This window comes from Tauraco erythrolophus, chromosome Z, assembly GCF_009769465.1.
Source record: "Tauraco erythrolophus isolate bTauEry1 chromosome Z, bTauEry1.pri, whole genome shotgun sequence".
NCBI lineage: Eukaryota > Metazoa > Chordata > Aves > Musophagiformes > Musophagidae > Tauraco > Tauraco erythrolophus.
Window position 1 is genome coordinate 50075481 of NC_141496.1, and position 119416 is coordinate 50194896.

Here is a 119416-nt window from a genome sequence, read left to right on the forward strand (position 1 = left end):
CCCAGGAGACTGCGGAAGCTGAGCAGATACACAGCTGTTGAGAAGCACAGTCCATGACTGGTGCACAGAAAGCAATCCAGCTGTGGACACGGATCGTTTGTGCAGCAGCTGTCCTGGACCTCCCTTGTGTACAGAAACCCCTCAGGACCCTCACAGCACCTGCTCACATCTTCAGCTTGAAGTACAAGACAGGTCAGGTGCTGATGCACAGATGATCTCCAGTGCTTCCTTTCACACATGCGGTACTCCAGCCCTGATCGAGCTGTAGAAGACGGCATGCAGGACTGATGGGGGGCAAAGATGTCTTTGAAGTTATTGGTGGGAAACATTTCTACTGCTGCCTGCAGCCCTGTCCACTGTAGGCATCTGGCTATGCTAGTAGTGAGCAAGTGCCGTTCCTCTGAGCTGTTTTATGGGCCGACAAAGTGAATGGTTTCGCTGCCCGTTCCCCTTTGCAGTATAATACTGCGTGGCTGGAACTGATGTCTGTACTGGGGTGTCCTCGGTGACTGGGGTGAACTCTGTCTGCTTTCTTGGGTCTTGTCAACCGGTCATCCAACAGCATGGGGCCTGGCTGAGCAACAGCTGTTGACAGCCTGCGCCCACGGAGATGGCTTGTGGCAAAGAGTACCCCCACACAACACTTGTCCCGCTGTGTCAAGGGCCTCCAGCAGCCCCAAAGAAAACACTGTTGTTAGTGCCTTCTTTTGGGATCAAAGTTGGAGCAATGTGCCCTGTAATTCCCTGCCATCCCACATTCTGAAGTGCCAGAAATCGGGCCAGAGGCAGGCTAGTGTCACCTCTGGACAACTATTACCAGCCTGTGCAAATTAAAGAAAAGCAGAAAGCTACCACCACAGACAGCAGAGTTCATTACAGAGGGGAGCCTGACAGCAGCGCAACTGCACACCACCACTGGCCCACTGCCAGCCAGAAAGCACGTGCGCCACTGAAACCTGTGGAAAGCCACTGGGAAGAGCGGAGCCGGCGCCTGCTGCAGCTGCTCCTGCTCTGTGTTCCAGGAGCTACATCCTCATGGCCGTATTCATGGCACCTGTGCAGCTATGGCATAAAGCACCTCTCACCCTGCTGGGGGCAGCTCCCAGGGAGCTGGGTCCTGCCTCCCAGGGAGCAGTTGCAGAAGTGGATGAGGCAGAAGGAAAAGAGTTTTCTGCCATCCTAGGAAGGGCACAACTGGTTTGCAGATGCAATATCCTCAAGCAGATTTAGTCCAAGGCTGTGTTATACCAGCGGACAGCCCGGTACACCTGCACTGGAGGAGGTGCTGCAGCAAACGTGGGACTCTGCTTCATCCCAGTCTGCTGAGGACAAGGGGCCTGACATGCCTACGGCAAGTTTGGATGGTGTCGTCGTTTAGCTCAGTCGGCGGCTGAGCTACCACGCTGCCGCTCGCTCAACTCCTCCCTCCGGCGGGATGGGAGGAGAAAAATCAGAACGAGAGGGGCGAGACCAGTAGGTTGGGATAAGGGTGATTTAATAGAACAATATCAGGAAAAGGAAAAAAAAAACAGGGTAAACAACTCTGAACGTATAAACGCGAAAACAATACGAACCGACCGCCCGCGAAACGCGACGCACCGCCCGCTCCCGATCACCGAAGCGAACCCCTCCCCCGGCTGCTCCCCCAATATATACCCTGAGCATGACGCCACATGGTATAGAATAGCCATTGGCCAGGCTGGGTCAGCTGCCTGAACCGTGTCCCTTTCAGCTTCCCGCGAAAAAGAAAAAAAAAAAAAAAAAAAGAAAAAGAAAAAAAAAAAAATTAACCCTTTCCCGGCCCAACCCAGAACAGATGGATTCACTTGGAGGAAGCCACTAATTAGTTATATCAAATAGTAGAATATTTAACAAGAAGTTCCGTAGTTCTCACCTCTCCTGCTGCAATTATTTCCAGCCCTGCCAAGTTCAAGATCACTGACTGTGCCACATGTATGGGGGCAGGTGGCACGCAGGGGTAGGGTGGAAGCTGGGCACATGCAACACCCACCAGCTTTGGGGACTGCTTTAAAACATCGTTGTAATGGCCGTGTCAAAACTGGAAGTCTTTTCAGAGTCTGCAGTATCAGCATTCCCGCTCAATGTGCAAGAGCTTTTATCACGTTAAAAAATGTTAAATTATCGGAAGATGAAGCAACAAATATCGGTTGGTTTTGTATTTCCCTTTGGAACTTTTCCTCTCTGCAAGATGCCATAAACAATACTTTTGTACCGACAGAATAACTTTATAAAAGAAAAAATGAAAGTATTATTTTCAGCAGGGGATTTTAATGTTGGGCCGAGTACTATTTTCTCCCAAGGGACCTTGAAATTTAATTTTACTTACCTTGGATGTTGCCTCAAGTCTCAAAGCTTCCTACCTACTTGACACCAGAACGTGCCAAGGAGGTTCTATTTTATGAAAATTAAGCTTAAAGCCAGAGCAGATACCGATCTGCCAGCTGGAATCTCAAAGCCAGCCAGACTTGGCACCTGGCAGGGATCCATCAGTTAATAACAAGACGAAATGAGGACTTTGTCTCAATGGTAGTGCACCACGCGCCTAAAGCAAGCATCTGGCTGCAGCGGGACAGGGGACTCCACCCCAAATGTGTTTGCCATGGTTAATGGTATCTCCTCTGCCACCGACTAACCTGGTGTGCCATTTTCTGCTCTGGAGAGCCCTTGAGGCTGAGCAGGAAGCACACAGGAGTATTCTCAGGATTCAGCATCTTGGTGCAGCCCGCAGCCTCTCACTGAACTCCAGGAAAGGGGTTAAATTACCTCGGAGGGCATTAAATTATGTCAGCTCCACCACTACGGCATTGGCGTGGGAAAGCAGTTTGTCTTCTTGAACCTGGCACATCCCAAGGCCAGACAGAGCTAATGTTCTATAGAGGAGCTCTTAGCACTGAGAAATGCTGGAGAAGTCCCAGCTTTGGCTTAGGCCACTGAAGAGAGCTCTTAAACAAGACGAGAGCCAGCCCCAGGTTGCTCAGCCTGCAAGCTGGAGGAGAAACTCAGGACTGTGAGACAGCTCCTGCTACAGGGTGTTGTTGCTTCCCTCTCATGTGGAAAGCCTTATCCCTTAGCTCTCTCCTTCACCCTGGATGAGAAGCTCAATCTTGGGATAAATATTAACCCGATATAGAAACCACCTTCCCAGGAATGCCTCTTTCCGGGGCAGCATGTCAGGATAAAGGAATGGATCAAGTGTCTTTGCTGTGCACTAGCACTTGTGCATGTGAGGGCTTAGCTGTAGCCTATAAGGATAATGGTGGTTCAGACCAAAGATCCTTCCAGCCCAATGCCACCAAGGGCCAAAAAGGGCTGAAGAATAGAAACCTCTCAGCCTCTTATCTGTTTGCAGCTCAGGGACTTACTGAGCCAGCAGTGGCTTTCTGTGTGTTTAGTCACCCTCCGCCAATTTGTCCTCTCAGAACCATAAAAACTCTTGGTGGGCCCAAAGTCCTGCAACAAGGTGATCTACAGATTAATTGCACATTCTTGAGGGGAAAAAGAAAATCTAAACCATCCTTTTTAGGACAGAAGGCTTAATTTAGCAAGTAGTGTTATGCGTACAGCAAAGCTCAACAAAGGCTGACTCTGGGGTGGAAAGACATCCTTTTTATCCACGGGGCACCAGCACAGGCAGAGGGAGCTACTGGTCTGTGCAACCAGGTCAAACTGTTTTCCAACCACAGCAGTGAACCGTGGCAGGACAAATTATCCTTGGGCAATTCATGAAGGGGTAACCTCTGTTCGAAACACCCCCGGCACTGACTGATACTCACTGCAGGTCTTGCAGAGGCCCAAGGGACTTGGTGTAGGGCTAAAATAACCTCTGGGCCCAGCTGCCATCTTGTGACACGAGTTTAGTGTTTTCAGTAGCCCTAAAGTTTGTGGAGCAGAATGGGAGAAGGTCCCATGAGGACATGCTAGCTTGGCTCCAGGGTGCAGGTTCCTGCATCCACCACATTTTAGTAAAGAAAGACTACAGGTGACTGGGTGGTGGCACGACCACACGAAATGGTCCTCAGTAAATGCACACATGATGCAAAACCAAGAGCTGGCGAAGACAGAACATTCAGCTCTGGAGTCTCCAACACAAGAAGGACATGGAGCTGCTGAAGCGGGTCCAGAGGAGGGCCACAAAGATGATCCAAGGGCTGGAGCACCCTTCCTGTGAAGACAGGCTGAGAGAGTTGAGGCTGTTCAGCCTGGAGAAGAGAAGGCTCTGGGGTGATCTTATTGCAGCCTTCCAGTACTTAAAGGGGGCCTACAGGAAAGCTGGAGAGGGACATTTTACAAGGGCATGTAGTGATAGGACAAGGGGCAATGGATTTAAACTGAAAGAGGGCAGATTTAGATTAGATATAAGGAAGAAATTCTTCACTCTGAGGGTGCTGAGGCACTGGAACAGGTTGCCCAGAGAAGTTGTAGATGCCCCATTCCTGGAAGTGTTCAAGGCCAGGTTGGATGAGGCTTTGGGCAACCTGGTGTAGTGGAGGGTTTCCCTGCCCATGGCAGGGGGGTTGGAACTAGATCATCTTTGAGGTCCCTTCCAACCCTAACCATTCTATGATTCTATGATTCTAAGAGAAACTTCTAACAGCCCTGAGATGTCCTTCCCATCTGATTTCAATTAAAAAGCCATTTTCAGAATTTCCCATCAGGGACAACAGCTTGGTCATTATGTCTTCTTCAGAAAAGTTTATTTTTTAACAGGTCATTGTATACCACACAGACCAATGTTCGTTTATATACTTACGTCAGGCTATAGTTTGGTCTACTAATAATCTTTCAAATGCCTTTTTTAAAAAACATAAGAGAAGATGGAAGAAAAGATTTTTAAGCTGTTGCAAAAGGGTCTAGGAAAAATACAATTGTAAGTATCTTCTAATTTCCATGATCTTGATTAAAAGACAATGCCTTTCAGAAGTCCGTCACAGTAGCAAAAAATCTGTATTTGTTCATCCATGCACATAATGGTATGAATAAATTATATTAGCAATATCATCTGTAAAGAAAAACCTTCTGCCTTTTGGGCTTCTCTAGCTAGGTGGCATCATTTTAAAACCAGTGCATTTATTTGAGATATTGTGGTTAAGACTCCAGCTATGTTTTCTTCTCATCCCGCACTTTCTCAGTGTGTGCAGCAATCAGTGACATGCAGGGGATCTGTCTCACTCTTGCCCATCTACCCACTTTTCACAAAACCTCGTTTCCACTTTGATTACTTCCATACTGTGTGGTTGGCCTCCACAGCTCTCTCCCAGCTCAGACTTGTGTAATTCTTTGAAACTGGCAGATGTGTCCAGTTGTGCCTAAGGCAGAGCTGAGGCAGACCATGTGCCTCACGTGTACCACAGACCATGTGCCTCAGTACCAGAGGCTGGTACTGTTTTCACTAGGGCCTGTGATCTTGGCTACGGCCCACGTGGCTGAGAAGAGCACAGGCTATGAATGCTCCTTTTCCCTTCCTCTGTAAGCACTGATGGCTTTATCCCAAGAGGTTTAAAGGAGGTATCAGCCACTGCATGGGCTTGTGTTCCAGGTCAGTCTAAAAACATAGGGCAGAATCCACCCTTCCAGCAGGGTCTGCTGCACGCTGTCAGTGCCAGCACTGCAGGCTCACCTGGAATAAAGCACCGCTCAGCAGGAAAAGTGGGGCAGCAGGATCTAGCACCATGTTAGGGAAAACAAGCTGTATTTATCTGAAGCACTTGACTTATCCTGGGTCTGTGGAGGACTGAGCTGCACAGGCAGGGCATCAGTCCTGGAAGGCAGAGGAGAAAGCTATCAGGCTTCATCGCCAGAGGTAGGCAGGACATCTCTGTGCGCTGGCCCATGGAGGCCAGATCCTCGGTTCAGGGGAAATTACTGTTTTTTTCAGAAGAAAATCAAGCTATCTCAGAGGTGGGCCTGTGAGAACCTCATGAAGTTCAACAAGGCCAAGTGCAAGGTCCTGCACATGGGTCGGGGCAATCCCAAGCACAAGTACAGGCTGTGCGGAGAATGGATTGAGAGCAGCCCTGAGGAAAAGGACTTGAGAGTGCTGGTGGATGAGAAGCTCAACATGAGCCGGCAATGTGCACTGGCAGCACAGAAAGCCAACCGTATTCTGGGCTGCATCAAAAGAATCCATACGACCAGCAGGTCAAGGGAGGCGATTCTGCTCCTCTACTCTGCTCTCGTGAGACCCCACCTGGAATACTGTGTTCAGCTCTGGAGTCCCCAACACAAGAAGGACATGGAGCTGCTGGAGCAAGTCCAGAGGAGGGCCACAAAGATGATCCGAGGGCTGGAGCACCTCTGCTATGAAGACAGGCTGAGAGAGTTGGGGCTGTTCAGCCTGGAGAAGAGAAGGCTCCGGGGTGATCTTATAGCAGCTTTCCAGTACTTAAAGGGGGCCTACAGGAAAGCTGGGGAGGGACTTTTTACAAGGGCTTGTAGTGATAGGACAAGGGGCAATGGCTTTAAACTGAAAGAGGGGAGATTTAGATTAGATATAAGGAAGAAATTCTTTACTCTGAGCGTGGTGAGGCACTGGAACAGGTTGCCCAGAGAAGTTGAGGACGCCCCATCCCTGGAAGTGTTCAAGCCCAGGTTGGACGAGGCTTTGAGCAACCTGGTGTAGTGGAGGGTCTGGAACTAGATGATCTTTGAGGTCCCTTTCAACCCTAACCATTCCATCATTCTATGATCTTTTGTCACTGAGTCCAAGTTGTTTGCAGGTTCACCCCAGAGTGTCATATTCCATGGCTCAAACACCTTCAATAATGGAAACTCCTACAGAAAAGACCTCCTCCCTCCCATTTTAAATGGGAGTCAGAGATAGGGATATCAACATAGAAACCTGGCAACGGAGGAGGCTCTCTGTGAGGCAGAGAGAGACAGCCACACACTCATCCTGGCCAAGTGTGAGGCAATCAGAAGACCCAGAATTCCCCAGCAGTCAAAGTCTCCATAATATTAGGCCCTGCCCGCAGCCAGGCTGCAGCTGTTTTCTCACACTGAGAAGAGAGCTCTTCTACGGAGCAAACTCACCTCTGGAATGCACAGTGCTACCAGGGTCAGGCCAACCCACAGATGGCTCTGCTCAAAGATAAACAAAGAGAGGTAGCTCCTAGCATTTCCCAGCCAGGCAGGGAGACACACCTTGTGCTCCCATGGACTTCCACAGGAACCAAAATAAACTGGAGAGCCAATTCGGCTCTCTCACAGCCCATTTCACTTGTCCCAACCTGAGTGCCACGGAAAGATGTCCGCCAGCTCCCAGGACTTGCCCAGGACCAGCACTCACCTGGACACAGTGTCATGACTCAGTAACTGCAATGTTAAACACACGCTCTCCTGGCACGCTAGCCACTGAAGGCACCATGCCTTCAAAGAGCAGGTTTCCTTCCTAACAAATTCAGAAGCTTTAGGTACCAAAGAGGGATGCTCTCAGTTCATTATTTGCAGTGATTTTATTTGTACATAAAAGAACTCTTTCAAGTCTCCATCAGAAAAGGTAGAAAAGCCCTTCCTGGCTGGGTCTTTTGCACCATGTCAACCTCTGTCATGGTACTACAACTGATATTTCCTACGGACCTTCATCTGTAATCCTGAACTGTATAGCACGGGGTGGGCTGAAGGGAGAGAAATACAGAAGAGGATAAAACTCCTTTGACACCTTCCACTCCATTACAAAGTCTGGCTTGGTCCCCTACAGCCTTGCTTCCTTGGGCAGACAAACTCCTGCTGTGACCACCCTTCCTCCTCTGCTCCATCTCTTACAGACAGTTACTACTGAAGACCCTCTGCAAGGTGGAAGGGAAGTGATGAGGAACTCTGGTTTTGTCAAATCTCTTCTTCCTCTTCACTAACAACCTCCTTCAGGTCCTGAGGCCCCTGCTCTGCTCTCTCTTTTACATAGGCTGCCTTGATCTGCTCCAGCTCACACAGTTCTGCCTCCAGCTCTTCTCTGTGCATCGTCCGCCGGTTCCTCAGCAGTTTCATGGGAAAGGGGTTCAAGTCATTGAAGGCAATGTTCATCAGCTTCCTACAATGGAAAAGACAGGGCAGCTGAACCAATTTACTGACTGGTAACTGATGGTAACAGATATGCCAAGTGCATCCTGGGGCAGGCAAAGAGTAAGGCCTCAGATTCCAGCTCTCTGAGCTCAAAAGTCACCAAGCAGCAAAGTCTTAAAGGAATCACAGGCAACTCCTCCTCACACAAACACCAACTCAAGCAATGTTTTAAACAGCCTTACACCACACCACCTTTTAAGGCCCCAGTGTGCAGCCACCAGTCAGGAGACAGTGGATCAGATGCCAATTCTGATGGCCTCTGGGGGAGGAACATTCCCAACACTGAGCTCTTCTGATCACAGAAATCTTCCTCTCAGACACATGTTGCCATTAAAGGTTGTGAGTGGTGCTGTGTTCCCAAATAGCCCAACTACAGCTGAGAGAAACCCAGCAAGTGGCAACACAAGTTCCAGCGGCTGCAAAAAGGAGTCTGGTCCAGACCCTGTGGCCTGCTCTGCTATGGCATGCCTTTGCTCGAGCCAAAGAGACTTTAAGTAACACCATGAAGGGAAAGTCAAAAAGAAACAAACTGATCCACGTCCCATGGACCTGCCAATGCGCATGCATCACTCTTAGCAGACTGGTCACAACTCTTTTTAGGCTGACCTACAGGCAAGCAAGTACTAACCCAGATAGGAAGTTGTCTAAAACGCATAGTCCTACCTGCCATCCGTGATCATCCTCGTGAAAAAGCGTAGGTACTGGTAGATCTCCACACTGTCATGAATTCTTAGGATTTCCTCCTCATTGTATTTAAAAATTGCAAGAGCATAGCGGAAAATCACCTGGAGGGTTGAAAGGTATTTGAGTTGACAAACTTTTAGGCAGTTGAAGGACCAGGCCCTCCTGGTGTAAAACATGGGGTGAGGCACACAGCACTGCAGTACAGGCTGGACACTAGGCTTCTCCTGCTCTCAACAGGCTGCGTTAGGGCAGGCCTAAAGAAGCATGGAGCTAATCCCAAGAGAATGACCCTCTGTAAGCCAATTTACAACCTCAGAGCATACCAGGTACTCCAAAATGACCCTGCAGGGATTTCGTAAGAGTTCTCCAGTTCTCCCTAAGCACAGGGCCAATGCAAGACTCACGTTTTCAGAAGTACTCTCTGCCCATCTTCTGCTCCCTGTATCTGTCATACCCAGTTGTGTCCAGGTCACAGAGCAGAGGACACCATGGGCTATTAGAGAGCTGTTTCATAGCAGGACTGCCTGCTAAAAAGTGCCAGGGATACTGTGCACAGTATGAGGAACTAGGTCTTCCTACCAGCAGCAAGTACTCAGACACACAGAGTCTGGGACGCATCGAGGCACCCCACCAAACAGGCAAGACAGGACAAGAGGCTCAGCCCCACATCTCTGACACATGTATGTCCATTGCCCTGCCATCACGTCACAGAGGCGGTGCAGATGGGAGGAAGGCCTAGACTGAGAGTTGCACCTTAGTTCCCTCGTACAGGAAGGCATCCCACACTCGCAGGAGGATGTCGCTGACCAGGCTGTCCACAAAGGCCACCAGAAACCAATTGAAGGTGATGAGCGAGACATCAATCCGATACTGCTCAAAATGAGCCATGAGGCGAGGCAGCTTCTCTGACAGGAAGTCTTTGAAGACTCTCTGATCTACCTAAAGTTGACCAAAAAAGAAAACAATAAAGTCCTAATCAAGAGCAGTCCTGGTGCTGGAGGAGAGCAGCAATGCAACAGGACAGTGGCCCACGCATGCCATGGTAATCACTGCTCCTGCTTTCCAGCCTAACCACACTCTAGGAAGAGAACATCCTTTGTCTCCCAATCCTTCAAAATTACTGAGCAGTGTACTTCTATGCTATACCGGGTGCAAGCTGTGGAGTTGAAACAAGGCCAAGATATAAGCAGAGATATATATATTCTTCTCACTCAGATGATCATATTCCCTCCCAACCTCAAAGCAAAGAGGGAAAATGCTGCCACATCTTCCCACATTGGGCTTTTTGAGATTTTCTGTGATGACATGAACATCCAATTGAATGCTGAGGATTAAAACCTGCCCAGGTCTGAATGACCGCACATGGCCCAACAGAACAAACACCTAGAATCCCTCTGACTTCGCAAGCAGGACCTGGTCTTCTCACTTAGCTTCTCTTTGTAGACTAAGTACTCCGTGCTCTGCTGCTGGTTGCATGAGCCAAGACATGAGAAAGGCAGTTGGTGAGATTGTTAACTCAGGTTTATAAAGGCTTCACCTCAGGGAAGACGTGGTTTCATGAGGGGAAGTGCTAAGGAGCAAGATCATTGGTTAGGTCTTTCCCTATGCCATATCATACTACTGCCCTAGCTGTGTCAGCCTACTTAGCTGTGGCACAGTGGTACAAACCAGACGAGGTGATATGCTTGGTCTTCAAAATCTGCAAGAGCTAAACCTTAAGTTTTCCAGCCACCTCAGAGCTTTCATTTTATCAAGCCAACCCACAAAGCATCACTCTAGACCTTCCCCTTCACATGGGTTTGACTAGACTTTCAGAGACCAACCATGAGGTCAAGAAATCTAAAAAAGGGTCCCTCAGCTGACAGTCTTTTCTCACCAAATGCAGAAGAGCTTCTGTTTTGAGTCTGCCATGTTTGCCCTGTCAATCACTACTTGTCAAGTATCGAGCACTGCCTATTGAATCTCACAGCTAACAATACCTGCTCCAGATAGACATTTTGCTATCTGCACAGTGATTTGGCTGCTCCCCCAGTCTGTGGGTTGGCCTCTCCACCAGTACACCACTGTCCCTGTAAAAATTAGTCAATCAATTCAGTGGTACAACTGGCAACTCTCAGATACTGACACTTGTAGCCTCAGCTATTGTGGGCCCACAGATACAACCCTGTTCTCTCTTGAAAGGACCACACACAGTAAAGACACCAAGGTCATGGCCAGGCTCACGAGACTGGACACTGCTGGGTGTGGGTGCTGTGGGCACATAGTTGCAATTTCATTAAACTATATGGGATTTATCTGGGCTCTGTGTCTGCCTGGGAGGACACAGCATACCTGATACAAGACAACACACCTTGAAAACCTTGAACTCTGGTGACTTTGAACCAGGAGGGCAAGTTACTCACAGAACAACAGAACGCCAAAGCCAGACCAAACACTGTATTTGATCATGAACTGAGGTAAGTACAATGAATATAAAAAACTCAGTATTTTCTTCCATCTGCACATAGCACTCCAAAGACAAGGCACAGTTCCCAAAGAAACATCTGAAAGGCTGCAGAATGGTGCCTTCATTGTACTTGGTTCTACACATGTCAGAGTATGCTCATGTCAGAGGCCTCTACCAGGCCCTCCTTAAAATAAGTAACTGTGCAATTAATAGGCACCTTCCTTCTGACTAACCTGACCTTGAAGTGATTACTCACAAGTGGTGCCCAATTTCCTAGTGCTGGGGATCAATTTTGCTGCTCCTGTGGGTGTAACAACTTTGTACTCTCAAGTCTACAACATCTCTGCAATGGAAGGGATTGCAAGGTGGTATCACTGTCCTGTGATAAATCAAACATGCTGCAAGTTGACTGCTTACTTTTAAACCTTTACTCTAAATCACTGTATCAGAGTTCAAGCATATGTGTGAGTGCTCAGCTTACCTGCGATGTTATCAGTGTGTCACTGTAGTAGTCTGCTGGCATTAGGTTCTCCACAATATGGACTAGGCACCAGAAAGCACTTTCTTCGTCTTCCAGGACCAGGAGGGCAACAGCTGCCAATCTGTGATGGACAAGACATGGTGAGGCAACGCAACACTGCAGGAGGAGACACAGGCCAGCACAGGAACTGGAGAATCCAAGATTCTTCTTGGCATGCCTCTAGCTCCATGGGCATCCAAAACATCAAACGTGGCAGGACAGTTGGTCAGAGAGGCAAGTGATCTGTTCTGCAGGTTTCTGAAGGAACTACGGGGCTGTGATTTTCTTTCCCATGTGCCTCTGTCAGCAAACAGGAAGCATCAAATACAGAACTGGTGTGATAAAGCCAGACTCCCCAGCTAATGGAATGTTCTGTAGACCTGCTGAAGCTAGCAGTGTGCTGATTTTGGCTATTTCAATACAAGAAAGAGCTCATTCAGAGATACTGCATATTGTGTCACATAGTTCACCTTCCCATACATTCTTCCACAGCCCTTACCTGCTTCAGCTCTGACTTACATCCTTTCAGCCAGACTGCAAGATGATACCTAATATGAAGATCTCTCTACAGTGAAAAATGTCTTTCTGAAGAACACCCAAAACCAACAGGAATAGCTTACACAGACTTTCCTCATGTGAAAAGGTCCAACCAGAATTTCCTTTCTTGCAGTTAGTGCCCCGTGCCACTTTTACGTGGTGGCACACTTCTAAGAAGTCTAGTTTTATCTTTCCGACAGCCTTCTTCGGGAAGCAAAAGAAGCTTTTAGATTACCTGAACCTTCTCTTCTCCAAAATAATTCCAGTTTCCTTAGCCTCTCCTCATGTAATTTGCTGCAACTCTCCCATCTCTAACACTTCCCAAAATTTCCTCCAACTCTTTTCAGCAAAAAGAGGAATCACTAGGGTGTTCTTCTGCTGAGCACGTTAAGACTTAGAAATTCAGCCCCAACCTCACACTGTTATTCTGGGACTGCCTCACTTTACCTCCTACAGCTGCTCCTTTCTATTCTGTAACTATGGAGATGCTGAATAGTTGCCGAATCTTGCTGCTTGCTTCATCCCACTAACCACACTAGATGAAAAAAAGACATCCAAATGCAGAATTCTGCAGGAAAATACCTGGAGCCAGAACAGTACTATAGGGAGGTAGGAGCCTGGGGTTGCTTGAATCACAGCCTAGATGATGCATCTACACCTTCTCAGTACTATCCCATGAAGAAGCAGCATGCCTGGCTTCTCACCTGTTCAGTCCCTGGCAGTACCCAATGGCAGGATTGTGCCAGGAGAATGCCAGCAACACCCTCCGGAGCTTGGGGATGAGCTGGGAGGTGGGAGAGGAAAAATGTTTGTTGTTGGTTAGTGTGCGGGGCAGGTCAAGCTCAATCTGCCGGCAGGCAGGGTGCTCGGTGCTCTTGCTCTGCCGTAACAGCCGCTGGTAGTGGTCAGGCAGACGGCTGCAGTGCTGGCTGACAATCCACCTCCAGACCCGTTGCCGATGCTCCACTGGAATGCCACTTCGGATCAGGCTCTTCAGCTCCGCAGAGGGGCTCAGCTCTCCAACACTCTTCCACCTGTCACGAAGGGGCTTCTCCACTACTTCCTGGCTCCGTAAGTTGTTGGACTTTATTTCCAGGGCTTGGATTTTGGCCAGAAGTTTCCAGTCCTCAACTTCATACTCTGGTACAGTCATAAACCCATACTCATCAAACTCACTGGAGGGACACAAGGCAGAGGTTAGTTCAAAGGACAGTGCTAATACCTGCATCAAGGGTCTCTCAGTGCTTGGGGTTATGCCAATTACAGCCTGCTGCTGGATTCCTGTCACCCATGGTGGAGCACGCATACTCCTCCTTCACTTCTCTGGCAGCTGCATGTGAGAGTCTGCCATGCCCACTGTCTTAGAGCCTTGAAGATAAATAAGAGCCTGTGGCAATGGCACACACATACAACCTAAAGAGTAACTTTGCTCTGAGCTACAGCCCAACCTCATCAGACCTCTCTCACCTCGCCTGCTCCCCTGCCCCTAAGGAAATATCTAGCTCAACCTGTGTACCTCCTCCCTGCCATGGTCAAATGCAGAGACAGCTGTGTAGGAAGGGACTGCAAAGGCTTTGGAGCACCAGACCAAAGAACAGAGATCCACAGTCTCTTCTGTTGTCTCCCTGTACACAATGCAAATCTCGTACTGATCGGAAAATATCTGGAGCTTGTTCAGGGTTTCTGCATCATCAGTCCACAGGTTGGGATACTTGTAAGTTATCATTATATTCTTGACAGAGAGATCAAGCTCTCCAGTCTCATCTCCAAAGCTACTTGGAGAACCTGCGAGTCTGACTAAACAGATGAAATGGAAATTACTACAGAACTGAGGCACTAACTGGGCAGGAAAGCATAAACACAAATGCAAAGACCTCAGCAGCGCTGGTGGCAAGGCTCTCTGGAGGTCTCCAGTTCAGCCCCTCTTCACTACATGGTTGCTCCCAGCAATAGAACACAGCAATGGTGGCTTTGTATGGCTGGGACTAGAAAACCCAGCCCAAAGAATGGAGATCCCTCACCTCCCAGGTGGCCTCCTCTCCTACAGAAGGAGTTTATCCTCATGTCCAGTACCTCCCAGGCACATCACGGCTGTTGTCATTTGCCATACTGTCTGTCACTGCCAAGAAAAGTTTAGCTGTACCATCTTTTAACTTCTAACTACAGTGATATGCTGCTATCAGATACTCATGGTGTCCAAACCACCAAACTATCCCAGCCTCCTCAACCTCCACCCCTAGGTCATGGCTCCAAGTCCCTGCTATAGAAACATCCTTGGATCTTTCTTGCCTGCGCATTCCCCTCCACAGCCAGATTCCTACAAGGGTTTGAATTCCCCCATACTCTTGCCTCCTACCTTACAGGGTTCAGGTTAAAACCTTCTTCTGCTCCTTCCTTCCCATTCCACTGGAGCGCTTCCTGGATGAGGTTTCTCACCAACTCAGCATGGGAACTGGGCAGGCCAGGCACAGCCTCCTGCAGCTTCCGCAAGACTGTCAGGTACTTGCTCTCCATCTGGCAGTTTCGTGCTTGCAGGCAGGCACACTGATGGGGAAACAAAAAACAAATGAGCTGGCTCATTGACGGTTCTTCCTGCATTGCTACTCCTCTTTACTGGCCTGGTCTGCACATAAAGTGAAGACTCCTGAACAGCAAAACCCCAGAAAACACATCCAGCCGTTTTCTACAGTCAGTGTAACTGCAGCCATGAATGAATCACCGTGATCTATGAACAAGCACAAACTGCAGTAGCAAGCATGCAACAGTCAATAAACAGTTACTGATGCTACTACAGCATCACCTACTTTAGCTACAGTGGATGGCCATATCCCAGCCACCCTCACTCATGACGCAAACAGAGTCACCACTGCAGCTGAGTTCTCTGCAGGCTTTTTTCCTGCCCCTCAGACAAGTTATCTATCCCACATTGAGCTGTATACTGACAAAACACACCACTCCTGAGACTGAGGTAGGACCATACCATTTTCATGATACACAGTACCACCACAGACAAGGTGACCACATGCCCCTCAGCAACCCCTGTCCAATGGCATTGGTACACAACATTTCTCAAGCACAAGAAGCCCAACTGAGTTCAAATAGCAGGACAGTCCCTGCCACCACCATACTCCTGGGCACACAAAGCAGAAAAAATGAATGGAGACAGCTATCCCCACTCCACAAGTGGGGACTGAGGCCACACAGGTGACAAGACTCACCCAATGTCTCACAGGAAGCTCAGTGAAGACTCCTGCTCAGTGGGAAGAAGCAGTTGAAAACAAAAAAGAGAAACGACAGAGAGAACTAGGCTGCATATAGAGGGGACAAAAAGGAGCATGGGATACCGTCATACTACCACTATAATCAGCATTTTGCCTCACATTGAACATGTTGGTCTGATTACTTCCTTTCTGAAGATTATGGCAGTTCCAGGATCAGAGAAGGGCAGTAAGTTAGGGGGTAGGCAGGGTTGCAAAGGGCTAGAAAGCAAACAGATGTAAGAATGGCAATAACACTTGAGAAGCAGCTTTTTGCCCTGTTAAAGAATCTAAGACTGTGGAGACATACCTTTAAACCCAGGGAAGTAAAACCCAGAGAAAACCCACAGAACAAATGCCAGCACACACCACCAGCCTGGGGAACAGGCGCAGGATCAGAAGCCAGGATTAGACAAGTCTGAGAGTAATCAGGTTACGCACCCTTACAAAACTAGAAATAAAAACACAGCTTAAGAAAACAGAACAACTCCAATCTAGCTGCAGGACCTGAGAGTGCTGCCACCTGGCAGTTCCAAGCCTAGTAGAGAAAACAAGGCTAGATGGAGCCAGGCTTGAGTCAGCCTGCCAGCTCTCAGGAAAATTTTCTGATTCCCTACACATAGTGTTGGTTTTTTATTTGTATCCAAAAACATAGCTGAAATGCAGAAATTTGGGTTAGGTTTCAGCATCCTGAAGACTCAGGTTTGCAGGTATTTTACTTCTATTGAAGAATGAAAATCATCATGTCTAATTTGTGAACAACACAAAGCAGAAAAAAAAGTCACACTAAAAAAATATGTTGGGAAGAAAGCTTATTCCTGGTGTGTTTTGGACCAAAACCCATTCCAGTGATGACTTTGGAAAGAAATTAGTAACAGCTCTCACCAAGGAAAAAAAGTCATTTTGCCTTACCTTCATCAGAAGGGCTTTTTCATTCTCAGCAACGTTTGTCCAGAGTCGAGTAACCTGGTGGATCTCTGAGTTGAGAAACTGGTTCTGGGTTCTGTATGCATCAATATCATCCTGCCACAAAGCAAAACAGTCACACAAGGAGAGTTCTTGAGGGGCTTGGAATGCCCTCGCAGTTCAGGGACTTCAAGTGTGTGATTGTGTTAAGGACAAGAAAATATCTCAAAATTTTTGTGTTCTGAGAAGACAGGACTCCCCAGGACAAATATCGCCTACAAAGGAAATCAAGGCACAACGAGTGTCATGTCAGACAGGACACTTGAAAATGGGAAGTGCAATGCATGTACATACTTAGAAAACACAGAGACATCCAGGTGATATAAAGCTAAAGATGCACCTAAATAATATGAAAAATGTATGTGTTTTGTTCTATTTTTTTAAAACCTGACACAAGTCTCAGCCCTATGGCTGACAGCAAAAACAAACACTCTCCCACAGTGCAGTAAGTGTCTCTTTTGGCAATTCTCCACCCCACACTAACTGGTCATTATAACTGTGCATATAGTGACATACAACAGGCTGGATTTGAGAGAACCAGGATGTATTGGGAAACTGTTTACAAGAGGGAAACACAGAGGAACAAAGCTAGTGAAGGCAGCAAGTGAGACTGCAGCTGTGAAACAAAAGAAGAGCGAAGAAAGAGGCAGGCACTGAATGGTGACATGAAGTCAAACAAAACAGGCTCTGAGCTGAAGCTGAAACTGATCCAGATGCTTTTGAGTGCCCAACTGGTATCAGGTGAGCCCCTTTCAGCCTGCTTCTGGTTTGGAGATGAAGCAAGTAGAAGAAACATACTCTGCGCTTCCCACAAGGAACACCCTCCCACTGAACCAGAGGGCACAGAAATGAGACCCTCTCAAAAAATGACCTGTGCCTTCTCACATACCTTCAGGTGCTCAATCTCCTCTTGCTGCTTATACAATGCCGCTGCAGTGATAGTGCTGGCTTCTTGCAGGGGGTCAGAGACCTCTCGGGCCATCTGCTCCGTCAAGGCCATGATGACTTCCTGTTTAGCATGGTTCTTCTCCATCAGAAGCTGCACATGCTCCTTGAGTTCCTGGATGTGGCTGTCTCTCAGAGTCAGTATCTGCTCCAGTTCCTTCTTTTCTTGCTCAAGAGCTTCCAGTCGACTGGTGAGATCTGCAATTTGTCTCACTTTGTGGCGCACCAGTTCCAGCCTGTCCTTATCTTCTGCTGCAGTGAGATACATGCTAGATACTCGCTTCTCCTGCTGGGCTGCCTCCAGAGCTTTGTGGAGGAGTTTAACCAGCTCCTGAAAAGGGAATGCAAAGTCATTACATCACAGTGCTTCCCAGGGCAATGGCAGCATGGACAGCACAGACCCAACCAGTAATGAGTGAACAGTGAAAGGTCCTCAAGATCTTGAAACTGACTGCTTTCAGAAGCAAAACTGAATGCAACAATCTTGAAATCACAGTGTTTCCCCAGTGGAGAAGCTCTGCCCTCAGCGCTGTGCCTGAAAGGTGTCTGCAGCAGGTGACAGATGACTTGACTTTAGGTGAATTGCTAACAAACAAGCTGCTGCTCACACTGTCTGAATTTTGACTTTCTACAGTCATCCTTCTTGAGAGGCCCAGCAGAGACCAGAGAAGCTGGAGATCTGTTCAGCGTTGTGGTAAAATAAGAGGGAGGGAAATAATGCAATGCAGTCTGCATCTATCTGTGCTACCAGAAGGAAACTCCTGTATCCATTTCAACCTTCCTTCTGCCAGAGTCCTCCCTCACTCCATCCCAAATGAAAGCACAAAAGCTTGCCCAGCAACACGCTGTTGATTCAGGCTCTGCCACATCAGCCATTTAACAAAGCAAATCGAGGATGCAACTGATTGCTCACCACGGGACCTGGCTCTCTTGCCTCTTCCACTGGAAGTGCTACCAGCATCATTAGTGCAGAGCCTGGCATTGCTCCATGCTTGTGAAGATGCACAGTACCATTCAGGATAGACAGCCCTTGCAGTGACCCATGCACTGACTTCTACAGGCAAATCACCTCTTAACAGTGGATCACTGTTCAAAAAGCATGACCTGCTGTTAAAAGCATGACTCAGCCTGGCAATTCCTTCCAGTGTCACTGTACATATTCAGGACTGTACTTCCTGCATTCACTAAGCAACAGAGATGCATCAGCACGAAACCTGCAAAGAGCACTTGAATTTGTTTTACCTCCCTTTTCCAGCCCATCTGCTAGCTGCACTTCCTAGCAATGGCTGAAGGACAGCCCAGGAGGCACAATCAGGCATATACAAAGGGTTAACACCAGGAGCTTCAACTGGTCCCCAGTGAGTGACTGCTTAAACATTTCCCAGCCTAACACCAAGGTAGAAGGGAGTCCCTGTGACCAGCCTCAGGGCCCTGCCCTTAGAAGCAGCAGACTCTTCACCACACTCACCTTCTGTGACTTGACTTCCTCTGTGAGTGTTAGGATCCGTTGCTGTAGGACACTCACTTTATCCATAGGGTTCCTCTCCCTGGACAGTTCTTCAGGCAAGCCTGGGAAGCCACTGTTCATCCACTTGGCTTTCCTAACCCAGTTCAGCCTGGACTCCGTCCTTCCGTCCTCTGGGATCTCCTCCTTAACTGAAGGGTAGTAGGGTTAATTTACACAGAATTGGGTTGCTACTATGGACTCCAGTGTCCTGCTGTGGAGAGACTCACAACAGCTCAGCAAAGACTGTCATACTGGACAAAGAAAATTGACCTGCTGGGATCCACAGGGCTGAAGCACAAACGGTACGGATTAGCCACAGGTAGCCCCAGAATAAAAAAAGCTGTGATATTTTATGGTGCCTGTTAACCCACCTTGCACCCCACCAATCTATCTTGCACACAGCAAGTGCAAGTTACCATTGTGGAGAGGTAACTTCCCAAGCATGCAGTGGGGTTGCTGAGCTTAGCCTATGACTGTTGAGCAATTTAACTTCTACCTCAAAGAAATACTGGTATGGGCTGGCACCATGGATGATAGTTTTGCCTCTGCAGAAGGTTCTAGAGGTAGGAGATAGACAAGATGCAGAGCCAAAAGAGTTAGTCTTGTGCCAACAACACAGGAAGGGACCTGAGAAAATGTGATAGAGTTTTCATGTCCCATGATGACTTGTCATCCTGTCCCTCCTTTTCCTGCTAAGTCTGATTCTCTGCTAGAAGGCATCATACTCAGACCAGCTCACACAGCTCAGTAACAAGCACCTGCACACCCTGCCTCCACTTCTGTCTCTTGCTCCTCATTCAGGTTCTCAGGATGCTCCTGGAATTCACTGAAGCTAAAGACATTTCCATTGTTCCCCCAGAGTTGCTTGGAGCCACAGATATTGTAGACAGTGTTTCTGAAAAAAGAAGAGATCAAGACAGCCTAATGAATAGAAGTCAAGATCACCACAGTCAGTTCATATTCAAAATATTCAACACCTTACATCTCCTCATATCCCACCTCTCCTCCCAAAACCTATCTCCTTCACATGGTGAGAAAATGAGCTGTTCACAGCACTGGTGGATCTGAGGAGAGCAACCTTGTAACTGGCGTAAATCAGGAAGGTGTTACAAAATCAGTACCAGCACAGCAATGTAAATTAGCTGGAGATCTTTCCTCATGTGCTTGAGCCCTGTACATAAACGCATCAGGCTGGACAGAGGGATCAAAGGTAACAGTAGACCAGTCACATTCCTCTCTCCCTCCCCCCCCTCCCTCTCTTGCTCCCTCTCTTCTTCTTCTTCCTCCTCTGCCTCCCTCCCTTTCCTTAGCTCACTGTGGAAATCCCCAGCTCAGCTATGAAAAGCTCAGCTATCTACAGCGCAGCCAAAACTTCCACAATGATCACAAGCGCCGACCTCCGGGGACACGTGCATTTATCAGACCAAAACCAACCCGGGCCCGCAGATTGGAACAGACTGGATCGTTGGGCTGAGGCCAATGCCATAAGCTTTAATAAGGCCAAGTGCAGAGTCCTTCACTTGGGGTATAAAAACCCCAAGCATCGCTATAGGCTTGGGGAAGAGTGGCTGGAGAGCTGCCTGGCGGAGAAGGACCTGGGGGTGTTGGTTCACTACCGGCTGGATATGAGCCAGCAGTGTGCCCAGGTGGCCAAAAAGGCCAATGGGATACTGGCGTGTATCAAGAACAGTGTGACCAGCAGGAATAGGGAAGTGATCCTGCCCCTGTACTCGGCACTGGTGAGGCCGCACCTGGAATATTGTGTCCAGTTTTGGGCCCCTCGCTTTAAGAGAGATATTGAGCTCCTGGAGCGGGTCCGAAGAAGGGCGACTAAACTGGTCAAGGGGCTGGAAAATAAAACTTATGGAGAGCGGCTAAGGGAGTTGGGGCTGTTTAGCCTGGAGAAGAAGAGGCTGAGGGGAGACCTGATTACAGCCTACAAATACTTGAGAAGGGATGGTGGGGAGGTGGGGGAAGGGCTCTTTACATTAGTGATGGGTGATAGAACAAGAGGAAATGGGTATAAGCTTAGTCAGGGAAGATTCAGGTTGGATGTTAGAAAGTATTTCTTCTCTGAAAGGGTTGTCAGCCACTGGAATAGGCTGCCCAGGGAGGTGGTTGAGTCCCCATCCCTGAATGTGTTTAAGAAAAGGGTGGATGAATGAGCTTTAAGGGTGAAAAGGGTGGCATGAGCTTTAATAAGGCCAAGTGCAGAGTCCTTCACTTGGGGTATAAAAAACCCCAAGCATCGCTATAGGCTCGGGGAGGAGTGGCTGGAGAGCTGCCTGGCGGAGAAGGACCTGGGGGTGTTGGTTGACTACCGGCTTGATATGAGCCAGCAGTGTGACCAGGTGGCCAAAAAGGCCAATGGGATACTGGCGTGTATCAAGAACAGTGTGACCAGCAGGAGCAGGGAAGTGATCCTGCCCCTGTACTCGGCACTGGTGAGGCCGCACCTGGAATATTGTGTCCAGTTTTGGGCCCCTCGCTTTAAGAGAGATATTGAGCTCCTGGAGCGAGTCCAAAGAAGGGCGACTAAACTGGTCAAGGGGCTGGAAAATAAAACTTATGAGGAGCGGCTGAGGGAGTTGGGGCTGTTTAGCCTGGAAAAGAGGAGGCTGAGGGGAGACCTGATTACGGCCTATAAATACTTGAGAAAAGATGGTGGGGAGGTAGGGGAAGGGCTCTTTACATTAGTGATGGGTGATAGAACAAGAGGAAATGGGCATAAGCTTAGTCAGGGGAGATTCAGGTTGGATGTCAGGAAGTATTTCTTCTCTGAAAGGGTTGTCAGCCACTGGAATAGGCTGCCCAGGGAGGTGGTTGAGTCCCCATCCCTGGATGTGTTTAAGAATAGGGTGGATGAGCTACTTGAGGATATGGTTTAATGGGGATTAGGGATGGTTGGACTCGATGATCTCTAAGGTCTTTTCCAACCTAGAAATCTATGAATCTATGAATCTATGAATCTATGAACTACTTAGGGATATGGTTTAATGGGGGATTAGGGACGGTTGGACTGGATGATCTCTAAGGTTTTTTCCAACCTAGAAATCTATGAATCTATGAATCTGAAGCAGCCACAGGTCTTGTGCTGTCAATCACATTTAATAACCTTGCCACAACAAACTCAGTGGAATTTGATACTGTAAAGATATTCAGGAACAAAACTGCAATCAGATTCAGAACCAGTTTGTTACAGCTGCTGCTATCAGATATTGCCAGAAGCACTGAGAGATGACTTTACAGCATGATGCAGAACCACAAACACACAAGTATTTTCTGTAAAAGCTATACAAGAAAGTGACATAGTTGCTTATCTCTATACAAGTCTTTTCTCCTCCTCCGTGGTTCATCAGTTAAAACATATCAAGCTCTTTGTTCTGAGGTCTACAGAAGACCCAGTGTCACCTACTTCCTAACCATAAATGAAGTTGGCATTTAGATATTGTTTCCCTTTTGCCTTGTTACTGGAAGGCTCCACAGCAGAGGAGCAGATGTTTCTGACCTCAGGAAGAACATACTGGCACATAAGATCAGCAGACCTTCATTCCCTGTAGTCTGCAGTTGGCACTCATTCAATGCAACTTTCCTACTTTTCTCTACCTCATGCTGCACGTTATTTCTCCTTTGAGACAGCAGCAGCTCAGAGATCTGATGAACTTATCTGAAATCAGACATGCTACACTCGTGAAGACCCAGCCCGATAGCGACAGAGCCTGAAGAAATGTTCACAGAACCAGGAGAATAATACAATTTGAAGCTGAAAAGAAGCAATTGTTATTCAAGCTAGTAAAAGCGAGGCTGAGGAGGAGAGAGGAGATATGATCATAAAAATTTTAGTCAAAGTGAGGAGGAGAGAATGCATAGCCTGCAAACCAGTACAGCTCACTGATCGTCTCTGGTCCCATGGAGAGATCTTTCTTCCTATGGGCATCAGATTGTAGCCACAGTAGTGGTCGTAAAAAACTATAGTCAATCTCCCCATCAAAAACATTTGGCAGGTGCCAGGCTATTTAGCCCACCTGTGGCCACTTACACATTTTTGGTTATATGTAAATAAGTGACTAGGACACACTTAAGCAGATACTGATGGAGGTTGTCTTTGTGCAAGTGTAACTGCCCAAAGTTATAACTTGTAGCCCTGATGGAGCTACACATTGCAACTGCAGAGAGCAACACCATTGTAGGCAGCAGGAATATTCACATACTTGAAACTCAGCAGGGAGTAGCAAGCTGTGCAGTGTCGGAGCATGTTATAGACTCAAGCACCTTTTGCTTGGAGTTCCTACTTTAGACAGTGCACTACATTCATTAGAAACCACTGGGAAGTGCTAATGAGCTTCTACCACCAGCCTACAGAGTACAGCTCAACCTGCCCATGTGCCCTTCCAAGACCTATGTGCAGGTGCATCACAGTGGGCACGCAAACCACTAGAACACTGAAGAAAGATTAACTAAACCCTAGGTTTACCACCAGGATCTTGGCTAAGAGTGCTAAATGACATGAATGCATTGGAACAGGGGAAAGCGAAAGACCCTCTGGCAGGAAGTTTACTTTCACCTGGAATATCCCTCAAAAACCTGCTTCATGGTTCTTCCCTGTAGGCAAGAGTCTTATTTCACACAATAAGCGAGAGGCAAGGAAGACACAAAGTGGCAGGCCAGCATGTCAGCCTCTCCTCAGGCACTTACTGTATCTCTGTCCAAGGGTGCTTAAGGGAGATGTTCTGCAAAGCAGTAGATGTTTGGGGTGCAGGCAAAGACGCTGCCTTTAAACCCACTGCTTCTGTTGGTGTTTTCACCGGAGGCAGAAAGTCTTCATTGTCAACAACATCTAAGTAAAAACAAACCAGGACACAGAAGCAAGTGAGCAAGACAGAATTTCATTGGACTTTGACTTCTTCATGTAACTTGAGAGGCAAAACATTCTACCACAGGTATACACTCCATGTTCAACCAGCCAGGTGGAACGAAGTCAGCAGAGCTGGTTTCCTTAGTTTTAGGTCAAATTACAGAAGGTTCCATGTACAAATGGAGTCATCTATTCAAGGACAACCAAGTGACTTCAACCGTTTTTATATGAGAATGACTAAACCTAAACAATCAAACTTCAATTCCCTAAAGAAATAAGGAAAGGAGCTGTTGCTGTTCTTTTCCCCCATCCCAAAGAGTACTTGGTAGTTTTAATGTGCAGATAACTCTCCACAAACACAGTTTGTTATCAAATTATTGCCTGCTGTAGCAAAATGCCAAGGAACCCAGAACGTTTTAGAGCGGACACTTACTGGGAGGGTAGGGAGGGAGTGCAGGGAGGGAGTTATTTGTTTCAAGCAAAATGTGCATCTAGTCACAACTTAACAGGTGGACACCCTGCTTTTCCCCTCCCCTGATCCACCACCAGCCTATATAGTCCCACTGCTAGGAACGCACATCTTCCTCCCATCACCATTAAAAAAAACCCACTTCCTTGCTGTAAATTTCACAAGCCTTCCAAGAGGAAGGGGATATTCCAAATGTGCACACTCCACACGCATGAGGAAAATCAGGAGGGAATTAATGACCGTAAGATACCTGAGCATCTCCAACCACATGCTGTGGATTAGAAGACAGCCCATTCACATTCATCCATAATAAGGCCAGAAGTTCCAAACGTCAGCCAGGCATTGACAGTTGGCACCTGCATTTAAAAACCTGGCCAAAACCTCTGCCCACTTACAGATGAGAAGCACCATTCATCACTGCGGGGCTAAAAGCAAAAGAAAGCTGACATACATGTTACCTACTTGTTCTGTCAGCCAGGGGTTCATTCACAAGCTGGGAGCTGCCCACAGGAAATCTGCTCTGAGCGTTGCAATATTCCCAACGTCTCATTTGTAGCTGCTGCAGCCAGTACATCATTGCCTGTTTGCTGATTGCCTAACACCACAAAACAGGAAGGTGAGGGAGTAATCTCATCAGCATGAGACACATCCTGAAGGGCAGACGACCACTTCACTGCCCAAGTCAGCTGAAATAAAGGCCAGCTGTATCAAGTCTATGACATATCCTCTGGTCCTAGCACTGATTTGAGAGGACATAGTAAATCTTCAGCATGGCCTTAGTAACAGAATCTCAGTGGACCACTGACATTTTAAACATATTTTGGTTTACTATGCTCCAAGGCTAAGCAGAAATGTCATGATTATTTTAGCCAGGAAACACCCACAAAGCTTCCTAATAGCTATTTTCACAGAGATAAAAATCTAGCAAAGATTCCTGCTGGAGCAACCACTTTAGACAGGGGAGCTCATTTCTGTTCAGCAAATTACATGTGGACTGCAGAACTCCTCAATGATTTTAATTCAGCACCCAGTTTGGCTTTTACTCTATTCTCTTAAACAACGGCCATCTCACAGATAATGGAGTCCCAGTCTTGCCAAAACAATGCAAGTAACTTAGGTCCAAGTGGTAACAGTCCAGGCTGGGAGGACTAAAATGAAACTCAGGCTGAGGTATCTTAGCAGAGATATGTCTGTCCTGATTGGGAATGTTTCATAACAGATCCCACAATAAGATGCTGTCCCTTACCTTCAAAGTAAAAACTCTGCTTGGTGTTCTGATCTCAAAAACCCCTTCCCCATTTTCCACCTTGCAGTCAAAGCTGGCACTGGAGAGATCGATAGACCCCAAAGGGTTGATGTCCTGTGCAGTTCTGTAGTATAGTAAATGACATTTGTTTTCATCGTAAAAGAACCAGCGAGACTTCCATGTCTTGATCGGCCCCTTGATGCCCAGCTTATTTAAATAGCCACAGAGTTTTTTTCTGGATGTTTCTTTGCTGGGTTTCAGCTGTATGTTTTCCAGTTCTCTGGAAGAGGAAAGCATGTCTTTCTCTTTCTCTTTCGCTGAAGCTCCATTGCTGGTGTTACTGTCTGGATTTGACTCCCCTAAATTTCCAGGAGCAGCAAGGGGACAAGCTCCGCTTTCTGGTCCTTTTTTCATCTCTGTCAGGAAATACACTCAGAATGGGATTGAAAGAAGAAATTCTCTAGGTAAGTAAGTAATAGCAGATCCTGACTATATCATCATCATTATAGAACATTCAGCAAATGAAAAAGGAGGAATAAGCTTGGGTCTGGCATACAACAAAAAACATTCCCTAGCTTTCAACTGCCCAGCCAAGGTCTCCAACTTCCACTTTCCCTGCCTTCCTTGGCTCAGATGACGTCTATGTATCTGTCTTCTCCCTTCTCCATTCCTAAATTAGCCTGGACTAGCAGCTAAGAAGCAGTACCACAATCTCTTGAGTGAAAAATAAGGCAAGTCTCTGGGCATACCGAACCAATAGCAATAACCAGGGCATTTGAAGCCACAGACAACAATGTTAACTAACAGTTGCAGAAAACATGGCAAGATAACATGCTCAGAGGGACACATACTCATCTCAAGGGATTTCCAGTAAGTATATCCTGGAATTTCCACTGAATGTTCAGCTAATATTTTAAACCATAGAGTCTGAACAAAAATCCAGCCTTATGCAGCATCTTTGTAAATCACTTGTGTCAGCTGAGGGTTGCTGTTAAGAAGCCTGTGTGCCATGTGCTAGGTCTCAATCCAGTAGGCCTCATATGATGGATTATGCAATCAAGAAAGCAATTGTGATCTTTGGAAAAGAAACTTGGCTGCTCAGTGGCCAAACTTCCCTGCTGAGTTCCCAAAAGGAACACTATGTGCAAGAGAAAAATAGAAAAACAAGGCTGGAAGGCATCTGTGAAGATGTCTAGTCCAGCTTCCCTCTAAGAGAAGGGGCCAACTTCAAAGAGGTGGCCAGCTACTCAGGTCCACATTCAGATGAATTTTGATCATACGCAAGGATGGCAATTTTGTTTCTGGGCACTTTTTCAAGTGCTTAACCATATGGCAGGTGTGATTTTTTGCTTAGAGCTGCAGGCACCCATGGTCCTTGTACAAAGGAAGTTAACAACACTCCAGAAAAATACTTATAAATAATTTCTTGCATTTTTTTTCTTAAATGAAAACATGGTTTAAAGATCAATAAATGAAAAGATTACTAGACATTTCAGTTAAGGCACTAATGTATCTGAACCAAATACATAAGTAAATAAATTGTTGCAGTGTTAAGTTAGTTGAATCCAGCTGCAGACGCAAAACCACTGAACATGACAGCCAGTTGTGTGGCAACAGGTGAATGGAGTTTAATACACTGGAGAACAACGAGATGTTGCCCAAACTTACACTCTTAGGTACGACTTATCCTCATAACTGAAAGAACGGTTACCCATCCTAGCACTGGCTAAGCCCCATCGCGTTTATTACTGTCCTCTCCTGTTCCCACATTTGCTTTTTAGACAACTATAGATAATGTTCAGTCTTTTTGGAAAGCTACTGAACTTCTTTTAGTTCACTCCTCTGACACCATGGATCCTACTGCTGAATACATTCACAAATGTCAGGAATAAGCACCCTTCACGAAGGTGCTGCCTCAGCTAAGCTTCTGAAACATCCAAAAGCTTCATTTCCAAGCTAATTTTGCCTGGCACAAAGGAACCATCATCAGGAGGAAGAAGCAGTCCCAACTGTCCCTAATAGACCCCGTGACTTTCAGGACAGTACCCACATAAGGACCTCCTGTACCATCTAAAGACTCATCACATTTCTGCCTCTCTCCAGCATGACAGTCCATGGGTCCACACTATGAACAGGATCAGGTAAGCATTCTGGGTTCAAGCACCGAATTATAAGGAGTCATTTCAGATCTGCATTGCAAAGCACTCTAGAGGAGAAGATCTCACCTCCTTAGAAGTGGAGAGACGTCCCTGGAAGTCACCGTCTGCTGGTGTGGAGCTATGGCTGCAGGCACCACCAAGCAAGCAGGCTCCAAAACGAATCCAACAGCAACAGAAGAGGGGCTTCTGCCTCGAGTTTCCTTCGGTTCAGTCGCTGCCTGGGAACTGTTTGAAAGAGATATTTAGCTGAAAGCAGCTCTGACACTGACTCATCAATGAAAAAAGATGACTGAACCCTGCATAGACCTTTCTGAAGCTGCTGCTGCTGCTTCGAGCAGCACAAGGCAGCCCCTCCGCCCCTCCCCGTGCCCCCGCCAGCGCCGCAGAAGCGCCTCCCAGCCCAGCTGCACCGCGCTAAGGCACAAGCGAAGGCTGCTGGAGCCTGGCACGGCGGCGACCGGACCCTGGCACCACTTGTACCGCCCGGCCCGGGGCGGGGGGAAACTTCAGCGCCCGGCTGGAGGATGGCGGGGAGCCATCCGGGCCGCTGGCCGGCGGATGGCGGGGGTAGGGTGGTGCGGGGGACTGGCAGCCTCTGCCGGGGCGACCTGCTCCAGCCGTACGGGCTGCCCCGGCTGCCGCCGCCGCCGCCCCGCGCTTCCTGCCGGGCCGGGCCGGGCCGCGCCGCCGGCGGGGCACGGCGGGGCGGGGCACGGCGCAGCCCGGGGAGGGCGGCAGGGACGGGGGAGCGGAAAAAATAATAAAAAAAAAGGACATTTCAGCCGGGTATCGGTCAGAAAACAATTCACCGGGGTGATGCGTCACACTGAAAGCAAGCCCAGAGGGGGACAGCTCCTGGGCTGGAGGGGACCAGCAGGTCCCACCTGCGAGGAGGGATGCGCCCCAAGCCTGCAAATCCACCGGGGCAGTGGATGCAGACCTGCTGCTCGTCAGACCCCACAGTGCAAGAGCCACGGCCACGCAGTCTGCTAGGGAAAACCTAGCTAGGTAAGGCGAATTTCACACAGTAAAAACAGTGGTACTTCGTGCAACAGGAGAGTGGGGGCTGGTAAGATCAAGCTGGGCCAAAGGGTCACAACTGACCCCTGAAAAAGCATCCAAAAGAGGTACTGCAGGGAATAGGGGTGCCAGAGGCTGCCTTAACCCAGCAGTGCAGGTCCTGGGGGAGCACAGGGGTACGGGGCACGCACCACAGCCAAGCTCATGCACTCTCTGGTCGCTGCCTCTCCTCCTGTGGGCGCTGCCAGGCCCCGTTGGGCTTGCTGGGCATTGGGCTGGCCCAGGAAGGCACTTCTTATGCCCTTATCCCTAGGATTAGGAGTCTGTACAGCTCTGACTTTCTCTGCGTGCAGCTATAGCTGAGCCTTGATGATATGACTCATTTCCACTGGTCTCAAGAAACCCCTCTCTGAGTTTAGCCAACTTTACCGAGTTTTATCACCAACTTTAGTACTTGAACAACAAGAAGCAAAACTGTCCAGGTATCTGGTAGCCCATCTTTCCACTGGCCTAAGTTGACTACAGCGTGCAAACTCTACATGCTTCTGTAGCCAAAATGATTTGTCCAGGAGCTGGCCATTAAAAATGCATCAAGCGCTGATGGAACCTAGCCCCACTAAGAAAAAGGGGAAAGTGTGAGGCTATACCGATGGTTGCAGGAAGTCCTTCTCCCCACTAAAGGCTGAGCTGTCGTCTCCTCCCTCTCGGCTGCAGCTGGAGGGAGAGGACTAAGTGTGACAAAAACAGTGGTATCAGGGCAGCACTGGCCTGTGTAGGTTGCCCTGGAAGCCCTTTAGAAGTCTTGGCTGGAGTTCCTCAACTGGTTAGTACCAGCAGGACTGCAAAATAACCATCCTGTTCCCAATGTTAGTTTATACCTCATTACTGGCACAGGCACACACAACCACACAGGCAACCAAGCTGGGCAAAAGTCAAAGCACTGGTTTTGTTGTCTAAACCGCAGCCCCACACGGCTTCCAGACCCGGCGCGCGCTGCATGACTCACAAAGGGGAAGGCGGTTGGTTGTAAGGCCAGCAGAAAGGGCAGCGCGGGAGGAGCGCGTGGGTGCCCGCCATGCAGCCACCACAGACCCGCCTGCTCCATGAGGGTCTCGGCCTGACACGAGCAGAAAGCACCAGCCCTTTGCCCGCACCGCCACCTGCGCCGCGGCAGGCCTGAAGAGATGTCCGGAGAGGCGCTCAGCGAGAGACCTGACAGGAGCAGCAGGTGGCAGCAGACGACCTGCGCCGCACACGGGCGACACCGCCAGCTCGGCCTGGCGCTGGCGGCATTGCCGGACACAGCATTTTCCAACCAGGAAGACTATGACGCCTCCAGGGGCCCTTGGGAAGCGTTTGACGAGAAGCCGCTGTACGGAGCGGGAAATGGCGGCTGTCGCACCGCGCCGGCACAAGCCAGCTGCGCATGCGTGCCCGCCGGGCCGCGCGTGCGCCCCCGCCGTCCACGGAGTACGCATGCGCCTTCGCCCCCGCCCTCCCGCCCGCCGCGGGAAAGATGGCGGCGCCGTGAGCGGCGCGGCACTGCCTGGCATCCTTCCACCATGAGGAACCTGCGGCTCCTGCGAGCCGGCGGGCGCTGCTCCGCCGCCGCCCCGGGCATTCCGCAGTGCTTCTGCCTCGGCGCCGAGCCCGGAACGGTCCTCGTGGGCTCCCAACATGGCCTTCTGGAGCTGGGCCCCGCCGGGGACTCGGTGAGAGCCGCCGCTGGGCGCACCGGGAGCCAGGCTCGCTTGCCGCTCGCAGGCGCGGGCCAGGGCTGTGGCTGCAGGCCGCAGGGTGCCGGTGCCCGCCGGCTCTAGCGCGTCGCTGCGGGCATGGTAGGGACGGCTTTGGTCCGGTCGTTACAAAGCTGGAATAAAGCCTTTGGGCGTCCGTCAGCCGGAGTGCGGCGGTGCCCGCCGGGAGCTCGCCTCTGGGCGGGTCGCGGCTGCCCTCCGATGTGTTTCGCTTTTGGTAGCGGCGTTTGCGGGGTCTGAGAGCCTCCTGCTGCTCCTCGCCACCGCGTGCTGCTGTCTCCTGGCGCCCAGGAAGGTGGCTGTGAGGCTGCACTGTGATCTGAGTGGCTGAAATGGTTTATTGTGCTCTTAAAATACTAAATCTGCCTCAATTTGACCGACTTGTGTCAAATACAAGCGCCCTCTTGGAGGAGTGTCCGGCAAACAGTTGCATCGGAGGCACAACCCACAAAACAGTAGCAAACAGGCAAAGGAATAGCGAAGGGTATATGAAGAAGTTTTTGAAACAGTGCTTTAGGGAAAAAAAACCAAAACATATTGCTAAAGAAAAAACATGCTATTAAGCCATCAAATTCTGTTAGAGCTGGGTGATTGTTTATCTGGAAACACACGATGCGACTCTGAGGCATCTAGTTCTTCCAGTGTGTTCAGTTCTGAAATTAGCTGACAGAAGAGCTTTTGGGCTTTCCTAGGATCTCATTTTTAAACAGGAGTGTTTTCTGAAGATCTCTGTTGTGGTCTGTTAGAGAAGGCTATCAACTAAAATCTTTTTAGAATTAAAAAAAAGATCTGAAGCCTATCTGAAGTTGCTAAATGTATTAACTTCCTTTTCCGTGGGTTTTTTTTTTTTTTTTGGGGTGTGTATTTCAGGTCTTTATTGCTATGTTTTTTTACCTGATGACTGGATATGTAAAACATTCGTGCAGCTAAGGTAGAGAGAGCTAATTCAGCTAAAATTTCTTGTTTTGCTGTACCCAAATGCAGATCCAAATGGTCGTCGTTTGAATTTTTTTTATACTGTGTCTGTAGAGCCTGAATGACCCCTTAAAAGTGTTGGGACACTTTAAACAGCTACCCATTCACCTCTTAATGTTGACACTGTGTGGAGAAATACAAAAAGGGAGTTGAAAGATGATGAGCAAGGCAAATTGGAAGTTGTAGTATTGCCATTTATTATTTGCTCCCTTATGTGAGTTTTCTTGCTATCTGTCTAGCACTTTTAACCTAAGAGGACCTTCACAGTTTTCTGTGGGTAAGTGAAGATAAATACTGACATACTGACTGTATCCTGCTGCCATTCACATATTCACTTCTGCTGGGTAATGCTTTGTGTAATTGCAGCAGATTGAAATATACCCATGGGTGTTATTCTGTCATTTCTGCAAAAATCCCAGTGAGGTGATGTGTTGTTGGTAAGTCATTGGCCTCTCTATGTCAAGGTGACAAGAGAAGTTTCCTTGGCCGCAGAGGGTTTCATGCCCGACGATGGAAGTGGCTGCATCGTGGGTATCGAAGATCTTCCAGAGCAGGAGTGCGTGTGTGTTGCTACAGCAGCTGGAGACATCCTACTGTGCAATCTCAGCACAAAGCAGGTAACATGACAGGAAAGACACAACAATACTGAGGGATTTCAAAGGAAAGGATGACACTGTTTTAATTTCTTCAGGAGGAAGTTGTATGTTTGTTACATACTGACCTGTGGTTAGTCTCCCTTTCCTGGGCAGATGAGCTGATTTTTGTGGGAGCCTTGAGTAGGATTAAGGACAAAATATACGCTCCGTAAAAGAACCGGAATTGAAAGTGCAACATGCCTGTCCACAGCCCTCATCCTGTGTGTTTGCCTGGGGGCTGTTAGTACGCACACACCAGCATGGGATCTACTGCACAGTCGTACAGAAATAGAATGTTGCTGAGACTAGGTACAGAATAAAGTAATGCACTCGTAACTCGCAGTGTAGCTACCTTTTTATTATTATCGTTAAATACAGAACACCATATTGAATGACTTAACTGAAGAGAGGAGAAAGTGTTGTGTGTTGTGATTTGAAGAACATTTGGAATTAAAAAGCTCTAGAAAACACTAAAGGGAAGCCAGAATATCTCAGCTGAGTAAATACAGCAGGAACTGAGCTAGTTGCTTTCTGTTCCTTCCTCAATGTCAGATTTGTACAATCATCAGCAAGACGCTTAAACGCCACAGCAGCACCCTCTGAAATCTGCATCAGCTCCCACAATACTAGCCCAACAGTGCGGGTGTAGGTAGTGTGAGACAACAGTGTTCTGTCTGGATTGGCTGTCAGATTGTGATTATTTGCAGTTCACCTGTTTTAGTCCTTGTTTGGGTTTGATTTGCAGATACCACTTGAATATACAATCAACCGTAACTGAAAAGCGTGTCCCATATTGGACCTTAAAACATATCATAAGGGAAAAAGAGATTAACAAAAGACGTGATGCATCAGACTTTTCTTGCAATGATTTGTGGGTCAGAGTAGAGGTTTAACTTCAGATCCTTTATTTCAAGGCTTTTTGGCATAATTGTCTCAATTTTAAAGTTATATTCTTTTGATACAGTCTCAGCATCAAGAAGTCTTGAAGGTTACTGTGCTTGTTCTGACACCTTTTGCATGTGGGTGATGGTTATTCTGCCCACCAGTGCCCAGTCCCACTTTGTTTACCTGAAAAAATTGTGACACCTAAGCTTAATTCCTTGAATGGCATCATCTTGCTGTTTATCACACTTGTTCTGTTCCGTGCCTTTTACAAATCAGGATAGCAGTGCATGACAGTTTTCTGCCCACAGCTATTGCTGATGTACTCGTGATGGCTCAGTAAAACTGGCCCAGTTTTTCATAAGCTTTGAAGTTAGCGCAGCTATATACAGTTGTCAAGTTCAGCATGCACAAGCTGATCAGAGTTGTGGTGCCCTTAACTGCATGTTGGAATTCTCTAACTAAGAACCATTGTGTTCTCACCATTATGTCCGTGTTCTGTGACTTCAGTATGTTTATCAATGTAACCACAGACCCCATGAGGCAATGTTAGTATTAACACCGTACATGCTGACCTAAGATGGAGAGTTGCAGAATAAAGCTCTTATTAAAACTGTGTATGGTAGAAAATGCTAATCCCTAAGTTATCTGAGCTCTCATACATAAACATTCTGAAACCATCTTTGGTTAGAAATTTTTCTTTTATTTCATTCAACATAAAGAATAAGACTTTAGACTTTTCTAAGTAGGAGAGAATTTCCCTGCCTTGGTAACTCATTGTTTTTGTGCTGGGATGGTGCTGCACGGGTGTTCCTGTGTTTCTGTGATCTTGTTTTGGTCTTGCAGGTGGAATGTGTTGGAAGTGTGGACAGCGGTCTGAGTACCATGAGCTGGAGTCCTGACCAAGAGCTTGTTTTGCTTGCAACAGGTATCAACAACAGCCTGTAAGCTTTCAGCCTTTAGGAGTGACACTCACTATGGCCAAAACGTAAAACACAGTTAAGTTTAAGGTAGAAGAAGCAAAATAGAGAGTTATGAAATTGGGAATAAGATTTAAAGAGAGGAAAAAAGCTACCTGATCCTATATATGATATTTCATTTCATGATCCATGAGGTGCTTTGGTGATCCAAGCAGAAGCTATTCAGGCCCAAAAACCAGAGTTTTATGGGACAGTAATTAGTCTTTCACATCTTCCAAGGAGTTATATTTCATAGACTCCTGCTTTATATCTCCATTTGATTTCGTAGTTGTAAAGCTGCTTCTCATCCTTTGGTAGGAAAGAGATGTGTCACAGGCTTAACTTAGCTACAGATGTGTCTCACCTGGAAAATAAGGTTAGCCTCAAGTGAAACAGAATCACAGAATGCTTGAGGTTGAAAGGGAACTCTGGAGATCACCTATTCCAACCCCCTTGCTCAAATCAGGTTACCTGGAGCATGTTGCTAGGAATCGTGCCCAGTCAGGTTTTGGATATCTACAAGGTGGAGACTCCACAGCCTCTATGGACACCCTGTTCCTGACTATGACCACCCTCACAGTAAAAAAATGTTTTCTTGTGTTGTAATGGAATTTGCTGTATTTTAGTTTGTGTTCATTGCCTCTTGTGCTGTCACTCGGCACCACTAACAGTATGGCTCTGTCTTTTACTGTACTCCACCTGCCACGTAAGATATTCGTACACAATGATGAGATTCCCCTGAGCCTTCTTTTCTAGAGTAGACTGGCTTCTCTCAGCCTCCCCTCATGTGACAGGTTCTCCAAGTCCTCAATCATTTGTGTGACTCTGCTGGACTCATTCCAACGTGTCCTTGTCTGTCTTGTACTGGGGAGCCCAAAACTGGAGCCAGCATTCCACATGTATATCACCAGCACTGAGTAAAGGAGAAGGATGACCTCCCTCAACCTGCTGGTAACAGTCCTAATGCAGCCCAGGATGCTGTTGGCCACCTATGCAGCAAAGTCATATTGCTGGCTGATGTTCGACTTTGTGTCCCCCAGTAAACACAGGTCATTTTTTTGCCAAGCTGCTCTCCAGCCGCTTGGCTCTCAGTCTGTCCTAGTGCCTGAGATGATTATTTTCCAGGTGCAGGACATGACTTTTTCCCTTGTTGAGCTTTATAAGGTTCTTGACAGCCCTGTAGCCTGTCACCTATGTGACAGATTCCCTGTGGACAGTAGCACAATCTTCTGGTGTACCTGCTGCTCCTCCCAGTTTTGTGTCATCTACAAAGTTGCTAAGGGTCCCATCCTCTAGGTCATTAATGAAGATGTTAAACATTGACTCAAGTGTCCAGGGCCATACCACTGGTGACTGATCTCAAGCTGGACTTTTTGCCACTGATAGCAAGCTTTTGAGCTTGGCAATTCATCTGGTTTTTAGTCCACTTCACTGTCCTTTCATCTGTCTCACCCTTCTTGAGTTTGTCTGTGGTGACGTTATGGGAGATAGTGTCAAAAGCCTTATTAGAATCAAGATAAATGACATCCACTGGTCTCCCCATATCCCAAGTTAGTCATTTCATTGTAGAAGGCTATCAAGATGGTCAGGCACCATTTCCCCTTCAAAAATCCTTGTTGACTACTCCAAATCACCTTCTTGTGCTTCATATCTCAAGAGGAAATGTTTAACATTCTATGTTCAAGTCCATGAGAGAACAGTAGGACAATACAGGACAACAATGAGTTTTTATTTGCTGGAAATATCATTGCCAATACTGTCTACTCTGCAGGTCAGCAAACACTCATCATGATGACAAGGGATTTTGAACCAATTACTGAGAAGGAGATCCACCAAGATGAGTTTGGGGAAGGTGAGAGGTGCACTGAAATAAACTGATGTCATTGCTGTGTTGTAAGTACGTAGAAAGTAAAGAAATGGAGCTGAGCACTTACTGGGCCCCAGGAGACATTTTTAGACCGTAAAGCTGCTGGGCAGCTGAAGGGGAATGCCAATATTTTACTTGTCAGTGTAAATTCAAGTAAGTTCTATATACTAGAGAACTTTCTGGGGTGTGCAAATTTCCTGCAGGTTTTTAGAATTAAACTTGGATCGCAGGTGTGGGTGGCTTGGAGCTGTGATTGTGTTTACGACACTGTGCAGAGTAGTACTGTAAATCTTCCACTACAATGATTATTTCTTCTTCAGGAAAGTTGGTTGCTCTTGGTTGGGGTAAAAAGGAGACACAGTTCCATGGATCAGAGGGAAAACAGGCAGCGCATCGGAAACAGACGGTATCGTACTAGTTTTCTTAGGTTAGGCCTATGCTGTCTGCGAAAACGTGTATAAAGAGGGCTTCTGTTATTCCTGTGGTGCCAGTTTGCCACCGCCTTTCTCATAGTTGTCTTCATAGACTTCTGTTTGTTTCTGTTGTTATCTGAAATCCAGCATTTTTATCCTCCTTCTAATTCAAGTTAGCATCTGGGAGTACTTAGAACTGTTTGTACAGAGCTCAAAGCAAGAAGGTTGCAGAGGTAAAGCCACCCTTAAATCGGCATGATAGATTTTGCTGAATGTGTGCTGTATACTAAAGTGTTCATATGGCCAAGAGAAATAGCACGCAGTTTGGCTGATAGGAGTAGAAATAACAATAGTTTGAGCTCCCAGAAGGCAAAAGTAGAAGGATTTGGGCTAGTGAGCATCAACAGTTATGTGAGGCAGCTCCCTGTGCCTGCACGTTTTAGCTCTTTGCTTCTTTGCCTGACACTTCCTTGTTTGGGTCTTGTTTTCTCTACTTTTTATTTGATGAAAAGTCAGGTAGCTAAAAACACTCCACTGCTGGACTTCTCTTCTTGTGTTTAAGTTTCAAACTTAAAACTGTCCTGCTGAAACCTGGCAGGCTAGAGTGCAGAGATATGCAATGTGGCCTGTTCCAGCTTTACAGGTAGGAGGGAAAGGATGAGGCTTGGCTGTATCTGGAACAATATGCCTAATTTGATGAAGATAAACCTTTGAACAGCTGCCTTTTTATGTGTATTCTCTTGAGATTTTTTTCTTCCTGTGTTCTGCAAAGAACCTGTTTGTCTCGAAGAACACTGCTTCTCATCCCAGTTTCTGTCTGCCTTACAGACTGCCTGGATGGCATGCCTTTCTCACCTTTCTTCTTCCAAGAGGTTGTAACTCCATGCATCAGTTACGAACAAACCCTGATTCACCCTTGTGTCCAGCTTATAGCTGGCCTATAAGCAGAGACCCAGTGGAGGGGAAGGATAGCATATGATCATGTGAATAGACGGTCATATGCTCTTGCAGAAGGAGCAGGCTGAATTTAGAGACGGTTTTAATTCTAGTATTTCCTAAAATAACATTCTAAGTAATGAATTTTTAACTTTGCAGCCTTAAGATTCTTTTAATGGATTGATTTTATGCCAGGACTCTTGAAAGAGCTGGCTTAGCAGTGCAGTCTGTTTAGACCAAGACAGCAGTTGCCTTCCCAAACTTTGATGCAACTTTATTATGTGTGACTTCAGGAAGTGCCACCTACTTCAGCCTGGGATGACGGCAGGCCTCGGGTGACATGGAGAGGAGATGGGCAGTTCGTTGCCGTGAGTGCTGTCTGTCCAGAGACAGGTATGGGACTGAACTTCTTTGAAATACCACCATGTGTAAGAGGCTTCTTAAGCAGAAACTAGGCAAGAACTGTCTGGTGTTCGTGGTCTCTTGGCCACTTAAAGGAAAGGTGAACGGAGCTACTTATTTGCTCATTTTTCTCTTTTGGTGTTCTCAGAGGCATTTTATAGACACAAGCTTTTGAATGCTTGCTTTGTGGTTTGGTTTTCAGTCCAGTGAGAAGCCAAGAGAGGTTACCGTCACGTAGTTACTATCTGAGCTGCTTCTTTCACCAGTCTTAAATCACCGCTCAAGCTCTAAGCAATCTCTGACCGGCTCCCAGTGCCAAATGGATGAATCTGTTTGGATTGCCATATCCACTGTCCCTCCTACTGGCAGTTTAGCCTTGCATACTTTTGTTTAAATACTGGTAATACTTTTCCCTAGGCTTTGCCCGAAAGCTAAAGAGGTGATGAGCACATACGTTTCTTTTTAAGACTGTAATTGATGTCTTCTGTGATAAATGGAAAACTGAGCAGCTAAAAGGTATTGGTCAACATACTGAACTGCACCAAACTGCACTGCTCTTCCGCTAGTTTGGATTTTTACCTTCAGTACTTCAAATTAGGGAACATCTTGCATTTATACGAAGATTTTAACACTCCTGTGGTGAAGGTTGGAGAGGGAAATGGCCATGACTGAGTTACGTCAGACTGAAATTCCTACTCAGTTCCTTTAGGGTCACCCAGTTACTATGGGAGAGCTGCCTGAGACAGAATAAGTTCTTACCCCTTAAGGTGTACAAGAGAACTCTCCTTTTTATTTATGTGCATCAAAATTTGCTCTCCTACCTTCATAAAATTGGAAAATTCTCTTCCCAAGGGTTTCTTACACCTTTGTCTCATTGCGCTCAACCTCTAGGTGCTCGGAAGATTCGAGTGTGGAACAGAGAGCTTGTGCTGCAATCAACAAGTGAGCCTATCTCAGGATTAGAACAAGCACTGTCCTGGAAGTGAGTAGCAAAGCAGTCTGCATGCTGGCAGCAGAGAATTGGTTTTCATTCCCTGGTCACAGTCTTTGGTCAACATCAGTTTCATTTCTCCTGTGTTTGTTTATTTTTCCCAAAACCTGAAGAAAGCTTCCTTCTGATCCATCGCTAGGAAGAGTAGCCCTTTAAACCCTGAAAAGTGTAAGAGTTGCCGTATGTGTGGGAAGAAGGGATCGATTCTCTGTATCGTCTCAATGTCAAGTGTTTTTGGACTCAACTGTACAAATAGCAATATTACAGGTCCCTTTGTCAGTGCTGACATTTACTTGCTCATCTGAGGATGTCATGAGCCCTGGAAAATGTCCATGCTGAACCTATGACTTTGTCTGAACAGTGCTGAGGAAAACACATCCTCTGCTGCCCTTTTCCTCATGTCTCTGGAGAAAATGTGAGATGTTTGGTGTTTAAAATGATGGCTACTGATTATGTCAGCAACGCTTTTCCATTTGGCTCTTTTTAAAGGCCCTCTGGAAACCTGATAGCATCCACGCAAGAAAAACCCAACAGACATGATGTGATTTTCTTGGAGAAGAATGGACTTCTTCACGGGGAGTTCCCCCTCCCGTTTCAGAAAGGGCAGGTCAAAGTAAGTGCTATGTCTGGATTTCTTTGATTAGAGTGTAATGGAGAGGAGAACTAGATCTTCAGATTCTAGGAGGAGGTTTTTAAATTAGCAGTTAGTGCTGATGCTAATGGAAAAAGTGACCTGAAAAGAGAACAATGAAGAAGCCCACAAAGAAGATGCAGTGCCCTCTGCAGGCCTGTAGTACAGAGATAAGTACAGGGGGATTGTAGCCATGGGATGCTTCTGCCCCTTTATACTTTCTACCAGGCAAAAGTTTCAGAAATGCTGTTCAGGATGTCAGGTGTTGCAAGAGTGAGGTGAAATACGTTATCCCAAATAAGAGAAGTGAGAAGCTACTGCTAGGTTGTTACTTCAACTTGTGCCTTTGGATGCTGAGAGGTCTTTTGGCAGATGCTTCCTCAGTGCCAAGGAAAACAAAACGAACACTCCTGTCATGGTTGTGGTTGTATCACCTTTTCAGCTGTGTGAAACCACTGTGACAGGTGGTTCTTCAGGATCCGTTGCTCCAGCTGTCGTGAGCTTTGCGATACATGAGGGCTGTTTTAGTATATTAACCCATGCACCTCGCATTGTTGAAAAATAAGGAGCAACTCATGGTCTTTCAAAACAATTGAGACCATACTTACCCTACACAGAAGCAACAGTATCAATAAGGGTCATATGTATTCTGCAGGTTAATGAACTGCTTTGGAATGCAGATTCTACGATCCTGGCTATATGGCTGGAAGACCTGAAGATAGAAAACTCCAACCCAAGCAGTTATGGTGAGAGCACTATGTGAGGCTTTGGCTCTTAGGCTTGTCTGCAAATGTGGTTAGCAGTGAGTATTCCTCTGCAAGTTAGGAGACACCTACAGCTTTGAGACTGCTCTGCAGCTCAGGAAGAACAGGTAGTTCAGCCTGAGCTCAAAGCATCTTCCGGGCTGCTGTAACTGAAAGTGGTATTAATGGAATGCTAAAGGTGTGAGCCCTTCGTAAAACATGAGTGCCTTCTCACAATGGGACCTCAAAGAATTCTAGGTTCTACGATTTTGCATGAAGTCTGTTGTTAAATTTTATTGTGCTGAGTGTTTTATGGCATGGCCCGTGGGCTGAAAGCTAGAAATGCATTTTCATTGCATTTACGCACTCCTAGAAGAGCAGTGGTAGTGAGGAGGGTTTGAGATGGGTCTCAAGTAGTAGCCTGTAGTAACTATTTGTTTTTCTATAGTTCAACTGTGGACCACAGGGAACTATCACTGGTACCTGAAGCAAAGTCTACATTTTGGTAGTTGGGAGGAAAATCGGTTGGTGTCGCTGCTGTGGGACCGAGAGAACCCATATAGACTGCATGTACTCTGCCAGGGTTGGCGTTACCTCTCCTATGACTGGCATTGGACCACAGACCATGGGATGGGGGAGAATAGCCAGCATGTGGCAAATGTGGCTGTCATAGATGGAGGTAAGCAATGGGACTTCTTTGCGGCTCTAGGGTCAGAAGAGGTGGCATAGACTTTTGGATACAGGCTGGATGGGATTATGGTAGTTCTTCCATTTGCTGTTTCTACAAAGCTGTTGGCGAGGGGGACCATGTGGTTGATGGGAGCTTCAGAGGTGGTTCAATGGAGTTAGCTGCTAAGGGCACAGCAACGGTATTTTCCTTTAACATTGTTCCTGCTTTCAGTAAAGAACCTAACAAGAGCCTTACTAACGCTTGGACTGGGTTACAGCTTCATTTTTTTTCTCTTTTCTTCCACAGATAAAGTGCTTGTCACAGCGTTTCAGCATGCTGTGGTGCCTCCACCCCTGTGTACCTATGAGCTCCAGCTCCAACAGGCAGTTAATCAGGTTGCATTTCACACAGATCCCAAATGTAGTGGAGACATGGCTATCCTGGATGCTGATAACAAGATCTCTGTGTACAAATACGGTGAGAGCATGTGGCACTGTCTTGTTAAAGGAAACTCTCTGTCCTTAGAGTGGTAATGTGGAGGGCTAGTAGGGTGATGGTCACTCAAGCTTTTAGCACTCAGGAACAAGATATATGTGATTTAACTGTGAGTTCAAGCTCAGTTCTCTTGTCTCCATTAGCTTGGATGACACAAGAGCATTTTGGTGGTGCATTGGCTGTGTGAGAAGGTTGCGTTCAGCATTTGGCTGTGTGCTTATGCTGGTAATATCCCCCTGCCTAGCTTTGGCTTGAGTAGAATGCAGCAAGTGGTATCTTGTGTATTCTGTTCTGATGGCATGTTGCTGATTGACACTGGAAACATCTGGGAATAGCTACGTGGGGTCTAGCTGAGGCACCCAGTACTTCTCAAAGCAGTCCCATATATAATGTAATATTCAGTGTACTGTGAGATAAGAGACTGTTGCTGCTGTCTCTGAGTTTTGTACTGTGACATTGCAAGGTAGTGTACCTCAGGATAAGTGTTAATGAGGATTAGCTGTTGGCTCTACATATCGGGATGGTATTTTCTGACTTTTAGAATAATTTCCTGTAGCATCTACGTTTTGATAAGAATGAAGGTGGAAGGGGCTCTGTTGGCAGGATCTCTAAAGTCTGCTTTTGTTCTATGTTTGCCAGGACAGAGCACAATGAATGACCCCACTGTCAGGTTTGGAGCTGTAGGTGGAAATGGATTTAAAGCAGCTGTGGAAACACCATACCTGGATAAAACCTACAGGTAATATAGAACTAGTACAGCTGTAATGGGAAGAAAAGGATAGTACCTGGCTGGATGTTTTAGAGGTCGCAGCTCTCATCACTTGTCTCAAGATTTTGAAGAGATTGTCATATAATGTGGTTTCATTGTGCTGACACTGTGGCTGCAACTAGTGCTAAGGATCGGGCAACACAGTGGGCAGTTTATCCTGAGAAGTGCACTTCACTGAGGTCTTGACCTAGTGGGTGCAGTGACGGCCAGCGGTAGAACTGAGATAACTTTTCCTGCCAATGCATGGTGCCCTTGGCATTGTGGTGCTGCACTTTGTGGTCCTGCTCCCAGAGACAGAGGAATGGCTGTGTAGTGCCCAGGCCCATGATCACGGCGTGCGGAGCAACAGAGCTGATTGCATATCAGAAACAATGACAAGGTAAAAAAAAAAACCACCCTGCTCTACATTTGTTCTTGTACATAGTTGGCATGGGAGCAGTATTGCTTGGGAAGAACAAATGAGGCTCCTTGGGTTTTGTCCTTCATCTCCAGCCCAGCCTGTGGCAGGATTCATGCTTTGGGTGACTGTGTGTTTGTGCACTGGAGCTCTCCTAGCCATGCTGTATGTCTGAACAGCCAGGCTGTGCCTAGGAAGATCTTCGCCTCTCCGGTGAGGTGGCCCACTGAAATCAGGTTCTATTTGCTTCCCAGTCTCTCTTATTTTTTGACAGAGTTGATGTGGGCAGCGACAACAATGAAGTGATGAATCCTCTGGGACTCCGATTTCTCACCTGGCTGCCAGATGACAGCTTCCTGGTGATTGGTCAGAATCAGCATGCTGCTCAGTCTGTCCTTCACCATCTGACTGCAGTGCCTCAAGCGGCTGGAGGTGAAGAAGAGCGCCTGAATTTACGGTACTAGAGATATGTCAGTTGTGGTTGAAGCCTGAGAGTGCCTCTGGACAGTGCCTAGAAGGAATTCAGTCTCTCAGTAGACATGCAGACCAGAGGCTGTGGGTTAGGGAGTTTGGCGCTCTTCCTGCAGGAGAACCAAACAGCTCATGAAGCTGCCTGCTGGTCAGCACTTGCCTGTAGTCCTAATGCCGACAACCCGCCTGACAAGAGGGTGTATGCTAGCATGCCTGTGTCGGTACAGGATAGTTCTGTTCCTTTGTCTGAATTCCAGGCCCTCATGGGGACTGAATTCCCTTTACCTACCATTATCAAGATCTAGAAGGGGACTGGTAACCCTTGTTACTCCTGTCCTCCTCCTCCTCACCTGCTAGGCTTTGTGGAGTCAGTTGAATTAAAACCAGATCTCAAAAGGAAGCCACTTGTGGCACAGAAATCTGCTTCCTGAAGTAATCTTGAGAGTTGATTTCTGCAGCACTCGACAGCAAGGACAGGCTGATTTGCATATGAACTGTAGATGAGGACAAAAGTGAGGCTCTGCAGAGTGCTGTAAGTATACAGACAGTGACTAGCACAGTCTGTACAGGCAAAAGCCTATTGGCTGGAGTTGCTGGTGCTTTGTAGTGGCAATGTCAGCTGACATCGACGTGAAGAGACTGCAGAAGATCCTTACATGAACAAGGTGTTTGTCCATGCTGGAAATGTGCATCCTTCCATCTGGCCTCAAGAAATGCAGGATCAAGGTGTTAAATTATCTCTTGATACTGATATTATGTGTCTTCTGTGTCTTGCTCCAGGTTGTCTGTACCTGTAGGTGGAGAAGTGATCAGTCTGTGCTGTAGCCCAGAGACGAAAACTGTAGCTCTGCAGCTGGCTGATAGACAGATCCTTAAATACCTCTGGGGTAAGCCGGGCCCTATTAAAGTACCTGGTCTGAGGTGCAGTTATTACAGACTTCTCAAAAGGTTTAAGATGATTTGACTTTGAGGGACATGGATGACTCTTGCTGGTAGTTGGTCCTGCCTTTCAAGCTCCCTCTGCTCTCAGAAGTGGGCCAAAATTAGTGATTTGTATCAAAATCCAGTTAATGTTGTTGAGGATGATAGTTCAGACTTTATGATTTGAAAAGAAGGTGACTCGTTTAGTGACTTTAGAAGTGCTGACTGACTGCCACATCCTTGGCACTTCTCTTTTCCACGGTGGAATAAAGGTGCTGCTGAGCCCCTAGAAGTTAACACCTTCTTGTCTGTTGTGTCCTGGACTTTTGCGTCAGCATTTCTTCTCTCTGTCAGATAATGTAGCTTATTCCCAGCTCTAGTTCTATTGAGATACGTGTCATGTGGTTGTAATGTCTGAATCTTTGGCTGGAAAACAGTTTTATCTTCTTTGCTCTTTAGATGCTTCTACTCCGGTCCTTGAGCCCTGGCGAACTAGCAATGGCTCTGCTATTCAGTTCCCCTACCCTTGTGTGCAGACTTCTATCACAAGGATCAGTGGTGAAGTAAGTAAGCGTGTGAGCAGATTAAATGAAATTGAATTAAAATAAAATAAATCTCTGTGTCAAATGTGCACCATGATCCTCTGCCCAGGCTCCAATGATACTTCTTAACAGCATTCTTCATAAGGCCCTATGCAGAGCTGAATCATGTCTTTCCTTGTCTACTAGACCATTTCTGATGGTTTGCAGTTAACACCCAGTCTCCCCATTCTGTGAATACATTGAATAATGTCGTTGAAGAGTGAGAAATTTCAGCTTAAAAATTTCCAGCAGTCACTGCCCCGCTCTTTTTGAAAACAGCATTTTGCTCTGTGTTATCTCAACTGACCCTGCTAGCAAATATGGCTGCATTGAGTTACTGCAGATCTCCTACTACTGGTGTTCCTTATTGGTAGTGGTTTGATAGTTACAACAGCTTAAGGAGTGACTAGCTACTTTGCTGGTAGTTTCAGGGTTTCTTTCCTTCAGCGTGCATCCAGGTGAATGCTGTATGGAGTTGCTTTGCTCTGCTCTGTACCAGCTTTTCCACTGGTATTTTGGACCCAATGCTGCTGAATAAGTGCCTGAATTAACTGACATGGTTTCTGCTTCTATTTTGCTACAGTGCAGTTTCTGTTACAGGGTAGACCAAGCTGGCTTCCAGCCAGACGTGTTTAAAGACACTTAATTAAGCCCTCCTGGTATAGCGGTTGCGTAACTTCCTGTCCAGCTTCTCTGACTAATTCACGTGACGTACTCAGTACCTGATTGTGAGGTGCTTCAATCCAGTGCTAGTCAGTGTTGTGAGACACTGGAGGTTGTGACACTGATAGCTTCTACTTGTCATCCTTTTTATTCACAGGAGGTGATCTTGGGCCTCACAGATCGATGCCGTTTTTTTGTTAATGATACTGAGGTACCAAAGTCTTTGCCCCTCATTGTATCCCCTTCTTGTCTGCCAAAGGCAGCTTTCCTGTTCTGCTCTATACAGCAATAAACGCCATCATATTTCTACAGGTCGCTTCCAACATCACCTCATTTGCAACGTACAACGAATTTTTGTTGGTGACGACCAACTCTCACACCTGTCAATGCTTCTGCTTGAAGAACATATCAGTGAAAGGTAAATGCCAGCTCTAGGTGCCTGCTGCTAGCAGCTCATGGCCATTGTCTTGAAACCACAAGATGGCTTCATTTTTCACATCCAAACCTGCTGTATTTGTGTCACGCGGAACCCCTGCTTAAGACAGCTGCTTTCAAAAATCTACCAGAGAGCAAGGAGCACAGGGAACTAACTTTTTATGTCATATGCTTCTCGCAGGAAGCAGGATTTGTCCTGTAGTAGTTGTCCCTTCACTGTTTTCAACAGCTTAGCCCTGCATTCTTTCCCTCCCCTCCACATCCAAAAAAAAAGAGCTGTGTGCTATTTGAGGGGGTGTGGTAGAGAAGGGATCCCAGGAGAAACAGTCTCTGATGGCATCTGGCTATGAGAGGTATGAGGACCCTGCGAAAGGCAGGATGACAACTTATTGGTCTTTAGCATCTTTCTGTGCTCATCTCACCTGGTCTGTTGAGTTTTGTGATCTTGTTGTATAGAGGACGTATCCCTGCTTTGCGTACAGCGGTGCTTGGCACTAAGAGGTCCCCGCTGTTGACCCCGCTGGTCCAGTACGACCTTGCTGTGCCACACAGGAAAGCCTGACCGGGGCACCATGCTGCGGTGTGCCATGTGTGCTGAAAAATATGCTGTCTTCAGCCCTTCAGGCTGGCCTGAGCAGTGCTGCTGCCCCCAACAGTGAGACCCTGCGCAAGGTGGAGCGAGGCTCACGTATCATCACCGTTGTGCCCCAGGACACAAAGGTTGTGCTGCAGGTCAGTGCTCTGCCCGTGTCTGCTGAGGTCTACTACTGGGGGGGCCGTCTCGGTGGGCAGCTGGCTGACCCACAAACAGTGTGCAGTGCAACAAAGCTGCTGCCCTGTACTGCTCCAGCACAGTGCCTCACAAACTCCAGCAGCCTGGCTGGATGCAGAGGGATTTTGAGCATGCCTGTGTGAGTTAGTCTCAGCACAGGCAGCTGGGTATGTACAGAACTGGGAAGACCTATTCAAATTCCTGATGGCTGAGGTAGCGTAGTGCTACACATTGGCTGCTCACAGTGAATCTCAGACTCCTCTCTTAGTACTTGCTGTATTTGCTAGCAGCCCACCATTAGCCTTGGCACGAAGTTTGTCTGATTTGCTGAGCTTGCTCTTCAGAACCAGCAGAGGTTCACAGAGTGGAGAAGGATGTCATTTGAAAGGCTTCTCGGGAGGTGTGTAGCCCAACATCCTCAAAGCAGGGCTAACCTGAAAGTTTGATCAGATGGCTCTGCGTCTTGCCCAGTTGAGTGGAGTCCAGCCTGTTGAGGGAATGTTCCTGAGCCTAGAGAATTGTCAGATACTTTTCTACAGTCGTTGAAATTGCATGTCCTTTGAAGTGAACAGACAGGCCCATGCACCTGCAAGTAGCAGACAGGCCCAGAAAATTGGCCAGTCCTCACTTTGCCTTCAATATAGGCAGAGTAACTTCAAATAAACCATTGTGTGGATCTTGTGTTGTAGATGCCGAGAGGAAATCTGGAGACTGTTCACCACCGAGCTCTGGTTCTTGCCCAGATTCGGAAGTGGCTAGACAGGTAAATGGCAGTGGGGTATTCTGGACTTCCCTCTCACAGTCTGAGCTGTTAGAGGCTGGCTGGCCTGGTTTTGTTGTGCTGGAGAAGGGAAGGAGGCAAAACTCAAAGGATTTGACTTCGTTAGTGGGAATGAAAGTCTTTCTGGGGCTACCATCTAGAAGTCCAGCTTCCAGCAGTCCCAGGTGTGTCTCAGTTCGCCACCAAAGGGCTTATATGTGTGCCGAGACTGTGTGGATGGGAGAAATCTTTGCTCAATTCTCCAGACGTCTCAATCCATGATGAAGGTTGCTGTTTTTCATGGTTTATTTGTTTAATTGATTTACATTGAAGATTTCTGAAACAGAAGTTGGTCTATTAGATATAAATGTAGTTCTGTGTTTTAAGAGAGGAAAAGATAATGCAAGGCCTGTATTCCTTCCTCAGTCTATTGTGCTGATGTGTCCCAGTGCAGACTGGCAATGAACAGGATTGACCTTGCATGTTTTTTCTGGCAGGCAGTCTACACAGCTCATTGCCTAGGCTACTCCCTTCTCAGGGAGCTTGTGCTTACCTCTAGACAGTTGCCTTTATTTGCAGATATTGCACCTATCCACTATGTAAACTATCCCACTTGACTCATTCCTCCAGGCTTATGTTCAGGGAAGCATTTCAGTGTATGAGGAAGCTGCGAATCAACCTCAATCTTCTCTATGACCACAATCCCAAGGCAAGTATACCCAGTTCTGTTGTGTTGTTTTTCATGTCCATCTAGCCTGGAATCCATTGACGTTGAACAGTGGGCTCAAAAGAGTAGGTGGTGCTGTCAGTTCTGCTTTCAGCAGAGATGGCTGCTCTGCGCTCCTGCATCCTCATGCAGGCATATCGGATTTAGCATTTCACTCATCTGTACCTTCAGAGAAGGTTTTTGAATTTCTTCTCGTACTTAATGTACTTGTTCAGAATAACAGTAGCAATACTCTTGTTCGTTTCAGGTATTTCTCGAAAACACAGAAACCTTTATCAGGCAGATAGATTCTGTGAACTATATCAACTTGTTTTTCACAGAACTGAAGTGAGTATGATTCTGAAAACGGAAGCATGCCTGTAATCAGGGATGGTACATTATTTTGTCAAAATATTGGCAGCTCTTCAATGTGGGTGCAAGGAGTCAGTCAGAGATCTGGCATTTTGGGTCATAAAGACTGGAGTAAGTTCAATAGCTTCAGGATAGTCAGTGTGTCCTATTGGGAATTCCAGCTTGCAGGCAGCCATTAGATTTTTCTAGCAAGGGAGTAGTATATCATCTGACTGCTTTGACTTGTCTTCTGGTTTGCAGTTCAGGGGTAAATGTGAACAGAGGAAGTTTTGTTCCTTCATAAAGAGGAGCAAGACAGCACTGCTTATCTGAAGCCTGAGGCCAAGATACTTGATTAGATTCTGAAATCAGGTTCCCTGACTTCTTTCTCAAAGGTTGAGTGACAAGAGGCTTTAGGGCATTGGTAGCTTCAGGACTTCTCAAGCTTACCTAAGTAAATAATTGTTTGTGAACTGGAGCTATCACTTAGCTGTTCTGTCGTATTTTCAGTTTTGACCTGACCTTAAATCTTTGTCTGAAAATAAAAGCGAATTACTTAGTTTTCAGAAGTGCACTGTGCTCAGGATCTCCGTAGCGGAAGACATCTGTATCTTGAAAATCTTGCTTTCAGATTTTTTTGTGCAACTAAAGTGGTTGCTCTGACCAGTTTTTTTTCAAGGCTTCTCTTGGCTGAGGATCAATTGGGACAGATGAGAGATGTTGGAGAGCTTTCTGGTAGCATGGCAGGCTGTGTGTCAGTACTGAATGACGTATGAGCTATTTTGTTGAGTAGTTATTTTCTGCATGTATTTGTGTTTCTTAATGTTACTGGCTTTGTGCTGGGCTCTGTGCTGGACCATGCTGGTATTCATGGTATCTGTTTTTATTTAGAGAAGAAGATTTCACAAAGAGTATGTACCTGTCTCTGAATGGTAGCAGTAATGCTCAACCACACCAGCATCCTGATCAGAAAAAAGTAAACCTCATATGTGATGTGATGAGAGTTGCTATGGAACACATTGACCCTCAAAAGTGAGCATTTTGTTATTGTACCTGAAGGAACCATTAGAGAAATTTCTAGTAAGTCATTTGCAGAAAGCAGAGCTGTCCTCAACATCAGGTTTTTTGCTTCACATCCTCTGAAGTGAGCTTGTGCCCCACGAAACTTACATAGCCATGCCTTCCATCTGCTGAGGATGCTGTCCAGAAAACCACAACATCTGATAATTCCACAGATAGAAAACCAACTTTTTACTACAAGAATTGAAGTAATAGATGCAGGATGCTCATAGGGGTTTAAGAAATACACTCAATGTAGGGACAGTCTGTGTGGCATAGGGGGCAGACAGACATGAGCATCATCTCAGGGAAATGCTGGCTTTTTGGAGCAGTTGGCCTTTCAGAAAGATCTCAGCTGTTCCACTTGAGACTGAATTACTTTTGTAAATCTTCAGCTGCATATTTCTGAATGATTGCCTTTTTGGTGACCATCCTCCTTGCATAAATCAACACCAAACAAGGATAAGGGGTGGGAAAATAGGGTAATAATGGTGGGTAGTGAAGCAGTGTTAAACTATTGGCTGCTTATATGTGAAACAGTGGATAGAAGAGCAACAGATAGTGGGTTGCTGCTGAACCCTGAAAATGTAGACAGTTTTCAGCAAATGGTTTCGGAAAACAAAGCATCCTCTTAGCTGGGAAAGCTATTTTGAAGCAGTACATGGGAAATGTGTGAAAGTGGAAATAACCTCTGAGAAAGCAGTCCTTTTATTAAAAAATACTGGTTTCATTCCAAATTTGATTTGCAAAACTGTGTCCAGCTATCTGAGCTTTTAGGGAGAGAGATGTTCTCTCTCCGTTATGCTGGCTAGCATGGTAAGGAACCTCATTCTATTCAAAACACTCCTCCAGTCTTGTGACATGTTTGGAGAGACATGCTGAGTAGAAAAACCTTTCTGGTATATTCTATTCTTTACCATTTTTCCTGCCTTCCTTTAAAAGATTGAAATACCTGAATAGTTTTGGGGGTTTTGGTTTTGTGGTTTTGCTTGGGTTTTTTTTTTTAATAAAAAGAAAAATAGAATTTGCACAAACTGTGCGAAAATAGGAGTAAAGAATGTTTCTGCCTTCTTGCTTTTTCATTTATTGCTTCTGTTTTCTTCAGATACTGCCTATCTATACTGACAGCGCACGTAAAGAAAAGTCCTCCAGAACTGGAAATTGCTCTCCAGAAGGTTCATGATCTTCGAGGTTTTGTATCAGGAACTCGAAAGTTTTGAAAATAGCTGGTTTGCAAGAGCTTTTATTGTTAGCATCGTTCACCCCAAAAATTATTTTGAGGTGGCTGATCATGGAGTCAGCCAGAAAACAGAAATGTACTTGAAACTAGCTGTGTGTTAATGGAACAGCAACATACCAGCTAAGATACACTGCTGTACATGCCCTCAGCTCATCCTTTTATCTAGATATGTCAGCAGATAGCCCAGAATTGGAGTTATTTTCTCTTTCCAGTCAGAACTCTGGTTCTCCCAGCATGAAATAGGAGGCTGCCATTCTGAGTCCTCCTATCTCAAACTGGCAGACATTGCTTTTATTCTGTGCTGGTACTTCTGACTTGTTATTGTTGCATGCTTAACAAGTTACTGTGCCTGGGCTGGTCTTTGAAGTTGCCCAGGAAAGGCAAAGTAACTCCTCCTGCAAGACAGAACAAGCCATTAGTGTGATTGTCCCTTTGTGGTGTCAAGGATGTGCTTGATAATGCATCCCTCCCTCAGAGCAGGGTTCCACTGCAAATGGTGTAACTGATCATATACTGCTTTATCTTGTTACAGAAAGTGTTACTCCAGATGTCAAAGCTGTGAGTGCAGAAGAAGCACTGAAATACCTGCTTTTCCTTGTTGATGTCAATGAATTGTATGATTATTCCTTGGGGACATATGACTTTGATTTAGTCGTCATGGTGGCAGAAAAGTCTCAAAAGGTCTTGGCTTATAGTTCCAGCTAAGGAACTATTTTTCTGCTTTCCTGAAGGTTTTTTATAGTCTGCAGATCAGCCCACATATTTTGTTAGTCATAGCACTCTACCCAGGCAGAATTCCAGTTGCTCAGAAGTCCTGTGTGTTCTTGGGAGGGTGGCATGTCTCTGCATCCCTTAGTACTTCTTGAGCACAGCTTTGGAAACTTGCTTGTGCTCAAGGGGAAATAGAGCTCTTCAAGAGCAGCATGGCAAAGTAGCTCTGGGAAAGGGAGGAGCTGTGGTCTGAAGCATTGTGACTTTGTGCCTTGCATTCCCAGTTCTGTACTCTTTTGATTCTTGCTTATTTGGTGGTGGCTACAATAATAGTGTCTCTTCCAGCAGGTTTAATTTGAAATCTCTGGGTGGAAATGCCCTTTGGGATCTTCAGAGTTTCCTCATGTTACAGCAGAGCCTGCTGTTCATCAGTTAAAAACCCCTATTCATGTTAATAGGGTTTATGACCTTTGATGTGGGGGAAATTGATCAGCTTTACCACTGCAAATTTGTACAGGATAATAGCTAATAAAAAACACTGTTTGGTATCGTACATAGCCTTGAATTTTAAATATCACCAGCCTTCAGATACTACTGAAGTCCATGTGGGAGCCTAGTAATTTATAGTAACTTAAGTAAGTAATTCCTGGCAGGAGTGCATATGTAGAATTGATTCTTACGTTTGAGGGGGGGAAAGGCCTTTTTAGTGTATTATCATACAATTTCAAATATGGAACTGTCATGCTGCTGGTGAAGATGGGGACAAATAAGGATCTTGCCAGATTAGCTCAACTGCAGTTTTTACTATTCCTTGCAGGACCCAAAAGAATATTTGCCCTTCTTAAATACCCTCCGGAAAATGGAAACCAATTATCAGCGATATACAATAGACAGACACTTGAAGAGATACACAAAAGCCCTTGGGCACCTCAGCAAATGTGGTAGGTGTCCTGCACATGCAGAGTCTCTAAGGATAAATTCTGCAGTGGATCTTTTCCGTTTTGGAGAGCCTTTGAGGGAAAATAGCTGAAGAAAGAGAGTTGCGCAATGTCATCTTCCCTCCTGGTAGCGCATCGTTAACTTGCTTCTGGTACATGTTTTTTGTAGCGTAGCTTGGTACAGGGAGAAAGGAGTGAGAATTACTGCTCTGTGATCATGAAATATAAGTCTTGTTTTGTTCCTGTTGTAGGTGACTTGTCCTCAGACTTTGCCTTTTTGGCAAAAGTGGAGCAAACCTCGAGGAAGTGAAAACCTTGGTTTTACAGCAGTAGAATAGGTGCTTTTGTGCTTTTCCACCCAAGCACCTCTGATTACTTCTTAGTGCAATGAACCCAGACTGGCTGGGAGCCATGAAAGCCATGTGCTTTCTCATTTATTGATACAAAACATAAATTATTTCTGCAGGTCCTGAACACTTCCCTGAATTTCTGAACTTGGTGAAGGATCAGAATCTGTATTGTGAAGCCTTGAAGCTGTACTCCTCTAGCACTCAGGAGTACAAGGTGTGTAAGCATGTGACACTGCAGTGTGCAAGCTTTTTGTTTTCTCGGACGTGTGTTTGCGTGTCCTTGGCACCTTGAACGAGGGCAGGAACGAGACAGCAGCTGCTTTCATTCAAGTTCTGCAGGTCATTGCTATTCCTGTGTTGTCCGAGACCCTTCTCTGAGATAATAGTTGGAGTGGCTCTCAGCGTCGCCCCTGTGAGGTCTGGTCATTGAAGGAGTGGCAGTTATTTCTTTGATCCTGTGACCAGGAGAGCACCTGGAAGTCCAGTTTCTGCTGCACTATCTTGTGGCATGCTGGAGAACTCCCAGAGAAAGACTTTTCTTCCTGTCTTGACCTTTGTGATACCAGCTTTCTGTCTGGCGCTTGCACGTTGTGTGGGGACACTTCATTATCCTTAAACTGTTCTGAAAAGTGCTACAGAGCTTGGGGTGCTTGTAGACATGTTTTTTCGTAGCATGTAGTGTCCCTTGTTGGTTTCAGTATTACTGAAGAACTTTAGCTTGCCCAAGGATGAGGTAAAATGTAAATCAATATAATTTAATTTAGATATTGTAAATTCACGACATACGAGCCTTTGTAATAGAAGTAGATGAAGAAGAGGGGAAATACAGAAACTCAGTCTGTTTGCAACATGGTGGAAGCAGAAAGGACTCTCCTCATGAGGGAGGTCTGTTCCTGACTCTGGCTCGTTGGATACTTTCTTTATTCCTTATCTGTTCTTCCAGTCTAACCCACCCGCCTCTTCTCGATGGAGATTGTGAGCTTTGAATAGCATAGTGAAGCTCAGGATACTGATTCACAGCAGCCTGTGCCTATAGAGTTGCAGGGCTTGCATCCTCCCTTGTGCTGGTGTTTTAACTGCTGGAATAACTCAGTTCAGGGAGACACTCTACCAAAAACCACTCATGTGAGTGGGGAAGCAGGGGCTGATTTCCTGCAGTATGTAGTTTACTCAGCCTTTGGCTTGAGGAGTTAGGTACTTCCCCATGTCTCTTGCTTTAGCTCTATGAAGTGTCTCCATATGCTAATAATCAGCCCTCGGCTTGATATAAAGTTTGAAATGGCGTAGGAACACTGTGCCTGGAGGTTCCTTGGAGGAGGGGTAAATAGGTTTTTGTTGATGGGCACTTAATTTTTACTAACGGAGGACTGCTACTGGCTCTACCGCTGACTTCTTATTTCCCTTTTGTCCCTTTCTTGCAGGATATCAGTGATGCATATGGGGAGTACTTGATTCAGAAGCAGCTATATGAACAGGCTGCATTGATATTTGCGCGTGCTAGCATCTTTGCAAAAGCACTTGAAGCTTTTCAGAACAGTGGCAGCTGGCAGCAAGCCCTGTGCATGGCGTCACAGCTTGGTTACACAAAGGATAAGCTGTCCAGCCTGGCACGGAGCATGGCAGGTAGGACTTCAGGAGGTGGAAGTGCGCAGAGCAAAACTGGCTGCTTTTACATTTGGTTCATTTTGATTTTTCCTAAAATTTAGTGAAAACCTCAGTCTTCAACAGTCTTTTTCTTAAAGGCAGAACAAAAATCGCATGTTTCCCAAGGGTTTGTGTGATTGCACCATCACCTTTCTCAAAGGAACCAAAAGATGTTTGAGCTGAGCTGGTAGGCACCTAGGAGTTGCCAAGCTAGCTGTGGCCTTGAATGCCCCATGATAACTGCTTCTTAGGCTTTTCCTTGCAACTGGTTGCTGAACTGCTATTCCAAATTGCCTCCTTGGTTAACCTCAGGGAATGGAGATTCTTTGAAGTATCTGACATGATGGCCCTGAGCAACCTGATCTAGTTGGAGATATCCCTGTTCCTTGCAGGGGGGTTGGACTAGATGGCCTTTGAAGGTCCCTTCCAGCCCTAACGATTCTATGATTCTATGACTGAGGCCTCTAGACATTATTGACATAAGTACTGTCCTAGTCACAGACCTTAAAGGGTATTGGATAATTCAGAGCTGCATCTTCATGCTTTCTCTTTAAAGCCTGCTAGCAGCTAGGACCAACCAGTACGAGTAGAGATAAGTGCTGTCCTACTGCAGGAGAAGAAGGTAGCTGGTCACAGAATTTGTGCTTACGGGGACGTATCAGACTGCATGCATGAGATGTGTTGTGGGTCCTGGCATATATTTCAGCAAGATAAATGGAGCATTATCCTGACTTCTGCCTTTCTTGGAGGCAGAGTTTATGAAGGGCCTGCTTAGGCAGTGGGAATGATGGCTCTTGGGAGAGTAGTCTTCCAGAGATAAATATTCTGGTATTTGCTTTTTCTGTCACTTAAAGCGATTTCGATCCTTCGTGTCTTGCCTTTAATACTTTTTCTGGTGCCCCTTTTAAATCACAACTGTAATTCAGCAAAATGAGCAGACACAAAGATGAGATTGCTTTGCTTGGGTAGTTTCATTTTTTTTCTCTGGTTTTGTGTATCACTTGCTCTGTTACATTGCATCCTAGCATATGAACCCATGCCAAAGCTGGTTATGACTTTTAGGGGACTGGAATCCCTGAATCCCACAGGCTTGGTGGTTGCTGTCCATACCACAGAGAGCAGGCAGCAGAGTGCTCCCTGCAGATAGCAAGGCTGTGATACACTGAAGCTTACAAGAGATATTTCCTTTTTACATCCTGGCCCCCTCCACTTAAGAGACTCTTTGCTATTTCTGTCTCAGACTCGGGGGAAAACATTCTCCAGCTGGCCTTGAGGGACGTGCATCAGCAGTTTCACAAGCAACTGGCTGATGATGTTGCAAGTTAATGAATTCTTGGTATCAGGCAGCCCTTCTTTTTACTGGGCAGATTGAGTAAGTGTGTGAGCAGATAGAAAGTGCCTCAGTGAGTGAGATTCTCCTCTGCTTTGTAGTTCTGTGGCACAAAATCCAGCTGCTTCTGAAAAGCTGAACTCCACCTTTTCTTGTAGGAAAACTAATTGAACAGAGAAAGCATGCAGAGGCAGCCATACTCCTGGAGCAGTACACTCAGGTAATGTAATCACCCTCCTGTTTGTGCCACAGTAATATCCTCTGTCAGAGATATGCCATCTGTGTTTTCTTTCTTCTCCCGGGCCGCATGTGACTCCTCACATGCTGACAGCAAAACAGTCTGTGCCATGGGCTCTCTTGGGGAGGGCAGATCAGGTCCAGATGATGTAGTGAGCAGGGTGGGGATGAATGCTGTGTCTGTCAGATTTTCCACTCATAAAACTGCCTTTGCTTTGCTATGAAAAGCTTTATCTCAGAGACCTGAAGCATGAGGGCTGGAGTAAGGAAGATGGAATTCCAGAGGGATTTGACCTCAACATGGGAGAAGTAGCATAGTTTGGGTTTGATTTTTTTTTTTTTTTATGTCAGCACTTCAAAGTACCTGCACAGTACTGTTTTCCTGTCCTGACTGTGATATGTGCATACGTAGAAATGTGCATCTGAATAGGTGCTACCTGAACGTGTGTTACTGGCATCAGTAGCAGTACATCGTTCCTCTTTCCTTCTAGGACTATGAGGAGGCTGTTCTCCTGCTCTTAGAAGGGGCTCTCTGGGAAGAGGCTTTGAGACTGGTAAGATATTTCAGAGCACAAGGACCAGAGTGGAAATATTTCTTCAGAGTACAAGATCGGAGGTTGAGATCTGGGTTAGATCCTTAAATAATACCTTGTTTCCTTTCCCTTATCCAGATTCACAAGTATGGTAGACTGGATATCTTGGAGACCAACTTCAAACCTGCTGTTCTGGAAGGTGAATCTGTGCAAGAAGACTTCTCTGTGCTATGGAGGCTGAAGATGGTCTTTACTGGGTCTGTGGGAAGTCACAGCACTCCAGTACTGGGAGCGGTCTGGAAGGATGCTTTGATTCTGCCTAGCTGATATTGCCCGGTTAGATGCATTTAGCTCTGCCCAATGCAGCATCATGGGCTTTTTTTCGCTTAGTCAGGCTCCTTTTGAGCTTTTCCAGACCTCACAGTCACAAACTGCAAAGGGGTCTGTGTCTGCATGTCCATGAACAAGCAGGACAGTCCTGGTTCCAGAGCACACATGGCAGCAGAGCTATGGACAAAGAAAATGGCTGGCTGCCTATAAGCTTTTATGAGTAGTTTTTGAAAATTACGATTTGATAGCTGGAAGTAACAGCTATCAAACCAACAGTAACCAACCAGGAAGGATGGTTGGTTACTGTTGGTTCTTCCTTTTCATGCTGTGGGCAGTCGACTTTGACTTGGGGGATTTTTTTCTTTAATTCGAGCTTAATTAATGTAAAGAGATTTGGCCACAGAGGTTACTGCTCTTCCTGTATCAGAAACAGACTCTTGTTCTAGAACATGCTTGTCTGGCAGATTAATTCGCTCTGCATCCAGGTGCATCTTGTTTGGTGGGCTCCTGTATTATAAGCTTTGACTCTCCTTCCACTTTAATCCTTTTGTGTGCTTGGCGCCTGACTTCTAAGCTTGCTGAAGGATAGTACTCTTTCACACTTCTTGTGTAAAAAATACTTCTTCTGATTCTCTTGCACAAATATTCATGTTCTGGTTTTCTTACTGAGCAGCTCAGAAAAGTCAGCTGGTCTTCTTAGATTCTCAGAAAACAGCATTTCTTCGCCATAAGAGTCGCCTGCAGGTGATCCGAGAGCTGAAGGCGAAGGCTTATGAGAGCCTGCAGGGTTGGTATCGAAATGCATGTGACTTTCTCCTGCATAAGTGATCATCTTTTTCTTTGTCGTTTCCGTATGCCCTGTTGGAGCTGGAGCTCTCTTCCTGCTCCAGTAGTATCTGCAACAGCAGAACAGCATTCTTCTCACCCTCTCCTCACACCATACCTGAACCGTGATTGTTTGACCTTACTCATTCTGTAAAGACAGCTTTATTATCAGTGCTGTCTGTGTCACAGCTTTCATGGGGTCAAAATGCACCTGAAAGCTCTTCAAACTGACATGGCATTGGCTGGGTTGGACAGTGCTCGGCATGTCCTTTGTGCTGAGTACCTGATAGGCATGCTCACCTGCCAGCTCACACAGGCTCAGGGAAGTTTCCTGAAAGCAAAATGCTTTGTCCTGGTCCAGATTTGCAGCACTGAGATTGTCATCCCTCTGATTGTGCTCTTTAATATCACAATCCTGACCAGGGCAGAGGAGCAGTGTTCTTCACATAATTGCTCGCTCTTCTCCTGTGCTGGCTGAGCAGGGTTGAGAGCCATAAGGCTCCCAAATGTCAGCAGGTAGAATGAATCTGCCCAAGCTGCTTCTCCAACAGGCTACACAGATTACCCAGAGAGATAGCTTGGAATAACTGTGACCTGTTTCCATACTGTGATAGTTGTTAACGTGTTTTGCAGATTATGAAATGCCAAATTGCCCAGAATTGGATCTTTTCTCTGAAACCAGCAGTGTTGTGACAGCCAGTGACATGAGCAGCAAATATTCACACAGCAATTCAAGAATATCGGCGTAAGTATCTGCCTCCAAATTAGGTAGTGGCTACCCTGGCATCAGCATTTGGGAGGGCAGCTTGCTTGTGCTTGGCATGCTCCATCTTGCAGCTGTGTGTGCCCTGAAGCTGCTTTATTTACAGGCATTTCATGGTTATTTAACTCTTACTGGGATGGAGAGAGCAGAAAATGCCAGAAGCTACTAGTGCAACAGAAACTGAGTGCCCAGAAGAGGAGCTGTGAACACAGACTCTGGGCAGAAGCCAGCTCTGTGGGTGTCAGGCATGTTTCCAGAATAGCTGGCTGTAGGAAGCTTGACACAGAACATGGGCAATGCTTCTCAAACATTAAGAGCCTGTGCGCATGGCTTGTGCTCTTTGTCCTAGGTTTCGCACTTGAAGGGTGGGGGTTGCTACTAAATCTCATACCGATGTCTTCCCACAGTGAGTGTCTAGTGTTGCTTTTGAATGGTCTTAATGTGAGCTGCAGTGTGGGGTGGGGTGGGGTGGAGTGTGATAGAGGCTGGTGTAGTCTGTGGGGCTGCTTCTGAATTCCCTTGCGAAAATGTGGAAAAATACAATTGTGGGAGAAGTGTGGGCTTTTTATGGCACTGTCTGTGGCCCAGATTAAAAGAGGAAGAGAATGCAACCTTAGTATTCAGCATACCTGTGTCAGAGTGTGCTGATCATTTGGTGACAGTATGCAACTAGTACTGGCCTGTGATTAGAAGTTGCTTTCCTGTGATAAGGGGCAGGAGCTGAGCTGGTTTAGTGCATGGCTTGTGGAGGTAGGCACAGCAAGCACAGACCCTGGCACCAAATGGTTTTTAAGTGAAGCTCAGCTTTGCCTGATAGTGACTGCTGCCAGCTAATTTACTCTACTTTCTGCTTAGACTAAACCTTGCTGAAACAAAAAGCAGTCTTTTTTGTAGCAGAGAAACAGCCCAGCTACTGACTTGTGTTTTGATCCACAGAGGATATTGGTGGAATAGCACTGAAAACATTGACATAAAGATACTTAATCTTACATGCCAGCTCCTCTCACTGGAGAGTAAGGACTTGAGTAGCAGCTTTCATGCACACTGTCGATGTTCCTTCAGATTTGCCCTGTTACAGCTAATCTTGCTGTGCACACTGTAATTAAGCATCCTCCTCTTCAGGCGATCCTCAAAGAACCGGCGCAAGGCTGAGCGCAAGAGATACAGCTTGAAGGAAGGGAGTCCTTTTGAAGATATGGCCCTTCTGGAAGTCCTGGGAGAAAATGTTCGTGCTGTTGAGGCTGTGAAGGGTAGGACACTTGAACTTAATCCACTCCACAGCTTGTGAGGACAGCTGAGACTGTGTGCCCCTCTTGTTCTTAATGAGTATGCTGGGGAGAGAAGCCACTTGGATGAGATAAGACCATCTGTGTTGGATCTTGATTTAGTTCCTCTGCCTCTGTGCCTGGAAGAACACATAATAGTGTGAGCTGTCCACGTTTGAATTTTGGGAGCAGAGAAATGAGGCCTTGTCAGTCCCGTGACAGGTTTGCCTCACGTTTTTACTCAGGCGCTGTAGGGGCTGGGTAGGAACAGAACCAGTTCTGGTTTGCTTCTCCCCTTCTTGTACCCTGGTACCAGAGAAATAACAGCTGTTTGTTTAGCATACCTGTGTTAATTGCTGTTGCTTGTGTTTCTGTTCCCTCCTGCAGGAGACATACACATCCTTCTGAAGCAGCTTGTGCTGTTTGGTTATGATGAGCAAGCTGGGGCTCTGCAGCAAGTCCTGGAAGAGGTTTTGCAGTTGATGGAGACCTCGATCCTAGAAATCTGGACTCCAGACCTGCATCAAAGCTCTCTCAACCCGGTCTGTGCTCATCTGCAATACCCATCACACCTGCCATACAATACCAAGTATTTAGCAGTATTTTGCATTCTCCAAAAAAGAGTCCGGAATCCTTGCTGGCTTTCCAGATCTGCTTTTTTTTTTGTAGAGGTCAAGTAGAATTCTGTGCAGTACCTGCCAAGTCAGTACACTCTAGATGCGTACAGCAGGTATAGCCTGCTCTGTCCCTTGCACTGAATGCCACGTTGGACATGATGAGGTTTCGTAAAGCTTGCGTTACCTTGTCCTAGTGGTGACTTCTTTTCATAAGCTGTATCTCAAGCAATTTGTAGAACATAGGAATGCTATTTTCTTTTTTAGGCCTGATGGTTGAAGTGTTAGCATAGCTTTTATGGACTGAAGCACTGGCTTGTCCAACCTGGTGTTGTGAAGCGAAAAGCTACCACACTGGTCAATTTTGTCTGAACCAGGATATCATAAGGAGTATCTTGCAAAAAGAAGGGTTATTTGAGACTTCTAAGCTTCAGCTTAATGCAGAATAAGGAAATCACAAAGACTGCACTTAGTTCCCTTCCAAAGTAGAAGTCCTTGTAAGTAGTTTGTGAGCATTCACGGTGAACACAAGATATTCCCCAGTATCTTCTCCCTAACTACTAATCAGCAAGACTCTAAGGACAGATTAAAACTAGTCTATGTGACAGGGAGCTGAGCCCTTTTAATGAACTTCAGATATTGCTGGCAGTGTAACAAAAATAGTCCTGCCAAGTCATGGCACTTACAGTGCTGGGATAAGGGTTCTGTGCCCAGAGAAGCTGTCCGAAAGCAGTTCTCTCTTTCTGCCTCTATGTTAACTCTTCTGAGACATTACTGGGCTTTCATCACATATTCCTGGTCACTCTGTACTGTGAGGTCTCCTGCAGGCAGCTGCTGCTGCTTTTGCAGACTAACAGCAGAGTTTTCTTTGTAGGTGTCCCTGCTCTTAGCCTTGCTTTGTGCAGGTCAGAACATGGGTATTGCTTCTTCATGCAGGTCCTGGGACCCGGCTCAACTGCGAACAGCATTATGGCTGCCTATCAGCAGAAGAGGATGGTGACTCCTGTTGTACAAGGTTAGTTGAGGCTCTGGTTTAGGTGTGGGTGTGAAATGTCAGTGAGGTCAGTGGGCTTTGAGGCTCTCCAAGCACTCCTGCCTGCCAACAGTTGGAGTACTTCCTCAGTTGTAGGAGTTTCTTGCTTTTCTTTATGGTGTACCCTCCTGCCTTGTGGAAACAACAGCCTTCTTAATAAGCTTTTACTTGCTCCCAAGTCCTGTGCTAAAACTACTGTCTGAATTGTGCTCCTGGCTTTCTGTGTGTGTAGTGTCTGTCTTTTGTGAGGAAATTGGAAGTCTGATTTCTTAGGGAATGTGTCAGATAATTCTGCTTGTAATTTACCTGCTGAATTTTTCTATCTGGCTTTGGCAGCCAAGCCGGGCTCTTGAACCAGGCCAGGCTACAGTCTGTGATGGTGCTTTGCCATCTGGAAGTGCTTGCAGCTAATGCAGACTTAGGGCTGAGAGACCTAGCAAGGGCTAGTCCCACCTCCCCTCTGTATTTCCTCTTCCCCGCTAGTCCTGCAGTCTCTTCCCCTACTAATCCTGGGTTGCCTGGAGAAATCCTCTAATAAACCTCTAGATGTGACCTGCCTGTTGCCATTTGCCAGGGCTGGCTCCAGACAAAACCTTGTGCCTCTTACTCACACTTTGAGTCAGCTGACCATTATGTATGATGTCCCAGTTATTGGTGAATGAACCTGCTTTCTGCCAGTGATTGTTGTCTCCTCATTCTGAACAATAGCACTTAATGGAGAAGGGACTTGATTTGTCCCAGAGATTTATTTCTGTAGGCAGTTCTGCTGGGGACACTCTTCTGTGCAGGCTGGTGATCAGTCACTAAAGGGAAATGCTGTGTGTCAGAGACTTCTCAGTGTCCTTTGATGAAAAGTAAACTTAAGTAGTTGGCGACTTCTCAGTGTCCTTTGATGAAAAGTAAACTAAGTAGTTGGCAGCCTCTGAAGAAACTATATTGCTGTCAACCTCTGTTCTGACCCTTGTCCTGTTTGCCTTTCAGATCCAGAATTACTTATTCCACCAAAACTCAATAAAAATCTACAGTGGAAACTGCATCTTCTGCAATAACTAAAAGCCGAAGAATCCCAGTGGACTCTGAACTGTAACTTTTCGTATAATTTCATTACATCTTCACAGAAACCATTGTTGTCCTGGCTTTCTGATACACTGTTCTTAGGGTTGTGCAAGCAAAGGGTCCCTCCACCTGATGCAACTGTGACCTGTATGGCATCACGCTAACGGGGACAGCACTCACGTCCCACTGCAGAGGTGGTTTGTGAGGTTGGGGAGTACCAGGGTGTGCAGCTCTGAATGCTGCTGGTTGAGTCCAACATCTCCCACCAATGTTCCCTCCCTTCTGCAGGAAGCAATGCCACCAGTGTTGCATGGGCCATTTTCTCTGCCATCGCTCCCTCCCGTGCATAGTACCAGCCATGATGACAGGTCATGTTCTAAGCTGTTCAGTCTGGTGTAGAGATCTCACCAGTAAGTCTGGTGTTTAAGTACCAATAGCAAATGGTAGTTGCTGAACAAATGAGTTGTGTTCTCTCTGTTGAAGCTGGATGTTGGTAATACCACATTTTCATCAGAATCCCTTTGTTACATCCGAGTGAACCCTGCAGTACCAACAACCGCTACTGTCCTGAAAGTGTGCCCATTTGCACCAGGGAGATCTTGGGTAGAAGAAAACATGAATAAAAGCTGGGGGGAGGGGTGAAATGGGGCAGGTCTTGGTGTCATACACTGCTGAGTAACACTCCCCTAATTACCTGAGTTTAAAGAAGATCAGCTAATCCTCCTCTATGGCACTGACAGATCAGCAGCCATACCCTGGTTATGCTATGCACTACTGCAGAACACTTTACACCAGTTTCCTGCTGAATCTCATACCTGAGAATTAGGTTTTACCCCAGAATACTTCTGTGATCTGACTCAAGAAGTAACAGCAGCTGTCCTAGGAGCAGCGGAAGGGGACACGCTGTGCAGGCAAGGCTGGAAACCCTTTCAGCAGTGGCAGCCTCCTTCTCCCTCAGTTAATTTTGGCCTGGCAGCTGCTGTGTTCAATGCAAGCCATCTCAGGTGCTGTGGAAAAATGCCAGCACAAACAAAGCACTTCCTGTCTGTTGGAGGTATCTAATGACTCAGCAATGGGCTGTGCCCTTACTGTGTGGCATTAGCATGTTTCCAGTGCTGCAGATCATCATTTTTGTGGAGCTAGAACTCCATCACACTGAGATGGCCATGTGGGCTTGCACCATATGTGCTGTGCGGGTGGTTTGAGGTTGTTGAGTGGAGTGGCGAAACACTCCTTTGTCAGTGTTGTGTGAAGCACTGAAGTGGTCTTACGTCCCACTGTTTGGAGTTGCGTGGCCTGTTCTGGGTGGTGAGGGGATGGTTTAAGCCTGTTGTTAAGCACCGTGAATGCACCGGAAGGAGATTCTCCAAGAGTAAAGCCTTGAGATGGCTAAACACATGAAAGCGTGGGAGTGTTTTACTGGATCTGGGTCTTCAAAATGATAGCAGAACATAGTCCAAGATGAAATACAGAAGCCATCTTTCCAATCTGGAGAAAGAGATAATAAGGGAGTCTGTTGTCCTCTCCAGAGCGGGGATGGCTCTGGCCTTGCAACTGAAATGTGACACCTGACACTGCTAATTCCTGACAGTCCTAAATCTCATGCCAGGAAATGCTGAGATCTTTCGAAGCCTAATCTATTGTCTGGAAAGAGATTCCCTCTTTAAAGAACCCAAGAAAAGGTAAACCTACTGCTGGCTTACTGAGGATTCATGCTTGTGCCCAAACACAGAAGTTCCTTTAATGCGTGTATATGGCTACTTCTGCTTTTCCATTGTGGTGCTGGTCAAAGCAGAAGACCCTCTGGTCTTAGACATGTTTTCCTGTTCTCCCATCAAGGCAAAATCACTTTAAGTCTGCCACCCAGGTGGAAGACCACCCCTCTAAATCCTTCATATGATAATTAATTGCTGAACTCCATCGTCTTCAGCTGCCCCTCTCCCTCCTGAGTGAACCTTGACCCCCTAGTGTCTTGGAGCCTCCAGGGGGGATGTCCTGCATCCTGCTTCCCACTTCGGCATTTGCTGAACCTTAGCTTCTTCCTGGCAGCCGCCAGGAGTCTGCTTTCCCTTGATTTCTATTAGGATGCTCCTTCGCTTTCTTAGTGATGCCTGTCACCTTGAAATGTGACATCAAGTCTAATTTAGAGACATTGAATTTGCTCTTCCAAGTTCTGTGGAGGCTCCTACAAACAGACATAGTTATCAGAAACTGAAGTAAGCCATTAATGGAGAAATACAGAGTTAGCTTAAGAAATGTCCCACTTTCTGAGCAAATGTGGCTGTATGGAAGCCTAAGTCTCTAGACAGAGTAGAAGTTTGTCACCTATATGCTGTCTAGCTTAAGTACAAAATACAAAAGAAAAAAAAAAACAAACTATTTCAGGCACACAATATTACAAAAGTAATACAGGTCCAGCAGAAATCTCTGTTACAGCAAGGGGTGGAAGGGAGGTGCTCTTGAACTGATTCAGTTCCCCTTTGTCAACACTGGTCTAAGGCACCCAGTGTCTTCCTTAGAAGCACTTCTTAAAAATACAGGAAGGACCATGTTCTTCATATTCACTTCTGTAAACCCAGAGCTCCTGGAAAGAGTGGAGTGAGGCCAGGATAGACCCACCAATCCAGACAGAAGACTTTCTTTGAGGGGACACAGCTGTGATGAGGTTGTCCCTGGGGCACATCCTGGCCAGTTCCATCTAGAAGCGGTTGGCAAAGCCCTCCATCATAGTGCTGTCCCCGAACAGCAGGATATTCCCCACCATTGTTTTGCGGTTGTCAGCATCACACTTCTTGAGACAGGTGAGCATCAGCTGCAAAAGCCCGGGCTGCTATGAGCCAAGTAAGGCTGGTTGGGAGAGCGCTTCAGCACAAAGGAATCTCTCCTTGCCTACAGCGATGAGGTGTCCATCCAGCAGCTCATAATCCATTTGTTATTTCTGAACAGGCAAGCTAAAATCCTGCGTAAGGTCCAAAGTGTAACAACACCTCTCTTTGAGATCTTGTACAATGTTTAGCTGGTGGCCTGTGAACATATTTCCAAACTCATTTAGTAACTTCATGAGATAATGAGTGACGTCCAAGCCAGCATAATCTGCTCTCCTAGTGATGCTACGTATAATGTAACCTTCGTAGATGGGAACCACATGCGAAGCGCCGTGGCCACTTTCCACCACAAGAGCTGAGGTTTTTCCATAAGAATGCATGGATAAATGGGACTGGTAGGCAATGTGGACAGCAGGCACATGAAGTCCTTCAAACATCATCTCAGCATATCTCTCCTTGTCAGTGAGGGAACACAGGGGAGGCATTGATATCAGAACAACATGGTTCTCCAGCTGAATCTGCATCTCCGTCTGGAAAATATACTCCAAAGAACCTTGGACACAGTTCCAGTCCACCACTATGCCACGTCTTACTGGGTTGATGAGTGTTGAGGGTACGCTGCTATTCTGAAGCTTTCTTCCAACAAAGGTTTCTTTTTGATTGCTCCCACTCTTCTGTGTGGGCTTACCTACTGTAGATGAAAAAATGTAGGAAGGCCATGGGTACCCTGCAAAGCCACACCTGAAGTGACCCATGCCAATGTCTGTGACTACTGCTTTAGTTTCCTTTGTGGCCTTGAGGCTACCCTTGGACATGGATACGTGGGTGTCCCTTATAGGCTTCAAACAGCTTATGTCCTCTGCTGCCATTCTTGCAGACCGTTCCTATAGCTGTGACTTTCATCCAGGGAGAGGTGGACATGCTTCTCCGTAGCAGTGCCCTGCCACCACTCCACCTGGGGACAGCACAAGCAGCAAACACATGCCTGGAGCCCTGGTGGCAGTGTTTTTGCTGATGCCACTGACTTACAACACCATACACAGGCTTTCCCATCAGAAACCAGTGCTCCCCACGTGAGTGTGTGACAGTCATGACTCGGGCAGCTGAGCACCGGTTTTACAGATGGATTGCAGGTGTTTGTGCTTCACTTCGGCCTGCTCTGAGAGGTATTAAAAAACATGACACCCACCCAGATGTCAGGGGCCGTGGGCCACAAGCAGCGTGTTTAACTGTGAAGCAGTGTGCCTTTCCTTTCTGGCCTGCATCTGCCATGCGAGGAAGACCACAGTTCTCCAGCATTTGCAAGTGCTCTTGGTCCAAAATAGTTCCTGTTGCTAAGCATTAGCACTGCTTCACCTCTGGGGACAAGTGATGCCCTAGTTTTACCGTGTCAAGAGTGAATCCCTGGACTGGCTGTGCTTTTGCCATTGTTTCTCTTTAAAAAAAAAAAAAAAAAAGTTTTGCTTTCTACATTAAGATGTCAGCAAAAACTAAAGTGTGACTGGTGTTTGAATTAGGCCACACCCAACCCCTCACCCTTACTGTCCCCCATTCTACTACAGGAATGTCTGTTCTTTTCCAGGAGCAACAGGTGCCCCATCAAAGTGTGTATAATAACATGCTGCTGCTGCTCAGGGGCACAGAAGAGGATGCCCTCTCCCCACAGAATACGTTATCCAGTTACGAACAGCATTTTCCTTGTGTAACAAAAGCTCTTCGTGCTCTTCTACTGAAAGCTATTTCACCCAGAGGGCATCTTACTTAAGATGCTGGGCTTAGAATGACATGGAACCCTACAAACCGGTTCTGGACCCAGAAACAGATTTTCATTACTACTGCTCTGCTGCCTATCTGGGAGTTCACATCTTGACGACAGCAGAGGCTCACCAAAATCCCGGCGTGGGGAAACAGGACAGCATTAAACCACATGATTTCTGTACCAACCTCAACACAGGCAGCCAAGCAACTGCAAACCTTGATAGCTCATTACTCTGGGGAGCAGTAAAGCCAGTCATTGCGTAGTATAGATGTGTTTTTATATATAAATGATTAAATACATCCTTTTACCTGAAAGAGGTAGGCTGCCCCTCTTGGAGCCTGAGCAGTGACTACCCTGGCACCCTGGTGAGGGGCGACGCCTGCTCCATAACTAAAGGGAAGCTTGGCAGCACTGAAATCCTCAAGCTGTGCTGTGGCACAGCGAAGTGAGGACACTGCAGCTGATGCTCGTTCCCATACACTCTCAGTACATTCCCTTGACAGTTCTGGCGTCAGTCACACCAGCCTCTGCAACATTATCGCTTTACTGAAACTTCAGTGATAGGCAGAAGACACCAAGAGAAAGATCTCTAAATCACTGTTTGTTTCTTTCCTTTCTCTGTAGAAACCTAGATCTGGGCTTAACGCCTCAGCTTCTGAATTAAAATAGATCCTTTCATCCAAACAAAACACTTCTTCCAGATTTCGGTTCACATGCAGATTAGTGTGGCAGTACCACAACAAAGCTGCAAACACACCTTCAACTTCAGAAGTCATTTTATTTTATGTTGTGGGTTTTTTTGTCTAAGCTATTACAAAGTTAGTCTGCTGCTGTTTCCAGGCTACTTTTTCCCACATTACATTTGTCATTCCAGTTAACAAAAAACATACATGTCCATTGACATTTCGAGGTCGTTGTTTTAGCCTGAAATCTGAAGACAGGTTGTATGATGATTTTTTGCAAAGTCATTTTGGCCAATGTTTCCTGAGATGTTCCTTTAACTGTGGGATAGTGGACAGCTGCTGTTTGCAGCAATGGCATCTCAGGGGTGATTTGAGAAGTTCAGAGACATGATCTTTCACCATCACTTTCCCCTTGCTTCTTACCATCTCTATCACATCTGAAAAAAAGGTAAGAGATGAGAGGTATTGCAACCATGATGCATCATACAACACATGACACCGCAGAGCCTCTGCACGCTGCTTCACATGCGCAGCATGTCATCACTCCGTTCTAATTTCAGCCAGTCACAAAAGTCGCTTGACTTTTACTTAGTGTTATTCCCCAATATCTGAAATTACATAAAACCTTTCACTTATTACACTAGAATTTATAGCTTACACATTTGTTGGGAAAAAAAGCCCAAAGCCAGAACATGTTACGAAATACCTTTTCTAATCATTACCTTGAGAGTTTAAGAAGTAGTCTGTAGTAAAAGAGTTCCAGTGCTTTTTGGTTTTCAGGGCCGGAGAATCAAAATCCTGGCTGATTACATGCAAATGTAGCTGACTGAAACAAATATATTATGTAGACAGAAGAAAAATGTTAATGCTCAGAGTTTTTTTGCAGTACTATCAGTTGCAAACATGATTCAGCAGCGTCGGACTGCCAGCCCTATGGGTCAGTCTTATCCTGTTTGACTCCTAATCCTGCGACAGAAGAAACCCAGTCCATTCTGGAAGCACTGTCTCATGCCAAGCGTTTCACTTCCACAGTCAAGGTCGCTAGTCTGCATATTCCACTGGCCCCTAACTACAGTCTGTATTCCTGATAGTTTCCAAAAAGGCAGACAGTGGTTTTAATAAACCAAAGGTTTAAACTTTGCAAACTACCTGAACAGGACTTGATCATTGACTCACAGCTTTGTCCAAAAGCGGAGAACAACTTAGGAATGCTGACTGGAATACCCACGGGCGTTTGGACACTGTAACATCTGGACCTACCCACAAGATTCAAATCCTTGCTAAGTATCAGGCAGGACTTGTAGGCTTAAGAGTCACTCCTGATCCCAGACTGGTGCCCTGGGAGGGGGGATGCCATTGGTGGCGCCACCTCTGTCGCTGGGACTGGACCACAGGCACACAGTGAGCCCCAGCTACAGACCTCTGCTAGGGGAACCCAACTGGCATTTCCCACTGGATCTACGACGCCTGTGTAGCCCATCAGCACATACGCAGCAGTCTGTGCACAGCTGCACCCGAAGGACTTGGACACCAAATTGTTTGTACTGTTTAGGAGGATTAGTTATTTTTAGCAACGCCAGATGACATTACAGATGTAGCCTCAAATCTGTAGAACTGGAAGAACACAGTCTCCAGCTGATGACTCATCTAGGTCTTACCTCATACTGGGGATAGCATGGTAACCCAGTCTGAACTCCAGACTCTCTCTGGCAGGGCACTGTTCAATCATTTTTTGCCCGACTGCATGCATATGTTCCAAGAGTTCAAGATGGTCCCTGGTGACTGACTTCAGGCTTGAAACAGGGTCCCACGGTAAGATAAGCCAGTGGTAACGTGCTTTGGGATACTTATCTTTGATGACTACAGTCTTTTCATCTTTGTAAACCTTGCAAAACAAAATATTAGATTATTTACTAATTGAAAGTTCAGTATCTTATTCCTATAAGCACTGTATTTAGTGGATTTTGAGATGTTATTCATCTGCACATCCCATTGTGGTTGCAGAAGTCCCTTAGCACATGTATGTGTTGCTGGTGCGTCTCGGACTGCCAGGAAAAAAGCCAGGCAAGATTGCTAAGCGGGGAGAAATATCAAGCAGCAGAGCATTCCACTTCACGGAGGACTTTTGCGGGAACTAAGTTGGTCCAGGATATGTGCTCTCTTCTATACCATGTAGCAGGCAGCTACAGAGAGATGTTCCAGCATCCCTCTATATATGCTTTAAGGAAAAAGCTTTCTGTTCTTACATAGCAGGAAGTTACCTATTGCTACAGGAGGATATGAACACTTGAAAATCAAGACTCAGATACCAGTGAGGCCTAGGAAATTCTACTTCCATCAGGCTACACTCAAGTTTAGCGATCACCAAAACAAAAATCACGGCACTCTGTTCAACATAAAGCACGAAGGAACGCACTGGACTGCCTCGTCCTGCACAGATGTCTGGAGTGAAACACAAGCCTCAGAGGTGCTGCAAATAACATGCTCGGTGCTGCAGACCTCCACTGGCATTACAATGACAAAAATGTTAAAGCTTGAGCTATTTCAGTTCATGCTACCCAACATGCCACTTTGTAAGATCACTCTCAAAAAGGAGAACAGATTGGTGTCTATCAAGCCCTTCTTCCCCTGTTCTCACTTTGTTTTGCCTTCTGCAACAGTTTAATGCAGCTGATGAAGAGAAACAGTAGCAAAGCACATGGAGAACAGAGGAGACAACCTGTCCCTGGCAATAAAAATCTGCCAGGTTCTGAAGCAGAAACTGTGCTGTATCTCTGATCTCTTAACAGTACATCTATTGGTGAGAGATGGATGATGTCTTTGTCATCTTTGCTAATTATTCTCGTATGTTTATATACAGAGCTGATCACTCTTGCTCTACAGGAAGGAAGATTAAAATTTTATCAGCATACAAATCAAAGGACTGATTCAGCAGCAAGACTAGTTGATGTTGTCATATTTTTAATTACACACATTAGTGTCTGCATATGCAGCCAGTGAGAATGGGACCACGATCAAGTGTTTTCAGAAGGAAGAAATACTGCCATTTATTTAATATTTTATTAAAAAGCAAAGCTAGGAGTTCTATTGTTTGTGTATTTAGTTCAGAACCACAACTAGTAAAGCTAACACTAAGTCACAAACAGTTATTTGTGTTCTAACATTCAAAGAAAAGTTTTAAAACCAGTTTATCTTTTGGGTCAAGAAAGCACTGCCTTGGTAAGTGCTATATGAAATTCCACTTGAGAGATGAAGATCAAGCTTCACGTTTAAAAAGCAAGTATTTCAATAGCTTATCATTCCCCATAGAAAGACTCATTTGAAACCGCTGGCATTTCCACGAGGATGGGCATCCAGTTCTCCTACAACTCTACATAGTTCAACACCTTAGACTTGAACTTAAAAAAAAAAAAAAAAAATCAATCAAGAAATAATGACCTTCTGATTAGTTATCAAGGAAATTATTTTCAGCTTGAGGATGATTATCACCTGGAGGAGCCCAGTGAAGCTGTGAGATCTTCACCCTTCAAGATCAACTCAATTCAAACGGAAAAGGCTGGGGCAATCACACCGAGTGTAAGTGGTCAGACTGGGTGAGCTCCAAACGACTTTTCCAACTGAAATTATTCAATGATTTCAAGAACCAAGTATCACAGGTGTCTGTGATATCCATCTTCCTGAACACATACTCTTGCTGAGAAGTATAAAGGGAAGAACACATCTCTAATGTCAAGATGGCCATGCAGCAGTCAGCCAGCCAAAATCCAAGCTAAATGGACCCAAGCTTCAGGCCTTACTATCCCAGACAGTCGAATACTGATGGAGAACATTCTCCCTATTTTGGAGATGAGCTAAAAAAACCCTTGTTTTTCAGAAGGAGTGGTCTATATATTTGCCATAACTTCAAAATAAAAAGAAATATAGGTTCTATACAGGGATAGGGAAGATTCTCTCAGGGCTCTCTCAGAATATAGTAACAAGACAGTATGTATACAGTGCAGCCACAAAAGACAGTTGTCAGATTTCTGCTTCCTGAGTCTGACCTCCGCAAAAGCAGGCGGCAGACAACAAAAAAAATGAGCTCAAGGAAAACCATTATGCAGCCACAGGAAAGCAGAGGGAGGGAGGCGCATCTGGAGCATCTGCAGGTTAAAAGAAACTACCCAGCAATTTCCAATTGGTAGAAAGAAAGTGGGTGGAGAAGGAGCCAGGAGTCACATCCTGTCAGCTGGCTCAGAGGTATTGCTGTTAAGAGTTTGTTGGAAACCAGGAAATGCACCAAGCTTGGAAACAACACCTCCCATTTTAGTTGGTTTCCCTGAGGAAACAAAGCAACTGCACTGCTCGCCTGCTCTCCCAACAACCTTTCTGAAATCTGTTGGCTGAATTCAACAGCGTAGAGAGCTCAAAGACAATTAAGATAATGACATCCTGCAAAATTAGCATAGTAGAGACTCCCAAATTAATGCTACTACAGAGAGAGATGCAAGTACAATTCAGCCCTTACGGAATACTCTACTGGTTAATCAGATCATTAAACTACAGAGGGAAGAAAAAAAACTCATTTAACTTTGTTAGACAGGAACTACCGTAAAGTACAAGAGTACAGCTCTCACCTGCATTTTTGGATCTTGCATGGAGCTCTTTAGACCCTGACTCCAGTGTCCTAAATGTTCCTACAGCACAGGATTAAAAAAAAAAAAAGGTAACTAAGAATCAAATTATATGTTTTAAAGCATTCAGTTAAGTACTTTCATTAGTGTACAACAGTAAAATAATAGCTGAATGACAGCTGAATTATTTCCTTTCTATAAATGCCAACACATCTGCTCCAGCTGCCTTCACAAACCTACTTTTGAAAACTTTTAACAAGGTACTGTTAAGATTTAAAGTCAAGTCTTTCAAACGTTGGAAGTTTAACAACAGAGAGCTGTAGATCTGTTTGAATTTAATAATTTGCAGGCATGTATTATGGTACAGTCCTCGATTACTACTGATGATAGATTATTTTACTAAAAGACCCTCTGCTTCATGGATCACCAGGGCCAAAGGAAGTACAGGATCTCCACTAACTGTCCTACCACATGCTGCTCTGCGCAGAACAAGTGGTTGTGGTTTGCTGCCTTACTGTTCAATGTATTCATTTTTTGATATTATGCAGGAGTGGCTGCTACAGAAAAAAAGAAAGGCACAGGAAGATCAAGCCAACATTAGCAGTTATCTCTTAAGTTGGTTACTGAACACCTAATAGAAGGTGACTCGAGGGTACTTTTTTCAAAACAGATAATGTTTTATCTGTTCAGATCACTTTACAGGCATTATCAACAGTGATCTTCATCATAGTCTTGTAGATGAAGATGTTCAAACATTATTTTAACGCTGACAGAGAAACAGTGTGAATTGGCTTGTCTCCCTGCTCATACCACCACAAATCTGGCCCTAATATAACTAGCCTGAGTTCACAGGTGAAATAAGTGGTCAACCCACCACAACCTGGGACTGAAATTTTGTCCCGAGGGGTCTCATTTCTGTGCCTTCTCCTCCAGCAACTGTACTGTCAGTTCTAGATGCACTAAGCAGTCTTTTATTTTGTCCATGTCAGCCGGGCTAAAAATCTCCTTACAAAAAGATTTTGCCTGGTTACATTCCTTAATGTAAACATCATACTACCATAAGGAATGACCAAAGCAAGAGGGGGAGGAAAAAAGCAATTAAAAAAAAAAAGAGGGTCAAGTTGTTCCATTCTCTGTGCATAAGCTTTTAGACAACCACTGCTCTATTTGTAACATAGCAGATTACAACTCAAGAGCCAGCACAGTATCCTTGTGTGACTCCAGCTGAACCGAGCTTGTGTGGGCTGTCCTTCTAGCAGAAACTGCAGCACGAACCAGAGATTAAATCCTCACTCGCTACAAGCAAGCCCTTCACACACACACCCCCCCTCAGCTCAGGTTAGAGTGGGCTCCAGGAAACTTTCGCAGGATCTGGGGGATGTCAGGAGCAGTCTTTGCCTCAGCTTACATGCTCTGAGGATCTGTGTTCACCTGAGATGCTTCCCCATCAGTAGTATCCACAAAAGACCACTCCTGATGGAGGAGACAACCCCAGGAGAAACAGCACAAGTACTAATAGCAAAACACTTGCCTTTTTGCTTGAAGTTACTTCACGTGGAGATACACCCAGCTTGGGATTTGCAGAACTGCTTTCTGTATCCACCACCTCCATTTTCATTATTTTTCTGGGCACAAGCTCTACGTCATCATTCTCGCAGGAGTCCTCACGTAGCGTCTTGGTGGTTTGTATTTTCTCTTCTACTCCTGTAACAGTTTTCTCTGAGTCTTCAGCAAATTCCACCACATACGGGTAAAGTTTGTTCACAATATGCAGAACTTGGCCTGGCTTCATTTTCACCTCTTCATCCTTGCCAATATTCACAAGATCAACACTAGCTGGGTTGACTCCCATCTTTGGTAGGGAGAAAAAAGGGAAAAAAAAAAAAAAAGGCAGATGATGCAGAAACTGGAATTGTGAACTACCACTTCATTGTCCTGGACTATCACTATCCTGGAAAGCAAATGTGCGTTGTATTCACTGCACCCCCTCCCCACACCAATCTGCTCTAGAGGGAAGTCCAACACATAGAGAGATTGAAGACTCTGTGGCCCAGTCTTCAATCACAGCACACAACTCTCAGGAGCATGGCTTCACAGGGACCTGACAGTTCTGTGGAAGCTGGCTACAGAGTTACAGCAAGACCTATGTTGCATTTTGCTCACAACAAATTAACAACCTGTTAAACAACTGTTAAAATAATAACAGCCTTAGTAACAATTCTTTCTGAAGAGTAACAGTAGTTTTAACAAATTATTTCGGTTCAATCATCCCCAGAAAGTTTCCTGTTTTCAAATTATTTCACTTTTTCTTCTTCCTTTTACTACATTTTGTTTTCTTTTTCTATCAAGTGCTGTCTCATCAACACATTCGCCTTCAAGTACACAAACACACTCTTCCAGCTCATTTCAAGAGGGAAAGGAGTACACTGCCTCATATGTAAGCAAAAAATAAAGAAAAATCAGGAAAAAAGTCTCTCTGAGCCCCCAAAAGAGTCCACTACAGAGATAAGCTTCTTGCTCCTGTCTTTTTTTTTACCCCCAAGCTGAATGTGATAACCCTTCTCCGGTCCACAGAAGACTGTGTTCAAACATGGTGACACCTGCCTCTTCCTTCAAGAGAGGCTAAACCTCTGTCCGCCTCAGCTTGTGCAAAGTATATACCAGCCTATCCGTATTTTAATGCTTTTATTTTGCATCTTTCACAAAAGAAGGGGGACTTCAACCACCCCGATATCTCCTGGAGGGACAACACAGCAGGGCATAAGCAATCCAGGAGGTTCCTGGAATGCATGGATGATAACTTCCTTCTCCAAGTGGTAGAGGAACCAACGAGGAGAGATGTTTTGCTGGACCTTGTTCTCAACAATATGGAGGTACTGATGGGGAACATGAAGCTCAAGGGTAGCCTTGGCTGCAGCGACCATGAAATGCTGGAGTTCAAGATCCTTAGGGCAGCAAGTAGGGCGCACAGCAAGGTCACTACCCTGGGCTTCAAGAGAGCAGAGTTTGGCCTCTTCAGGGACCTGCTTGGTAGAGTACAATGGGATGAAGCCCTGGAGGGAAGAGGGGCCCAAGAAAGCTGCATAATATTCAAGGATCACCTCCTCCAAGCTCAGGAGTGGTTCATCCCAACAAAGAGAAAGTCAGGTAGGAACACCAGGAGGCCTGCATGCATGAACAAGGAGTTCCTGGACCAACTCAGGCACAAAAAGAAGGCCTACAGAGGGTGGAAGCAAGGATAGGTAGCGTGGGAAGAATACAGAGAAATTGTCCAAGCAACCAGAGATCAGGTTAGGAAAGCTAAAGCCCTGATAGAGTTAAATCTGGCCAGGGACATCAAGGGCAACAAGAAAAACTTCTATAGATATGTCAGGGATAAAAAGAGATCTAGGGAAAACGTAGGCCCTCTCCGGAAGGAAACAGGGACCTGGCTACCCGGGATACGGAGAAGGCTGAGGTACTCAATGACTTCTTTGCCTCAGCCTTCACTGGCAAGAGCTCCAGCTGCACAGCCCAAGCCACAGAAGGCAAAGGCAGGGACTGGGAGAATGAAGAACTGCGACTGTAGGAGAAGATCAGGTTTGAGACCATCTAAAGAACCTGAAGGTGCACAAGTCCATGGGACCTGATGAGATGCATCCACAGGTGGATGAAGTTGCTAAGCCACTATCCATTATATGTGTGAAGTCGTGGCAATCTGGTGAAGTTCCCACTGACTGGAAAAGGGGGAACATAGCCCCCATTTTCAAAAAGAGAAAAATGGAAGACCCAGGGAAATACAGGCCAGTCAGTCTCATCTCTGTGCCCGGCAAGATCATGGAGCAGATCCTCCTGTAAACTATGCTAAGGCACATGGAAAAGCAGATGACAGACAACATGGCTTCACTAAGGGCAAATCCTGCCTGACTAATTTGGTGGCCTTCTATGATGAGGTTACAGCACTGGTGGATAAGGGAAGAACAACTGACATCGTCTACCTGGACTTGTCCAAAGCATTTGATACTGTCCTACACGACATCCTTGTCTCTAAACTGAAGAGACATGGATTTGACGGATGGACCACTCGGTGGATAAGGAAGGAATTGGCTGGATGGTCGCACTCAAAGGGTTGTGGTCAACGGTTCAATGTGCACATGGAGCCCAGTGACGAGTGGTGTTCCTCAGGGGTCAGTACCGGGGCCAGTGCCATTTAACATCTTTGTTGGAGACATGGACAGTGGGATCGAGTGCACCCTCAGCAAGTTTGCAGATGACACCAAGTTGTGTGGTGTTGTGGACACGCTGGAGGGAAGGGATGCCATCCAGAGGGACCTTGACAGGCTGGAGAGGTGGACCTGTGAGAACCTCATGAAGTTCAACAAGGCCAAGTGCAAGGTCCTCCACGTGGGTCAGGGCAATCTCAAGCACAAGTACAGGCTGGGTGGAGAATGGATGAGAGCAGCTCTGAGGAAAAGGACTTGGGAGTGCTGGTGGATGAGAAGCTCAACATGAGCCAGCAATGTGCACTGGCAGCCCAGAAAGCCAACCATATCCTGGGCTGCATCAAAAGGAGCGCGGCCAGCAGTTCGAGGGAGGTGATTCTGCCTCTCTGTTCTGCTCTCCCCCACCTGCAATACTGCATTCAGCTCTGGAGTCTCCAACACAAGAAGCACATGGACCTGCTGGAGTGAGTCCAGAGGAGGGCCACCAAGATGATCCGAGGCCTGGAACACCTTTCCTGTGAAGACAGGCTGAGAGAGTTGGGGCTGTTCAGCCTGGAGAAGAGCAGGCTCCAGGGAGACCTTATAGCAGCTTTCCAGCACCTAAAGGGGCCTACAAGAAACTGGAGAGGGACTTTTTTCAAGGTCATGTAGTGACAGGACAAGGGGCAATGGCTTTAAACTGAAAAAGGGCAGATTTGGATTAGATCTAAGGAAGAAACTCTTCACTCTGAGGGTGGTGAAACATCGGAACAGGTTGCCCAGAGAAGTTGTGGATGCCTCATTCCTGGAAGTGTTCAAGGCCAGGCTGGATGAGGCTCTGAGCAACCTGGTGTAGTGCAAGGTGTTCCTGCCCATGGCAGGGGGCTTGGAACTAGATGATCTTTAAGGTCTTTTCCAACCCAAACCATTCTATGATTCTATGACATCTGTTATTTCCTCTGTTCTAGCAGAATATGAGGACATCAAGGTCGAATTTTTACCTGCCTATCTCATTGCATCAGTTTACAGCTCCATGCAACTGTAAAATAATTTTCCCCTCAAAATAGGGTTTTAAAGACTGAGAAGTTACCTTAAGTTTAGCCAATGACTGAAAAGCAATACGTTTTCCTCTGTCTCGGGCATAACTGATAACACAAAGTGGCATGGGCAACCTATAGTGACTGCTTGATAGATGGATTTTGCCTGATCATGAGGGTGATCCTAGGGAAATTAGGAGTCTCCGGCTTCAGTAAAATGCTTTTGGTTAACGTTTATACAAGAAACAAGCTTGAGGAAAAAGCTCTTCCCTGTGACTGATAGACTTTGTCACAGAATGTCTCTTCAGCTTTGTCACTGCTATACCTGTCTGCTTCACAAGATGGTACTGTGCCTCTGACCACTTGGTATTCACTGTGATGAAGTACCTATCTGATTCCAGCCAGGATCTCTTCAGTCTACAGTTCTGCAGTTTCACTCAAGTCACGCACAACTCACATTTCCCAGGCAAACACACTACCAAATAACTGATCACTGGAACCCTGTGCTGCACACAGATCACCTGGGAAGCAACTCTAGAGCAAGCAGCGAAAATGTGCTAGGGCCGTTTTGACAGAATATGTTACTCCCTAGTAGACAGAACACATTAATGTGTTGTCCACACATGCTGATACCGTGGGCACATATACATGCCCCAGTTTCTCAAGCCAGGGCATTTTCCCTTCATAGTATCTCAGGGACACTGGTCCTCATTAGTACGAGACAGCAGGCCTATATCCATTCAGTCAGTAACATGAGAATGCCTTCAGTGCTGTGTCACATCCCATCCCTTCCCAGAAATGACCACACCTTTGGCTCTATCAGCCATCAAAACAAAAACCTTCCACAACCACCCAGTCGCACTAAAACTAGAATGAATCAAAATCTTAAATGAAGGGCTGCCACAGCTTTGGAAGTTTAAGGCTCAGGAGGCAGATCAGTAAGCTTAGGAGAACTCTGAAATCTCCCAAACATGGCACCTGGAAGAACAGCTTGAGGATTCACTGCAGCATTCCCTGATGCTCTAAGTCTGGCTGTCTGAGACCGGAACATATCTGGAAGTAGTACAGACTTTCCACTGCAGTACACACACACACAAAAAAAAAAAAAAAAAAAAAAGACAGATCCCTTCCAAGGACCACTCGCTGTGCTCTCTTTGGCCATAAAACAGATTCGGGCCCTTCAGACCCGGTGATCAGTATCATCACTTGCAGCATTTGTGGAATTTAAGTAGAAGAACGATCCTGGTAAGTATCAGAAATATTGTAAACCCATTTAAAAACATACCTGCTTAACTCTGACATATCCCTTGTTACAGTCTGCTTTTAACTGAACTGGAAAGAAAGAACAAAGTGTAAATAAAAAGGCCAGAACTCTGCTGAACCACCCCTTGCAGAAAACACTCCTGTATTTTAAGATCTGCTACATTCTGAAGCTGATCTCTGTGAACGTACACAAAGAATACTTCTGCCTCATCCTGTTTCCAGGACCACAGGTAAAACAGAACCAACCCATACAACTGAGTCACACCTGTATATTTCACATCATGGATCAGCAAAATCACTTCAGAATAAAGGCAAAATCTATGGAAGTCTTCTACACGTTCTGGCTATTCTCACCAGCCCTCTGCGACAACAAGGCATGGAGCAGGACTGTGTCCAGAGGGAAGAAAGTTAAGGCAGGGAAGATGTGAAGGGGAGTATTTTATAGATCACAGATATTTTTATATATTCTCCCACTGCATCTATAAAATAACAAGTCACACTAAAAGTCAGTTGGTGGAAGACTAGAGAGATGAAGTGCCACCCACGAGGCAAGAGTGCAGGGAGCGGAACAGGGCTGCGAGCAGGGGTCTCATGTTAAGGGTCAATGCCTTTGTAAACTAAGGTGAATTTCCTGTTATTAGGTGTTTGCTCTGAGTTTTTAGGACCCAGAGGTCTCCATACATGCATATAAAAAAGCTGGATGACTTCAAGAATCAAGCAACACTAAGTACCACGCAGAGAAAGGAGACGACCATGAGCCAGTGACTGCAGAAGTCAGCCTAAGGAAGGCTCGCTTGGCTTTCAAGAAAATACTGTGATTTCCCATTTAGACCGTGCTCAAAGCAGGCTTATGAATCAGGCCAAAACACTGGTCTGTTGGCTTCCCTGTAATTTAGCTGAACAGAAGAATGATGCTTATTGATAAACATGACTGCTGTACTTGTATCTCACGCTCTTCACAAGTCAGGTTGCTGTTGCATGTAGAAAGCAGGCTTGGAGCTAAACATTACCTTGCTGCCGTGAACACTTCTTATCTGTTATCCCAGTCTCTGGGCCACGCCCAATCACCACTGCTTCCAAGTGTGGCAGTTTTATTCGCTGGCTGCATTTCTCTTTCCTCACAAGCCAGCACACACGCATCACTGTGCTATAGAGCAAAACAAACAGTATGTCACTAACATGCAGCTTCCCCATGGGTCACCTTCCTGTGGAACAGGGTCCAGGAGATTCTGCTGCCAGCCCATTCATTAGCTGAGTCATTTCTGCTAAGTGGGTTCATGTCCCTAAAATTCAAGGCAAAGCACAGCATTAACTTAACACTAGCATAATCTAAGAGCAAGCTTCTGTTGAAATGGCAAACTTATTTTCCTTCCTTCTACACCACCGTACAGTCTCACATCCACAGATGATACACGGGAAAAATCAATTCCATCAGCAGTTCCATGTGACAGAAAAGCCTACCCACAAAAAAAGTGATTTGTTTCCCACTGAATCAGAGTTGATCTGGAAAATTAACTTACCCACCAAAACAAAGAAAGTAGCAGAAGACAGAGAGGGCGAGAAAGGGGGATAGCTTCCTCCAGCAACAGTCTGGACCACGCTATGAAACTGGACCCTCAAGCTTACACCAACTTGACCCTGCGGAGCAAAAACCCTGCGCCCTCCCCGCTGCCTGGTGCCAGGCACTCAGCGCTCCTCCTCCCAACCCTGTGGCGAGCTTATCCCAGTGGAAAGCAACCCTCCGCCCCCAGTGCAACACCAGCGCTGCCACACACTCAGAAACGTGCGATGTGCGGCGAGGCCCACCCGGCTGCACCCCGCGAGCCGGCCCGCTGCTCGGGACGGGTCCTCCTCGCCGCTCACTACACACCCCGCCCCAGAGCGCCGCCTTTCCCCTCGGCGCCCAACCGCCGGGACGGGGGCCCGGCGCACGGCAGCGGCCGCCACCACCGCACGGCGGCCGCAGACGCGAGGGAGCGCCCGCGGGCGGGCGGACGGGCGCCCCGCCGGGCCCCGCTCTGTCGCCGCCGCACGACGGCAGCCGCCGGCCGGGAAGGGAGCGGGACCCCGTCCCCATGGCAACGCCGGGCCCCGCCCCTGCCGCGCGCGCGGGCCCCACCAACCGTCTGCTGCAGCGCAGCCCCGCGTGACCACCGAGGCGTGGCGCGGAGCGCGGGCCGGCGCAGGCGCGCGGAGCTCGCGCGCGCCGGGACAAGAGCGAAAGCTCGGCGCAGGCGTGGGGGCGCGCAGCCGCGCCGCCATTAGACCTGCGCGGGAACCGCGCCCCGACGGTGTCAGGCCCGGGATGCTGCCGTGTACCCGCCTGTAGCTCGGTGCCTCCCCGCAAGAAACGGCCCCACACCGGCAGCGCTGCGTGCGGGAGGTGCCGGGGGCAGGGCCTGCCCGGTACACACGCCTCACGTGAGAGGCAGCGGCGGCTGCTCCCCGACACGCAGACGGCGGAACCGGAGGCACCGCTGGCGGCCCCGGCCGCCCGCCCGCCACGCGGGGCCGAGTCGGAGGCGCCGCTCGCCCGGAGCATGCGCAGTGCAGCGCGCGGCCGGTGCACGCCGGGAGTGGCGGCGGCGGGCGAACTCCAGCGTGGGGGGGGGGGGAGGGCGGCGGTGATTGGCCAGCCGGCCTACGTCTCCCGCCCCTATTGGCTGTCCGCTCGCCAGAGCCCGGCGGCCGGCGGGGAGAGACTTCCGGGGAGGGGCGGTGCCGGCTCAAAAGCGCCCGGATGCGGGACCGGCTCGGAACTTTCCAGAAAAGTCGGGATCGGCGCTGGGTGAGGAGCCGCCGCGGGGTGCGGGATCGCCCGCTGCTCAGGGGCCGGCCTCCGCCATGGTGAAGGAGACTACTTACTACGATGTTCTGGGCGTGAAGCCCAACGCCTCCGCCGAGGAGCTGAAGAAGGCCTACCGAAAACTGGCGCTCAAGTACCACCCTGACAAGAACCCCAATGAGGGCGAGAAGGTCAGCAGCGGGACGGGACGGAGCTGCGGGGCCGGTTGCCCCGGGGGGTGCCAACACGGAGGGCGAGGGGAGCGGCTGGGGAGAGTCCGGCGGGAGCGGGAGGGCGGCCGGGGGTGGGGGGCCCGCCCGGGGGCCATTCGGGGTTTCGCGGCCCGGGAGCCTGAAGCACGATGTGTGTTTCTCGCAGTTTAAGCAGATTTCCCAAGCTTACGAAGTACTGTCGGACCCGAAGAAGAGGGACCTGTATGACAAAGGAGGCGAGCAGGCCATCAAAGAGGGTGGCTCTGGTGGTGGTTTCGGGTCACCCATGGACATATTCGATATGTTCTTTGGCGGCGGTGGGAGGATGCAGAGAGAGAGACGAGGTAACGTGCCATGTTCCCATGTCTTCCCAGGCTTTACAACGTGATCAGTCTGGTAGACAGGATCAAAGTCTCTGAGGAGCATGCAGCAGATATAACACTTTAAATAGCGTTAAAATGAAGCTTCAGGCTTGATTTCAAAACCGGCGAAAACGTTGTCCCTAGCCAGTAGCGCCTGACACGAGTGGGGAGGGCATTTGGTTCATGCAGTGGTAATGTGGTCTCTTGCGCGTTGCCTCAGGTTAATAGCTAACCAGAGTTCATGTTTGGAAAGCCTGTAGCTGAGCATAAACCCAGCTGCCTAATAGGCTGAACGGGAAATGGAACGGTGACATATCTTAAAATGATTATTTTTTTTTTTTTTTAGCTAAACCCCAATATGTGTAGTGTCTAAATGTGAATTTTGTCTTTAATTATAAGTAACTGCATCTAAATAAGATAGCCAAATCAAATTCAGTCCGTGAAACTTTTTTTTTTCCTGTGCTGTTCAGTGGCATTGAGTTGAAGTCCAGATTAATCACATTGGGAAAGACTCTAGTGTCAATTAAACTGGTTAAGAGTAGAGTAGTGCTGACCCTGTCTCTTCTTAGTAGAGACCTGGTGACAAAGACAAGAAAAAAGGGTTTGTATCAAAATGCTACAGTGTTGTATCAAAGTATACCTCGTAAGCCAGAACTTGTTATCCTTCCCAAAATTAAGCCTGTAAAATGAGCTTAAGTTCTAAGTAAATCCTGAGTGTAAAAAATAATTACTCATTTCAGTCTCCAGAAAGTCCCCTGGTGAGAGGAAGTACTCTGCTGACTCTAGAGAGCATCTCCCACTTCCTTGTCGGAGATACATTTAGTCACTTTGTTAAAACTTAAGTCCTGCATTATAAAACTTAAATGTCTAAGGTTCTGCATGTTTTGTTTCTGTTAATGTCTGTACTTTCACAGAAGAGTCTCTGACTTATTCTAACAGAGAAGTGTTATTGACAAAGCCATTAGAATTGTAGCCTAATTTGACATGAGATAGGAAGGAGCTATTGACTCCTACCAACAAAACTAGAAAAAGCTGGATTAAAATACGATGTTAGTGTTCATAGTCTTGGTTTGTCATGACTTGAGCATAGTGACATGGGAAGTTTCCTGTTGCTTGTAAACCAAACTTTCAAACTAGAGTAAATAACTGTTTTTCTTTTACAGGCAAAAATGTGGTTCATCAGTTGTCAGTAAGTTTAGAAGATATGTACAATGGTGCAACAAGGAAACTTGCACTGCAGAAGAATGTTATCTGTGACAAATGTGAAGGTAACTATGGAACTGAGACTAAACACAAGTTGCTCCTAAAGCTTTTGGATTGGTTTTTTTCTGGCAGTGCATAACCATCCATCTCCAATTTTTGTTCTCCTCAGGTCGTGGTGGTAAGAAAGGTGCGGTAGAATGCTGTCCTAATTGCAGAGGAACAGGCATGCAGATCAGAATTCACCAGATTGGGCCAGGAATGGTGCAACAAATCCAGTCCGTGTGTATGGAGTGTCAGGGGCACGGGGAGCGTATCAGCCCCAAGGACCGATGTAAGAGCTGCACTGGCAGAAAAATTGTTAGAGAGAAGAAGATACTAGAAGTTCACATTGACAAAGGTGAGGTGTCTTACTAAGATGAAGTATTGAACTCGGATGTACTGACTGACTTTGAAGCACTAAAACAAGCTTTAGCAAATGCATGGTGTTGATTTGGTGAGTAACACTGCTGAATATATATACAGTAAAATTGCCTGTTGCTGCCTTTAAAAAGTAGTGGAATTGTTCTTAGGGAAGATTGATTACTTCTATGTTCATATCTAATACCTGTGCACGTAACTAAGAACAAATTTTGAAACCTGCAGTATTGTAAGCAGTGAGTTATTTTTGAGCAGCCTCGTAGGCGCAAGTCTTTATCAGGTAGCTGGACCAATTAGAGTAAAACTAATCACTTGTTGGCTCAACTTGCCTAATGATTTTTCCCTGCCTGTAGGGGAAGCCCTGCAGACTCCGATCACTTCTACTGTGTTTCAGTGTGAAGGGGAACCAGGTCTGCCATAGTAATAGGGTGCAGAGACAGTGCTAAGCCTCTCATGCTTAGAACTGTTGTTTGCTGTGCAACCCTGACAGTGCTGCTCGGTGCAGGTACTCTTCGCCTCATGGCAAAATGGGCTCAATACACAAACCCTCACAGTGATGGGAGAACGTGAGTGTTGAATGACAAATGCATCTCTGTTGAGGAGGCTGTTCAAAAGCCGGTGGGAGAAGTCTCTGGAGTAGTGCAACTTGTAAGAGTGAGCGAGCTGACAAGTGTGTGGCTTCTACAGGCTTGTGCCTGTCACCTGCAGCTATTGTATGTGCAAGAAAACCTTACGCAATGCCTCAGTTTGTTTTTAACAGGGAAAATCCTGCAGTAACACTAAGTATGAGGGCTAGAAGGCATATATTACTGACATAAATCACTGAGAAGAGTTTCTTCTCTCTTCCTTATAGAAAACCAGACTGAGCTACCATGGGGCAACTAGAATTTATGGTGGAGAGACTTGTGTGTGGGTGAAGTGGGTCTCTTACATGATGGCTAGTCTTAGGGAGAGTGCTTCTTGCACTGAGCAGGCACTGAGATCACGTTTCATAAGTAGCTTTGCCACATATGTCTATAAAACTGAAGAAGCTGGTTGGTCGCTTGCTTTCAAAATGTATTTTGTATGCAGTGTTTCTGTTTTCTTTTTAGTGCCTGTGCATGTGATGAAAGCTGTTTTGCCAAGGTTTCTTTTAAAGACTTCAGCTTGGCAGGTGACTGTTTTGCACTACAATTAAGCTTAATGATTTTGAGACATAGTTCAGGTTGGCGCCACTAAGATCGGTTGGACATGTGAGTGGATTGAAAAAAATTTATGAATGCTTCAAGAGAAGGTTGTGATGCTCTAATTTAAAGATCCAGAGACCTCCTGGTACCAGCTTGTGACTACAAAAATCTTTCTTACTGCTGTTTTTCACTTTAAATGATGAAAAAGGTATGTTTGCTTGTTTTTGCAATAGGAATGAAGGATGGTCAGAAAATAACATTCCATGGTGAAGGGGACCAAGAGCCAGGACTAGAGCCAGGGGATATTATTATTGTCTTGGATCAAAAAGACCACTCTGTATTTACAAGGTAAAAACTCGAAGTCCTTTGTGTCAGCTCCTGAGTTGCTTGTCCACATTCTTCCTTGGTTACCACTCACCTTTTATCTTCTGGAAATATCAGTAGATAGGATGATGTGGCCACATCTCACCTGTGAGTTTGTTTGGGTGGCCAAAGGAGGACTGAGGTGTGCAGGAATCTTGGTACAACTAGTCAGTCACTTGTGTTCTAGTAGCACAAGGTACTCTTATGTAAGCATTGACAGTGGAAGGAGATGAAAGGCAAACAAAACTAGTTACTGATAATAAGAGTTTACAAATTTTTAATTTTAAGAACTCTTAAAATATTGAGATTTTGTTTAATAGATGTGAATATTAGTGATTGTTTCCTTATTCTTTCCAGGATAGCATTCTGTCACTTAACCTCAGAAAATTACCATTTAGTGTAGGCAGCTGTTCATGGCCCACTTGGCTTCAAGACACAGAAAATTTCTAGCGTGTTCACTTTTCCTCAGGTATCTTATTTATGACAAACAGTGCTGAGTATAGCATGCACCCTTCTGACCAAAGGTGGTTTCCCACACTTCATTTCCTGAGTCGACTGGGAAGGGTAATCGGACTTAAGCAGCATTGGCCATGCCTAAAGTATTTCATGTTATGGGTCAGTACAGTACTGCTTGGTGTTGCAAGCCTTGTTTCAAGTTACTGTTTGTGGAATGAATCTGCCCAGTACATTTTGGTCTGATAAAAAGCAACACTGGTCATCACATAGAAGTGTGTTGCGCTTGGTGTCTCGCTGCTTCTGTTCAGAGCAGTAGCAAGTGAATTGATGGATTTAGAGAAGGCATTTGTCCCAACACCAACCACTGACATTGTACTTGTAAATAGGAACAGTGAGTGGAAGGTTCTTGGGAAACCTGCAGCTGGTCTGCCTGATTGTCCTCTGTGGTGCTGAGCTCTGAAAGCTGGTGCCAGAACTCTGTGCCAAAGAGCACTGAGCTCACAGGTTAAGAATCAGTTCTGTTTGCTTTGGATAAGCTTACTCAGCTGATTTTTCTTAACTTCCAGTGAAACCAGATACTGAATCAGCTGTGCCAAAGGGATGGTCTGGACCAAGCTGTTTGCTTGGTTACCTGGGGCTTGAAGTCTCGACTTGGCTGACTTATTTTTGTCCGTCTTTCTGCCAACTGCCTTCAGTTCTAGAGTCCTTAGATAACCCTTGATATTAGTGGTATTGTGGGGTTATGCTGAGGTCATGCTTCTTCTGGGACAAGTGAAATGTTCCCCCTCTCCCGTCAGAGTCTAAAATTAACTTTTTGGGCAAGACTCTCTCCAGAGACCTTTAAAACAGGACAACTGAAATAAGCAAGTTCTTCGAATAGGCTGGAGGATTTCATAGGCCTTGAACCTGCACTGCATGCAGAAATCACTAGCACTGCCATCTCAAAGTCAGAATAGGCAATTAAAACAATTACATTATCTCTTCCAGATCCTGCTTGTTGGTGTCTAGAAGGTGCTTTCATCATAACCCAGAGTGGCCATAGCTTCCCTAGTACCAGATCTTCAGAAAGCAAGTGTAACAGAGTTATGTAGAGCTAGCTGATGCGCTTAATACAATATTGATCTACGTACAGGAAGGCGTTAATTGTCCCAGTTGCACTGTTTAGGAGGCTGAGAGAGAACTTCTTCCTAGAATGGGGAAGGAGTGGTGAAGAGAAACTGAACGCCATTAAGCCTTGCTGCATTTCACAGAATCACAGAATGTTAGGGATTGGAAGGGACCTCAAAGGATCATCTAGTCCAATCCTCCTGCCGGAGCAGGACCACCTAGATCAGATCACACAAGAATGCATCCAGGCGGGTTTTGAACATCTCCAGAGAAGGAGACTCCACAACCTCTCTGGGCAGCCTGTTCCAGTGTTCTGTTACCCTTACTGGGAAGAAGTTCTTCCTCATGTTTAAGCTTCCTCCTATGTTCCAGCTTATATTCATTTCCCCTTGTCCTACCATTGGATGCCACTGAGAAGAGCCTGGCTCCATCCTCATGACAGTCACCCTTTACGTATTTATAAACATTAATGAGATCCCCCTTCAGTCTCCTCTTCTCCAAGCTAAAGAGACCCAGCTCCCTCAGCCTTTCCTCATAAGGGAGATGCTTCACTCCCTTAATCATCTTTGTGGCCCTGCACTGGACTCTCTGAAGCAGTTCCTTGTCCTTCTTGAACTGAGGGGCCCAGAACTGGACACAATATTCTAGATGCGGCCTCACCAGGGCAGAGTAGAGGGGGAGGAGAACCTCTCTCGATCTACTAACCGCACCCCTTCTAATACAGCCCAGGATGCCATTGGCCTTCTTGGCCACAAGGGCACATTGCTGGCTCGTGATCATCGTGCTGTCCACCAGGACCCCCAGGTCCCTTTCCCCTGTGCTGTTCCCCAACAGTTCTGTCCCCAACTCATACTGGTACATGGGGTTGTTCTTACCCAAATGCAAGACTCTACACTTGCCCTTGTTGTATTTCATTAAATTTCTCCCCGCCCAACTCTCCAGCCTGTCCAGGTCTCTCTGAATTGAATGGCAGCACAGCCTTCAGGTGTGTCAGCCACTCCTCCAAGTTTAGTGTCATCAGCAAACTTGCTGACCATGCACTGTATTCCCTCATCCAAATCATCGATGAATATGTTGAACAATACAGGTCCCAGTACCGACTGTTGAGGGACTCCACTGGATACAGGCCTCCAACTGGACTCTGTCCCATTGACCACTACTCTCTGGCTTCTATCCTTCAGCCAGTTCACAATCCACCTCACTATCCGATCATCCAGACCACATTTCCTCAGTTTAGCTGTGAGGATGCTGTGGGAGACTGTGTCAAAATTTTTTTATTATTTTATTTATTTTCAATAAACTCTTCTACACTTTGGATAGCTAGACTTGACTAGTAGTGGCTGTCAGCGTGGGTATCATTCCTATAATTGCTGGCTTGAGGTGCTGCATCAATATTCAATATTCTTTATTTAATGGCCCGGGCTTCTACCAGAATGACAGCTTTGTTGTCCTTGCCAAGTTAAAAACTGGAGTTGAATATAGTCCTTTTATTTCTTCTCTCTCTAAATGTTTGATTCTACCTTAGACGAGATGAAGACCTTCTTATGTCTATGGATATTCAACTGGTTGAAGCTCTATGTGGCTTTCAAAAGCCTATCACAACGCTGGATAATAGAACTATTATTATTACCTCCCATCCTGGTAAGTGTTGGATTGCTTCCTGTTAAAATTCCAAGCCTACAGTGAGTGTAAGCTGGAAGTTTAAAAGAACAGAAACATCCCTAAGTATGCTTCCTCTGGGAAGCATAATCAAGGTTTCAAGAATGTCATGTAGACATCAACCTGCTTTCCTATTCAGAAGTTACCAGACAGTACGTCCCTATTAGACTCTTACACAGTGGTATAGCTGTCTAACCACAATGTAGAAGGTTGCATAGATATTGAAGGGAGTTAAAACTAAAGCTGCTTCTCTTGCCTGCATGGATCTCATCCTTTTTTGGTTGTGGTTTTTTTTTTTTTTTCCCTAGGCCAGGTTGTGAAGCATGGGGCTATTAAGTGTGTGTTGAATGAAGGTATGCCAATTTATCGCAGACCGTATGAAAAAGGACGCCTGATCATAGAATTCAGGGTGAGTGGATCAACTTAATTCCGTGGTACAGTTCAGCACTGAATATCCATCCAAAATTTAACCTCTAAGCATTACTTCATTGCCGGCTCATATTGAGCTTCTCGTCCACCAGTACTCCCTGAGGAGAAGGACTTGGGAGTACTGGTGGACGAGAAGCTCAATATGAGCCAGCAATGTGCTCTTGCAGCCCAGAAGGCCAACCGCATCCTGGGCTGCATCAAGAGGAGCGTGGCCAGCAGGTCGAGAGAGGTGATTCTTCCCCTCTACTCTGCCCTCGTGAGACCTCACCTGGAGTACTGCGTCCAGTTCTGGAGCCCCCAACATAAGAAGGACATGGACCAGTTGGAGAGGGTCCAGAGGAGGGCCACGAAGATGCTAAGAGGGCTGGAGCACCTTTCCTATGAGGACAGGCTGAAAGAGTTGGGGCTCTTCAGCCTGGAGAAGAGGAGGCTCTGGGGTGACCTTATAGCGGTCTTCCAGTACCTCAAGGGGGCCTACAAGAAAGATGGGGAGAGGCTGTTCAGGAGGGCCAGTTGTGATAGGACAAGGGGTAATGGTTTTAAAATAGAGGGAGGTAGATTCAGATTGGATATTAGGAAAAAATTTTTTACCATGAGAGTTGTAGAACACTGGAACAGGTTGCCCAGAGAGGTGGTGGATGCTCCATCCCTGGAGACGTTCAAGGCCAGGTTGGATGAGGCCCTGAGCAACCTGATCTAGTTGGAGATATCCCTGTTACTTGCAGGGGGGTTGGACTAGATGACCTTTGAAGGTCCCTTCCAGCCCTAACCATTCTATGATTCTACTTCAATCAAGAAGAGAGAGCAATTATCAGATGTCCTGGTGTGGTATTTGTTTTTGACAACAGTGAGAACATGTAATCCATCAAAGAGAATTACAGTTCAGTACAAAGAAAAAACTTCCGGAACACTCTGTGCTGAAAGTACATGAAGTACAAGAAGAATTTCTGTGGACATCTTGTGAATTGCCATTCGCTTGGCATGTTCTTTAGTTTCTATCATCCTGTAGGAAGGATGGATCAGTAACTTCCCCTGTGTCTGGAGGAAAGGAGTAGGCTGGAAAACGCTGATTTCTTCTCTGGAGAGAGGCTAATGCTGGGAGCTGTGGCAGCAGGCTCTATCTGCTATGATTTCAGAGGAGATTCAACCATATCTCTAACGTTGATTTATCCTGTACTTGGCTTCTAGGGTGGTTCCAGAGGGCAGAAGAAATGTTGGATAAGACTTGCTTAAGTTGCCAGAGTTAGAAGTTAACTTCTTGCAGGCATTTAAAAATAGCCTAGTACCTTAAATATTTGTTTTAAGCACTGAGTTTAAGTCATCTGTGATGATAAAGCTGACTTTGGCAGATATTTGACCTGTAGTGGGATGGAGAAAGGCTGATTCAGGCAGACCTGAGTAACCCCCGTTCTTGATGATTTCAGGTGAACTTCCCAGAGAGTGGCTTTCTCTCTTCAGATAAGCTGTCTTTACTTGAAAAACTGCTGCCTACAAGACAGGAGATAGAAGAAACTGAGGAAATGGAACAAGTGGATTTAGTGGACTTTGATCCATCTCAAAAAAGAAAACACCACTTTAATGGAGAAGTCTATGAAGATGATGAGCATCACCCTAGAGGTGGTGTTCAGTGTCAGACATCATAAACGGGCCAGTGAATAACTTGTGATGCTTGTTTTGTATGCATTAGTGGATGAGTGAAGGACTACAGGCAGTTCACCCTCACTTCCTGCTATTTGTTGTTCTATCCAGCCATAGTTGTTTCTAAAAGCATAAAGAAATAAACTAAGTAATTAAACTGACTTTGCAATTTGTATAAAGCTCCAGCTGCAAGCTCAGATGAAGTTGATTGCACTTCACTCCTGCCTCTTGGTCAAGAAGACTCCCTTACCTGCTTGTCTTTTATTCCAAGCCTTGTGATTCCTGTATGTGTGCAATTGCCCAGCCTTAGACTAAGATTCTGTGGTGTTCTTTTTAGGAATTCTAGCTCTTATACTCTGTTAATAAAGTATGCACAAGTACTTATAATTAATGGTAAGATAGAGTTAAGTTTTGTACCAGTTAGGATAACATGTTCATGTTTTGGGCTCGTACCGGTGTTTGTTGAAGAGGGACTGGCTCTGATGCAAACACATAATTGGCGAAGCTGACAAGGATGTGGTCAATCTTCACAGGCCTGTTAAAGTCATGTGATCCAGAAGCTTTCTGAAGCTACTGCTCTTGAGGTCAAGTTAGTCCCTTGAAGTGCCAGCTTTGGTCCTGACCCTGGAGCTAGATGTGAAGCTTGCTTTGGTTCATTGCTGACTACTGTCCAGCTGCTGTTCTGTGCCATGCTCTGTATAGAGCCAGTGGTTGCTTGGCTGCTGCAGGAGCTTCCTTCACCACCATGCATGAGCAAAAACCTCTAGGCTTTATCAGTGTGCATGCAGGTTGGAACCTGTCAGCCTGCTGGCATGTGAAGCTTGACTTCCACCTTGATCACAGAAATCGGATACCCCTCAGTAGAGTATCATGGAAAGCAGTACCAGCCCTGTTGATGGGGATATGTGAACATGCAGAGGAGAGAAACTTACTGTCAGTGAATTACAACCAACTGATGCATCTAGGATATTCTGAAATTAATGTATTGTATGCATTATTTTAAGCTGACTCTTTAAAAAATTCTGTATGAATGTTATAATTATTGTAGATGAAGCGTTTCCAATATAATTACAAAATTGTTCATTGCCTCTTTTCTTAGACCAGATGTTGGTTTAAAGACACCACCCCCTTCTTTTTCGACAGCTATTCACAGAAAAATCTTAGCAAAAAACTTTCAGAGAATATGCTGACAAAACAGGTCCAGATTTAACCTCCAGTGGGATAGTTTAGTCTTGTTCTACCATCTGGCTTGGGACAGAGTTTATGCTTTTCACAGTGCTCTGAAGTGAAAGTGTCATTAAGAGAACTCGGGTTTTTCCTCCTGGAAATAGCTGCTACATCAGTACATGTAACGAATGTCTGGAAACTCTTAGCCTATAAAACATCTCTCTCTGGTAAGGGTAGAGGCTTCATTTTATAGAGGCAGCTGGTACTACAGTTTCTGTACTTGGAATCTAGTACCCTGTCAGGTACCTACAGAACAGTGATCCCCTGTGTGTTTCACCTTTTTTTTTTTTTTTCTCTTTCTTTGTCTCAGCAGGGATGAAATTCTGTAGGCCAAGTGTGTTTTCAAATTCTGCTTGGATGAGCTCAGCGAGCTATACGAATGTGACCAGCAGGAGCCTTTGCTCTATTAGTAGGACAGTTTGTCTGAGTCAAGGACAAGAACAGAAAGTAATCTTACCCCAGGCTAGGTCTGAGGTTCCTGCACACCTGTCTTAGGACTAAACAGCGCTAAAATGTGCTACTTGTTTTCAGTTAATTAAACATCCTTGTTTCTTTTTTTTCCTTAACTCAAAGCAGGTAGAGCAAACCTAGCTCAGTGCAGTGCCTTGAGGATGACGACAGGAGACATTATTTTGCTTCAGGTGATTCCATATGATGTTAAAAAAACGTACCTATAGCCTTTTTATTTCCAGGGACACTTTAGTTTTTTCTTTTACCACACCCATAGCTGCATTAACACAGCTGATGTAATGTTTCTGTTCTTGACTTACTGGCGAGACCATGGTGGCCAATTCTGCTTCATGCTCAATGACACCGCAGCTGGTCTAGAGGGTTGACGCCGCAGCTGGTCTAGAGGGTTGGCCAGGCCTAGCTTCCAGGAGGGTGGCTGACACAGAAGCTTTGGCAGAGCAGCCCAGGGAAAGATGTTACTACTAATGCAGGAGGGGCAGCAGGAACACCACCAGTTTAGCAAATGAGCTAGTGACTGATTTGTAAAAGCTGTGTCCTGAAGAAATAATGTGGCAGCAGTAGAGAGAGATTCAGCAGACAGAGCTAGCAAATGAAGGCAGGAGCTAGCAAGAAGGTGGACTCAGCCCTTAGACCTTCAAGCACAATTTTGAGAACAATAACGTCTTCAAAGCTTCTTAGTTCCCTCATGATATTCTGGGTATTGTACAGCTACAGCAAGCAGCAAAACATGTTCTGTGCCACTGAAAAATGAAGCAAGGCAATTTTTTCTGACTTCCTTGTTGCTCTATGTGGGATACAGTTTCCTGTTTCAGGGAATGAACTGAAGGGACAGCTCTAGAAATTGAGGTTACAGTAGCACAAAATAGCTGCTCCCATAACTGCCAGGATAGTAATCCAACCTGAGTTGATGTTTGCAATTACTTCAGTGTTTCAGTTCCAACAACACCAAATTCAGATCATCAAGCTTATAGTCTAGTCTACTACCATGATTCACTCCACTGTGCACCAGGCATGTAGGACTTGTTTTTCCCCAGAAATCTAGCAGCTCTGCCGTTCCACAGGTTTGATGTGAACCTGAGAAAGCCCACTGCAGACTCCTTTAAGAGCCTGTGCTCATTTTTGCTTCTGCCTGTAAGACTTCAGGGCCCTAGCTGTCCTCTCCCCTCTGTGCTTCCTCTACCTGCTACCCAACAGCAGTGCAAGAAGTTGGCTCAGCCCAGAGGAGTAAACTTGATCCCAAATCTGCTTTGAATTTGCAGCGTGATGCAAAGTCAAGCAAGCAAGCAACTTGTCCTATGACTTTTTAATTAGCAACTTCATCTGGGACGATATGTTCCTGCTTCCATTGGTGATTGATGGGTGCTCGCACACTGAGAGAAGCCAGGTTTGATTTAATCCAGCCTTTTCCAAAACCACAGATAAAGAAATGCCAGGTTCCATGTTTTCTTAGGAGGTAAGATGAGCACTATTATAATGCCCAAAGAATGGGGGACTTCAACCACCCTGATATGTGCTGGCAAGACAATACAGCAGGACATAATCAATCCAGGAGTTTCCTGGAGTGCATCAATGAGAACTTCCTGACCCAAGTGATAGAGGAGCCAATGAGGAAAGCTGCTCTGTTGGACCTTGTACTTGCCAAGGGGCTTATTTGGACTGTGAAGGTCAAAGACAGCCCTGGCTGCAGTGACCATGAGATGGTGGAGTTCAGGATCCTGAGTTGGAAGAGGAAGGTAAAAAGCAAGCTCTCAACCCTGGACTTCAGGAGAGCAGACTTTGGTCTCTTCAAAGTTTTGCTTGGAAGAGTCCCATGGGATAAGCATCTGGAGTGAAAGGGGGCCCAAGAAAACTGGCTAATATTCAAGGTTCACCTCCTGCAGACTCAAGAGAAGTGCACAGGAAGTCAGGCAAAAATGCCAGGAGGTCTGTGTGGATGAACAAGGAACTCCTGGCCAAACTCAATCGATCATAAAAAGGAAGCATCCAGAGGGTGTAACCAAGAGCAGGTAAGTTGGGAGAGACACAAAGATGTTGTCCGAGCATCCAGGGATGAAGTTATGGAGTTGAATCTGGTCAGAGATGTCAAAGACAGCAAGGGCTTCTATAAGTACCTAGGTGGGAATTATACTCGAGAAGGAGGTGCAATTGAAATTGAACTTTCCAAAACTCGTTTTCTAGAAACAAAAAAAAAAAAGCGTTTCTAGAAATGCTTTTTTCTAGAAAGCGGCGTTCTTCATTGTGGTGCCGGGTGCACAGGGATATCTCCTCCTGGCATGGACACCTGGCCCCTGGACAGAAACTCAGTTATACACCACAATCATGCATATTCATAATGTTTTCACATAGTCATTGTTACTCTCTTAAACAACTGGTTAATTTTCTCTCGCTTTACATGTAAATTACTTCACACGCTCAGTTCTCTTCCTTCGCCCCTTTCTTTTGGGTCTGGGGTATGTTTAGGGCAGGCGGTCCGTGAGTCGGTGGTCATGATCTCCCCCTGCCTGAATTACCTTTCCCCAAGTCATGCTTGTGCACATTCACAGTTCAGAAAAACATGTTAACAAAGTTTATGAAGTTTCTGGGATGTTCCCTTCAAGGGCAGAGAGTTCTCCCTTTTAATCACTTCTGACAGCTTCGAGGATGGTCATCATGTTAGTTTCTTTAGGTGTGTGTAAATCACCTACTGCCTACTAAACCCTTCATGAAATTCTGACACAAAAACTTTAACCTCTTTATTGTTGGGTAACAGGAAAGGCTAGGAAAACTGTAGGCCCATTGCCAAATGAGATGGAGGACCCGGTTACATAGGACATGGAAAAGGCTGAGCTACTGAATGCCTTTTTTGCCTTAGTTTTATTACCAACACTGGCCTTCAGGAATCCCATGTCCCAGAGGCCAAGGGGAAAGTCTGGACCAAAGAGGATCAGGTCAGGGAAGACTTAAGCAAACTGGACGTAAGTCCGTGGGCCCTGATGGAATGCATCCATAAATGCTGCGGAAGCTGGCAGATGTCATTGGGAGGCCACTCTTGATAATCTTTGGTCAATCATGGCAGTTAGGGGAGATGCCCAAAGACTGGAGAAAAGCAAATGCCACTCCTATCTTCAAGAAGGAAGATCCAGGGAACTAAAGGCCTGTCAACCTCACCTCGATCTCTGGGAAGGTGATGGAGCAGCTAAACCTGGAAACCGTTTCCAGGCACATCAACAAGAAAATCATCATTAGCAGTCAGCATGGCTTCACCAAGGAGAATCTATGGTTCACCAACTTGATAAACTTCTGTGATGAACTGACTGGCCTGGTAGACGGGGGGAAAGCAGTGGATGTTATCTATCTGGACTTCAGTAAGGCCTTTGACAGTGTCTCCCATAAAATCCTCCCAGAGAAGCTATTCATGTACGATATGGATGAGCAGTGAGGTGGATTGAAAACTGTGTGAATGGCCAGGCCCAGAGAGTGGTGACGAGTGGCACAAAGTCTAGTTGTGGGCCAGTGACTAGCAGCGTATCCCAGGGGTCAATACTGGCTCCAGTCCTGTTAAACATGGCCAGTAACGATGTCGATGATGGGACAGAGTGTACCCTCTGCAAGTTTGCAGATGGTGCAAAACTGGGAGAACAGATTGATAAAAGAAGAGGGTTGTGCTGCTGTCCAGAGAGACCTGGACAGGCTGGAGAAAGCTGGATGGGAACCTCATGAAGTTCAACAAGGGCAAGTGCAAAGTCCTGCACCTCAGGAGGAAAAATCCCAGGCACCAGTACGTGCTGAGGACCACCCAGCTGGAAAGCAGCTGAGCAGAGAAGGAACTTGGAAGTCTTGGTGGACACAAGTTGAAGATGAGCCAGCAATGTGCCCTTTTTGCAAAAGTTGCCTGCAGGTTGACAGAGGCGATGGCGATCCTTCCCCTTTACTCAGCACTGATGAAGCCACACCTGGTGTACTGTCTGTGGTCTTGGGCTCCCCAGTACGAGAGACATGGACATGCTGGAGAGTCTAGCAAAGGGCTACAAAGATGCTGAAGGGACTGGAGCATCTCCCCTATGTGGAAAGGCTGAGAGCTGGGACTGTTCAGCCTGGAGAACAGAATGCTCAGGGGGGTATCTCGTATCTCACCAATGTATAAATATACCCGAAGGAAGGGTGCAAAAGAGCCGGGCTCCTTCTAGTAGTGCCCAGTGACAGGACAAGAGGCAACAGGCACAGACTGAAACAGGCAGTTCCCTACGAACATCAGAGAACACCTTTTACTGTGAGGTGACTGAGCACTAGCACAGGTTGCTCAAGGAGGTGGTGGAGCCTCCAATGCTTCCAACCTCAGGCATCCCATCGTTCCATGAATAAAACTTAAAAGAACACTTATTTGTTCATTTGGCTTCCAAAGTTTCTGATCTGGGAAGACAGGAAAGGCTTAACTAGCCGGCAGCAGCGCGTGCCTGCTCCTAGACAAGCAAATGCCATTTCTGGCCCAAGAAAGCAGAGGCAGTATCAGAAGAATTTGTTACTACACAGGGAGCAGCTTTATAGGCAAAGGGACACAAAGAACCTGAACAAGGCTTCATTACCCCCGTTTCACAATGCAAGCAGCACCTGTTACAGGTAAAACTGTTATACTCCTTTCAGTTCAACAGCATCCATCTCCTTGTATCTTGCTCCATGGTAAGCCAAATAATTCCCACATATGATTCCTCCTTTACCTCTGAAATAAAGCATTTAGCCACCTTTCTCCTTCGGATTCACCTAAAGCCTATGCTTTTCCCCCTGACATTCAGAACCAAGTTTGTTCAGCCTGTCTCTTGCAAGCCATCATGATCCAGAAGAAGGTCATCCTTTATTTATAGCTATCCAGAGAACACACACTGGAGACCACATCAACAGGAACGGGAGATGGAGTTAACCATGCTGAAGGTCTCCTGAAACCCATGCAGACACTAGGCAGAAAGAGAAGAAAATAACTACTTTTAGCATCATCTTTCTGTCGTGGTTTTTGGACTGAGGGTCGAGACAAGAACCGAAAAGGGAGCACCCACCAACCATGGTCTCGGGCAAAACATGACTCAGGCTTTCTTCTTAAAAAAAAAAACAAAACAATTTATTAACAGTTACTAAACAAGGGACATAGGGGAACGAAACCGGTTACTTGAGAGGAGAAAGAGAAAACAAGGCCCGATCTTAAAACAACACCTCCCCACCCCCTATTTTCCTTTCGTTCCTGGCTCTGCCTTCCCCCCAGCGGCGCAGGGAGACAGGGAATGGGGGAGTACAGGTCAGTTCATCCATGTTGTTCACTGCCGCTCCTTTCTTAAAGGAGGAGGAGTCTTTACACCATTTTTCCCTTGCTTCGGTGGATCCCCTACTCACAAAGAAAAAGCCCCCAAACTTTTCCAAAGTAAGTCCTGCCCGCAGGATTGCAAATCCTTCCCCATGGATCGCACCAGTTCGGGCTTTACCAGTCTCGGCCTCTTAGGGAGCTGCTGCCACTCGCGTCGGCGTGGGTCGTCCCACGGTCTCCAGATGCCTCCACGACCTCGTCGTGCATTCCATGCCCCATTATCAACAGTACCTGGTCGCGCATCCCCTGCTCCACGACCTCTCCTGGGCTCAGGCATCTCCTTCCCGACGTGGGTTTCTCCATGGGCCACGAGTGGGTCGCTGCTCCGCCGAGTACACCCTGGCTGCAGGGGGGCCGCCTGCCATCTCACACCGATTTGCAAGGGAAGCCTCAGCTCCAGTACACCTCCTCCTGCTCCATCTTTGCTGACCCGGTCGTTGTGGTTGTTTTCTCTTAGATATTAATCCTCTCTGGGGAAGCTCGGCCCGGTGGGCACCCCGGGAGTGGGGCGCTTACCGAGTCCCCCATGCGGCTCCCCCGGCGCCATCTTGAGCACATGGCGCCGGCCCGAGCCCGGGCCCGAGCGGCCGCCCGGCCGGGAGCCGGGAGCGAGGGCAGCGCCCTCCTGCTCTCTCCTCGCTCCTGAGCAAAAAAGCCCTTTTCCGCCCCTTTGTCCCAACTTAAATAGGGCAATTCGCAGAGGCGCCGCCTTGGCTCAACCTCCCCCGGGGGGGATGGGACTCAGATCTGGTGGCACAGGGAGCAAATCCCCTCCCCTGCCACCAGAACACCCCCCCACACATCAAACTATCACACTTTCATATAAATCTCTGCAACTTTCTTTCTCTTCTTCTCCTCTCAGACTGAACACTGGTGTTATCAAGCTGCCCTGGATCAGAGGCAGGTCCTCTCGCCTAAGATCATGCTCCAAAATCCACAGCAACATGCAGAATCGGATTCATGTGGGCTGGCAGGCACCCATGCAGACTGTCTAGTCAGAGTTCATGAGAATTTGGCTGCTTTGGTAGACATTCATAAAGGACCTCCCTTCGGAGGGCCACGAAGATGATAAGAGGGCTGGAGCACCTTTCCTACGAGGACAGGCTGAAAGAGTTGGGGCTGTTCAGCCTGGAGAAGAGGAGGCTCCGGGGTGACCTTATAGCGGTCTTCCAGTACCTCAAGGGGGCCTACAAGAAAGATGGGGAGAGGCTGTTCAGGAGGGCCAGTTGTGATAGGACAAGGGGTAATGGTTTTAAAATAGAGGGAGGTAGATTCAGGTTGGATATTAGGAAAAAAATTTTTTACCACGAGAGTTGTAGAACACTGGAACAGGTTGCCCAGAGAGGTGGTGGATGCTCCATCCCTGGAGACGTTCAAGGCCCGGTTGGATGAGGCCCTGAGCAACCTGATCTAGTTGGAGATATCCCTGTTTGTTGCAGGGGGGTTGGACTAGATGGCCTTTGAAGGTCCCTTCCAGCCCTAACGATTCTATGATTCTATGATCTTTTCCGTCTGAGATCAAGTCTTTGGTTTTCAGCTGGTCTCTCTAAATCTTGCTAAGACTCAGGGGAGGGTTTGATTTTCCTTTGCAGATGGCAAGCTGGTAGTGGTATCCGAGCAGGACTACACCCCGTATCTACAGGCTCACATGTTGCTTGGACAAAGCATTACCCCAATAACATTTTAAAATAAAATGTTATGTCCACTGCTTGCATAACTGTGCGGGAACCTAAGCTGGCTTGAAATACAAGCTGAGATGGCAGTAGCTCTTCCACATACGTTCTGCAAGCACACGCAGACAGGCAGCTGATTCCACCCGAGCAAGGCTGAAATTCATTCATATCCAGCTCAGAAACAGGAGGAGGAACTGACCTATGAGACTTTTGCTACGCGCCACTCCCCTCACAAACGCATGACGGAACTCGCCAGCTCCAAGCAAAATAATTCAAGAACAAAGCAAGGCCCAGGGGTGAACAATGCTTTCTTTAATATTAGTTAAAGCAATAGACGTTGCCACAGGTAAGTGGCATAACACTTGGCTGATTCTCCAGAGAGAAAATGTCTTCCTAGATTACATTAAAAAGATCAACATTTATGTAAAGAAAAAAAATTACATTTCACATTTAAAAAATTAATATTTTCAAGATTATCATTGTACTTTTGTGACAACTGCCAGCTATTTTATAAATTACAGGTGCAGCCCAGGAGGTAACTTTTACCATTGCCCTTTCATAAGTGTTAGTAGAATTTGCTTTTTTGTCTTCGGTATCTGATGCAATAAACTCTGAAACTCTTTAAATAAAGAGTTAAATAAAAAGCATAAGAAATGCCACATTTTCCTCACATTTTAAGCTAGAAAATGTTTAAGCTTTAAACATTCAAGATTCTGACCATTTTCTTTGCTACAACTACTTTTCTTTTAAAGAACAATGTAAGATGTAGTTTACATTGAGGATTAGCAGTTCTGTGTAATCTGAAGGCAACATGAACCACAAGTTAATATTAAAAATGTTTTGTCAAGATCTTCTCCTGTATCAAAAGTAGTAATTGCTAGAGGATCTTATCAGACGTATTACTGTCAGATGTTTCCGACAGACTAGTGCCTTTTCAGGCAGAGGGGGGGAAAAAAAAAAAAATCGCTTTTTTGTTGTCTAAAAAATAACTTTATTGCCATACCTAAGCAAGTAAAAAACAACTTAGGAATCAAAATATTACAGCTAAACATAGAATAAAACGCTACAGTTGTAGTGAACAAGCAAAGTTAAGCTGAAATTTTTCTCCATTTCCTTAGACCAGTATGAACATACACCAACCAAGGGCGCCAGTCAGTGCTGACAACCAATACTCGCATTAGGATCAAGCCCTGCAGCTGAAAAAAAACTGTGACATTATTTAAATTGGAACTAATCCAGTAAGTCAAAGAGAATCTATTACAGTTTGAAAGATTACTGTGGCAGGAAAGCATTCTACAAGAGTGAGGACAGGAAACAGTGCAGCAGAGTGAAATCTACATACATTTGTCTCATCATTACAGACAAAACCTCATTTTTTGCTGCATCCTAGAAAAATTATGGTCAGACTTTAGAAACTTCTGGTGTACGTACGTAAGTGTGCATTACTCAAGACCTCAAACGGAATCACCATCTGCTCCAAACTGAAGAGCCTGAAAGCTTCTTTTTATCATAGCATGGGATCTAAGAATCACCTTAACTAGGTATATGATATTAAAAAAAAAATCTTACAAATAATTATTTAAAGCTTAAGTATGCCATGCTCTTTTGGGAAAATAGGAAGCTAAACTGAGTACACTGGAAAAAAAAACAAAACTACTGCAGCGTGTGCCTGCTTGGCCTACATAAACCAGCTTTCACATGTTTTAAAATATTGATCCCCTGAGGCCTGCTTCAGTCAAAGCTGGTCTGAAGACATTATGCACTTACACGAAGAGGGCCCAGGTAATAATTCCTTTTAGCCTGGAAGTGAAGTAGAACAAAAGAACAGAAGAAAAAAAACACCGCACCTTGAAAAACCACAAACAAACAAACAAAAAAACCAAACCCAACTATATCTCACTGCCACATTAGGCAGGTTTATAGCAGGAAGTGCTAGGAGATGGAGAATAGTTTCGTTCCGAGGAAGCTGTGTGACACTACTTCATAGGTATAATTGGAAAAATTGTAGTGAAAACTGAACACAGCAAACCCCATTGGACTAGAAAAGCCTCTGCCTTCAAACTGAAAACAGAGCAGCCTCATCTGCGTTCCAGGAAAACTGTGCCTTTGCTTCAGCAGTGAAGAGACAGCTTTCCCATTCCACATAATTCACGCAAATAGAAAAAGCATTTTACTGTATTCTAGGAAGTCAGCAACCACTTGTAAGTCTGTATAGTTCGCAGGTCGTTCAACTTTTATAAATACTGTAGGAAGAGTACAGTACAGACTTCAGGAGACAGAAAAAACACTCTCACTGAAGTTGCTTCAGCTACTGTGGTAAAAATATTTGAAATTTAAAGTATTTCAAATTAAAAGTATTTGAAATTAACTGATGCTATATTTAAGCATCAATCTACCTAACTTTAGACCAAGAAGTAAAAATGTCATTCTCTGGAAAACTGAACTGAAAACTGAGCAAATACCGCACTCCGTGCCTTTAGACCTCGCCAAAGTACAAACATGGATAACCTGCAGCTAACAGGCACACTTCACAGCTTATTCTAAAACCAAGCTATGGCTTCCAGAGCTTGAGGAGGCCGTCTTCACTGTAAGTGGCAATCAGGTTCTGGTGGGGGTGATGAGCAATGCCAATGACATCTTTTTCATGCACCTAGAGAATAAGCAGAAAGATGCATCAGGAGATTCTTCCTTTAGCAGATTCAAGCCGAATATTCTCTTTGAAAAAGAACTAGAGGAAAGCTGGACTGAGGTTTAACATGCTTTGTGCACACAACAAAAACAGAAGAACATACCCCCTAGTGTTAAGTTCCAAACAACAATTTTTGTGACATAGCAGGGACTTTTTGTTGGGCAAGGGACAGTTCAGCGAAGGTTTACTTCCACTGAAATCCACAACATTTAAGTGTTCCCTACTAAATCTAGACGTTCAAGCTCGTATTGCTCTTTAATTTAATCCAAGGCAAATTCATTCCCGACAGCTTCAAATCTGACAGCTTGGTCAGATTCTCCATCAGACAGTGCCCACATCAAGATACACTCTAGTTCAAAAAAAGTTTGAACCAATTCACTCTTGGCTTGGCGGGTAAAACTAAAATGGTTCTAAAAAAACCTAAAGACATTCTACAGCCTAGTGTTCTGGAATGTGTTCCAGAACCAATCATGGCTGCTAGAGGTGAGAGATTCCTGGGTTTAAGACTTCTCCTTACAGACTTCTCCTTTTGGACTTCATAAATAATGAACAATTAGACCATCCTTGTGTTTAGAATTCTGCAAAAGCTCAAATCTAAGAACTTACTGTCAAAGTTCTCTCCAGCTTGCCAGTCACTGTGCTAAAGCAGTAGAGCACAAAATCTTCACCAACACAGTAGATCCATTCGCCACGAGGTGAAAGCGCACAGCAGACAAAGTCACCACCTTCTCTTTTACCAGAGCTGAAGCTTCTTACAATCTGTAAAGACACAACCCCAAAAAAATATTTTTCAGGATTAAACTACAGCACCATAATTACTATGTTCAGGGCAAAAAAATTAGGGCAGTACTAGGTCTGTTTAGAACATGGGATCCCTCCATAGCTGCAGCTGCTTTCTGCAAGTCAGGTTGTTCTACAACCTGGGTACAGAACAGTTTGTCATGAAAGCAGACTGGAGAAACCAGGTTTAACCCAAGGCTAGGTTATGAACGATGCTTTTGGCATTCTTAAAGTGACCGAGAGACAGAGACTTGAAAGGACAACAGTAAGATCACATACTTGTCCTTGCATATTCATAATGACGACTGTGTTCGATCTGTTGCAAACAACGAAGTGTTCTGGGTTTTTAGGCAGCAGAATGACACTGTTCACAGTAATGTCGGTCCCAGCAGTGCTGCCAAGAGATTTGAAGGTGTTTGAGCACTCTGTCGTCTTCACGTTCCAAACCTAGTATGAAAAATAAATGTAAAACCAATTAGCTTTACGAAATTAAACAAAAAAAAGCTGATTCAGGATACAAGACTCAGGTTTTTTTAAGGCTCCTGAAGGGAAATATGGATTTCAAAAATTGTAGTTTGAAGCAGACTTTAAAAAAAAAAATCAATCACATCCATTTTGAAGTGTGGACACCGTGAACAATTTCACTACAACAGAACTGAGGGTGAATTTCCATTATCCAAATTCAGGCTGGCTCCCTTTCATTAAGCATATTCCCTGAGGAGTCATTCCAGACTTGCTTTCTGGTTTCAGCTGGTATCTGTGAATACATGTGCAGTGCAGCCTCTGCACACGCAATTTGCCTTACACAAGACAGACACAAAAATTGCCGAGAAAGTAAAGCCTCATTGATATCATCCCAGCTTAGAGCTGCTTCAGGCTCAACACCAGGCTGTTCTAGCTGTTTAGCAAGAGGAAATGAAAATGCTTGTGTAATATTTATAATAAAATGTAACTGACCATCTTGGAATATTTTTGTTGTTTTCATACTAGTACAATCAAAATGAAAGATGCCACCTTCTTATGCTATTCCCCTGACTGGGGCAGCCTAGCAAAGAGTGCAAGTTTGAAGTAACGCTGCATTTAATATGAGCAAAATCTCCTAGGCCACATCTACAAACTGGATCTGTTTACCCAGTCCCCATGCACTGCATCAACATCCTACTTAAGGTAGCTCTTTCATTTATTCATTTATTTGTTATTAGTCAGTAATGCCCTGTACATGACAATGCTTTACTCCTCTTAACTACTACACAGTGAATAGTTCTAGTCTTTGCCAAGACTAGAAGCCAAACCTATCACTTCTACAACCAGTTTCATTAATGCTAGATTACTTAGCTTACACAGCAACGGACTCCTAAGCACCAAGGAATTAACAGGTGTCCAACACAGTAAGCAAGAAAATGCCATTATTTCAGACCAGGGAATCCCCATCCACATAAGAGGTGTCACAGTCAACCTATTTCTAGAATAAAGCAGGAACAGGCAGGTAAGTACTGCACTTCTGTCCTCCTTTCATAAATACAGCAGAAACAGGCTCTGCGGCAGTCTGTAAGCACAGTACGAAACTTCATTAGTTCTCATTCACACTAGCCTACAGCAAAGGTCACAAGCAGGAAGTTTTATTTTTGCCAACAACCCCCAGTCCTTCTCCAATGACTGTAGCAGTTAAATCAGCTACAACATGCAAAGAGGTCTGAATGTGCTAGTCACAAAGCGTAAATGCTATCTTACCTTCACTGTGCCATCAGAGGATGCACTGATAATATAGTGGCCGTCCTGGGTAAAAGTTGCTTCATTGACGAAGGAAGAATGACCACGGAATTCCTTTAAGGTTTTCCCAGATTTTAATCCATGAATTCTGTCAACAGAGATCATAACTGAGTGAGCAACTGAGGTAGTCTGAACCACTCTCTGGCTTCACCATACTTTTGATGGGCAACAATAAAAAGTGCTATTTTAAGCCAGTAAGTCTTATCACAAGCCTCTTTCATCAAAGGCATTATGTGCTCCTGTGCAAAGCTTAGGGAAATACCATTAGTCTTCAGCCTCAAGGACCTGTATGTAATATACACTGCACGTATTAGAAGACAAGACGATGTAAGAGGAAACTACAAAGCTGACGCAAAATTACAGAATTAAGTGTGGAAGTCTCCAGTCCAACAGACTCCTCAGCTTTAAGTAAGGTCAGCTTGCTCAGGGCTTTGATCAAGGCCTTGTCCAGTTGAGCTAAGAAAAATTCTTTCCTTATACCCAGTCAGAATTTCTCTTTTGCTAGCTGTTACCGCTACCTCTTACTGTGCAACTCTGTGAAGAGTTTGCTCAGTCATCTAAAAGGGAGTTATATTGTTAATCTGTATCAGCCTTAAATTGTAGTACCTACTGGCTACAGAAATACAGTTTTCAAACACAAGTCTGAAGCCTTGAGAATGAAATTCCTTACTCCATTTGAAGCTGGCTGTCCTTCTTTTAGCATCCAACCTTACTTAATGTCAATTAAAATGCTTATGCTACAGTTCATATATATCAAGATTTAAACAGATTGATTGACATCTCTTATTAAGATGTTTTGTAATGCCTGTTTACTGTGCCTCCAGATCCACACATTTCTTTGTTTTCATCTAAAGCAGTACCATTGGTACCACTAAGTTTTACAGCACAGCCAAGAGCTTAAAGCTATTACATAATCCCATTGAACTCAACGTAAAACGTACCCAGCCATTAAGCACTGGATTGATTTGATTAACAATGTAAGATCCACACTGTGCAACTCAATTTTGAAAAAGACAGATGAGGAAGTTGGAAACCTTGACAAACCAGACAGATGGAGTGAGAGAAACCTCCTGATGCTGAGAACAGAGGAGGGTCTGCAGCAAAGGACCTGGGGAGAACAAAGTGGAAGCCAGCAGTGTGCTGTAGCATTGAGGCACAGCACACACCAGATCCAATAGGAGAGGCATGGTCTGCAGATCAAGGTTCCCCCCTACTTGGCAGAGGCGTAGCCACCTCTGGAGGACTGTGTCCTGTTTTGGGCCCCAACTAAGGGGTCACTAAGACGGCCGGAGAAAAAGGAGAAAAAGGAGAAAAAGGAGAAAAAGGAGAAAAAGGAGAAAAAGGAGAAAAAGGAGAAAAAGGAGAAAAAGGAGAAAAAAATAAGTTACTAAACACCTGCAAAATTTTAACTATTTGGTTAACTTCACTACCTAACAAGTTTTTACAGAATAAATGGAGTCAGATTCTTCTCTCAGGTGCACAGCTAAAGTACAAGAGGCAAAGGGCACAAGTTACAAACCAAAACCCAAACCAAAACATCCTTTTTTACATCCAAACAGGATTTTCTCCTAGAGGGTTGTACAGCCCAAGGACAGATGCCAAGAAATGCCGTGGAGAACTCAGCTGGACAAGGCCCTGAGCAAGTTGCCCTAACTGAGAGGTTGGTTATGCTTTGAGAAGAGCATTGGACTAGAGACCTCTAGAGGTACCTTCTAAGTTAAACTATTTTATAACATATGCCTTGTCTGCCTTACACAGGTTGCACAGACGCTTGAGCTTTCTTAGAGCATGGATGCAAGCCCAACCACCTTCATACCTGTCCCACAACAACCTACTCCTTTATCATGCTGCTGCTTAATAGGTCATCTGCACACCAGGTAAGCTGCAGTAACCATACGTATGTATGTCTGCGGAAGTGTCAGGTGATACCAAGTTTGTTCAGTTTAGCCCAACCACATTAAGAGGGATGTAGTTCCTTGGGTTTTCTGCAGACAGATCTCAGTTACAGCAGTCGGATATGAAGTGACACGCTATCAACTTGTTAAACTACACTAACTGGACTGTGCACCGAAGCAACTCCAGAGTTTGTAGAAAAACTTGACTCCTGTTCCTGGGTTCCCAAGATCTCAGCTTGTGGGTCTTCAACACCACGAACAGTTTCACTGCCCAAAAGGAATGCCACAAACAATGCAAAAATCAAACTATACAGATTGGTTAAAAAAACCCACAGCTTATATCCCAACATAGTGCTGGTGCCACACAGCAAGCGATGATTTGCATGACAAACAGAAAGGATTCCCATGCCCAAAAGTAGAACTGCAGAGACAGCCTGGAATGGGAATTATCTTTTGGGAGTGAAGAGAAAAATGATCCTGTCTCTATGGCTCTTTTTCATCACTGAAAGGTTTTTTTCCTCTTGCCAGCACAAACATATAAACCATCTGGCTGCGTGATTTTTCTCTAACAGAGATTCGAAAAGAGTGGCACATGTCAGAAAAAATCACAGAATAACTTCATCTGGAAGAGTCCTCAGAAGACCTCTATTCTACCGCTCTCCTCAAAGCAATGTCAACTTCCGAGTCACTCATGGTCTTGTTCAATTTAGCTTTGAAAGTCTTCGAGGGTTGAGATCCACTCCAGCCTGACTCAACTATCTCAGCGCTGCCAAAGCACTGCTTCTTTCTCAAGGGGAAAAAAAAGGAAGTTTTTCCTTACGTACAAACAGAATTTCACTTCCTGGAGGTTGTCTCTTGGAGGAACTGTGCACTTAAGAAGAGTGATCTATTAAAGCCAGTGAGTACAATTAGGCTGTTTAGGCTGTTTCAAAAAATGTCAGTACCCTGTTACCTGAGATCTTTTTTACCTCAAGCTTATTTTAAAATATTTTTGAAGGTTGACACAACTGTTTCTTAAGAAACAGTTGTTTCTTTCTGTCTCCCAGAAAGAAAAGGTGCACAGTGGATGTAAATGACAATAGAGCAGAAGCACTCGTCTCTAGCCCTGGAATAATGCAAGTTAAGCAAGGCGAAAGGTAAAATCCCTATGGAGTCATGCTCTCATATTAGTACTAAAACTCAACGTAAAAGAATCAAATCCCATGTCAAATGACTATATTCAAAAGTTTAACTGTTCAATGTGAAAATTCTGTTTTCTTTTCTCCTGCACTGTAGCTCATGCATTCTCAGTTTATTTACCTGATTGTCTGATCAAAAGAAGCACTAAGAATTTGGCTGCTGTCCTTAGAGAAACTGAGGCATGTAACACCTTTACTGTGTGCTCGTTCAAATCTTCTCAGACACTGACCACTCTGGATTTTCCACACCTGGAGAGGAAACGGCAAATGAAACAGAGTTGGTTACTTTGTTATGAGATCACAGAAACATCAGAGCCAATATGTATCCATTTCTGAGCCATGCGAAACAGCATTTGGTTTTATACAGAGTTGCAACATTACTGCAAATGCAAGTGAATCTTTCCCGTCACCAGGTCTACCAACACATCATACGAAAAGATTTGTACCTTGATCTTTCCATCTTGCGCTCCGGTTGCTAGCATTTCTGTATCTCTACTGAAGCACATGCACAGGACTGCATCATCCATCATCATAAAATTATCTTGTGCCTGGTATTTCAGATCCTAAATGAAAGCAGAAGATCCATCAGTTAAAATACTGCATTCAACGGAATATATTTTAAGGGAAAGTGCAGAAGTGCTAGCAGTTCTAACTTCAGTTATATTTTATATCATCAAGCACACCTCACAGCCTTACAAGAACAAGGAAGTGCTACTGCCGCCATTTTAGAAGCAACAACGATGATCCAGAAAGGAAAAAAATAAATGTTATCGCAGAGAAGGAATTCTACGACAAACCAGACAATTAAACTCATGTAAGATTCCAGACCAATATTTGAATCACCCAAGCAGCCATCTATTTCAGATTCACAGTCCCTGAGAAATGAAAACAAACATAATCTCAATGAATAAAACCTGGACGATGAACTACCCGTGCGAAATAAGGTGCAGCTTACCTTCCTAATCTTTCCAGTAGTGAAGTTCCATACTTCAATGAAACCATCAACAGAACCAGTAACCAGATACTGTCCATCTGGGGAAAATCGAGCACACTCGACATGCGACTTCTGCCCAAACTGTTTTATAAGAGAATACATATAAAGCCTAATAAGCAATTTAAAAGCAGCAACTCAGCAAAATAAAACTGTTGTCTCATTTAGCTGACAAAAATCCAGTATTTTCTAGAGGTATGCATTCACAAATTTAATGTCAAGGTACTAAAAACCTGTCAATATCTACATACTAACACTTCAAAACAAACAAGAAAAACCCTCCTCCTTTTGATCTGGTAGTATCTATGAAACTTACATCAAACACTGCATGCTTACAGCAGCAGCTGGGCTGGTTGCCTCAGTATTTTTGGTTTTGCAGTGAACTATGTATGTTAACAAACACCTTCCTGGTACACAACATACACCCCTAGCAGAATTTAGAAAATTTCTGAAGTAGTACAAGCTGCTTCATTAGGAGTGATGTTTCTCCAGTGAAGTTTTCACAGAGAATGTTTGGTATTTTTTACATACAATTTTTAAAATTTCTAAATTTTTAAAGATAAGTGACCATGACAACTAAGTATAGAAAAGTTTTCATTCATCAATAAAAAAAATCCAAGATCAGTACTGGCAAACAAAACAAGTTCTAATAAAGCATTTTCACCAAGCTGCTTCTGAACACAACAAATTTATTTCACAAGTCCAACTCAAGACTTCTGAAAAACATTATCTTCCCTTCACTGTGAGAACTAGTAGAGCCAGCATAGTGAACTAACACTTGTCACTGAACAGAATCGCTTGGTGAAGCCTATTCCACACTGTGAGCACTGCAGGACAATTATGTCATTACAGCAGTTTTCTTTCTCTTTCGAAATCTATGTGATAAAATCCTTAAAAAGGGGATACTGATAGTATTAGTAGACCTGGTATGTAGTAGCTTATTAACAAAACTTAAGTAGTTCACAGAAGCTAATACTCAGGCATAGAAGTTTAAGACATGAGTATTCCTTGCACTAGTAAAAAAGGGGATTAAGCAAGTTACTTCTGAAAACTGTGAAGTCAAAGAAACAAATAATACATTTATCATATTCACAAACACCATGATCACCCAATCTTGTTTAGAGACCTCATTTCAGACTCTCATGAAAAGTTTACCGACAAGGTAAAACACGGAGAAGCAATTAAAACAAACAAACAAACAAAAAAAACCCAAACCAAAACACCACAAACAGAGAGAAAGAGAGGGAAATGGCTTACAAAAAAGAAAACCAAAGAATTAGACTAAACAGAAGGTTTAGTCTTATCTCCCAACATAAAACACAGGAAGGAACAAGCAGCAGTAAAACACACAAAAGCAAATACAACATCACCTTAATATGTCTGCTCAGCTGTGTGGGGAACTTTTCTTCTTCTACATCTTTCACAGCTGCTTTGCCTCTGAACAAGTCAATTGTCATACCAGGAGGAAGCAGGCCTTGATGCTGCTGCCATTTCAGTGCCTTTTGAGGAGTTGAAAGCCATACAGTTAGATACCACTTAACATACATCTTCCTCATCAAAACTTGCTTCTACTTAACACAATACAGCAATAGTTTCTTGTACCCTTACAAATTGTGCATCTGTATAGTTTGAGACAAAGACACTCCAAACTATCACTTGAAACAAGACTTACCAGATTACACTCTTAACTCATGACCACAGAACAGAATATTATCCCCAAATGAATTGTGCAAGTAAGAACAACTCAGGCCCACCCTTCTCATTCTACCTTCAGTACGCAGCACATACAGTACGTACACAGCATGAGTTCAACCTTGTGTTACTTTACATTACACAACCTGTTGTCTATTTGTCTAGAACTGCATACATTAACATTAAAAATTATACATAAGCCTTCTCAGAAGGCACAAGTGAACTTCATCCAAAAGACTGAATCTTATAGAATCCCTTTAGCAGAGACTGCCTTCAGTCACAGGACACACCTTTTATACAGAGTACGCAGCATAACAAACTTAAAAAGTAAGATCTAAGTCACAAACCAGCAAAGTATGTGAAATACTGTGCACATAGAGTATCAATGAATACGTTCTGAGAATCAAAAAAGTGTTTTAAGTAGAACAATGGAAACAGTGTGTGTTAGTATGTACTCTGAAAATAATCTTCTCTGTGCGCTGAGTATTTATTCTGTGGGTAGAAATCTAACACTGGAGTGCTGACTTCTCCTACAACCGATAAATCCTTGCCTCATGGAGAAAACACCATTCTTAACTATAACAGACGTAAATGTGCGATATTTAAGCTTTACTTTTACAGAGCTGGACAATCAACTACATCATAGTTAGTTTTACACAGCAAATATCTACAGAAACTGACACAGCTACGAAAAAATTTTTCAAGAATTACCTGCCCCAACAGCGCCATAAGACGAGACGGAGGTACCACGCTGACTTCTCCAGCTAAAGCTTGTGCAATAGCAGCTCTCCGCTTCTCTTTGCTACTTCCATCTGGATATGCCTAGAGATAAGTCATTTTTAAGAAGAGATTCTTGTAAACTACTTTCCATAAAAACATTCACTGCTTTGAACTGAAGCCCCTTCCTGATTAATTTTCTATTAGGCCTTCAAAACAGCCTCTCTCTTTAACACCAACCCTCAAAATATCTGGGATATGCTTTCACTAAAAACGTCAGACTGACATAATCAGTCAGAAATAATACCTTCTTATTAGACAACAACAATTTTGTTTACAAAAATGTACATTTTTTTCTGTCTAGATAAGACAGGAAAAGTAAGACACAGATGTCATCCTGTGGCAGAATACAGGTATAAAACTCCCCCCAAAACCACTGCTCTGCTGCCTCATGATCAAGTGTCCTACATCATTGCCCAAACGCTTCACAGAACGTGTAAAATCATCAAACTGGGAAGCTGCATGCTCTCACTCCCAGAACAGAAAAGAAAAGATGCCATTAGCAACTCGGGCCCATGCTGAGGGTCACGCAAGACAGCATCATGAGGCCTCTAGAAAGAGCATAACTTACCTCACGAGGGTCAAAGTAGGACCTGGCCAGAAGGTTTTCAAGGTGGATGTACCGCTCTGGCTGAGTTTGTTTGAGCATGATCATAGGATCTGTTTGTCTCAGGAGAGACCTGGCAGCACCTAGCTCCCGAAGCTCAATCAACTCCAGCACAACCTGCATCAAGAGACAAACTTCAGCATCAGCAAAGGGTAAGCGGAAAACTCCAGAGAGGGGCTTCCACCCAGACGAGAAAACCCCCCACACTGCCGGCACTCACTAACCTGCTCGTAGAGATCAATGAGGGTCTTGTCGGGCAGCTTCAGCGACTGTATGGCTTGCAGCACGGTGTCCCAATGCCCGCTGTTGATGTCTGCCACAAAGCTCTCAATGCTGTCCACCGTGTTGAGGGACACGGTCGTTTCCTCCTGAAGAGTGGCGAGGGCTCGGTGGAGACTGTTCTCCTTCAGGTACTGCATGATCAGCCGGATCACGCTGCAGGGGAACGGCGCGGTCACGGCACCAGCCTCCCGGGCTGCCCTTCCCCACCGCTCTCCCCAGCCGCCGCAGCCACGTCCCGTCCGCCCTGCTGCCACCGCCACAGCCCCCGCCGCCGCTCTTGCGTTCCCCGATCGCCTCAGGGACAGGCCCTCCCCCACGGCCATGTTGCCCCACAACGGCTCCGCATCGGCCGGCCTTCACCGTCCCGTCCCGTCCCGTCCCCTCCCTCCCGCCGCCGCCGCCGCCACCGCCGCCACCACCACCACCCCGCAACACCGCCACCCCTCCCCGCCACCATCATACGCACTCGGAGGATTCGATTTCGATCGACATCTTGAGCCGCCGTCCCCGCTCACAACAGGCCGCCCGCCGCTTCCAACACCACTTCCTTCCTCACGCTCCGCCCCTTCCGCTGCGCGCCACGCCGCCAGGCACCGCCCCCGCCGCCTGACCGGGGGCGGCGTGACGTGGCGGAGGTGGGCGGGAGCGGGCGGGAGCGGGCACGCGCACGCGCACTGGGACCGCCCCGCGCCGCTACGGCGGCGGGGCGGGTCGCGCGCGCCCTGGCGGTGGCGCGCCGTCACGGCGCGGGGAGTCGGGGGTGGGGGCCGCGGGGCGCCGCGTCGGGTGGAGGTCGGCCGGGGACGCCCGAGCTGGGGCACCCGGGGCCTGCGGGCCCGTCCTCGGCGGTGCCGGAGACCCCGCAGCCTCCCCGTCCGCGCCGTTACTCATCGGGTGGGTTGGCTGGAGTGAGGATGGGGCTTAAGGCCCGCGGCGCAGCGCAAGCCACCAGCTGGCTGCCCCTCCCGGCTGCGCACAGGCTTGGGGTGGAAAGGAGCTCGTCGCTCCCTGGGCAGCACGGGGGGTCGTGCTGCTCGTGTCTCCCCAGCGCGGGGCACTTCCCAGCTGCTCCCGGTGAGTGGCCAGTACCGGCGCTGGGCTGCCGGCGTACGGGGACGTGAAATCCGCCGTGCTCGGCCCCTCCTGGATCGGCTCGTTCCTCACTGTTTTTTTAGGCTCAGCGTACAATTTGCAGGATGAGCCATGGAAAATAGAGCCGTGCGTGAGAAACTGCCTGCCTTTGCCAACAAAAGCTGTTCTTCGCTGTCTCCGTCCCCAGAGTGCTTAAGAAGTAATCCAATAGCATGAAGTTGAAAAAATAGTGAGTGAGGCACACGGCTTAACGTTTTGCATGCTGTTGTTTCCTCTCCGTGATCCCAACTCATTTTTTTTTTAACTGCTGTTACAGAGGTGCGGGGATTACTGCCGGGAAGGATCAGCTAATCATTCCAGGCATATTTGTTTTCAATGACGGGTGTATTTATGTCTCTTGAAGGTTGTTTTGAAAACAAGTCTGATCCAGACTGTAACAAAGCAAAGCCATAAAATGGCAGCTATTTTTGTGCTGGCAACACATAGGAATCTTGTTCAATCCGTCAGTAAATTCAACTGGTGCCCTCCTGCTTGCCGTCCCTCCCATGTGCTGGCCTCTAGCAGGAAAAGCCAAACAGGCAGGCTACTTGGTCCTTAACCATCACAGTCCTCAGGATGGTGTTTTTCTGAAAAGTGAAACCAGCACAGGAACACGCTAACAGACTGGACGGATGCTGGTGCTGTTTACCCTATCTGGCCTTCCTTCCCTGATAGCTGCAGAGGGAGGTGGACACCCCAGCTAAACCTCCCTGTGCAATGAGTCAGAGCTTTCCGTGAACTTCCTCCTAGAAAAGGGTCCCAACGCATGAAGTGCTGCTGCGCAAGCACATGAGAAGCAGACTCCGGCTTTGTGGCTAGACGCAGCTACAGCCAACCTGCTCTGGTGCTGGCAGCAGTCCTGCGTCTGGAGACCTCCAGAGGTCCTTCCAGCCTACACTCGCAGGATGCCAACTCTGGCAGGGCATTACATAAGGGAAGGAAAGGTTTCCATTTCATATTTTGGCTCCACTGAGAAATGGATGCAAAAGGAGATAAACAGTCTTGCTGCAGTTAGACAGCACAGATGATCTACAGTAAAAGGAAGTTGAACCCAGTCCTCATTGGTCCCAGACCTGCTCTTTAAGTAAGTGAGAGCTGAGCTAGTGCCTTGGAATCAAAGTTTTTAAGGGAAGAATTCTACCTTTTTTTCCTGGCAGAAAATTTAATAAAATAATTTTCAAATACCTCCCGATTCAAAAGTAGTCAGTTTTCTGCACTCTCCTTCTGCATTCCTGCTGCTCTCTTCCCTGGAAGAGCAGCTTGAGCACCAAACCAGGAGCGAGCTGTGCCTTATGCTGACCAGGTCACCCATCTGCAGTGGCTGGAGAGCAGGATCCGGGTGCTCACTGGGGTGCAAAGTCACAGCCCACAGCTTAGGGTAGCTGTACACCTGTGAGGACCTCGCTTTCCCTGCCAGACAGCCGTATGGCTGCATGGGCGACTGTCCGCTGCCTCAAAAGCTGCAAGGCGTAGTTTCCTATGCTCTAAAGCTGTGCTATGACATCAGGAGGCCACATAAGCTTACGGTGACAATGATCTCCTTTCTCTGCTCTCTAAATTACAGTCTAGTGACCTGCAGTAGAGTTGTACTTGTCTCAGCTTTCAGACCACAAGGCCGGAAATGAGTCCTTCCGTTGAAGTACGTTTGCCATAATCTCAAAATAAGATGCACATCTCTGGGGCCAGCGTCTTCAGGGAGGCTGCACAGAGGAAACAGCCTGTGTTATTTCTGTCTCTCTGTTCTTAAGAATTTTTTTTCTGGGTCTCGAAACAAAAACTGCCACAAGACCCACATCTTGTGGGGAGAGATGTGTGACTTGAAATCGCTGTGCAGTTCCAGAAAGTCCTTAAACCTGTGCAAAACCAAGCTTTGTTTCTCACTGCTGGTGAGACAAACCACATGCCGGGCCACACGAGGAGATGCAGATCAAGGGACATTATTATCCCCTCTGCTTGGCATCCATCGGGGAGGGATGCGAAGAAGCTGGAGAGGGGCTGCAAAGTGGGAAGGGGCATGTGGCCTGCAGACAGAACTGGCAGGAGCTGGGCTTGGCTCACCTGGCCAAGGGGAGGCAGGAGCAGGGTTTAACATCAGGAGGGGGCCTAAAACTGCTGGAAGGGCAATTTCAAATGGCTGAAGGCTCTTTGGTAGCCTCAGCTGGTGCAACAAAGGGGCAACCGCCACATGGCGCTGGAGGGTTTTTAGTCTGCACAACTCCTTTGCCAGCAGCCCTGGGACAAGGCACTAGGGAGGTGAGGATGATCCCTGTCCGGGGGAGGGGGTTTTAGCTGCGGCCACACAGAGCCTTGGGGGCTGGGAGAGCCCTGCCACCGGCAAGGCTTGGCCCAAGGTCCACTAGAGAGCCCTGGTGCTGCTGGGGCCCTGCAAACTGCAGACCACGTTCTGGCTTTATTCAACCCTCGGAGGCACGGCGGGGAGGATTGGTAATTTAGGCCTGTCTCTGAGAGATATCCAATGAAATGTATCTTGGACTAATTAGGCTTTAGGGCTCAGGAACTCAGTTCCAGTTGCCTGGCCTCTGTTTTGACCCCTCTCTTCTTTGAAGTTGCTAGAGAAGAGGGGAAAGGAAATGAGAGGAGAGGCCCTGCTTTTCCTGTAAAATGCCTCATTCCTTATAAAATCGTTTGGCAGAAATCTCTTTCAGCTGGACAAGCTGAATACTTTAGTACATGCCTGCAGTCATTTTCCTCCTGTGTCTCATTCCTCTGGCTGCTCAATCCCTGCTCTGCATCAATAAAACCGTGGATGCACAGACACAGTACTGCTTGAAGAGGTAGCAGAGAAGATCTCCAAAAGCATGTTAGGGGGCTCAGTGTTGCAGCAGCTGTGTTACTTCCTGGTCTGGTCCACAGCACCGCACAGTACAGTGATGCCATTTCCAGCTCAGCTCTGGGTTTTCAGACCTTTCTTCCAGGCAAGCCTGCTGGGACGCGCAGCTTCCAGCCGTTGCCAAGCTGTGGAGAGAACACACCGAACATCCTCCGTCCCGTGGTAACATTGCACGAGGAGAAAAGCAGTCCAGGCATTGGGAGGGAGAGGCACATAGTGTCTCGGGTCTTCCCTGGGCACTAGGGATGTTTCAGAGCAGGGGCAGTCGAAAGCCACCAAGGCAGCCATATTCCCTCCCTCTCACCATAACACAGAATCACCAGGAGGTCTTGTTAGGAAGGCATCTCTGGAGGTCTGTAGTCCGACTCCTCGGTCCAAGGCTAGATCAGGTTGAGTTCTGTGCACCTCCAAGGACAGATATCTGGTCTCTGAGTTGCACCACCGTCACATGGAAGAATTTTCTCATGCCCAGCTGGAATGTCCCATCTTGCAGCACGTACCCATTGCCTCATGTCCTGTCCTTGTCTGCCTCTGAGAAGAGTCTAGCTCCATTTTTTCCATAACCGCTGTTCAGGCAGTGGATGACCCCATGAGGACCTCGCAGTTGTCTCTTCTCCAGGCTGGGGAAGCCCAGTTCCCTCAGCATCTCTTCATACACCCTGTGCTGCAGCCTCATTACCACTTTGGTGGTCACTGCTGTACTCTGCAGTTTGTCAGTGTCTTTCTTGTACTGGGTGGCCTCAAACTGGATGCTCTATGGACATGAGCCGTGGAAACCACTGTTCCCTGGAAGATCCCTTGCTGCACAAGGTGACTCACACTGACTGTGGTTAGAGCTGGAGCCACTCTTACTTCTCTTTTTGAGAGGTGAAAGGACGGTCCGAGTGCGGTCAGAGATTTCCTCAGTGGCAGGCCACCTGCAGTCCTTCAGCCGGAGGTTTCACACCCTCTTTCGGACCAAGCCTACCCCACTGCTGCTGGGACAAGGACCAAATCTGGTCACAGCAGGGCCTGAGTTCTGGTTTAGGTGAACAACTGGTGATGGGGAGTCTCTGGCTTGGCAAGTGTTCCTCGCGGGTGCCTGGGGGTCCGAAGGGGTCTGCAGCAGTGTGTAAAGGGCCTTTTCTCAGACTGCCGACCAGCTTCACCTCAGCCTTCTGACTTCTGGCTTAGGCATCTCAGAAGTACTGGCACCTTCCCCAGGCTGTGAGGAGCAGCTGACCTAAGGCTGGTTAGGGAAGGAGGATGCTGGAAGGAGGAGGCCAGGGAAGGTAATGCTAGCAACAGGTTGTGCAGGGAAGTTTTCTGCCATTTGCAGTGAGGAGCAGCAGCTGAGGAGCATGGGCAGATTCAGTGCAGCTTGCAGATGGCCAGGCAGTTGCCAGAGTTCCCATGGAGGACAGCTTTCGAGTTCCATCCCCATAGTGTTTCTGCATGCGATCAGCACAGAGCATCTGCAGAAGCTGTGTGCAACTATGCATCAGTGCAGGAGAAGGAGGGTGTATTAAACCAGTAGAGCTGCAGTCACTCCTGCGCAGTTTTCATGGAGGTGCCTGCTATGCTTCTTGTCTGCCTAGTTTTTGAAGTCCTAAATGACTTGTGATATGAGGACAGCCAGGCATTTCAGTGCATACAGAGCAGAGGAGGCCTCCTGAAAGCAAAACATGGCATGGTGTACTTGGCCTGTATCATCGTGGAGGGGGAGACCACGTTACAGATCTATTTGTAAAGCTGGACCTTGCAGCCTGTTGGAGTGATTTTAACGTGTGACTCATGTCAAAACTGCTTCAAGGTTAGAAGTGAAATTAGAAATTAGGCTCAAAGGCCTGTTTTTCACAGGCAAAATTTGATTCAAGACATTTGCCTTTCATTCTTAAGGACTGCGGGCAGGGGAGAACTGTGAGAAGAATAACTGCCATGGAACTAGAGACTAATCATGAATAATGACACTCCCTGGTGACGTTAAATAGGATTGATTATGTTTAACTTGCAGGCTGTGTTGTATTTCCAAGCCATAATCTTGGGCTGGGCTCTTGGATGCTTTTACAAATGAGGCGAGACGTGATAACATTAGCAGTAGGAGTAAGGAAGGGACAGAGAATGGTGTTTGTGGCTTGGCAGGTGGCAGCCTTTCTTCAGGGCTAGCCCCAGTCCCAGTCCTTGCCTGGGGATCCTCAGCACCAGTGAGGCCCCCAGTCTGATCTCCCAGGAGCAGTGGTCTCGCTGTACCATCGCCAATGTAAAACACCTTTACCCACGGCTGAGACTTGGCTCTGGAGCAAAACAAACCATCTGGCATCACGGCAAGACTTATCTGCGCCCAGCCTGTGGACTCAGAGGGCTGGAGTTTGATGTTATGTGCTGGCCACTGCGTTTTCCTGTGTGGCATGCCAGGAAAGCATCCAGGTGGCTAGGATTTCAGGCACCAGCGGTGCGAGCAAGAGCTCTCTCTTCAGGCCATTCCTCCCTGACACACCAAACAAAAGCAGTTTCGGTGCCTCAGAATGGCGGAACTGCCTGCCCTTCATTTGGCCATCTTTGTGCTTCTGGGTGCCGTGCAGGCGAACAGCTGCTGTCCCTTTGAACAAGCAGTGTCCTGCTGGAGAAGGGTGGTTTCTACCGGGTTAAGTGGGCACAGGACAACCACAACTCCTCTCGCTTATCTGTGTGGGAGCCTGGGCAGGGGTAGAACTTGCTGGGGTTTTTTCCCCAGCCAGCAAGGGAGGACTGGGCTGACAGGAGGGACTGCCGCTGGGACAGAGAGACATCAGCAGCCTGTACTGTTGCTGGGCTTTGAAGGTAGCTGCATGGGAGCTGGTGTCCTGTTACTGCTCTGTGTGTAGTGTGATCATAACGAACCTTAGAGTGGACAAGGCACACTTTGGAGACAAGCAGAATCCTCCAATAAAAAGGTGGTTTTTTGAAAAAAAAAAAAATTATCTGCAATATCAGTGTGCAGCAAGGTGGCTGTATGAGATCCCGAAGTATCCTGTCACTGAGGAGCACCGGGACTGAAGTGGAAGATTGAAAGTCTTGGAAATATCTGCTAGGACTTTCCCTTTACTGTTTTTATAGCCAGAACCCCAAACTAAGTAGGGAGAAGACCAGCTCTTCTGGCAAAGGGAGAAAAGCCACCTACTCAACATTCAGAAAACCCAAAGCTGTCTCTGAGTTGTGGTCTTCACCTACAGAATGCCCTCTAAGCCATGATAGGAACACCACAGCTGCCAGGGTGAGTCAGCTTGCACCCATGTCTGATAACAAAGACAGATTTAGCAGGTATTTGCACCTAAGAAAGACTTTAATTTATTAGTCACAATGTGAGAAGCTGTAGGCATTGTTTAGTGATTTCATTTCTGTTGTATATTACAGACCATGTTGTGCTGCTGGTGGAGGCTCTGGGGATCTCCATTTCATCCTCCTGCCCCCCACCCCGTTCATACCAGGGCTGAGTGTGCTGAAACAGCTCAGCTCAGAGGTGGCAGGGACTGGAGATGGCCCTAGGGTAGTGCAGGGGAGCGCCCAGGGCATCTCCCAGTGCACCTCGGGTGATGTGATGTGTGCACCCATCCTCATGCTCTCATCTGTCCATGCACAGTGTGACTAGGGGACAGGGCTAAGCCCAGGGTGACGTGCAGGGTCGTACAGGATACAGCAGCAGCAGGACCCTCTGAAGGTCCCCAACCCCAATGCACAGCAGGTATCTCCCCAGCACGAGGTCAGGACAGATGTGGCTTTGTGCAGCTGTGTCTAGGAACTCTCCCCAAGGATGGAGACCTTCTCCCTCCTTGGTGCCTTGTCCTCCTACCCATCCAAATTTTGGTGGCTCGGGTGGCAAATTCCTGTGTGTTTAACAGAGGCAATAAAAACACCCACAGTACCTGCCTATGCTGAGGGTGTCTGCAGAGGCACACCATGCAATGAGTGTTGATTGTGGGTCTGATGTTTGCAGTACAAGGAAAGGAGACCTGCTGGAGATCTTCGAGATTTCCCAGTTTGGCTGTACAAGCCCTTGAAGCTATCCTGCTGTGAGCAGAGGTTTGAAGCTGGCACCTCCGGATATCCCTCCCAGCCTGAATTTTCCCATGATTCTGCTGTTGTTGCAGGTTTGCTAG

At 46.3% G+C, this 119416-nt stretch overlaps 6 protein-coding genes across 10 annotated transcripts; 2 read left to right on the top strand and 4 right to left on the bottom strand.

Moving 5' to 3' along the window:
• Positions 1-7706: 7706 nt before the first annotated feature.
• On the bottom strand, positions 7707-29835 carry TBC1D2 (TBC1 domain family member 2). Of its 2 annotated transcripts, none has more exons than XM_086629293.1 (15): positions 29697-29835; positions 27737-27895; positions 25512-25927; positions 24728-24860; positions 23637-23778; positions 19700-19836; positions 18903-19090; positions 17379-17765; positions 16436-16546; positions 14623-14810; positions 12971-13441; positions 11691-11811; positions 9517-9702; positions 8743-8864; positions 7707-8047 (listed from the first exon to the last, which is right to left on the bottom strand). In XM_086629293.1, exons 3-15 carry the CDS (start codon positions 25923-25925, stop codon positions 7846-7848), a joined length of 2802 nt encoding a protein of 933 aa, XP_086485419.1. In that variant the 5' UTR covers positions 25926-25927; positions 27737-27895; positions 29697-29835; the 3' UTR covers positions 7707-7845. The 2 variants fall into 2 exon arrangements, with proteins under 2 accessions (XP_086485419.1, XP_086485420.1); XM_086629294.1 differs by lacking the exon at positions 29697-29835 and adding an exon at positions 29569-29594.
• A 417-nt stretch (positions 29836-30252) lies between these two features.
• ELP1 (elongator acetyltransferase complex subunit 1) lies at positions 30253-62017 on the top strand. The gene is made up of 36 exons (XM_086630043.1): positions 30253-30402; positions 31887-32039; positions 33786-33867; positions 35670-35750; positions 36086-36171; positions 37408-37507; positions 38408-38498; positions 38997-39120; positions 39794-39884; positions 40330-40560; positions 40858-41028; positions 41686-41785; positions 42487-42669; positions 43464-43570; positions 44064-44167; positions 45006-45059; positions 45161-45266; positions 45900-46015; positions 46745-46818; positions 47446-47524; positions 47790-47869; positions 48764-48904; positions 50037-50122; positions 50704-50852; positions 51700-51823; positions 52287-52384; positions 53592-53793; positions 55303-55364; positions 55873-55935; positions 56053-56113; positions 56918-57031; positions 57703-57814; positions 58955-59082; positions 59485-59639; positions 60648-60726; positions 61726-62017. Exons 1-36 carry the CDS (start codon positions 30253-30255, stop codon positions 61791-61793), a joined length of 4005 nt encoding a protein of 1334 aa, XP_086486169.1. The 3' UTR covers positions 61794-62017.
• A 2298-nt stretch (positions 62018-64315) lies between these two features.
• Positions 64316-65440, bottom strand: LOC104374635 (actin-like protein 7A). Its single transcript, XM_009980784.2, is given in 1 exon segment — positions 64316-65440. A coding segment is annotated over 1 exon segment (1125 nt).
• Positions 65441-67183: 1743 nt separating this feature from the next.
• On the bottom strand, positions 67184-79724 carry APTX (aprataxin). Its single transcript, XM_009980782.2, has 8 exons — positions 79682-79724; positions 79172-79308; positions 78184-78230; positions 73212-73532; positions 71684-71743; positions 68726-68952; positions 67790-67893; positions 67184-67504 (listed from the first exon to the last, which is right to left on the bottom strand). Exons 2-8 carry the CDS (start codon positions 79299-79301, stop codon positions 67350-67352), a joined length of 1044 nt encoding a protein of 347 aa, XP_009979084.1. The 5' UTR covers positions 79302-79308; positions 79682-79724; the 3' UTR covers positions 67184-67349.
• A 1165-nt stretch (positions 79725-80889) lies between these two features.
• DNAJA1 (DnaJ heat shock protein family (Hsp40) member A1) lies at positions 80890-91039 on the top strand. 4 transcript variants are annotated; one of them, XM_086629218.1, is made up of 8 exons: positions 80890-81138; positions 81287-81502; positions 82684-82788; positions 82893-83120; positions 84540-84654; positions 87758-87873; positions 88200-88300; positions 89745-91039. In XM_086629218.1, the coding sequence occupies exons 1-8, from the start codon at positions 81006-81008 to the stop codon at positions 89961-89963; spliced, it is 1233 nt and encodes a 410-aa protein (XP_086485344.1). In that variant the 5' UTR covers positions 80890-81005; the 3' UTR covers positions 89964-91039. The 4 variants fall into 4 exon arrangements, with proteins under 4 accessions (XP_086485344.1, XP_086485346.1, XP_086485348.1 ...); XM_086629219.1 differs by having other exon boundaries at positions 80891-81137; positions 81325-81502; XM_086629220.1 differs by lacking the exons at positions 84540-84654; positions 87758-87873 and having other exon boundaries at positions 80890-81137; positions 81325-81502; positions 82893-83125; positions 88205-88300.
• A 9403-nt stretch (positions 91040-100442) lies between these two features.
• SMU1 (SMU1 DNA replication regulator and spliceosomal factor) lies at positions 100443-111869 on the bottom strand. The gene is made up of 12 exons (XM_086629440.1): positions 111786-111869; positions 111262-111472; positions 111002-111154; positions 110365-110475; positions 109332-109460; positions 107926-108045; positions 107417-107533; positions 107092-107219; positions 103859-103985; positions 102407-102574; positions 101954-102106; positions 100443-101308 (listed from the first exon to the last, which is right to left on the bottom strand). Exons 1-12 carry the CDS (start codon positions 111809-111811, stop codon positions 101210-101212), a joined length of 1542 nt encoding a protein of 513 aa, XP_086485566.1. The 5' UTR covers positions 111812-111869; the 3' UTR covers positions 100443-101209.
• Positions 111870-119416: the final 7547 nt, after the last annotated feature.

Coding starts and splice junctions, on each gene's coding strand:
- TBC1D2 (XM_086629293.1), bottom strand. CDS start 25,925: ATGAAAAAAGGACCAGAAAGCGGAGCTTGTCCCCTTGCTGCTCCTGGA. Junction 23,779..24,727: donor ACCCCTGGCTGACAGAACAA/GTAGGTAACATG, acceptor GTTTTTACTTAG/ATGTTGTTGACAATGAAGAC. Junction 19,837..23,636: donor CACCCTTGGACAGAGATACA/GTAAGTGCCTGA, acceptor TTCTTTTTTCAG/AAACACTGTCTACAATATCT.
- ELP1 (XM_086630043.1), top strand. CDS start 30,253: ATGAGGAACCTGCGGCTCCTGCGAGCCGGCGGGCGCTGCTCCGCCGCC. Junction 55,936..56,052: donor GGGAAGAGGCTTTGAGACTG/GTAAGATATTTC, acceptor TCCCTTATCCAG/ATTCACAAGTATGGTAGACT. Junction 60,727..61,725: donor GGTGACTCCTGTTGTACAAG/GTTAGTTGAGGC, acceptor TTTGCCTTTCAG/ATCCAGAATTACTTATTCCA.
- APTX (XM_009980782.2), bottom strand. CDS start 79,301: ATGCGTGTGTGCTGGCTTGTGAGGAAAGAGAAATGCAGCCAGCGAATA. Junction 71,744..73,211: donor AAGTAACTTCAAGCAAAAAG/GCAAGTGTTTTG, acceptor CCTGTGCTGTAG/GAACATTTAGGACACTGGAG. Junction 67,505..67,789: donor CTACTTCTTAAACTCTCAAG/GTAATGATTAGA, acceptor CCTTTTTTTCAG/ATGTGATAGAGATGGTAAGA.
- DNAJA1 (XM_086629218.1), top strand. CDS start 81,006: ATGGTGAAGGAGACTACTTACTACGATGTTCTGGGCGTGAAGCCCAAC. Junction 81,503..82,683: donor GATGCAGAGAGAGAGACGAG/GTAACGTGCCAT, acceptor TTTCTTTTACAG/GCAAAAATGTGGTTCATCAG. Junction 84,655..87,757: donor GACCACTCTGTATTTACAAG/GTAAAAACTCGA, acceptor ATTCTACCTTAG/ACGAGATGAAGACCTTCTTA.
- SMU1 (XM_086629440.1), bottom strand. CDS start 111,811: ATGTCGATCGAAATCGAATCCTCCGA. Junction 109,461..110,364: donor TTATGGCGCTGTTGGGGCAG/GTAATTCTTGAA, acceptor ACTCCTCAAAAG/GCACTGAAATGGCAGCAGCA. Junction 107,534..107,925: donor CTACTGGAAAGATTAGGAAG/GTAAGCTGCACC, acceptor GCTTTCATTTAG/GATCTGAAATACCAGGCACA.